Source organism: Anolis sagrei, chromosome 2 (genome assembly GCF_037176765.1).
Source record: "Anolis sagrei isolate rAnoSag1 chromosome 2, rAnoSag1.mat, whole genome shotgun sequence".
Lineage (NCBI taxonomy): Eukaryota > Metazoa > Chordata > Lepidosauria > Squamata > Dactyloidae > Anolis > Anolis sagrei.
This window is the reverse complement of record NC_090022.1, coordinates 79,029,919-79,145,855: the sequence shown is the minus strand read 5'-3', so window position 1 is coordinate 79,145,855 and position 115,937 is coordinate 79,029,919. Positions and strand designations below refer to the sequence as shown.

General features: G+C 40.7%; 2 protein-coding genes across 3 annotated transcripts; one reads left to right on the top strand and one right to left on the bottom strand.

Annotated features, from left to right (window-relative positions):
- Nucleotides 1-3,947: 3,947 nt before the first annotated feature.
- On the bottom strand, nt 3,948-80,505 carry RNF145 (ring finger protein 145). Its single transcript, XM_060765566.2, has 11 exons — nt 80,142-80,505; nt 60,143-60,356; nt 39,993-40,101; nt 28,033-28,124; nt 22,205-22,440; nt 18,479-18,654; nt 15,914-16,054; nt 13,082-13,264; nt 10,189-10,336; nt 7,708-8,064; nt 3,948-5,594 (listed from the first exon to the last, which is right to left on the bottom strand). Exons 2-11 carry the CDS (start codon nt 60,339-60,341, stop codon nt 5,157-5,159), a joined length of 2,079 nt encoding a protein of 692 aa, XP_060621549.2. The 5' UTR covers nt 60,342-60,356; nt 80,142-80,505; the 3' UTR covers nt 3,948-5,156.
- A 12,609-nt stretch (nt 80,506-93,114) lies between these two features.
- Nucleotides 93,115-111,881, top strand: UBLCP1 (ubiquitin like domain containing CTD phosphatase 1). 2 transcript variants are annotated; one of them, XM_060765567.2, is made up of 12 exons: nt 93,115-93,216; nt 94,647-94,697; nt 96,398-96,577; nt 98,018-98,109; nt 99,346-99,431; nt 99,515-99,630; nt 101,789-101,887; nt 102,753-102,790; nt 105,867-105,965; nt 106,972-107,088; nt 109,299-109,426; nt 111,748-111,881. In XM_060765567.2, the coding sequence occupies exons 3-12, from the start codon at nt 96,424-96,426 to the stop codon at nt 111,773-111,775; spliced, it is 957 nt and encodes a 318-aa protein (XP_060621550.1). In that variant the 5' UTR covers nt 93,115-93,216; nt 94,647-94,697; nt 96,398-96,423; the 3' UTR covers nt 111,776-111,881. The 2 variants fall into 2 exon arrangements, with proteins under 2 accessions (XP_060621550.1, XP_060621551.1); XM_060765568.2 differs by lacking the exon at nt 93,115-93,216 and adding an exon at nt 93,234-93,363.
- Nucleotides 111,882-115,937: the final 4,056 nt, after the last annotated feature.

Sequence of the window (115,937 nt, the reverse complement as noted above, 5' to 3'; positions counted from 1 at the left end):
CTAAGGTGAACCTGTCAGAGTTTTCTTGGCAAGTTTGGTTCCTAAAAGCAAAAGTAAAGATACCAGTGTCATATGCTCCACAATGAGGATTAAACATACACAGCAGTCACATAATGTTGAGTGCTAATTTTATAGAAACAAATGAAAAACCATGGAGAAAGTGCCCACTTTGGACTCCACACAGCTTTTAGCTTCCTGAAGGACCCCCTTTTTTCTGACATGAAAAAAAAGCAAGCTTCCTGAAGGAAGCTCTAACAAGCAGGAACTCTTCCCAGAAATCTGCTTGTTTGAAAGTGTGGGATGTTCTGAAACATTTATTAGAGCCAGAGAATACTGCGTTTTTGAGCAACTCTACAAATTTGGAAGCTGTTTCCAGAAATATTTTTTTCTGGGCTCCGTGCTGCAGGTCCCATTTGTTTGATTATCCAGCTGGACCCATGAAGAATCAAGTAGTTTGCCTTATTTATTTATTTATTTATTTGGGGTTCTTGTACCCCGCCCTTCTCACCCCGAAGGGGACCCAGGGCGGCTTACAGCTGCAAGGCGCACTTAGACGCCTGCTACACAAACAATCATCACAAAAAATATAACAGTACAAATTCCCACAATTCAACATTATCCAATAAAATCAGTAAAATGATAAAATCAGTAAAAACAATACAAACCTGGAACTTCCTCCTACCCATCAGTGTACAATTAACTCAAAGATCTGTTTTGGTTCCATTTCGACAATCCTGCCGATCTCACACATCTGATTGTCTTATTTGGTTGTCATTGTCTAATTGCCTGGTTGCCCAAAGGCCTGGTTCCACAGCCATGTCTTCACCCTCCTCCTGAAGGAGAGGAGGGTTGGTGCTGTTCTGATTTCCCCCGGGAGTGAATTCCACAGGTGGGGGGCCACCACTGAGAAGGCTCTGCTTCTCGTCCCCACCAGCCTCACTTGTGAGAGTGGTGGGGTCGAGAGCAGGGCCTCCCCAGATGATCTCAAACTCCGAGGTGGGACGTAGAGGGAGATACGTTCGGACAGATACACTGGACCAGAACCGTATAGGGTTTTGTAGGTTAAGACCAGCACCTTGAATTGTGCTCGGAATTGAACCGGCAGCCAGTGGAGCTGGCACAACAGGGGGGTGGTATGCTCCCTGTATGTCGCTCCGGTGAGCAATCTGGCTGCCGCACGCTGGACTAGTTGGAGTTTCCGAACAGTCTTCAAGGGCAACCCCACGTAGAGCGCGTTGCAGTAGTCTATCCGGGATGTAACAAGAGCCTTCTTTAGTAGGTTTTTTTTTTGGTAGCACAGTATGTTCTCTTTGATTATATAAGTGATCCGCATCTTGGCTATTAGAGGCAGTGATGACAACTCCTTCCAATAAGAGCTGTTTGGTGAATATAGACTTCTGGATTTGCCCACGGGGTTGTCAAACAGTTTTAGAAATATTTGCACAAATAAAGGCTGGATTGTAACATCTCTTAGTGAGAGCAGCCCACTTGTCTTCTGTTTAACAAGACAGCTTGTTTAACATACAATAAAATGCTCTTATAATTTGTGACCAATGTTGGGGAGAAAAAGGAAAGAAAGAAAGGCTGCTTCTTTGTATAAAAGGCAATTCTTATTTTGCTCACTTCCTCCCAGGCAAAGGCCCTGAGAAAATAATTTCCATCTTAAAAACAAACAGAAGCTGGAATCGTTTATGGAGGAACCCATTTTTCAAGGACATTTCCTTCCAACTGCACAATACAAGCTCAGAGCAGGGGAAATAAATAAGAACTTAATCCTCCAGCATTCCAGTGGGGACCTCTGTTTTCTTTTCTCAGCTTTGAAGGCCAAGCTAAGAAGAAGGCTTGAAAAAGAAAACATTTTATTCCAATCTACAAAGGAAGTTGTGTACTCTGTATCTGTATCTCTTTTCCTTTAAGCACAAGACAGGGCCTGAAAATACCACTGTCTTCTTTTTGGACTATATTCCTCATCTGCTCCTATAAAGAGCTCTGGAATTTCACACCAGTGGTATTCATAGCAGAAGTTCAAAAATTATGACCTCAGTGGTTCTCATGAGGCAAAGTATGCTGAAGATCCCTTGGAATTGTAAACATTCTGTTGATCCAAATGTAAGAGACAGTGTAAATGAGTTGGCAATCCCATAGCTGCTATCAAATGTAGGTTTTTCCCCAAGCCTTATCCACCAAACGTGAGAGTTTCTTCTTTAGAAATCCTTCCCCTGCCATTAAGTGTGGAGATTTCCTTCCACTGGGCCAGTAGTTCCCAAATTATGGTTTTTCCAAGGGTTCTGTAAAAGCATCATCGGGGTTCTGCTAAGAATCTTGAAAATCAAATTTAAATAGATTTTAAAATAAAACCACAAGGCCAACTATTTGATTGATAGTCTTAATAGCTATTTTGCACTACAGCTATTGCTAGTTACAGTTATTGGATTCACATTTCAACATCTTATTTGCCACCTGAACTGATTCATATGTAGTCGATTTTTCACGTTTATTCCACATTTGCTTTTTAAAAATTCTCCCTTGTACAGTTTCTGAGATGAAAGACATTTGGGATATTATTCATAAAATATCAAGTGTAAAATTTACTCTAACACTAGATGTTATATAGGAAATTGGGAAATCTATTTAAATTAAATGATCCAGAATATTAAATCAGAGATAGAGTCAGTGTTCCATGGAAAATAAATGTATTCTGTAGGGTTCCGTGACCAAAGAAGTTAGGGAACCACTGCTCTAGGTAATCCCACCACTGTATTCAAATGTGGGGTTTCCACTCCTTAATGCATCAAATATAGACTTCCACAGTTGTTTATTGCAAATACTGGCCTTCTCTGATCCCTACCTCTATTACTACTACTTTTTTCCTGTGCCTCATGTGACACCAACTTTAGGGATCATTTAAATGTCCACAAGGTTCCTATAAGGAATAATGCAACTTTTATCCCCTCTGGATACCACCATTACATATTTCATGTTACCATTATACTTTGATTCCAAGGAGAAATATTTGTTATCTTTAAAATCTCACATACTTCTCTCTAGCTAACCCACACCCTGAAAAACCACACATTTATCTTAACCATACATCTTTCACATCCTCACTCAGATGTCATCCATAATAATAATTCCAGCTTTGTGTGTGCTTTCAAGATACCTATGGATTTATGGTGACCCATGAATTTCAGAGTTTTCTTAAGAAAGTAATACTTAAGAGATGGTTTTCCCAGTTCTTTTCTCTGAAATACAGCTTAGAGCACATTCGTGGTCTCTCATTCAAGCACTCATCATTGGAAGCTGAAGTCCCAAACAGCTGGAGGGCCGCAGTTTGAGGATGCCTGCCTTAGACAAACAAGTGAAGAGCCCTGTCAAGAGAGCTGGGGTTGTAACTATTGTTGACAGGACCAAGCTTTTACTATAGCAACATAATTTTATGACAACAAAATTGTGCAATTGTATAACATTATATATCGAATATACTTTATGTTCCTAGAATACGAGATTCATTAAGGATGGTAATATATGCTTTTTTCTATATCTTTTTTTTTAAAGGTCCCTTTCACTCATGACTTCAAAATTATGAAAAACTTACACCTGTAGGGATGTCTCATCCTGTAGCTGGTGAAGTAACTCCAGTAGGTAAACTTGGTATTCGCTGCGTGATAGGATATTCACCGCTTTGAGTCGCCTGAGGGCTGAGAAAAGCGGTATAGAAATAAAGTAAATAAATAAATATAATAAATATTAGCAGCCAATAAAAAGGGGTACCTGAGAGACCCCTAATGTTTGAGAGTTTTACTTCCTCAGACAAGCCAAATTAGAATAACATTATACTGAAAACTGGCCTGTCTGAGAGCCATTAAAGTGACTTTACTAAGTGCCTCCATTTACAAGTGCATTTTGTTAAGACAGCGTTTGCTACAAAAGAACAAGATAATCAAATGTACAAAATCTTCAAATGGAGTTTATTGAGACATTCAGCTATGTCTGTCAATCTACATCCATACCCACTACTAAAAAATAAAATAATATCCACATTACACAGTCGGAACAACAATTCTTAAAGGGGAGGGAGGAAAAACACTTTTAAGCGCCAAGCCTAGTGTATAAATAAACGACTAGTTCCTTTTCATATCAAAATTCACATTAAAAAATTGCCAGCTCCCATCCCGCCCCCAGCCCCTATTTCTACCTGAAAGCCATGATAAATGTAAAAATTTGAATACACACACATTGTTGTCATAGGAGAAAAAGGTGCAAATCCTAGTAACAGCCTCTGAAGTGGCATTTGCGGCATTTGATCATACAATTTATGTACTCATTCCCAAAGGTGCAAATATTGCCAAGAGATTAATACTGCTTTAATTCAGCTGCAAGAAATTAAACACTACACAGATCTGAACAGCACCAAGTGGCTTCAGTCATGATCTAAAACTCCTCCCACGTCTCATCTGCACTCAATAGTGAAGCATAGACTGAGTTCACTGGAGCTTTAGTTGACCTCACACAGCCTACACTGTCCAGAATATTGAGTAACAAAAAGATTCCTAAACATTAAAGTGTTGAAGACTCCATCAGAAAAAGTCAAGAATTGCTATAGATTACATGAATGCAAATGCCCTACCCAACATGCCCAAAGCACTACATCTGACATACTGAGTGCTGCCCTGTTCCAACACAATCCTTGATACATTTCCATTTTCAAAACTTCTGGCCTCTACAAGAGTTTTGCCAACGTACTTGACTCCATCCATTGCTGAAAAACAAGGCCAGGGATACAAATCCCTGGTTTGTCCTTCGTTTTATTCTCCCTTCATCAGAAACACTGACTTTCGTTTCACCTGTCTTCTTTCCTCCCCCTACTTCCTCATGTTTCTGCCCTCCCTACTTTTCAATTCCCAAAATACTCAGTTCTACTTTCCAGCTTCTGCCCATTTGCAACATGACGACAGATTCTAAAAGTTAGTTTCCAGTGGAATGCACTGGCAGCCCTGTAAACCAAGCAGCTCACAGAAATCAGCATGGGATCTTATGAATACATTTTGGCCAGCATTCTGAGAGTTAAACTTGCTTATTACAATAAAAAGGGTCGGATTCTGTCCACCGAATGGAGTGGCCCTGGAGTGCTTATTCTTGCACCAGTCTCTGCTACTTCAGTTCTGGATACAGCCCCCCGTGTCCCACGTTAAAACCTCTGCCTCTTCTTTGGCCACTCCTTCTGCGGTCATCTCCTTCTGGCTGGCTTCACTAGAAGATGCGTTGCTCAGACTGACCGAGGCATCCTTGGCATCAGCAGAGTCTTGTAGGAGACCCAGCTCTTTGACAGCTTGTCCCTGGTCAATAGGTCCACCACTTGGCCCCTCCTGGCGCTCAACACCAGGGGGCCCTGTAGCTTCTTGCTGAACAGTATTTTGCTCTGCTCCAGGATTTGGTTGTGGCAAGGGCTGCTCTGGTCCTTGGCCCATGAGCTGAGTAGGGTTTTTAAGTTGGCAGTGGCATAGGGGACAGGTTTCTTGCACATACAGCCATTTCTTAAGGCAGCCCGCATGAAAGAAATGGCCACAAGGAGTGATGATAGCAGACTTCATGTCCTGAAAAGAAAAGAAAAAACAATAGGAGGAGTCACACTATGCCCATGCACAGGCATCCAGTCTCCCAAGGCTGCCCCAATACTCAACATAGTCTAGGCTGGCTGCTAAAAGTGAACCAGGATGACCCACTGCCCAGCTTCATTTGTCGTCATTTAGAAATACATCACTATTAAAAATACATATCATTAAAACCTGAAATTATGGGAAAGCGTTACATGAGCCAAGTATTAAGTAAATAATATGAATTCTAAAAGATATATGAGCAGAGCAGGGGTACAAAATTGAGCTTATAACACAATTGGGTTTCAGTACAAACCAAAAAGAAAAGAAAAAAGATGAAGTAATAGCTGGCTTGTTATAATTTTGAATTATGCCACCAATAGAAATAGAAGGATCTGTCTTATAGCAAGTCATTACCCCATCTCTACCAGGGCTAGGCAACTTGCTGTCTTCCAGATGTTTTAAACAGTTACTCACAGACAGCTCAAGCAGTATGGTTAGGTTTATGGGAGGTCTACTCCAAACCACATGAAGGGTGTCAGGTTGTTTATCTCTGATTTGACCTATCTGACCAACAGCCGGTCTTCATTATATTATTCAATTACATTAAACAAGGGCTTCTATTTTATTTTATTTTGCACTGGAAGCACCATCTCATTTGAATCTATACATATAACAGGAACCTTTTACTGGCAAACTGTGGCATGGATTCAATAGCATGAGATTGAATTGTAAAGTACAAAAAGTTTCTTTTGAGGACTCTTGAATGTACCACTTTAGTGACACTAGAACATCACTGGTGTTCAGAACATTCTTGGGAGACAAAGCATAAGAGGCCTTTAGAACGCAATGCTGAAGTGGTACTTTAGGCTTACTTTTGCTCCATTATTCCTTTTGCCTTTGAAAAGTGAAATATAATAATTAGCCACTTAATTTCTGGTGATTAGTTCTAAAGATGTATTGAAATTTTTGCAACTGAGCCCTTTCAAGTGGTCAAAGGCCTATTATGTTCTATCCTAAAAGAAGAAAGTATGGACCATTCAAGAGCTTATTGTGAACAGTTTGCAGATCTTTCCAACTCCTGTCTCATAGTTGATGTAAGTTCACTGCATGCAGTAGTGATTTTACTGAATTTCTACTGCTTGAGGAAAGAATCCTTCAAGAGATGAATATACCGGGTAGTTGTAGGTTTTTTGGGCTATATGGCCATGTTCTAGAAGCATTCTCTTCTGACGTTTCGCCTGCATCTATGGCAAGCATCCTCAGAGGTTGAGGACCTCACAACCTCTGAGGATGCTTTCCATAGATCCAGGTGAAATGTCAGGAGAGAATGCTTCTAGAACATGGCCATCTAGCCCGAAAAACCTACAACAACCCAGTGATTCCAGCCATGAAAGCCTTCAACAATAAGATGAATATACCATTTGTGTGCTCAAGGTGTCCTTCCTACCTTATAGGTTGCCAGTGACAGTGGATACTTTTGTCCAAATGGCCATAAAAAAAAACACCATGTGACTGTAGGCAAGTCACATTCTCTCAGTCTGAGAGGAAGGCAAAGACAAACCTACTCTGAACCAACCTTGCCAAGAAACCCCTGGGATATGTTCACCTTAGGAAGTGACTTGAAGGCACACAACCACCACCAACTGCACCCTGATTGTTGGTGACTTGCAATCCTCACTGTCCCTTGCTGCTGGCTAAAGCTAACAGGAGTTGCAACCCTTGATAATGGAAGTTGCAGCCCTTTTAATTGAAATGACAGATTACAAGCTGGTCCTGTAATATGCATGGGAAGGGGATAGGCATTCAGGCAATTCACCTGTTACATGATGTGGGGATTCTACTTGGGAGTCTTGCAAACCTACCACTTTCCACTCCACACCTAACCACAAAAGACAAAATCCTGCAGATCAGGCCATTGCGCTACATTATATATTGTGCTCAAAGGCCAATTACGGGGTGCCAGCCAGGTAAGTAGGTGAATACAGTAACTTCTTCCTCTCACTTTATTTATAGCCCAGCTTAAGACATCCATGCCAGTCCTTCCTATATATGACCAGAAGAGGGAGGCAGAGTAGTATCCATACAAGATCTGTCTAGACAAGCTGCATACCTGGTAGCAGATGGCACAGATATCATTGTGTTGTTCCAACTGGTCTTTGGTAGCAGTGGGCAGTGATTTGATTTTATTCACAGCATCTCTGCGGAGAAGAAAGCTTTTCCACCCCAGCTGCGCACGGAGCCACACATTGTAGTAGGAGTGAATGAAGATGATCATGGAGCCCATCACCGTCCACTCTCCAAAGATGGTTTCTGATACACCATAAGCCACAACACAGAGAGCAACAAGGAACTCTAGCAGTCGATAGGTGCCATTGACGTAGTAAATGACATCATCCATGTTTTCTACTGGCTCTTTTCTGAATTCCTCAACCATAAACAAGACGTAAATGAAGAGTGTTCCAAGTACCTGGGAGCAGAAAGAGGTTTATCACTGGAGGTCACAAGGCTAGAACTTTATAAGATTGTATTTGGATGAGTTTCATACATTCCTGATCTATCGGAGGCAGTACAGCACATATATTCAGGACACTCCCAAACATGAGAGCCATCAATCATTTATACATTGGAAGCATGATCACTGTAGTCATGTTTATTCCTGTTCTAATGAAGCACTGTATCATTTACACCAGGGGTCCTCAAACTAAGGCCTGGGGGGCCGGAAACGGCCCTCCAAGGTCATTTACCCAGCCCTCGCTCAGGGTCAACCTAAGTCTGAAATTTATTTATTTATTATTATTTATTTACTTTACTTGTATACCGCAGTTTCTCAGCCTAACCGGTGACTCAACGCAGTTTACAACAAGGATAAAATCAATCAACAATATACAATTTAAAACAAAAGAGCACAGTATACAATATTACAAAACAGTAACAACCCAATGCATCTCATAACTAGAGTCGTGATCTGAATTCGTCGTCCATATTTCAATTCCTGTGATCGTCACATTCATTGCACTGATTAACCAAAAGCCTGTTCAAACATCCAACTTTTTAATCTTCTACGGAACACCATAAGCGAGGGGGTTGATCTTACCTCCATGGGAAGGGCGTTCCACAGCCGAGGGGCCACCACAGAAAAGGCCTTGTCTCTCGTCCCCGCCAGCCGCACCTGTGAAGCAGGCGGGATAGAGAGCAGGGCCTCCCCAGAAGATCTTAGGGTCCTGGCGGGCTGATAGGCAGAGATACGTTCAGATAGGTAGCTTGGGCCAGAACCGTTTAGGGCTTTAAAGGCCAATGCCAGCACTTTGAATTGAGCCCGGTAGTAGATCGGCAGCCAGTGGAGCTGGCGCAGCAGAGGAGTGGTATGCTCCCTGCGCTCCGCTCCTGTTAGTATCATGGCTGTCGAATGTTGGACTAGTTGGAGCTTCCGAGCCGTCTTCAAAGGCAACCCCATGTAGAGAGCGTTGCAGTAGTCTAAACGGGATGTAACCAGAGCGTGGACTACCGTGGCCAAGTCAGACTTCCCAAGGTACGGGCGCAGTTGGCTTGAAATGACTTGGAAGCACACAACAACAACAATAATCCTATCTCATCAGCCAAAAGCAGGCCCACACTTCCCCTTGAAATACTAGTAAGTTTATATTTGTTGAAATCGTTCTTCATTTTAATTATTGTATTGTTTAAAAGTGTTTTTTGCACTACAAATAAGACATGTGCAGCGTGCATAGGAATTCATTCATGCTTTTTTCAAATTATAATACGGCCCTCCAACAGTTTGAGGGACTGTGACCTGGCCCTCTGTTTAAAAAGTTTGAGGACCCCTGATTTACACGATAAAGAAGTTTTTATGTAAACTCTTATTTGATAAGGCTCAGCATTAGGGCTGTATTTAAATACACACACAAACACCTGACTGGTACAGAAGGCTTTATATTACAGCCAACAGTTTTAACACTAATGTACTACAACACATTCAGGTGAGATCTATACATTTAATCTCAGTAGACAAAGTCCAGTTGAATTGAACAATATTTTAGGACCATTGTTTTCTATAGTACAGGTCTGACCGCATGAGTAAGCTTGCCAATGGAATTATTGGGACTTTGGATTGTGCTCAATGTTTGGACAGACATACATGAAGCTTCTTTGTTATCATTTTCACAATTTATCATGGAACCTATTAAAATCTGATAATCTTCACTGGATAAACAAATGGACTGTGTTTAGTTATCTATATCTTTCTGTTTGTCTTAGTAGTTATATCTCACTCTATATGTAATCTCAGGGTGGCACATAAAATTTTAAACTTCAAACAGTTGAAAACAGCAACAATAATTTAAACAGACTAAAACTATATTAAACACGTTACTAATCTCCTTCAAGATGTTACTAATCTATTTCAAGATGTAGGAAAGATGAAAAGAGAGAGAGAAAGCAAATGCTCATTTATGTACTTTATTATATCTTTTAAATAACTAGTTACTCAGTTTTATACCCACACTTCCCATCTCATATATTCTTGTGTTTCCCAAACTTGTTTCACAACACATTTGTGAACATTAAACACATGCAAGAGGCTATTATGGCTTACCTGGAGAGAAGTGAGAATACTGCTGGAAATAATGATCAGCAACCAGAAATCCATGTGGAAAAACTGACATATCATGTAGGCCATGTATGCTGGGAAAACCAGTAGGAACAAGCACAAGCTCACAGCACGGAAATGTTTCCAGAGGCTCCTGTAAAAATCAGTGTCATTAAAACCAGAAACTAAAGCAGATTTTATACTTCCTGACAAAAAATTAGAAGTCACATACATAGACAAGACTCTCATGGAAATATAATCCCTCCTAAACATTCCCACAGGATTTTTCTGGGCACTTTGGACACTTTTTTTGGGCTCTAAATGACTCAAAATGCCTCCTCAATCCCTATGGGTGTGTGTGGAGGACATTTCCATTATGTATGGAGGTCTCTTATCACATCTAGAGGTAGAACATTAATTTTGTAAAATTATCCCCCCCCCCCCCCCCAAAGTCTTGTTAAAAAATGTGGAGGGCATTTTCACCATGTGTGGGGTGCAATGTGGAACAATTGTGGCTTCAAAGGACCTTTTGTTAAAAAACAAAATGATCGAGAAGTGACTTTTGCTCCCTTTCTGTCCTCTTCATGGCTTATTTGGCCCAACATAAGCCAGGAAGGCCCAAAAACATAGTGAAAGTGCCTAACGGGCTGGCAGTGGGGTGGGGATGGTGGCTTTATAAGGAACAGGTTTGGTAGGGGTGTAACTCTCCATGACTTCATTCAGGGGCTGATGTGCCCCCTATCCTTCTGAAGTGGCTCACGCCCGTCAAAAGCCTTTAACTGCATGTGATCTTTAGAAGGCGGTGAACTTGAGATCATGAATATTCTACACTTCTCAGTTTAAATCCCAGAGCAGTACAATTAACTCCAACAGCATTATCACAGAATAGCTTAAGGATTGTTGTTTATGCGAGTTGCTTAATGATATATCATGATCTCACCAAGATTACAGGGTCACTTTAGGGCTATTCATGAATTATGTTCATTATCTGTCAGCGTGCCTTGATTGTGCTTTTCCTGCATGGCAAAATGTGATTGCACTGGATGGTCTTTGTGGTCTCTTCCAAATCTATGATTCAGAATGCATATAGTCTCTATATTATCAGGCCTATTCAGAAGGTTCGTTTCTGATTTAAACATACAAGGGAGAAGTGTCTTTTTGCCCCCTGAAGAGCATAGAGTATTCTTAGAAGGAGTCTTTTTGCTCTTTATATCATTAGTCATCTCTAGACTTTGAAATTATTATTTTTTAATTATAGCTCTACAAGCAAAAGATTGTTCTTAGGGAAGAAATCTGATCCAATAAGGAGGAGGAGGAGGAGCAGCAGGAGAAGGAGAAGTTTACACAGTAGACACTGCAGATGGGTCCAGACTGTATTTGTGTAATTGTGAAATTCTCTAGTTGCATTTATACCTCATTTTTATTCAGTTACTAGAATCACATGTTCAAGTGTATAGCTATACTAAAGGGGAATGAATTCAAATATGTTTCTGTGAACTAAACACAAATAATCTTGGCAGCATCATCATTATTATGCAATAGTAGTTATCATGTGGTTCCTGTGCATTATCTCATTCAGCTGAAGTAACCTAACTGTTTTATGTATCTCATCCCATGGCAAGGTTATTTTTCCTTAGTACTGAATATGAATGCAGCCCAAACTCATCTGCACCTCATGGGGATGGTGGTGGAAGCATACACTACGTCACAGTAAACACCAGCTACGTCACACTAAATTGCATCTCACCAGCAGACTTGTATAACCAGATATCAATAATTCATGCAACAACATCTGGATCTTGAAATTTCAAAAGTGCAGTCAAGTACCATCTAAGATCTTTTCCAGAACTTTGGTTCAGAGTTTAATTTGAACCCGGGAGAGATGAAGAGCAGCCTGAAGTCATCAGGCTCAATTTGTACAAGCTGCCCAGCTAACATCCTGTGGCTCTGCTCTCCTCTTTTCCCTTTGCTAATAAATATAACATGAACATGGTGCAAACAACCTGTGCTGGCCACAAGTAATCTCTAAGCAAAACAAACAGTAGTTAAAAATAAACTAATTCTTATTTAACTATGTTCTCAGGCTACAGAGGAAAAGAGCAAAACAAACGGAGCAGACAACTGGCAAGATACAGAATCCACATGTTGAGGTACTAAAAATCCTTCAAAGTGGTATATCAAGTCCTCATTAAATCATAGAATTATAGAGTTGGAAACACCCCAAGGGCCATCCAGGCCAACCCCATTCTGCTATATTAAAGGTAAAAGGTAAAGGTTTACCCCTGACATTAAGTCCAGTCATGTCCAACTCTGGGGTGTGGTGCTCATCTCCATTTCTAAGCCAAAGAGCTGGCGTTGTTTGTAGACACCTCCACGGTCATGTGGCCAGCATGACTGCATGGAGCACTGTTACCTTCCCACCGGAGCGGTACCTATTAATCTACTCACATTTGCATGTTTTCGAACTGCTGGGTTGGCAGAAGCTGATAGTGGAAGCTAACACTGCTCCCCAGATTCGAACCTGCGACCTTTCGGTTAACAAGCTCAGCAGCTCAGCGGTTTAACCCACTGCGTCACTAGAGGCTCCCTTACTGCTATATTAGGAATACTTAATCAAAGCACTCCCAACATATGCCCACCCAAACTGTTTAAAAACCTCCAGAAAAGGAGACTTCACCACACTAAATAAAAAAGTAATACTATTTCCTATTCTGGAAGACAATGTTAGTTTTCAAGTCTTACATTTAAGATCATGGTCTCCCTGACTCCCAGCAACGCTCTTGATTTATTGCCCTCTATGGCTATAATCTTTTACTAGAACCTACAGTGACCTGGATTACTGCCCGAGTATCAAGAATGTGAAAAGCTGTCATCAAATTTTAAAATGCACATGGCTTACTTGTCTCTTGAAGCTCCCAGTGCTAGGACAATGGGATCTGCAATCTCAAGCATGGACTGAAGGATGGACGCAACCACAATGAAGAGGATAATACTGAGCAAGAAGGCCCGATGGACAACTTGGAGCTCAATCAATCCGGTTTGCACCGCCAGGATTAGAAGCGTGACTCCTTCTGTCATCCCTCTTTACATATAAAAATATATTTAAAAGAAGAGAACAAAATGTTAAGTACAAACCAACTTAATCAAGTTTTACAATTGTTTTAATCAATATACAACATTTTTCCTCATTTATGTGAGTGAATGCTTTGTATTTTGCACAATGTTCCATCCAGTGGCCTTCCTCAAGCCTCACACTCTTTGCTAAATTATAGTTACAAAACCCTATTTGAGGAGTGATAATTGATTTTAAATATTTTAACAAATACTTATGGGTTGACCAGGGCAAGCCACTACACTTCAATGTTATTTATTTCCCCATGAAAAAGGAAATCACAGTGGTCCTATGTTACTGGCTTTTAAAACACTTGCAACTGTACATGTTGCATAATATATAATGTCGTGACTGGGGAGAGTTTCTCTACACATTATCTTCACCTGAAATGATGCTGGATCACTTCTGAAGTCTTCCATTCTTGGTTCAGTTTTAAAGCCCTATTTTTTGTGTTTATGCATTAAAACAAGATTTTAGCATTCTAGAAACTCCTTGCACATAAATTCTTGTTGTATTGCTATACAACTTTCTCTGCAGCTTAAACAGCCTTCTAAACTAAAACAGAATAACTCCAATTAGCACACTGAACGAAAAAAAAAAAAGAGAAAGGAACTGTTGGTAGGAAGAAAATGACTACTTATTACCATTATATGACAGGTATTCTTGAATTAAAGAATGTTAAGAAACCTGAAATATGAAGCAACGAAGATTATCTGGGTTTATACAACAAGATGTCAAGCAAATACAGTTGCATATTCACCCAAACATAATAAAGACAAAGCATTGTTCGGGCCAAGAGGAGAGGTTAAATAAAGGTTTCAAGAAAGCAGCTTTGAAGAGGGCTTTCCCTTTAGAAGAAAAAGTACCATAACTGTAGTAGTAGGACTAGTCGTAGTGTTTGCATGAAATAAGAATTAAAGATTAATTGTATGCTAATCTGTTTCATGCCCCCTGGTGCTACAGCAGGTTAAACCACTGAGATGCTGAACTTGCTGACCGAAAGGTTGCAGGTTCTAATCCGGGGAGCGGCATGAGCTCCCGCTGTTAGCCACAGCTTCTGCCAACCTAGCAGTTCAAAAACATGCAAATGTGAGTCGATCAATAGGTACCGCTCTGGCGGGAAGGTAACGACACTTCATGCAGTCATGCTGGCTACATGACCTTGGAGGTGTCTATGGACAACGGTGGCTCTTCAGCTTAGAAATGGAGATGAGCACCACCACCCAGAGTTGGATGTGACAGAACTGATGTCAGGAGAAACCTCTACCTATCTGTTTTAGTGAGCCTGACAAACTCCATTTTGACAACAGCTGACATATTATTATTATTATTATTATTATTATTATATTTATACCCCACTTTATCTTCCCCAAAGGGGACTCAAGGAGGCTTAACATAAAAGCATCAGCATTAACGATTAAAAATATACAAACATTAAAACAGGATTAAATATAACCAGTATTAAAACATTCCCAGTTAAAAACCATTCAAAAACATTTTCCAAGTTAAAAACCACAGCATCCCCTTAAACACCTTCATCTTTAAAAGTCTGCCTGAATAAAAAGGTTTTAGCCCCATGCCAGAAGGACAGCAGGAGGGGGCCATTAAGGGGTTCAGGAGTTGAGGGGCAGCCACAGAGAAGGCCCAACCAAGCTTGAGATGGAGGTGGAACTAAGAGAAGAGTCTCTCCTGAAGATCTCAGGGCCCGGGCAGATTCATACAAGGAGATGCGGTTGGTATTGTTTTGCTGAGCTTTATCATTTGTGCTATGCTTGAGATGTTATAATTGCAATATTGTGTTCCCTGGGGCAACAACCAGAAGTTATGGTTATAAACAGTGCCAGACCAAGACCATTTTTGTAAACAACAAGCAATCACTGACTCCATACTGTGCTGGTCACACCGACCTTAGACAAGAATTACCACACATGCATTAAATATTGCTCATGTGCACTTTGTTTTTGTTTGCATGACTCTGATGTTCTTTATCTATCTTGGTCAGTGCTGTGAGTAGGACAGACTCAAAGCAAATGCTGGGGCTTGGTGAGTCCTGTAGCCAAAGTTTGCCTTCCTACCCAATTTCATGATTTATCCAAGTGTTGTGTGTCACCTGAGAGGATACACTGGGGCTGATATTTCAGTCCTACTCAACAGTAGTAATAGTAGAAGTAGTAGTGAGGGTTGCTCTATCAAAGAATTACAAATGCAAAAGGGTCTGGAAAACTAATCAGACAAGCTAAAGGAACCGGGGCAGAAAAATTACTATCAAAGTCATACCAAAAACTAGTGAAAATTGATTGTCAAATATAAATAATCAAACAAAGCATGGAATCCTGAGATAGAAGGAAAGAATAAAGAACTCACAAAATGTTTGGGGAACTGGATTAGAACTTTGCAATAAAATTCAAGTAATGGGCTGCAGTATGCCTCTTAACAAAAAAATAAGTTTTTAAAGAATGCTTTCTTCAGCATTAAATCCTAAAACAATAGGACGTGAAGGCGTTATAAAAGGTTATATCATGTGGTTTTTTCTTTAAATCCATGTAAGGCCTAAAACCTGTTTCAGCTTAACCAGTATGGCTTAAGAAAGGGTTAGGCATTCCTGATTGTGCAGCTTACCTGTTCATAGCTGGGTCATTCATGAACGCTCGGTAGCCTTGCAGGTAAAACTTGCAGAGGGTTAGAACTCCAAGTGCCACAAAGGACACTGTAAACACCAACCCCAGAAGAGAATAGGGCGTGCTGCAGCACTCTGCAATACTGGGGTCAAGAAAATACAAGTATTATTAAAATTTTGAACAAGCATGCCATGCGCACAGAGGGAATTAACACATTTGAGCCCTGGGATATCTGGCAAAGTAGACCAATCCTGAAAAATGTTGACCTAGGACAAGTCTTAAGTATGTCTGTACACACACACACACACACACACACACACACACACACACCAGCTTATCAGATGGAGATACTGTAGAAAGTTGAAAATATTCATTACAAAACAGCACCATCTTGGATTTTTGTTCTGCCTGTATTTTATGGAAATATATTTTCATGTATAGGGCCTCCTGGTTGTGCAGCAAGTTAAACCACTGAGCTGCTGATCTTGCTGACCGAAAGGTTGGCGGTTTGAGTCCCGGGAGCGAGGTGAGCTCCCACTGTTAGTTCCAGCTTCTGCCAACCTAGCAGTTCAAAACCATGCAAATGTGAGTAGATCAATAGATACCGTTTCTGTGGGAAGCTAACAGTGCTCCATGCAGTCATGCTCGTCACATGACCTTGGAAGTGTCTACGAGCAACACTGGCTCTTCGGCTTAGAAATGAAGATGAGCATCACCCCTCAGAGTCAGACACGACTGAACTTAATGCCAGGGAAAACCTTTACCTTTTCCTTTTATTATTTATGTATGGAAGAGGAAAAATATCCTTCATCTACTTTGCTGACATTTCAATTAAATGTAGCGAGGAAAAGTAGATAGATCTACGATTTAACTTCTCAAATAGGGACAGGTAGCATGGTTTGGATGTTGAACTAGGATACTGGAGACCAGGGTTAAAATCCCCATTCAGCTATGGAAACTCACTGCTTGACCTTCAGCAAGTCACACTCTCAGACTGAGGAAAGTAAAATGAACAACCTCTGAACAAATCTTGACAAAGAGTTACCATAAATTAGAAGTGACTTGAAGGAACACAACAACAACAGTTAATAGTCAGGGACAACAGTTTTAAAAAGAGGTTAAAAGGTAAAGATTTCCCCTTCACATTAAGTCTACATGTGTCCAATTCTGGGGTGGTGGTGTTCATCTCCATTTTTAAGCCGAAGAGCCGGCATTGTCCACAGAACGCCTCCAAGGTCATGTGGCCAGCATGACTGAATGGGGAGCTGTTAAAAAAGAGGTTAAAGCTGTACATTCCGATTCCTGTGTTTACTTCCTTCCTTACTTCAGCATGGAGCACTCAATTCCTTGGAGACTAGGACGCGGAACAATGGCTTCAAACTACAAGAGAGGCGATTCCATCTGAACATTAGGAAGAACTTCCTGACTGTGAGAGCCGTTCAGCAGTGGAACTCTCTGCCCCGGAGTGTGGTGGAGGCTCCTTCTTTGGAAGCTTTTAAGCAGAGGCTGGATGGCCATTTGTCAGGGGTGATTTGAATGCAATATTCCTGCTTCTTGGCAGGGGGTTGGACTGGATGGCCCATGAGGTCTCTTCCAACTCTTTGATTCTATGATTCTATGATTCTATGAATTCCCATTCCTTGGTCTGTATTTTTGGTTCACACAATCCTTCCTCTGCTTTACTGTGGGTGAAAATGAACTCATATGCTTTCACCAGCAACACAGACAAAAACTCTGGTAACAAAGTCCATCCTCTGGAGGAAACTCAGCCACATCAATCAGTCCAAGCCCCATTTCTCCTTCAATATTTTATAACTATGTTGTGCAATCGAACTCTGCTTGACCGCACTGAGAGCTTTGGGGACAGTGCTTCTAAAAACTCCTTTTTTTTTCATTCTCTAAGCATGCAAAGAAAACCAGTCTAACTGCTTGGGAAACAACACATTTTACAGAGGTTTTAGAACATACAAAACCTAAATACACTCCAAGGAACCACAATGCTGGGGGTGGTGGGGGAAACAAACAATAGTAAAGCAAGCATTTGAACTTGGATATATTGATTATTCTAGCTTGAAGGAATTTGTTAGTCATCCAGTTCTGGTATGTTTAATTAGTACATCTCCCAAATACTTTCTGAATTTACACAATATGTATACCTCAAAAACGTTGGGTAGAAAAAAAACTGTTACACAAATTAAAGGCCTATGCCCCTCTTATCCATGGATCCAAAGTCCACAGTTTCATTTATCCATGCTCCAAAAATACCCCTCCCCTGAAAGTATTTTGGGGGTTTCTTGGTCCCTTATGGTATGCTTCTAGCCCAAGTACAGTCAAAACATAGGGTTTGGTATTATCCATGGATTCAAGTGTCCATGGAGGCTTTTGGGACTTGGATATGGAGGTTTTATTGTATTCCACTACGCATGAAATAAGTCCCATCCCAAGTATACCCAAAGGGCTCTGCCTGTAGTTGCTCTTTTTCCTCATTTGTAGGAAGCAGAACCCACCTCCCCCCAGCATATAGCAACTGACCAACAACAGCCAGATATATATTTTAGTAACTTACCTCGTCAGAAATAGAAAGAGCAGCCTCTCCCTAGATGCAGGCTGATCTCGTGTGCTGAAGTAAGAGTAGATTTGAAGAGCAAATAACACAAGCCAAAAGACCATGAAGAGGACAGGGACTACCAGCTGGTTCCACAAAGACATCCCTAAGGCCAGGAGGCCATAAACTTCAACCACCTGGACAAGCCAAAAGAAGAGAAGATCAGGATTAGTTGTTTTCTTTATTTCAAATGTTTGTATGTAGGTGATCTGACATATAACTACAACCTTAAAACAAAAGGTAATGACCATTTAATTATTCACTCAATTAAAAATACATAAAAATAGCAAAATACTGTATGCACCAACTGGTGCCGTATCTCTTTACTTCCTCTGCTTCACTCCATCCAGTATCTGCAGAAATAAATATCAAGTGCATTTTTCACTTCTACAATATGTGATAGTAGTGGAAACATGCCTCACAACGTTAAAACAAAATAACAAACACCAATTTGACTATTGTTTACTACATATTTCCTGACAAATCAGTGTCATCAAACTGAGTCAACACATCCTTTTCCTTTGTATTGTGTGATCACTGATTAATTGACTCTTAATTAATTTGTGTTAATTAAGATATAAATGTGTTTCCACAGCTGCCTTTTAAAAATGCATGAAATGCAGTCATGGCTTGCTCATTTTGATACAATGGAAGATATTTCAACTATACGATGTTCCCCAAAGAGGATTGGTAGTGGGCAAGCATGGAATGGGAAAGCTAACAAGGAAAGATATAAATGTTATTTACCTAAAACATCTAGACATGTAAGTAAGTTGCTTTTCTTAAAATCTCTAGGCCTTGCAATCTTGCTACTGAAAGGGTAACTGTAAGTGCATAATGGGCAGCTTAGCTTTTTAAACTTGTTTTGAGGCATGGGCATTCACATTTAACATCCAGGAGAGCATTCAGTTGAAAAAGTGGTAATGTCATAGCTGTTACTCTCCCTCAGTGTGTATCTGTGTTCAGCATGGCTTTAAAAACATTAAAAACTACTTTATATAAAGCACTGGAAGTAACACAGCATGTCATCCTCTCAAGGACTCTTTCTAAAATTTGCACTCTTCAGCTACCAACAGAAAGAAAACAAATCCTTGTTGTTGTTGTTGTTGTTATACTTTGGCATTAAGTCTGCTTTGACTTATGGCAAACTATAAATGAGAGACATCCAAGATACTCTGCCATCAACATTTCATGAAAAATGTTCAAGCGTGTTATTCATGTGGAACAGTATTCATTCCACCATTTTCTTAAATCCTTTGCGAATCATTGCATTAACTTATTAAGAATATATGGATAATCTTGGAGACTGTTTTGGATAAAAAGAAAATGAACAAAAAACACCTGTGATTAAAAATAACAATATGTGATGTAAGGTCAGAAAGAATGAAATGGTGTCAACAGGGAAAATAATTACCACTAACTTCCATGCTTCCTGATTTGCAATCTGGCTGTGATGAGATTATAATTATACCTTTGAGCTGGCTTTTGTGTTAAGGATCTAATCTAATAAAATGTAGGTTTAGAGAATAACGGCTTTTTCTAATAACATGTTGTATCTCTCCTGAGTATCTCTCCTGAAATATAAATATATATTGGGAAAATCTAGGAGATCAAAAAAGAAAAAGAAAAAAAGAACAGTGATTCAGAACATTACACTAAACACAAGTCTATGCCCTCCCTATATTTTCCATAACTTGACTTGTTTCATCCTGTGCAAAGCTAACTTGACAGTGATTTGAATTCTAGTTGTGTTCACTTCAATGCCTACAACCATTAAACAAACATAGCTAAAACTTCACCTCATTCAAAATAAAAAATGTAATTAAACAATCAATAAAATTTAAACCAGAAAAAGCAAAGTAATTTTAAAAAAAAACCCAATGAATAAACAATGCTGTATGTTCTCCTTAAGTAATCAGTCTTTAAAGCAGTAGTTACCAACCTGTGAGTTCCTGGGTGTTTACTAGCTGTTAGGATTTCTGGGAGTTGAAGGTCAAAACATCTGGGGACTCACAGGTTAAGAACCACTGCTTTAAAGGTTTGCCAAAAAAGGCTCCACCTGTCTGTGAAAATAAATCAGTCTAGCCTCTCTAGGGCCCCTTCCACACAGCCGAATAAAATCCCACATTATCTGCTTTGAACTGGGATATATGGCAGTGTAGACTCAGATAACCCAGTTCAAAGTAGATATTGTGGGTTATATGGCTGAGTGGAAGGGCCAAAGAAGGTCGTCAACTAAGAAGGTCTCCTCATGTTCCCATCATATGCAGCTCTGAGGATTGTGGGACAAAGGCAGGGACATGGAACTTACACAAAGATTACACAGCCCCCCCGCCCCCAAGCTTGAAGTCTTGAATTTTAGGCCTTTTTTTCATGTCAGGAGTGACTTGAGAAACTGCAAGGACATTGCCCAGGGGACACCCGGATGTTTTTGATGTTTTACCATCCTTGTGGGAGGCTTCTCTTGTGTCTCCGCATGGGGAGCTGGAGCTGATAGAGGGAGCTCATCCACACTCTCCCCAGATTCGAACCTGTGACCTGTCGCTCTTCAGTCCTGCCAGCACAAAGGTTTAACCCACTGCGCCATCAGGGGATCCTAGTTTTAGGCCTGTTATTGGGTTTATTTAGGATGCTGATTCAGAAAATGGACCTCATCAGCTCTTCTCTTGTTCCTTCGATATGGTTATCATGGGGTTTTTTTATGGGTGAGCAGATGATACCTGGTAGACAGCATATATTCTGTATCATAAAAACTTGAGCAGATAGAGGGGAAACCGATGCCATTTTTGGAATCAGGAGGTCAAATAAACCCAAAATTCTGAGTTAAATGTTAAAAATATTGGTGTTCTATCAACCAAAATCTACCATTCTGTGGACTCTTCACAGCGATCAAAATTAGCTATTATGGATCTGGTTCATGCTTGTATACATCACTCCAAGGAACTAAACAATAACCATATACTACACGTATAGAAGATTAGAACATACACATATTCAGTTGCAAGTCATCAAAAACTGTGTTATGGAATTACGTTATGTGAAAACTGTTCTTAGAAATCAAGCTTAAGTTGACTTATAGTTAGTAAAATGTTGACTGAAATATTAGAATAGCTTTTTCCAAGTTTAATCAGAATCAGTGACTAAGAAATCTCACAACATTGAATGATACACACAGAGAGTTTGGAGGACATGTGGTGTCTTTAAACCAGTTTACCAAACTATTGCGGCAGGTTCCGAAGGAGCTCTTGGCAAACATCCCTGACAAGAAGCTATGCATTTTCACCTGCCCTGACTCACTGCCTTATTAACCAATTGAAAGGCATAAGGATTCTGTTTTCCTCAGGATACTGAAATTAGTGATGACGATCTTTTTCCTCTTCCCTTTCATTGTTCAGCTCAAGAAAACATACGTTTCTCAATGTTACCTTCTCATTTTTTCCTAAACTTTCCAATCTCATTTCAGAAAATGTATCTGGGAAATCTTCTTACCAACATACACCTACAATGTTGTAGATAACACATACTCTTGTTCAGTCATTAATGAAGTGCCCTAGATTTACAAATGTCTTCTATCCAAACCACAAACATTTAAATATATGTTATTCCTCCTTGTCCTATCAGCTTAAGTTATGGAAAATAAGTCAAGACCAATGTAGAAATTCAGTCAATATTTTCAGCATACTCTACCTGGACAAGTTCTCTGTATGCAGACTTTGCCAGATTGTACGGTACCAGAAGATTAGACGCCAGAAAATAAAGAACTTCCAAGCCAGTGAAAATCATCGCAAATTTGTTGATGATCACGATTGTTTCCAGAGGGACCAGGCAGAGTCGTGCCAGAAGAGGGAGCATGTGAGCAGAGAAGAGCCAGATCTGTTTGGTTTTCATGACACAGGAGCAAAGGGTGCACACCACAAGCTGACCTACAAATGACACAAATGAAAACATAATCATAATGTGACTCTCCCCTCTCCTTGAATATTCCATGAACAGTATCATACTTACAGTACACTGTAAACTACACATTACCTCTTAAAGTGTTACCCTTTGCCAGCATTGATAGTTGCAATCAGCAAAGTTTTATTACTTTTTGAACAGTTCAAAACTAGTATATCAATTTTTTTTAAAAAAATCTGAAAATATAAGAGAACACATTCTCTAGGAAGGAATTATGGGTTGAATATCCCTTGTCCAAAATGCTTGGGATCACAAGTGTTCCATATTTTGATTTTTTTTTTTTTTTGGATTCTGGGATACTTGCACATAATGAGAAATTTTGGAGATAGAACACAAATCTAAATGTTAAATTCATTTATGTTTCATATACACCTTACACATATAGCCTGAAGTTAAATTTACAAACAATATTTTTAATAATGGGGGTGAAATGCAGTTTATGTATGCTGAACCATCAGAAAGTGAAGGTGAAACTATCTATTCCTTCTATGTGGACAATTTTCGAGTATTTTGGATTTTTGGATTCCAGGCAAAGGATGCTCAATCTGTATTGGGTTAAATTTATCAATTTTCTCCAGAGTTTTGTAAAGCTGCCTCTATACTATATCAATACGCTGTGAATGCATAACAAAACAGATGCCTGGTCAATGATTCAAAGGGCTGCCTTACACCTAGGCTGTAAGATTGGGCAGGACCCAATTTCCATCCCCGTGCATCACCTCCAATGGGATGCACCTGTGCATTGGCAGAGAACTGAAAGTGATGTCACATCATTTCTGATAGGCTTATTTGTGGGAGTTGGAAAATGGTTTAGGGGATCACTGCATTTGTAAGCGGGTTTAAAAGATCTGAGGGCAAATCTGGTCTGAAACCATCCCTAAAAAAAAGATCAGAAAACCAAATGGGTGTGTGTGTTTTTCAGAGCTGTTCTCGAGGAGTGTGAAGGAGCACAAGATGTGCCTGAGTGCTCTACGCAGGAACACTTTATAGGCCTTGCGCCACATATCCAACTAACACTGCAATCACATGTACATTTACTCAAAATTTTCAGAGCTTGATGTGGCACAATTTCTGGAAATGTTGACGCTTTGGTGGAAAATCCATGTCTAAAACCCATTTTTGTATCAAACCCAGACATTTTATTAACATTTTAGCAACATGGGGACACTTTACAAATAAAATTGAACAACTTGACACATTCATGAAGTTTAAAAATATAAAAGCCCTAATTTTGAATAAGTAAAACTATCAATATCCTTTACACTAAACTACTGCCCACTAAGCCACTTGAGTGTGTTTAGATTGCAGTTTTTGCCATATGGGAAGCAAGAAGAATGAAAACAGAAATTACAAGTATGTAGCAAACAAATTCTTTTATGGGGATATAAAATATTTCATAAAATTACAAGGACTAGGGTAGCACCATAGTTAAATATAATTTTTAATTGAACACTGAAGTTTTAACCCTCTTCAGGAGTATATTATCATAACTAATGAATGCCACCTCCCTGTTCACCCAGTAGGTGCAGAAAGGCCTGTCTTGGATTTGAGTGATATGTTTATGTCCATGGTATGCCCAAGAATCACCATTCTCTAATTATGCAGCCTGGTATAGATAAGATTTTCTTGCCCTGTACTGTTATAGTAAAAATATTCTATGGTTAGCGAGAAGAAATTAGCCAGGAAAGAACAGTGGAGGGATATAATCCTACCATTTTGTAATGTTGCTATAATTTTCATATCTGCATAGGTTACACCAAAAGAGCGCAAAAATATTCTGCTAACACTGAGTGTGTATACATGTATAAACACTAGTATGAGTTTATTTTTTAAAGTACTTGGCTTCCACTGCACTCATAGCACTGCTACCATAATAACAAGTTTCACAGGCTATGGCTGTCCTTTCAAAGTTCAACATATAATTAGATGCCACAAATAGATGGAAAGAAGTCACATTTTCAAGTTGCTCTACTGCTGAGGTTATCACCACAAGGAAAACAACACTGGCCACAGTTTATATCCACATCCTGTTTCTCAAGATCTACATATTTGTCAAGCTCTGGAGATTTGACCCCCTGCCCCCCATAGACATAGTGGGATATCTTGAAGATGGGACCAAAGTCGAAACACAAATTTCATTTATGTTTCATTGGGGAACAATTTTAACCTAATTCCTGTTGAGTTTGATTTTTTAGCTGTTCTAGACTTAAATGGGCATGCTGATTTCAAAATTGCAGTTAGTTTCTTTCTATCGTGTCAAGTTTTTTTCCTTCTATCGTGTCAAGGTTATCTTAATATGACCACTCTAGGCTGGATCTGGATCGAGGGAAACACTGGTGCTCTCCTTCTATTGGCTGAAAACAATATGTGGGGAGGGTTGGGGGACAACCTTGGAGACCAATGAACGGTTTGTACTTGTCTAAGCTATTCAGTTACACATGAGACAGTGTGGTGAGAGGTTGTGTGCTGTTCTATATAGTGAATCGTATCCCGAAGTGTGGTCCAAGTTCTTGTTTGTATACAAGGAGTTAGCAGAATTAATTTTTTTATTTACTTATGTATTTTTTTCTCTCCTTAAGATTGTGTCTATCTCTGCTATTTCTTTCCATAAGTGCCAAAACAACCCTAATTCATTTTATTATATCTGTGGCAATTTCACCATTCCCAGTCAAGAAAACTTTGTGATCAAGGTAAGTCTTGGGCCCCTCACAAGGTGTGCAAGCAGTGTGTTGAGAGATGTGGATGAAGTGAACACAAGATACATTGCCTTTTGGTATACCTATTGCTTGGTAAGAGCTGAGATCATTCAAGTGATTGTTACTTTTGTACAGTTAATACGCCAGGATAATAACAAGAAAAACAAATGTCAAATAGAGTATCCTAGTCTACCATCAGCTAAACATCCAGCACTTCATTCAGTTGAATTCCAACTGCCAGTTTTCATTGAACTCTTTGGAAAAGCAGGTATATGGGTGAAGAACTAAGTGACAGAAACAATGAAGGTTTTGAAACTGCAGATGACTCAGTTCATAAGGGATTTGTCAGCGTGACTTGAATGATTTGGCACGAGATTTGGAACTATTCAAATTCTCTACAGCTTATCTTATTTTCTTTGTGTGTACATTTTTTATGATTTTTGGGGCAAGGGGGGGGGGGATATCCTGTACCCTTAAAAGGTGATGTGATAGAAAAAACTGAGGTCATTTTTTGGATTCAAAGGCCAAAAGTTACTCAAAAACAAGTGTCAGATCTAGTTCACTGAAAATTGTGTTTCCCAGTGTCATATACAGCTTGCACACGGAAGGTATTTAAACACAAAAAAACTTTGAACTTTGAAAAATTTTGTGCATAGACGAAGTTTGGCTACACTGAACCACCACAAAGCAAAGGTGCCTCTAACTTAATCACCCAAATTTGGAAGATTTTAGAATTTCAGATATCATGATAGGGGAGACTCATCTACCAGAAATCAACAAGATGACATCTTCCGCTTAGAAATCTCTATGAGTTATAAACATCCCAATTTCATAACAGGATTACTTTTGAAACAATTTCTTCATTTGTATAAGTTGGATAGAAAGGGTGAATACTTTTTCTCATGTTAAGCAGCCCATGTCCGCCAACACAAGGGAAAGTGCAAAAGCATCCCAAGGGCAAGTGCAGAGGGACCCCATTTGCACCTCCTGGATTCAGCCGAGAGATAATGAAAAGACTTAACACGGTATGGGAGAGGGGGAGAGGATTTTCCCCTCCCTTCCCTTTCCTAATTTGCTAAAAGGGTGGAAAGTAGGCTGACAGCCAGGGAAACATCTGGGACATCTGCTTTTTATAGGGACATTGTGTAAGTGAAGCCTTTCCCTCCTTTTTTCCCCTCTTTTCTTTTCCTTGTTAGGGCTCCTTGAGTTAAAGCTCAGTGGGATGTGTGAATATCCCGCTTTCCCCTCATTCACTATAGATATGCTAAAATAAGAAATACAAAAACTTTCAAAACTCAAACATTTCAGATAAGGGAAGTTTAACCTGCACTATAAACTTATTTAATGAGATTTTCCGTTTGAAGCCCCAGAAAATGGAGTATTTCACAGTCTCTTCCCAAGTCTACAATTGCAATTTATGCCTGTGTTGGAAAGTAGTGGGACAAACCGCAATCAGGAAGCAGTTTCGGAAAAGTGCTTGAAAAACTACATTATAACAAAAAAGGAGGGAAATCCATGTAAAAACTGCTTGATAACCGATGTTCTCATGCAAAGGACAGATGGGACTTCAGCACATAAACAGTGGGGTGCAGATAGTCATTTACAAAATTATAAGTATATAAATTTCTTTGATTTGAAGATAGACCCCCCCCCCTTCCTAATATAAACATTTCTAAAAATGAGAAATGTCTCAGAATCACAGTTGCTTTAACATATATATGTATATATCTTTTTTTCTGTTAGTAGGACTGAAATTAGTGTGCATCTTACAATCAACGGCAGCTTAGAATCAAAGAGATACGGTAATTGAATTAATTTTGTAGTTGTTTTTTCCCCAGATAGGAGTCTCAGTCTAGGTCAGCCAAATTGGGAAACAGTTACAGAAATAGCAGCAGTGGGAGGATAAAAACAAAAAGCATTTAGTTTGTTTTTCAAATGCAAGGTAAACAAGATGCTTCCCTAACAAAAAAGCATCCTTTGCATGATAAGTGCAAAATGGAAATTATGTAATTTGTGAGCAGAATGCAAATAAATGTTTCAAAGATCCGTATTTTTTTCTAATTCCCAGAATGACAGAAGGTATGCATGTTGTGAAATCAACTTAGAAAGGAAAACAGTGCAGCATCTCACTGCTGCATTAGAACCTGTCTCCCTGAAACCAGATGTCAAGATCTCCACCTCCTTTCTTAAAATCAAGACAAAAAGATTGAACATGTCACATGCTGTAGCAATCATTATTTCTTATAGAAGGCTCCAAGAATTTTAAGTAGTCAACAACCAACCAATGCCCAAAGACTACCATGGAACAAAGTGCCTTCAAATAATATCTGAGGCCCAGAATCAAAGTCTCTGAAATTGGTTCATTAATTTTCTATGACATTATTATGATAATTTTATTTCTGAGATACAAAGTAATTGTTTATTAGGTATTTTATAGCTTGAAATAACAATTTAACTTGACCAATGTGTGAAGCAGCATACAAAATGATTCAACCTAGGATCTTTAAATTACTTAAAGACTATTTCATCCACAGAACTCATATTACTGCATGGCACAAGTAGAAAACAGGAGTGAACAAAGAGAATGCTAGCAAAGAAGGCAGAACAAACAGCCCCCAAACAAGGGAAGCAAAAGAGCAAGTATTCCATTCTGGCTGATAAAACTGTACAAAATCCACTCCACTTAAGTTGCTTTCTAAAGTCAATAATGGTAAAGTAAAGCTGCAATTCATATAGCAAATATTTTCAAGTTGCTCCAAGAATACTTTGGGTGGTGCACAATGTATTTTACTGATGGGTATATATAGTAAACCCTACAAAACTGGAGCACCTTAGAAGACAATGGCATGTGCATGCACTCACCAATTAAGGCTGTCATGAAACGATTCATGGAAAGCGGTTCTAGATACATTGGGCCTTCATATCCAGACTCCAGTTCACTCTTTACATAATCCCTAAAAGAATAAAAACAATGAAAATATGTTAGTACAAGCAAAAGCTGTATGCCTAGCATTTACTTTTACTGACAAAATGCATTAACATTCCAAGTGAATTTAATAGACTTTGAGTCTATTTTAAGTACTTTGATCTGTAGTGCTCTCTGCCCTTTTTAGTTCTAAAACCTTTCACTAACATCCACATCACTTATTCCTGTAAGTATATAGAGAACACTGTACAAGATGTACAAGATGGCCTAATTTAGGTGTAACAACTGATGGTTACTGAAGAAATAATTTCAAACAGTTCTAATGAAGGCGAGACATAAAGAAACTAGGAGAGATGATTAAATAACTGAGTTTAAAGGTAAATGTTCAAGAAATGAAAAAGGGGGGAAATCACCAATGAGGAATTTAAACCAACAACCAGCACTGCAGAGAGAAACACAGAAAAGCAATGAATGCAGAATGAACTCAGGCTTGTCAGAGGAGTTAAAATCTTGTCTAGAGATGAAAACACAGACTCAAACTCTGGTAAAAGAGATTCCACCTAAATATTTGTTTGTTTCTGGGTGCAATTCAAGGTGCTGGCTTTAGCCTATAAAGCTCTGAATGGTTTGGGCCCAGCCTACTTGAGGGACGGCACCACACATGAGCCCTGAGATCATCAGGAGAGGCCCTTCTCTCGGTCCCACCACCAACACAAGCACTGTTGGTGGGAATGAGGGGGGGGGGGCCTTTTTGGTGGTGGCCCTGCAGCTCTGGAACTCCCTTCCTAAAGAGGTGCGAACAGCCCCTTCCTTGCTGGCCTTTTGTTCACAAATTCAAACTATTTTGTGGAACCAGCCTTTCCTGAAGAGCAATAATAGGCAACTGTCAAACAGTTATTGCCAATATACATTTTGGAATGCCATTTTGAACCTGGCAATGCTTTTACACGGCTGAAAGAAAATGGAGTTTTTAGGATCCCAGTGTAATTTTTCTAATGGACAACCTCAGTGGCCTGAGGGTCTGGGAATTTTTAATCATATAATGTCTTAATTTATTAATTTGTTACATATGGTTTATGTAGTATGTAATCTGTTTATTTGGTTTTGTTGAGTTTTATATTATGTAATTTTGCCACTTTTAACCATGAATCCCATCCATGGGAGAAAAGCGGAATGAAAATGAATGAATAAATAAATAATATTTAGGAAGAACTGCCCGATGCTAAGAGCTGTTTAGAAGAGAAATATGCTACCTTGGAGTGTGGTGGAAGCTCGTTCTATAATTGTTTTTAGACAGAATCTAGATGGTCATCTGTTGGGAGTGCATTGATTATGTGCTCTTTAAAATGATAGTAGAAGTGGGTAAGTTCTTCTGAGGATTAATCAATAAGAACTCTAAACATGTTTACTGACAACCATGATTTGTGGAACTTCCTTCTTGATAGCAATATTTAAAAGTGATGTCTTATTGTGCCAAGTTATTGTGTCTTGCCTGACTTATCCAATTCTACAGCATGGATAACGGAGACCCAAATAAGAGACTATTTAGGAATAAGGAATAACTTTATTCATTTACTATTTGATTATGGTGCCCTTTCTCGTTCATTTAAATTTGCAGCCTTCTGCATCCTTTTCCATGATGTTCTGTGGTCCAATTTTATTTTATTTTCCAGTCTCTAACAAGGGAGCAAAATATTCCAGCTGCAAGACTGGCTCAACAGCTTTTTTTCATTTACTTCTCCTTACAAACAATTTACTTTTTGAGTTATAAAACTGACAAGCGTAGGCATTCTCAAGTGGTATGCACTCCAAACGTCCCTCCTGAGTAACCCTGACAGGCTTGCAACTTCACTGCAGATTTTTAAGCCTTACAAGTACGTGCGAGTTATGCTGAAGTGGCTCTCTACAGGCTCCAACCTGAAATCAAAATGTGTGAGAATAAGCATAGAATATAGAGGATCAGATTGGATAAGTATGCTTTGTCCTCCTCCTTTCATCGTTGCTGCTCACATTTTATTTTTTCCCCTCCTCATGCCAGCAGTGAGTGATCTGCTGCTCTGGAAAAGTATAATCTATTCTGTTTTGGATGGATGATGGGAGCTTTCCACCATCATTTTTCCACCTTTCATTTTCTCAAAATAAAAAAACCAATCAACACTAAACTTCAGATTAGATTCCTGTGCCAAGACTGCCTCTGCAGAGACTCTGCTTCAGCTGCAATCCCACAGCCACCTTCCTGTTAGTAAGCACCATTGAATGCAATAGGAATTCTGACTCACCAAGCACAAGATTGCTCCATTCATTTGAAACAGTAGACAATATAGTGAGTTTTATAAATTGACCTGGCTACAGGGAAATATTCTTGCCAGTTCTGAAATAGGTTCCTAATTACTTTTGTGTATGTGTGTTTCAGGAGTGACTTGAGAAACTGCAAGTCACTTCTGGTGTGAGAGAATTGGCCATCTGGAAGGACATTGCCTAGGGGATGCTCGGATGTTTTGATGTTTTACCACCCTTGTAGGAGGCTTATCTCATGTCCCCGCATGGGGAGCCGGAGCTGACAGAGGAAGCTCATCCGTACTCTCCCCAGATTCAAACCTGCAACCTGTTGATCTTCAGTCCTGTTGGCGCAAGGGTTTAACCCATTGCACCACCAGGGGCTCCTACCTAACTGCTGATCCATTGCTATGTACAATTGCAATGGTGTTTTACTCCTAAAGATGGTGCCGATGGTGGTGGGGCTGTGAGGCACCTCTACATCACTGTTTGCCATCCATGGCATCCCATAGTCCTGGCAAGTTGCCACCAGAGGGGACAGACTCAGTCTGACATTGGGAGGGTCAAATTCTGCCCTCCTTGCTGACTCAGAGAGAATCTCGGAGCCTATTCCATTACCGGTAGATCACCAGAGCATCAGGGAGCATACTACTCAAGGGTCTGGAGAACAAGCCCTATGAAGAGCGGCTAAGGAGCTGGGCATGTTTAGCCTGAAGAAGAGAAGGCTGAGAGGAGATATGATAGCCATGTATAAATATGTGAGAGGAAGCCACAGGGAGGGGGGAGCAAGCTTGTTTTCTGCTTCCTTGGAGACTAGGACGCGAAACAATGGCTTCAAACTACAAGAAAGGAGATTCCATCTGAACATAAGGAAGAACTTCCTGACTGTGAGAGCCATTCAGCAGTGGAACTCTCTGCTCCAGAGTGTGGTGGAGGCTGCTTCTTTGGAAGCTTTTAAACAGAGGTTGGATGGCCATCTGTCAGGGGTGATTTGAATGCAATATTCCTGCTTCTTGGCAGGGGGTTGGACTGGATGGCCCATGAGGTCTCTTCCAACTCTTTGATTCTATGATACTCCACTTCTCAAACAGCTCTACTGGCTGCCTGCCTATATGTTTCTGAGCCCAATTCAAAGTGCTGGTTCTTACCTATAAAGCGCTATACGACTTCGGTCCAGGCTACCTGGAACACCGTGTCCCCTTAAACATACCGTACTGAATATCCTGCAAGTACTGAGATCCTGCAAGGAGACCCTTAACTCCATTTGGACCCTCTCCAACATGTGTTTAAGTAGGACCAGGGAAGGTTTCTTCTCAGGATTGGCACCAGCACTTTGGAACTTCCTTCCAGAAAAACTAAGATTGGCCCCATCCCTGTTGTGTTTCCGGAAGTGTGTAAATACCTTCCTAGTTAAGAAGGCTTTTAATTAAAGATGGAACCATATGTTTTTGGGGCTAGGTTGAGTTTTAAGGTCTAACATTTGCATTTCCAAGGGGTTTTACACTACTGAGGTGGGACTGGGTTATACTGCAGAGATGATTTTAACTTTGATAATTATGTTTTAATTTGGTATTGTATGGTTTGCATGTTGGAAGCTGCCTTGGGGCAGCTTGTGGAGAAAAGTGGGGTAGAAATATCTTAAATAAATAAATAAATAAATAAATAAATAAATAGCAACACTAAAAAAAAAACAACAGGAGAATTCCAGACAAGAATCTATCAGGGCCAGCTAACACCTCACAACAAAGGATCCCCCAGGCAGCAACCAGACAGGTTTTGAAGCTGCAAGGCCATTAAATGCTAATCAAAGTGGCCAAGTGCAACATTCATACTTGCCTCAAACCAACAAGAATTCTTTCTCCCACCCTGGACATTCCACAGATATATAAACCTCACTTGCCTAATTTCCAAGAAACCTCACAACTTCTGAGGAAGCCTGCTACAGATGTGGGTGAAACGTCAGGAGAGAATGCTTCTGGAACATGACCATATTTATTTATTTATTTATTTATTTATTTACTGCGCTTATAGACCGCCGTTCTCAGCCCTAGGGCGACTCACGGCGGTGTACAACATGTAAAATCGGGTGCAATTTACAACATAAGCCAACATCAACTAGCAATATCAAAAACAACATTAAACAACATCAATATCAATAATACAATTACAATAAGTCATTCGCGACGTCTCATCGTTGAACCACAATCCAAATCTCGTTATCCATGTTCCGTTCCAATCGTCATTGCCAATTGTTGCAGCACTTACTCAAACGCCTTCTCAAACAACCACGTCTTTAGTCTCTTGCGGAATGTCATAAGGGAGGGTGCCAGTCTGATGTCCACAGGAAGGGTGTTCCACAGCCGGGGGGCCACCACCGAGAAGGCCCTGTCCCTCGTCCCCGCCAGGCGTGCCTGTGAGGCAGGCGGGATCGAGAGAAGGGCTTCCCCGGACGATCTCAAAGTCCTCGTGGGCTCATAGGCCGAGATGCGGTCAGACAGGTATTTTGGGCCGGAACCGTTTAGGGCTTTGTAGGTCAACACCAGCACCTTGAATTGGGCCCGGTAGCAGATCGGCAGCCAGTGGAGCTGGTACAACAAGGGCGTTGTATGCTCCCTGCGTCCCGCTCCTGTTAGTAACATGGCTGCCGCGCGCTGGACTAGCTGGAGCTTCCGGGCCGTCTTCAAGGGCAGCCCCACGTAGAGAGCGTTGCAGTAGTCAAGGCGGGATGTGACCAGAGCGTGTACTACCGTGGCCAAGTCAGACTTCCCGAGGTACGGGCGCAGCTAGCGCACGAGCCTGAGCTGTGCAAATGCTCCCCTGGTCACCGCTGAGATCTGGGGCTCCAGGCTCAACGATGAATCCAGGATCACACCCAAGCTGCGAACCTGTACCTTCAAGGGGAGTGCGACCCCATCCAGCACAGGCTGTAACCCTATACCCTGTTCGGCCTTGCGACTGACCAGGAGTACCTCTGTCTTGTCTGGATTCAATTTCAATTTGTTTGCCCTCATCCAGACCGTTACAGCGGCCAGGCACCGGTTCAGGACCTCGACAGCCTCCTTAGTAGCAGGTGGGAAGGAGTGACAGAGTTGGACATCATCTGCGTACAGATGACACCGCACCCCGAAACTCCGGATGATCTCACCCAGCGGCTTCATGTAGATATTAAACAGCATGGGGGACAGTATAGAGCCCTGTGGAACCCCACAAGTCAAAGGATGTGGCGTTGAACAGGTGTCCCCCAATAACACCTTCTGGGTGCGGCCCTCCAGAAATGACCGGAGCCACTGTAGAACAGTGCCCCCGAGACCCATTTCCGCAAGGCACCCCAGAAGGATACCGTGGTCGACGGTATCAAAGGCCGCTGAGAGGTCCAGAAGCACCAACAGGGACACACTCCCCCTGTCTAGCTCCCGGCGCAGATCATCCACTAAGGCGACCAAGACCGTCTCAGTTCCATGTCCCGGTCTGAAACCAGACTGTGCCGAATCCAGATAATCCGTGTCTCTCAAGAATACCTGGAGTTGTGAGGCCACTACGCTTTCCAGGACTTTGCCCAAAAAGGGGAGATTGGAAACTGGCCGAAAGTTGTCAAATCTAGTGGGGTCCAGTGATGGTTTTTTCAACAGCGGTTTTATAATAGCTTGTTTTAAGCTCGCTGGAATCTCGCCTTCCCGAAGGGAGGCGTTAACCACCACCTTAACCCACTCAGTCAATCCCTCTCTGGCCTCCTTCAGAAGCCAGGATGGGCAGGGGTCTAGGATGGACGTAGTAGGCCTCATTCCTCCAAGTATCTTGTCCACATCCTCGGGCTTCATCAATTGAAAAGAATCCATCAAAATAGGACAAGCAGGTGCTCGTGTCACATTCTCAGAGACTGCATTTAATATGGAGTCCAGACCGGAACGGATCAAAGTGACTTTGTCTGCGAAGAACCGAGCAAATGCTTCGCAGCGCGTGGCCGAATTGTCAGGGCTCCCGCCTAGGGTGGAGGGAGTTAAAAGACCTCTGACAATCGGGAACAACTCCGCCGGACGGTTCCTTGCAGACGCAATAGTGGCCGCAAAGAAAGTTTTCTTTGCAGCTTTTATTGCCGCGGCATATGCTCTTAAAAAGGACACAAACCGTGTTCGATTTGACTCGCTCGGATCTGAACGCCACAAGCTCTCTAGTTCCCTCTTCCTTCGCTTCATCACTGCCAACTCCTCAGTAAACCAAGGAGCTGGTTTAGCTTGGCTACTTGAGAGGGGACGTTCCGGAGCGATCGTGTCAATTGCCCTGGACATCTCTCCATTCCAGAGAGCGACCAAGGCATCAACAGGGTCACCTACCGAGGTGGCAGGAAAATCCCCAAGAGCCGTCAGGAATCCATCCGGATCCATAAGCCTCCTGGGGCGGACCAACTTAATGGGTCCTCCAACTTTGCAGAGGTTGGGGGGCGCAGTGAGCCTAAATCTGACCAGGAAATGGTCGGTCCATGGCAACGGAGAGATGGTCAACTCCGCAACACCGCCACCTTGCTCCCATCCCTGGCAGAAAACCAAGTCCAATGTATGTCCAGCGCAGTGGGTGGGGCCAGATATTTGTTGGGACAGCCCCATGGTTGCCATGGCAGACATGAAGTCCTGAGCTGCTCCTGTGAGGGCCGCCTCGGCGTGGATATTGAAGTCTCCCAGCACAAGAAGCCGTTGAGACTCCAACGCCAGGCTCGAGACCACCCCCGCTAGCTCAGGTAGGGAGACTGTAGTGCAGCGAGGTGGACGGTACACCAACAGAATCCCTATTCTGTCCCGGTCACCCACCCTCAGGTGGACACATTCAAAATTTGTTGACTGCGGGATGGGACTCCTGGTAAGATGGATGGAATCTCTATAGACCGCTGCGACCCTGCCTCCCCGCCCTCCGGATCTCGGCTGATGCTGCACGGAGAAGCCTGGTGGACAAAGCTGAGTTAAATTCACGCCTCCAGCTTCATCCAACCAGGTCTCCGTGATGCACGCCAGATCTGCCCGCTCATCCAGGATTAAATCCTGGATAAAGGTCGTTTTTCCATTGACAGATCTGGCGTTCAACAGCACCACCTTCAATCCAGAGGGACCGCCAACTTGGTTACACCAATTTACCATAGGAGACCGGTTTGGAATTAGTAATGTAGATATACGATCCGAATTAGGCCTAATTTGTGGTCTCCTTTTCCCGCATCTCCCCTTCCCCACCACGACTTCTATGGGGGCCCCTCGGCTAGTGGAACACTAGCCTGGAAACCTCACAGCAACCCAAATAAATTAATAATAAAGCCCTGCAGGGCTTCAGATTTAGGTATCTGATAGACTCCAGTTTAGCTAAGAAAGCAGCCTATTGCACAGTATGCTAGTTTTTGCAAAACTCTTAATCTAAGTATAACCTGCTTTCAGAAATAAAATCTACTGGTATGGCAAGGAAGAAAGGAGTGCTGGGCCTCACTTCCCTCAAATACTCCCCAAAGGAGACTTGTCTGGCTCATATTTGAGTCTCCCCAGCACTGATCACAATTCTTCCCCAGGTTCTCTTTTTAAAATCAGGCTGGGAAACAGTTCATTCTCCTATGTTATACATGGAGTGCAGCTCCCATCATTCATAATTATCATAGCCAATGGTGAAGAATGACCAGAGCTTTGGCCTGAAAACATCAGGAAGGTATTCCCTGTTCATGGGTTAAATTGTGGTTCAATATGCTACACGCAACTGTAGACTTTTTATTATGTTGGTGGGTTTTTGAAAAATCAGACATTGCAAATCATTATTCTAATTGTCATTTTCTGAAACAAACATTTAGGGGGAAACCTATTAAAGGTGTTTGCAGTATAGAAGCAACTAAAATATGGCAATAATCTCCAAATAATAGCCTTGCTTATTAAATTGCCATGATGGAGGAGCACAAGAGGAACTGTGTGTCTTGCTTCATTAGCATTTGTTTCACCCTGTTCTGGCAAATAAGTGGAGAGAATATGCTGTTATGAAAAAAGAAGCAATCACAAGGGTTTTTTAAAAAATGTACCACATCCAGAGATATACTAACAAATTCTTTGGCTGCAAATCTTATAAGCATGTAAGGGTAGAGAGCAAATAAGAAAGAGTGGAAAGCCCCAATGATTTCCCAGAGACGATGAGATGTAGGAGTTTTGCCAGCCAGTTTATCCTAATCTACCATCCTACAATTTTTGCAAAGCGAATATTATATTTTTGCTTCCTTTATTTGCTCCATGATTGACAGTTGAGTGTAACCCTATTCCTACACAAACCACAGGTTGCCTGATACTATAAATTGCAGGTTTGTGGCTGAGCAGATCTCATACATTTTTTGGACAGGAACGTTCTAGCTTTTGATGCTGATAACATATCCAGTTTTTGAAAGAGAAAATACAGTCTACCGAAATACTGTAATACCGTATTTCCTTGAATATTAATGTGCCATCAAATGAAATGAACACTTCAATTTAGGAGGTGTACATTACAAAAATGGATTTGCCCTTGCATATAAAGCACACAACAGTGCAGGTATAGCATGAGGAGGCAGGCAGAATGAATGAGGCCATTTAGGAAGCCGTGTTCCTCCATCAGGCCATGCATGATTTCCAAGTGGCCTAATTCACAAAGCCTTAAAAGCTAAGGGGGAGGTTTTAAAGTCCTCCCCCCACCATCTCTCTGTCCGGCCTCCAGGGTTCCTCCGGGCTTTTTCACACAGGTGGGTTTATGCACCTGTGTGAAAAATGCACCATCAAATCTTTTACACCTCATTTTTTGCAATATAATTCAGGCAAAAAATGTGAGCATTAGACTCAAGTAAATATAGTATATAGGAATCAGCGTTTCACTTTACTGTCATGTAAACATTTAACAACAACAACAACAACAACAACAACAACAAGGGACTTGGGATGGCTTACATGGGGGATCAACATAGTTAAAATATAACACACTAAAGTACATAAAACAGCATAATAAAACAATATAGAACAAAAAACAACGTAACACAGTATAAAAACAACCATCAAACAAACAACCAATGGCCTGAGAAGTAAAAAGTTTCTGGGTTCAAGTGGTGCAAATCAATTGTGAGGACAGGACAGATGAATAAAGTGCAAAAGCCAGATGACAAAATTAGGAATGTAGGGCAATATTAAATAGAGCACTGTGTTTCTAGGTAGGGAACAGTAGTAAAGCGCAAGAACTATATTATGGGTCAAAGCTGAGGGGCAAAATTATCTAGGGAACTGTCTAATCAAAAGCACAATGGAACACCCATGTTTTTAGATCTTAGATTTAGCCTTCGATCCTGCGAAACACTGAAGATGACTTCACCTTCCAGGGACCTATTCACACTATACATTTATATCTAATGGGGTCTGTAATTTGGTTAGAGACATAGGAGAACTCTGGCTGAGGACTCTACCCAACCTTACGATGGGAAATATAAGTTTGAGTAGATTCCAGTTTAACAGCCATGGGTCCATGTAGTGTGAATGGACCTGAAGTGCCCCACTGAGTACCCTTGGGGGGGGGGGGGATAGTATTCTGAGTGCCAAATAATCTCATCCTGCCCCAATATGGTGGACAGAGGGGAATCACCAGAATTCATAAAGAGACATTTTTTGCAGACAGGCTTCTGCACTTATGGGAGGTGCCTCTGACTGAAATTGGACAATTCAGTTCTCCTCTTCTGCTTCATCTGCTCAAATGCTGTAAAGGCACTGGATCTCATCTGATTTTGGAAGCAAAGCAGGGTCAGCTCGGATGAAAGACCCCCCCCCTCCCCGGAAAGAAGTAGTACAATCATGGTCTAGCCATCTTAATGTACAATGGAAGAGTTAAGGACTGTCTGTATTGCACTACTAGCAGTAGTAATGAAAAAGAAGAAACCAAAAGAACAATGCAGCACGGAACATTTGAGGCTCAACAGATAAGAAAGAAAAAATATTTGAAAAAAGTGATGGATGGGCTGACAAGAAAATGAGAAAGGATAGTTGAGAGGTAGCAGAAGAAAAGAGAGATCAACAGATTGTGCATAATGAAGGGCAAAAGGGAATAAGTAGGAAAACCCAGAGAAATACGAAAGCTAACTGGAGCTAAATGACAATCCCACAGCTGACATATTAATGAAAACAGACTGTTAACAGCAACAGATTGTTTCAAGAAGATGTTTCAAGGCTGAATGGACAAAACAACACAATAACAGGGAGGAGGGTGATTAGGAACAAGCACATACTGTATAATAGTAATGATGAGAAAGGACTAGAATTTTGAAAATAAAGGGCTATAAACATACACACAAGTATGGAGTGGGCTGAGTCAGAAGCACAAACCAAAGCTAGAGAGAATCAAGGAAGGAATCAAGGAAAGAAGATGTGGGTAAGAAAAAAAGAACAATCAATGTATCACAACAGATTAGGAGCCAAGAAAAAATATCCAAGAGACATTTGGAAAAATAATAACTATTGGTAGAAAAACTGATCTATGTCTAATGTGCATAGATAAATATCTAGTAATCACAGAATGTAGCAGCTATGGACAAAGCAGGGCATTACCTAACTTAAAGTAGAAAACACAAGATTAAAAGACACCAGAAAAGCCAGCAAATTAACTGGACTTTTATGGTAATTAGTTGTGTTGAGGTGAACAATTAGGAAAAGCTTTGAAACTACAGAGATAATGAAGATGCAGATGAAAGATTTTTGGTTTGGTCAATATGGTGGTCAAGACAATTAATAGACATACATACTTCGTGCAGAAACAATACATAAAGCAGTACAAGACACAAAGAAGCCTGGGCTTATGGACTCTTCCTCAATATATTTTCTCCAACATAACTTTGGAGAACACAAAAGATTTTCACTTATTTTTTTTCTATTTACAGCTGTTTTACTGTGATTTATACTAAAGTGTGAATAAACTGTGATTAAACTTAAAATTGTTTTTGGAAACTGGCCAACTTTATAAATTGGGTTCAAATTTAAATGTATGTAAGTATATTGTAGTCAAAGCTACCCACAGTTTCTCCAGATGTAGACTAAATGACTAGTCATAAATGGTTAGTCATAAATAAAAATAGACTAAATGGTTAGTCATAAATAAAAAGAGAAGTTTTTGCTCTCCTTGTAACCATGAGACTATGAAAGGGTAAAGAAATCAATATAGTATTGTATGGGTTAAGCATTCCTTATGTCAAATGCTTCAAATTAGAAGTATTCTGGATTTCAGAATTTCTTTTGGTATTTTATAATAACTGTATTTGCACACACATATTTTGGAAACAAATATCTGATCATAACTCTTATTTGCACATGCACATATCCTGATGGTAATTTTATTCAATATATTTAAATATGTTTACACATAAAACAAAGTTTGTGTACAATGAACCATGTTTGGGCTTGTCATTCTCCCATCCTACCCTATTTAAAAGGGTTGTTGTATAAAATATAAAATGAAGTGGGGGACAGACACATGTACGTACACTTGAACTGCTAGAAATATAGATTAAAGGAATAAATGATGGATTTACAAGCAGAATATGCATAAAATCATTTGAAACCCCAAATTGGGGGTGGGGTTTTTGGATATCAATTTCTGCTATTCTTACCTTGAGATCTGATGTCCAGCATACAGCAACAGGGCAGTTAGAAAATACAGGTAGAGTTGAACTAGGTGCTGTCTTGGTAAGGTTAAGAGTACAACACTTAAGATGTAACCTGGAGAGAAATAAAGGTAATTTATCGTTAAGTATATGAATATCATAAGACTGTTTTTCATGCCTTACTTCAAGTATGCGCTGAGGGCACCATGTAATTGAATTTTAAAAGCCTCCCTGCCTAGAATGCCACATTTCTAAGAGATCTTTCTCTCTCAGAGAGGTGAGCATAACCATTTAAATGAAAGGCCTTTTAACAAAAGACTGTGCAATTTGTAGTCCCCACTGTCCCATGCAAGATTGTATTATATTGAAGCTAAATTTTACAAAGTATTTATTTATTTATTTACGATATTTCTACCCTGCCTTTCTTTAATCCGAAGGTGATTTAAGGCAACTTAGAGCATAGGCAACTATCTGATGCCATTAAAACAATGTAAAAATTACAATAAACATTTAAAACAGAATTATAAAATACATACATTAAAACCTTTAAAAACATATAAAACCACTACCTACACTATTAGTCTCGTCATTCAAAAAATCATCTAAGCCCTTCCAGTATTCAATTTCACATAGTTCCATGTTTATCTATTGCACTAGGTTCCCAAAGGCTTGTTCAAAAAGCTATGTTTTCACTTTTCTGTGAAAGGTCAAGAGGGAAGGGGCTGATCTAATATCCCCAGGGAGCGAGCTCCACAGGCGAAGGGCCACCACTGAGAAGGCCCTGTCACCAGGATCCAAGTTTTGAATTGAAAGATTTCCAGTTCACTTCTTGACCTACTTCACAAGGCAAGGATGAGCAAAGGGCATCCTTCCAAATTTCGCCAGGCTGCCAGGACAGGTAGTGACGAGAGAACGTAAGAAATGCAGTCTCTCAACATCTGGAGTGTTCTAAAGTTTGCACCAGCAAAGGGGCTCTTCTCATGATTGCTCACATATCATAGAGGAAAAAGAACATAGCTCTGTCAGTCTAATATTAATGTTGAGGAGGTTAAATTGAGGAGAGGGAATATATATGCCTGCTGCACCATTTCCCTGACCAAAGGATCCTTCATGTTAACCCATAAGAACATCTGATGAAACAATCTATCAAGAATCAATAAATTTGAATGAATGAATGAAGGTAACTGCATATATAAAAATACAAAATGCTTAAAAATTAAAATATAGCATGCAAGCAATATATAATACAAAACATTCAATCTGTGAATAAGTAAATAAAGTAAATATTAAAACATGACTTTGCCGGCAGAATAAAGCAAGTGACGGAAAATGTAAAGAAATGAGTCACTTTATCTCTAATCCACGATTCTCACCTGACAAAAGATAAAAAATATCTTTTTTATCACATCTACTAGGAATTTTCAATAAAACTCCCTCATTTAACAAAAGGAATATAGCAAAACATGTCCAACTGTATCCTTGTTCATCCTGCAAGGGAGTCATTTGTTTTTATTAGAAGGGTACCACTGTTCATGACAAGGGACCCTCCTTCCTTCCAGTACTGCAGATGGCAAAAAGCTGCATCATGCTAGTGTAAATGCTGCTTCAGGTCTCATATTGCGAGAAAGATGATATAAAGTCTTTCTGAATGAAAGGACAATTAAATTTTCCAAGTACCGTAATCTGTAGGAGGAAAATGTCCTTAGTTGTACCTGAAATTTGTGTTAATGCCCAACTGCATCTCAAACTATATTTCAATTTTGTTATTGAACAAAACTAGCTTTGATAGGAGTCCAGGAATGTTGCAGTGATTCAAAATTTCCATATTTTCTCATTCAATGACCTTTCTTATTTTGTCATGAAGGTTGGAGCCAGTAGGGCTGACCCATGGGAAAGAAAATCAACTTTAAAGAGGACTCAATCTTATATACTCAGGCATAAGCTTCCACAGAGATTTGCCCTTCCTGTAGTTGCAAAACTAAATGAAATATGTAACTTTGAAACCTGATGTGGCTCTCAGAAGTTTGTATAACTTCAAGTCATGTAGTAGTTACAAGCACAGCACCGACTGCCTTTGGTGCAAGAAGAATGGCACTGTGTCTTTGGACTCTTATGAGAGCTCCCTTTGGAGTTTTTTGTTTGAACAGCCCAATCAGTCTTACAAAATGTTGCTTATTCTGGTCAACTGAGTTACAGCAGCCAAAGTAGCCTATTCTTTATCACCCATCAATCAAATGAATTATTGTATTTGTAGTATTACTGGTCAGGTTTATAATCTTTTTATTTAAAATGATCCGAATCCTTAAATTAAATAAAGTCTGAAGTCTAGCTAAACTGCCCTCCAAAACAGAAGGGCTAGCTATCACCAAGAACCCTGCAGAAGAAACAGCAGATGTGCCTGTCCCTGATGGACTCCCTTCCCCCATTCACATATTCACCAGACCGCTCTGATACCTTTCAGTACTGATATATAAGCATCCCCACATATTGTGACTCATTGTTGGATGGACCACTGTTTCAAGAAATCTAAATTATGATCATGTTTCACATTTCTGATCCCTGCTTATAAATGTCAACCCTTGGTTTGCTCTTTTGCTGCTTGGGGGCATGCCATTTTTTTCTCACATTCTGCTCGGTGCCATCAAGCGTTCAGTTTTCCATTTGTAAGCTAATAACTCTTGGGCTCCACTTTTCAAGTGATTCCATTTCCCGACAGTGATCCAGTCCCTAACCCAGCAGATAAGTAGAGGTGTCTTGCACTGTGAAGCTACTAAAATGTTTGGATTGTACTACTAAGTCAGGCTTTGCAACAGTTGCAGTCTTCATGCTGAATAACAATCCCATCAACAAAATAACTGTGTATTCAGTTGAAAATATGAATAAATCTGGTGTGCATAGAGTAGTTTGCACCAAAATTTTACAAAGTTCCTGATGGCAGAGAGGGAACCTCCAAGCAGCTAATACATTTATACATAGACTTTTCAGGCAGACAAGCGAAAATCAGAACTAAGGATAGTGGGCATGGTTTGGACCCCTTACTGCTATGAATTCTCTGCATTCAATCTATGTGTAACTTCTGCATGAGAAAGGCCTCTCATGCAGTTCACATGTCCACTTACAAGTAAGTCCTTGAAGGGCTGGGATGGCTTCTTTGTTTGTTGCTTCTGTAAAAGCTGTGCCAGAGACTGTTTAAATTGTTGTTTAAGAACACAGTGGTGTAGCTAATGGCCAATAACAGCTGTGTGGTCACTGCAGTAATTTTCTGCTATAATGCTGTCTCTGCTTATGAATCAAAAGCGGTATCTCAGCATTCATTCTGTTTTTATATCTGCTGTAACCACTAAGAAACTAAACCACAAATATTGCCAAAGAATTATTTCATCCCCACTGAAATCTTTTTTCCACCCACACTGTATTAACATGCCCGAATTATAGTGATTCAGCATATTTCCTGAAACAATAATTGGTGGGATATTGGGGGGGGGGGGTAGATCCTCCAAGTCTACCTGGGGATGAGGCTATAGCCCAGTGCAGAAGATGAAGCGGATAAACTACAGGCATGATAGCAACTGAACAGAAGGTCTCACACATTGTTTACAGTGAGAGGAGGCAATCAGCAATGCAAGCCAGGATGTGGTTCATGCCCAATAAATAATGGTTTTTATTCATGGTTTTCTACTTTCATTGGGATCCTGGGTATTTAATCTTAGTGAATGTGCATGCCTGACTATACATGCTTTGACTGGAGGTAATTGAAAGAACTTATTGAACTGCGCTACCTGAATAGTGCAATATGTTTGGACCCAGAGCCGAGTGTCAAGGTTGTTGGTTATGAACTAACTCAAGCCATTGACCATGGCTGAAAGTCTTCAAGCCCTGCTTTTCTCATCATAGTTCCTGTTGTTGTCCAGATAAAAGATCATCCAGCATCAATGGTGAATGCTCTTTATTGAGGAAACTGCATTCAGTGTTTAACTTGAAGCAGCAGAGAAATCCACTGTGGGTTGGCCCACTTCAGAAGTTGTGAGAGTAGTGTAGTAACTTGTTTTTTTTACCTTTCTAGATTTCTCTAGGTCTTCTAGAAAAAAATATATGGTCAGCTTCCAGAGAAAGTCAACTTCCAGAGGAAGTCCTATAAATGCCTATAGAAGGCACTTCTCCCCTGGAAGTTGGCAAACTCATTTTAAATGCTGCGCTGGAGAAGGGTTCGACAAATGTCATGGACTGCTCAAGGTGCTGAAGAACAGATTAATCAAATCCATAAATAATCAAATCCATTAATTTTTCAATTTTGACTATTAGATTACTTGGATGGATGAAATCCATCTTGGTAAACCCTCTCTTATATTAAGGAACCAACCGTCAAAAAAAAAAAAAAAAGAGTTGCAGCAGGTTGGCGAGTATCATGTGAAATCAACTGCTTCCTTCCAATCACGATTTCCACTTTTGTCTTTTCCTGTGTTTTGAAACACCAGCACATAAATTTTAGCAACCAGCACAGAGGAAAGTGTGAACAGGAATAGACTGCACAGCATGTTCTAGTGCAGGAGGATCGGTTTTGGCCACATGTACCTTCTTATTATATTAAACAACTAATTTTCTGCAAAGATATAACGATAATGATTGATCATCACACTGCAGAAGAGTTCTTCTCCCTATGTGCATGATCAAAAAGAAACACACAAGACCAAGTCATAAGATTATGAGTTCATTTAAAAATAGCTGCACACTAAAATAGAACATTTGAAAATTAGACCTGCCACTCACTCTAGTGTCTGCTTGAGCATGTAACACACAATGACAAGATCTGTTAGAAGTGTTAATCAAGACTAGAATTCTCTGTCCCTGGAGAATATGATAAAGAAGCAGGAATGGTACACTAGTGTGTGATAAAACTCTGATTAACACGGATGAGAATCAGTCGTTGAGATCCTCAAGAGGTGAAAAGGAAGTCCAAAGGGGCACAACACACTCTACCGGAACATGGAATGTGAAAAGCATGAACCAAGGGCAGCTAAGACAAAGTTAAAAAAATGGAATACATTGAGTGAATGGGCTCAGTTATTAATTAGAATGGAGACTGCAGTCCAGATTGACCATGCCATCATATTTCCCATTTCTACGCATGGTGTGAAAGCTGGAGAGTAATAAAAAGCAGATAGGAAGAAAATAAACTCATTTGGAATGCTGTGCTGGAGAAGAGTTCGACAGATATCACAGACTGCTAAAAGAACTCTTCCTATAAGCCAAGATGACTAAACTAAGCCTGTCATATTATTATGAGAAGACATGACTCACTAGAAAACACAATACTGCTTGGTAAGGTAGAAAGCAAAAGGGAAAGGAGAAGACTATATAACAGATGGTTAGACTCAAGCAAGCAAGCCATAGTTCTGGGTTGCAAGATTTGAACAAGGATGCTAATTTGATGACCTTATGATTTAAAGTGTCAACATAAAAAGGCGGTGGGCATAGGCCTCTTGATCATTATAATGCAAACTTTCCTTACTTCTGAAGTGATAGGATTTTGAAGTAAACAGAATTTCTATTAGTATTTAATAGTCAAATTGTATTTTAATAATTTTATTGTGCCAGGCAAGGTAGTGTGTTGCTGTTAACCATTGTTGCCTGGTTTTCCACTCTGAGATACAGAATAATGGGCAACTGGCTATCTCTCACTGAAGACAAGAGTATGATGTGAAAATATTTGACAGTGACCAAGTATGCCACAAATCCAGGAATGCCTTTATGTAAGTGGAAGTCAAACTCTGATTCATTTATGCAAAGGTAGGTGTGTGTATACATGTGTGTGTGTGGAGGGGTGGTGGTTATGCATACTTCCCTTACTTCATATATCCCAAGACTAAATGGAGGCATATACTTCCTCCAAAGCAGGAACCCCCATTCATACTACATGGGGGGAGGTTAGAAGACATATGTGCTTTTGTTTAAAGAGCTGTCTTGCATGCTATCTTTGAGTTTACTGGAAATAATATTATGGGAATGCTTATATGATATTTAGAAAGGCAGTTCCCAGACAAGGAAGGAAGGAAAGGGTTTTTAATTGCTCCCACCTCAAAATTCACAGCAATAAAACCAATGTTAAAATAACACTTTTCCTCCAGAAAAAAGTGTGTGGGGAGAAAGGATAAAATTATGGGTAGAAATGTAACATGCATGATAATTATAGTAATATCTTTTTGTCATTTTTATGGCAGCAGGTGGTTCCTTATCAGCATTACATGAAAAGGCAACAAAAAAGCAACCAAAATAAATGATTCAGCAAATATAACACAGATCCTTCATTATCACAATACTGATTCACATTTACTGTAATTCTTCTGCTCTTGTAAGTAACATGCAGTTTCATGTCATTCCACGAAGACTGTGTGCAAGCATGTGTGCTTAAGACTGCAATCCAGTTCTGGTCAAGCAGTTTTGGTGGTGGCTTTGTTCTTGTGCCAGAAGTCATAGCTTCTACACTAGCCACAGAGAAGTATCTCTTCCTCCAAAACCAATGCAGAGATACAGGAGGGTTGATACGTTTTAAATGTTTTAACTGCTTATTATTACTTGATTCACTAGTGAAATGTATCCTAATTGTTCTATTTGTATATTTAAATGTTTAACTTGTTAATTTTGAGTTGTTTTATAAGTATATCTTGATGTTGTTTATTTGACTGCCCATGATTTGATGTGTTTGGTTTTGTTTTTCCTGGCACTAAATGTTTCCCAATTTTTATTGTAAACCACCCTTCTTGGGAGATAGGGCAGGATAAAAATATATTATTATTATTATTATTATTATTATTATTATTATTATTATTATTATTCTGACACAAAAACACAGTATGACACAGCAAACGAGATATATATGCTGGATTTTGTATCACAAAATCACAATACTTCCCAAGCGTTTAGGACTGTGTGATGTATTTTCAAATGATGTGCACAGATCCAAGTAAGGTGGCCTTTTGCAGTTGACAGATCATGATTTTGTCGATGTTTTTTGTTTCCAAATGCTGGCTGAGATCTTTTGGCATGGCACCCAGTGTGCCGATTACCACTGGGACCACCTGTACTGGTTTATGCCAGAGCCTTTGCAGTTCAATTTTGAGGTCCTGATAATGGCTGAGTTTTTCTTGTTTTTTTCATCAATTCGATTGTCACCTGGTATGGCAACATCAATAAATCAAACTTTTTTCTTTTCCACAATTGTGAGGTCTGGTGTATTGTGTTCCAAAACTTTGTCAGTCTGAATTCAATAGTCCCACAGTATTTTTGTGTGTTCATTTCCCACTACCTTTGCTGGTTTATGGTCCCACATAATTGTGCCTCTGTTTGTAGTCTGTCTGTGTGATTTTCTTGCAGCACCTGAGAATATGATCAATGATTTCATCAACTTCCTTGCACAGACTGCATTTTGGATCATCAGCTGATTTTTTTTTATCCTGGCCTTAATTGCATTTGTTCTCATAGCTTGTTCCTGGGCTGCAAGAATCAGGCCTTCTTTCTCTTTCTTCAGTATTCCATCAGAGAGCCATAATCAAGTCTTCTCCTTATCAACTTTTCCTTCAATTTTGTCAAGAAGTTGCCCATGCAATGCTTTGTATTATTATTATTATTATTATTATTATTATTATTATTAATATTATTATATTAAAAGCTCCCCTTTCACCAGTCCACTTGTCAATAAAGTGTCATTAAAAAACCCCAGCAATAACAGTAACTATATGGAGAGGATTCCTGAAATAAAGTGGGGTTTTTTCTGCAACTAAACATTTGTATTTTTAAAATATAGTTGACACGATTTGTCAACATTCAACCATTCATGACCTAGGACAGTGATGAGCTTGGTGTGTCAGAATTTGCCAAAAATCTGACCATAACTTGGGTGGATGTCAACTTCGAGAAAAAATAAACATAATTTTGCAATATTTATAGTTTAAATAAGAAAAATGCATATTCCATGCTGTGTTATGGAGTGAACAATGCTCAAACATGCAGATGTTAAATTTGTAGAACCTTTTACAAATTTAAGGATGGAATTAGATTGGTTCTTATAAGGTGTACTTCTCTGTATGCGGCATGTGGCTGCGTGTAATCAAAAATAGCCATGTGTGTCAGTGCTGACACGCGTGTCATAGGTTCACCATCATGGACCTAGGAGTTCAAAAAAGTACTATCTTCAAAGAAAGAAGAACACTCCTTCACATAAGCTAGAACCCTGGAAATCTGAATTCTAGTTCACTTGGTCACTTCACTCTTGGGGTGTGATCAACACCCAGTTGTATCTTCTTCTGGGATCATCAACATTAAACACAGCTACTTGCATAACAAGGTAACATCCAGATCATACACATGTGATACATATAGACAGAATATGGTTGATATATGGGTTGCTTACCTGTAAACGTATTTCTTCCAGTGATAGTCTGTGAAATCCGCACTAATGGGTTTCTGTGCGCATGCGCAGTGATTTCGGAACATTCTAGATGAAAAGAATTTAGGCGGGAGTCCCGCCCACCCTCCCAATGGTATAAAAGGCAGTAGGCGGAGTTCCGCTTCAGTTCCTTGCCGCAAGACAGCAGCCAGGAAAAGAGGCATGACATAAGAGGGGAGGACGGGCGGGACGTGCGGATTTCACAGACTATCACTGGAAGAAATACGTTTACAGGTAAGCAACCCATATTTCTTCCTCGTGTAGTCTGTGAAATGCGCACTAATGGGTGATTGTAAAGCTACCAACCTGGAGGTGGGTCATGCCACACAGGAGAAAAGAACTGCTCTGCCGAAGGCCGCATCTCTCTTGGCGAGGATGTCGAGCTTGTAGTGAGAGGCAAAGGTGGAAGGTGTCGTCCAAGTTGCTGCTCTGCAGATGTCGTGGACTGGCACACCATGGAGAAAGGCTTGAGATGTTGAAAGCGACCTCGTAGAGTGGGCGTGGATAGTCGAAGGAGGTTCCTTGTGCGCCAAACTGTAAGCTAGGCGAATTGTGGATACTATCCATGATGACAATCTTTGAGATGTTACTGGAGCGCCCAAGGCGTCTTTCCGGTATTTTAGGAAAAGTCTTGGAGATTTCCTATAGGAGGCTGTCCTGGATATATAGAAGGAGAGGGCTCTTTTGACATCCAGCGCGTGGAGTGCAACTTCCAAGGGAGAGGAAGGGTTAGGAAAAAAGGCAGGGAGAGTGATGTCTTGGGACATGTGAAACTTGGAGACAACTTTAGGAAGGAAGGTAATGTCGGTCCGAAGGACTACTTTGTCCTCGTGGAACCTAATAAAAGGAGGGTCTGAGCGGAGAGCAGCGAGTTCACTGGCCCTCCTTGCAGAAGTAATGGCCACTAAGAACGCCGTCTTCCAGGAGAGATGGGAGATGTCACAGGAGGCCATAGGCTCAAAGGGAGGTTTGGAGAGTTGAGACAATACAAGCTCAAGGCTCCAAGCTGGGGGTGGAGGGGAAACTGGGGGGTGAACATTTTTATAACCTTTAACAAATAACTGTATCAACGGATCTTGAAAAAGGGACGGTAGTCCTGATTTTCTCCTAAACCAGGAGAGTGCTGCGAGATAGCACTTAATTGAGGAGAGGGAAAAACCTTGTGAGGAGAGGTGAACTAGAAAGTCTAAGACAATATGCACTGGGGCTGAGGCAGGCTCAAAGCCCAAGGGGTGAGTAAAAGACTTGAATTTTGACCATTTGTAGGTATAAGATCTCTTGGTGGAAGTCTTTTGAGCTGCCTGGATGATGAGTCGTGCAGCCTCAGAGAGATGGGTCATGGTGTCATCCTCCATGCCGTGAGGCGTAGAGTTGGGAGATCTGGATGGCAGATCAGCCCGTTTTGTATGGTGAGGAGATCCGGGCTGGATCGTAGGCGAAGAAAAGTTCTTCGTGGTGCGTGAAGGAGAGGAGCAAACCATGGTTGCCTGGGCCACCATGGGGCTATCAAGATACAATTGGCCTTGTCTGTGATGACCTTCGCAACTACTCTGGAGAGTAGAGGAAGGGGGAGGAAAGATGTAGAGGAACCCTTGAGACCACTGGAAGAGAAAGGTGTCTCCTAAGCAGCCTGGGAATACGTGAGGGTGGAGCCTCGCGCAAAAGAGTGTGCACTGTGTGTTGTCTGGGGAGGCAAACATGTCTACTTGTGGTTGGCCCCAGTGACGGGTCAAGAGGTTGAACTCTCTGGGGTGTAAGTGCCACTCGTGGGTTGTGGTCGGAGTCCTGCTGAGAGAGTCCGCCAGGGTATTGTCTTTTACCGGAAGGTGGATTGCAATGAGGAATATGTTCCTCCGAATGCACCATTCCCAGATCTCTGATGTTATGGAGAGGAGGGTTGGGGAGTGAGTTCCCCCTTGTTTGTTGAGGTAAAATTTTACTGATGTGTTGTCTGTAACTATCTGGATGGTGCGGTTGGAGACTTGGTGAGCAAAGGCCCGGAGGGCTTTTCCCACTGCCAGTAGCTCCAGTGCGTTGATGTGGAGTTTTTGCTCTGAGTGAGACCAGCGGCCGCTGATCGTCAAGTCTCGGAGGTGTGCTCCCCAGCTGGAGGAGGAGGCGTCTGTTGTCAGTGACAGGGACGGGCGGGGGGGTGTGAATGGGAGACCTGAGCACACATTGGATTCCCTTGTCCACCACAGGAGGGAGCTGAGGACATGAGCGGGAGGTTGAAGAATCATGGATTGTGAGTCGTGAATGGGATCGAATACCCCCAGGAACCAGGATTGGAATGGGCGGAGGCGGAGCCGGGCGAAAGGGGTCACACTTGTAGTGGACGCCATGTGGCCAAGGATGGATTGGATAGCCCATGCAGATGACCGGCCTGAAGAAAAAAGGCTGTTGATGGCTTGGCAGAGATTGGAGAACCGGTCTTCTGGCAGGTAAGCCCGTTGGGATGTGGAGTCTATCAGGGCACCAATGAAATGGATGTGCTGGGTAGGTATGAGGTGGGATTTGTCGAGATTTACGACAAGTCCAAGTTCCTGTAGGAGAGACAAGGTGAAGGAGATGTCAGAGAGGAGCTGGGAACGAGATTTCGCCGAAAAAAGCCAATCATCTATGTATGGAAAAACCGTTACGCCGTTCTGGCATAGGTGAGCAGCTACTACTGACATGCATTTAGTGAAAACCCTTGGGGCGGAGGAAAGACCAAAGGGTAATACGGAGAAAGAAAAAATGTGGTTGTCCAGTGCAAAGCAGAGGTATCTGCGATGGTTGTGCCTAATTGAAATGTGGAAGTATGCGTCTCTGAGGTCAACCTTGGCGAGCTATGCTCCCTTTGTGATGAAAGGAAGGATGTTGGCTAATGTGACCATGCGAAATTTGCGAGGTGAAATGAATTTGTTAATGCCTCGGAGGTCTAAGATGGGGCGTTGACCTCCGTCCCTTTTATCTACTAGGAAGTAGCGGGAGAAAAAGCAAGTGTGAGCTAGGTTGGGGTGTACAGGGGAAATTGCCCCTTTCTCTAAAAGAGAGGAGATCTCGTCCCAAAGCATGGGAGAGGATTGAGTTGGTAAAATTTTTCCCAGTGGAGGGAGAGAATGGAATTCAATGGCATAACCTTCATCCACTATGCGGAAGACCCAGGTGTCATTGGTTATGGACTGCCAAGCAGGTAAGTATGGATGGAGTCTGTTGAGGTATAGTGGTAAGGTGGGTGTGATGTGTGTGGAGGGTGGGGAAAGGGCAGGGAGATTCAGTGCTGGGGAGGGAGGGGGCTAAAAACGCCGTTTTTTGTTATCTGGTGGTTTAGTGCCCCGATACTGACCCTTAAAGGGAACAGGTGGCTTCCCAGTGGTGGCAGGAGATGAATGAGGACGTTGTTTTCCTCTGTAGGAGTGAGGGTTGTAACGGCCTCTATGATAGGTGGGGTAATGATAGTAATTGCCCCATCGTTGCCTCTGTTGATAAGGTGGTTGGTCATATTTATTGACCGTTTGTTTCATCTCATGGGAATGTTTCAACTGGGAATCTGTTTCTGGATTAAACAATCCTGTTTGATCCATAGGGAGATCTTCAATCAACGTGCGAGCTGAAGGAGAAAGAGTGGACGCTCTGAGCCAGGCGTGACGTCTCAAGGCCACTGCCCCGGCAATGAGTTTGCCTGACGTGTCAGCTGTGTTCTTTGCTAAGTCCTTTTGGAGCTTAGAGAGAAGAAGTGCTTCTTGAGCAAAGGCTTTTGCCATTGGTTGATCAGCCATTGGTAAGAGATCAAGATAAGGTGAAATTTTGTTCCAGAGGTGTGTCTGGTATACACTCATGTAAACGCCATAATGTGCCATTCTGGCAAACAGGCAGGCAGAGGAATAAAACTTTTTTGCCATGGCATCCAGTTTCTTTCCTTCTTTGTCTGAGGGAGAAGCCCGATTTCTCTGAACTGGTTTGGGTTGGGCGTCTGTAACAACTGAATTGGCTCTAGGTAGTTTAGCAAGCCATGAAGCTGCCGTGAGGTCAATGCGATAAAGATTCTCAGCTCGCTTTGGTGTAGCTGGAACCAGGGCTGGAGAAACACCTTCTGTTTTTAGGACTTCTAGAAGGTAAGGTAATGTGGGCAATATAGTTGACATGGGTCGCTGTTGTTCAGATGAGGTGAAGCAAGGGTCATCCACAGCCTTAGTAGGCTGGGGAACGGCCAGATTAAGTGACCTGGAAAGTCTGATTAATAAAGCAGAAAAGTTTTTAAACTCTTCCGCTTGTAGAGGGTCTGGATCTGGTTCAGCTTGAAGAGCAGAAGTGGGAGGTGAATCACTGGAAGATTCGACATCCACAGTTTCTGGGTCGGGTTGGTGATCCTGCTGAGGAGTAGTAGGATCCGGGGGTGGTGCCCCCTGGTGTTGAAGGATAGGAGGCTCAGGAGGGGGCCTAGAAACAGTGGCGGAAGGAGGGGGGTAGGAATGAGGATAGGGATGAGGAGGAGGAGTATGGTCCCTCGAGTATTCCCCTTGATAGTAAGGGTAGTAGAAGGGGGGGGGAGGATAGAGGGGAAAAGGATAGTCATAAGGGTAAGGAAAACGTGGATCGCGGTCGCGCGGATCGCGCCCGCGCGGGCGTTTGGAGGGAGGAGTGCGGGACCGGGACCGAGAGTGCGAGGAGGATGAGGATCGGGACCGGCGCCTGGAGGAGCGGCTCGGCCGAGAATGGCCACGTTCTCCTTGTGAGGTGGGAGGGGCCGGTACCGGGGAGGGAGGATGTTCTCTGAGAGGTTGGGCAGGCTGAAGGAGGGAGGGGGAAGAGGGGAGGTTAGGATTGGGCTGGGAGTTGAGGAGCTCAATCGGGAGAAGTTCCGGGGGCTCCTGAAGCTCTAGGAATTGCGGTGCGGTTTGCTCCGTGGGCGAGAGCTCAAGCAGCTGGGCCGGTGGTACCAGCGGGGGGAGGACTCAGGGGCTGCACGCCAGAGAGTTGCCGTCCCTTTTTCTTATTTTGTTTCTCCTTTGACTTGCTCTTATGAGCAGTTTGTTTGGAGACCCTGGGTCTTTTCGGCGGTGGCTCGTCCCCAAGGGGAGGAGTCACGGCCGCAGGGTTTTCTTCCAGCTGCATGGAGGAGGGACCCGGCCGCTCTCCGGAGAGAGGGGAGGGTGAGGGCTGCTGAGAGAGACTGAGCGCGGCTTGGCGAGTCTCCTCAGGGGCCAGTGCCTGTTCATATAAAAGAGCTTTAAGACGGGAGTCTCTGCTCTTTTGGGCCCGAGATGTAAAGCCTCTGCAGATCTCGCAGGCAGAGCGATTATGGGCCTCCCCAAGGCACAAGAGACACTTGGTGTGTCTATCGGCTTCTGGGAGATTAACTCCACAAGCCGAACATTTTTTAAAAGATAAAGCCGACATGCTAGCCTGTCCGTGATCGGTCCGTTGTCGAGGGAAGGAGAATGGAGGATCGTTGAGTGCAGTCCGAGTCAATAACAAGGTAAGTAAACAGAGAGGAAAGTCCAAAATGCTTCTGCTGTCGCGCGGAAAGAAGAATTGAAGCGGAACTCCGCCTACTGCCTTTTATACCATTGGGAGGGTGGGCGGGACTCCCGCCTAAATTCTTTTCATCTAGAATGTTCCGAAATCACTGCGCATGCGCACAGAAACCCATTAGTGCGCATTTCACAGACTACACGAGGAAGAAATATAGATTACACAAACTCTAATGAAAGCACAATTCTTGGACCTGATGGCTGCACTTGTCACTAGGTGCCTCAGGACAGTGTTCCATGACCTGGAAAAGCCCTTGGGCAGGCAGTGCTCTCCCTTAGTCCAAGATGAGAACAAAAGAGTGCACTTGTACTAAAATCTTCTGCAGTTTCCTCTCTTTGCTTATGAAGCTGCTGTGACAAATGCAGGCTGGAAAATAAATGGCTTTCTCTGTGAGAAATAGACCTCCAGAACCCTCATGAGAGGAGCAGCATTCCTCCCATGGGAGAGGTGACGACTCAAGTGGGTCTTGTCAAGTGATGAAGTAAGTGGGAGACAGCATCAGACATCTGCATGATAATTTACACCTGAAGCCTTGCTCAGCTGGCAATGTCTAAACTATGTGAAAGACTTATATTTTTAGCTCAGGAAAAAAAAACCACGCACGGTGAGCTGGACCTCTGCCACATGGGTTTTGGAGTCTTTGTCAGCATAATGGCCAAACATTAACAACTCTATGGTAGCATGAAAGTGTTCATTTGTATTAGTTAACTTGCCAAACACTTTTCCTATTCACTTTGCAATTTGGGGAAGATAATATAAGGAAACCGGGGGGGGGGGGGGGGTATTTCTGTTGCTAACTTAATTGTACTGTAGTCACAACTATGGGGAGGTTATGTTTGCAAATTTTTGATTTTCTTTGCTTTCTTTTGCAGTGTATAACCTTTGTGTTCTCAGCTTCCATCATGTTATGGATGGGGGTAGAAGACAGAGAGTGCACCCCAACCCAGGCTCCCCTTTAAGATCAGTGATGGGGAATGCGATTGCTGGCTGAGAGAAGTCTGGCAAAATTTGTTGGGAGGGGTATTCTATTATTGGCTATGAAGGGATGCTGCACCCTATCAATGAAGGGGCTGGAATGCTTTTCTCCTGTGTACCATGCACTGCATCATTTATCACCAATAAAGCTTATGCAATAGTGTATGTCAGTGTTCGGCACAAAAAAACCCCTATTGAGATGGCCTTGAATCACATCCAGCTCTGGCATAATACATCATTACACTTGGCTGTACATGCCTCTTTCCTATGATGAGCTCTGTCTAAAGCACAATGCTAGTTCATCCCTAACTCCCTACCAGGACAATCAAGAAAAGATTCCCCCCTTTAGAACCACTGTTTTTCATGTGAGCAAACCTATAGCAGAAGATGGTGTGGCAGTATGTCCCCTTCCTTATGTGTCAATTTAAGTCCTTTTGAAGCATCTTATTAGGGCTTAGCCTGATATGCTGTCTTCTTTTGCTCTTTTTCCTGTTTGTTTACACACTGCGTGATTAGCTTCTCCTGTCAGTATTGGTAGTTCCTGCAATGGCCAAGATTTCCTAATGTTCTATATATCTTAATAAGACAGATGTTGCCAGTTAAAGCAGAATTAAGAGCAGAAAGAGGAAGATAGGTTTTATTCACTTAAGCATATTTCTCAATACCTCCGCAAGGCGTACATCAACCTACAACAGCCAAAGGATAGATAACATGTAATCCGTGATAAAAATCAACATGCTGTAGGGAATAGGTGTGTAAGCTGGTAATTAGCACTCACCTACCATCAAATGATTAAGTCAGAACTACTATGCCAAACCAAACAGTATTTTTGTTACTTACACGAGAGGGTACCATGTTTAATTGGCAAGAGTTATGGAGCCTCTCTCTTCTGAGTCAGGTTTTACAAGGACGCATTGCCAAGCATAACGGAAGAGATGAATGCCAACAATCCTTTGGAAAGCCCAGGCAATCGCCTTCCAAATAATTGATATGCAGAGCAGAAGTTATAATGAACCTCATTCCCACAAATACTGCTAAGGCAGCAATGTTCCGGAACAAGGAGAAGAAATGCTAAATGACTAGGACTCTATAGCTGGGGGACAGATCAGGATTCAACTTCTATGTCCATATAGTGCAGCCCTTCATTATGGCAATTATGTTCAGTCAGCATGACTTAAACATTCCTATTCCCCTTGCCAGAGGCTGAAGAATTAGAGACCTCCTACCAGGCTTGGTACCAGGAAAAAGGAGGACATAATGCTTCACACCATCACCACCACCCACCAACAATCTCATAGGGAGAGCACTGTGGTGTTATTTCCCCAAATACTTCCATGCCTCATGTCCAAGGTAACAGAGTCATGCTGGGGTTGAGCCAAGAGGCCTTTTCTCAAGGCAAAGGTGGTGGCCACTACAGAGCTGTTCTTCCAGATACTAAAATCAGAGTGATTTAAATATAAATTGATGTCAGACCTGGAGGACCTTCTGGAGCCATTAAGGTTGCCAGGTTTTCTGAAAATCAAAATGGGATGTGTGAGGTCAGCCAAAATGAGGCTCCCTCAAGATCTCAAGGTTCCTGCGAGATTTCAAACTTTACTGCTTGGAATCAGCTCAGATGGAAAGAAATGAGGAAGTGCAATGCCACAATCTCAACAAACAGACTAAGGGCTGAAGTCCGATTTGATAAGGAGTGTGGTGAGTACCCACTCTGAAACACATAAACTTGGGCCCTACAAAATTCCCCATGCAGAGCAAGACTTTAGTGCTTCAAATACAGGACATCCCACAACAAAAGAGGACACTTAGAAACCCTAAGAACCGTGAAATTAAGCAGTTACCAACTGTGCCAGATGCTAACACTAGGCCTGCCTCATATTAATTCAACATGAGGTTAGCAAAATGACAGACCTGTAGAGTTCAATTCAAAACTTCCATTATTTCGACACCAAGACTGGGATGTATGTGACTCACTAGCTGTTTGCTAGCACTCAATTCCCTTCACACCATAACATGGTAAGGAATTATGCGAGTTGGTTTTTCCTACTCCTGCTTTATAAAGACTTAGGAGTAACTCATATGCCAATGCAGTCTTTACTGAAGCCAAGGTCTTAATCAGATTAGTACCTGTATGGACAACTAATTCAGGAACCACAGTTTCCCAATGTTGGGTCCTCAGATGCTATCTGTTTTAGCTACAAGAAGATCAATTTGGCATGCTCAATACCACTATGTAACAAAATTTGAAAAAAAAACCTGTTTCTGGTTTGAAAGTGTCGTTTCCTATTTAATTGTGTGGTACTTACTTTGAAAGTAGTTGTTATACTATGGAAACTTCATTTTTGTGGCTGCCTCAACCTATGTTGAATTGGTTGAAATTCCATGAGAAGTTCATTGTAAAACTAGAACAAAATGTGCTGCAGGATGTCCCGCAAAAACAAACCCTAAAATCAAGAGCACTGCATACTAGCACAAATGCAAAAAAAAAAAAAAATCTTTGATAATCTGAGCTGCAAGACAGTGCATCTTACTTAATATTTCACTACATCCCCTTAAATTTCTTAAAAAGAACCCCAGAACTATTAAAACATCATAAGAACACACATACACTCACTAAACTATATACAATGCAATGCTGGACCAGTGGGATTTGTATCCCTGATTTCACCTACCCATGTTAAATTAATATTTATGCCCTCTCTAGGAATTGTTTATGTCCGCCCAGGAGATTCTATGGTTACCAGAGTCCCACTGGAGGGCTCAGTCATTGGTTAATGGTTCTTGATTAATATCTCCATATTGTATCTAATTCTCTTCCAAAGCCACAAAAGCTAGAGAACAAATTACCACATTAAGGGTAGGCCATGTAAAGCGATTATTTTGTCATAAAGTTTCTACTATCCAATATTATTGAATGGCCCTTAGCCATTCAGACAGAGAGCTCTTCAATCACATTACACCTAAAAGCCAGCATCTGATCATTTTCCAGTTGCAGCTTCTATGTTCGGGTATTTAAATGCATCCAATGTATATTTTGCCAGCTAAATCAGGAGGGTGTGACTCAAAGAATGCGGTGCCAAATATGTCACCCAAGAAGTACTCTATAATAGCTTTTCTCAACCTTTTGTTACCTGGAACAAACCTTGAAATAATGCCTAGATATCAAGGAACCCTTGCACAAAAATGATAGTTGCTGTTATCTATATTTCTACCCCACCTTTCTCCTCATAGGGATTCAAGGCAACTTACAATAACACAACCCAATACTTTTAAAAACACAACAAATAAAAAACATACTTAAATATGTGTGTCAAGATATAATCAAATAAGAATTAAAATAACATTTAAAACTAAATATCCCACCAAAATCCCACCCACAATATCCTCAGCAGCATGCCCCTCATCATCTTGTATCTATAGTTCTAAGTTACTCAACTCCCCCCACCCCATGTTTATTTCTTTTGGAATTCTTAGAAAGCTATTGAGAAATCCTGGGGTTACAGAGAATCCTGATAAAGAAACCCTGGATCATCAGTGCTCCAATGCTGGGAATTTAACTACCACAATTCCTGATCACTGGCCCTGTTAACTAGGACCTTGGGTAGTTGACCTCAAATATTTAGAGGATAAGAAATTGTGAAGAACTGCTCTAGATGACACCAAATTCTTCTTTAAAATATTGTTCACCTTGTGCTTGTGACAGAGGAAAGATAATGAAAGAAGCAGACATATCCTTCACCATTAAAATAGTGTACCAGTCTGTCACATCTCCATTGACACTAAACTTCCACTAGACTACTGGTGACTCAATACTCTGTAGCATCTTCTGTCAAGTTCTCACTTCTGCATTAGCTCAAATGAGACATCACAGCTTTGTGTTTAGTCAACATGCAAGAGAGAAGGCTATCACTATTCCTTGATGACTGCTTCCATTCCCCTGTATTTTGTGGATTTCCATCTTGAAAAGATTTTCTGGAAAGCAACAGTTAAAGGAAATTCTTCTCTTAAGAGTCTCTTTTTGCACATGAACAGTGAAGACAACAGGGTATAGAATCCCATCGCCTCCTCATGGCATTATTTCATTTAATTAATTCCACATGTGTTTTCTTCCTTGGTTGGGGGCCAATGGCAAATTCCACTCATTGTTCTTTATAACTGTGTTTCTCATTTAAAACACAGGCTTACCTAAAATGCTGACAATCAAGCACGCAGACACGACCACTTGTAACTCAGCTTTTTGGAGTACATTTGGTAGTTTTTGTGGAATATGTTTGGGTGGATTCAATCCACACTGTGGAACTCAGAAGGTCTAAAGCAGATGTTTTTGGCCTTCAACTCCCAGAAATCCTAACAGCTGGTCAACTGGCTGGGATTTCTGGGAGTTGTAGGCAAGAAACATCTGGGGACCCCAGGTTGAGAACCACTGGTCTAAAGGTCCCTAGACCAGGGAGAGTACAGATCTTGGAGGATCACATCTCTAGCACTTCCTGCTTTTACAAAAAACTCCTCCTGTGTCTTATATACTCAGGGAAACACATGGAGAAAATGCATCTACGGTTTTAGAGGGCATTTTAGCCCTAGAGGCCACATTTTTGGATGCAAGTAACATGGGCAAATCGTAACATGGTTCCAGGAAGTTGTCAATTTTATCTAGTATTCTAAAACGCCACCAGATATATAATTTAATTCTTGCTCCTGCCTCTCTCCCTTTTTTGGCGTGGTTGGGGAGACATAAATTAGAAAGATAGTGTGATAATGTGTACTGATAGACTAGAAGTATACATCCATCTTGATAGATACTACCACCTGGAAATTTTGGTTGGCTTTTGACTAAATGTTAAGCTACAGTTTAGTGTTACAAACATGATCCTGGGTAGCCATTGTGCTCTACACTCTCTTCTCTCCTATTTTCATCTGGTGTGGCTATGAGAAGGCAGAAAGGATTTGCTTCTGTTTGCCACAGTAAATTATTATTACATCTATTAATGGTTTATCTACACAACTCAGTACCATAAATCAGTTCAAAGCTGGTTTGCTCAAGCCATAATTTAAACAAACCACAGTCTATCCCTGTTCAGACAGAATACAACTATGAATCCCAAATCGGAAGCTAACACCTAGGTTCATAATTAAGTCATCACTGTATGCTTCAATTTCAGTTCAAAAGTTGTACCAGAGGTAAATGCATGCATGTACTTTTATTTCTCAGCAAAGAGATACTCACCCACATAATGCATATTAAGAGCCAGGTACTTGTATTGGAAGAGGGGATTGTTGTTCAGGCTACTTCTCTGGATCTGCTGGAAGAAGGAACTGACATCCCATCTGTACAAGACGTCCAAAAGCATGATGCTCGGGACCCGCAAGGCCACATTTAACATTGCTTCCAACTTCTCCTTCGCAGCCATTCTGTTTCTGATCATTGAATATGTAGCAGACTGTGAAGAGCAGAAATCAGAACAGTAAGGTTCAGTATACTGGATGCATCAATTAAAAACAACAAAGCTGACGTTAGCAGGGCCAGGTTGTTGATCCATCTAGTTCAATAACACTTTTGTTCCTGGGTTATAAATGTCATTTCCTAATTGGTTCTATCATAAAAACATGGAAAGAGTTTATTAAACTGCAAAAACTTGGTTGCAGTCTGCACACTGAAAGTTTTAAGATGGTATATTTTCATTAAGGAAAATTACAAATCAAGTGCCTAGACCAGGGTTTCTCATTTTTTTTCAGCTGCTGAGCCCTTTTTGAAGCAAACGTTTCTTGTGGAGTCCCAAGAAATCTTTATATATTATATTATATCATATGTTATACATTATATATTGTATATAATGTATATATATCAGGTAAGGGCAAATTTTTTGATGCTTTGCATTTTAAAATTTGACAGATTGGTCAGGCTAAAGGCAGATGTATGGAGAGTGTGTGAACTAATTTAAAAAATGAACAAATTCTTATGCACACTGCATTTGTAGTGCAAAAAAAAAGTAAAGAAAGAACAATGCAGCATTTAAAATGAAAAACAATTTTAACCAACATAAACTTAACTATTTCAGTGGAAGACCCCAGGGGCCATCCACTCCAACCCACATCTGCCATGCAGGAAAAGCACAATAAAGTACCCTTTGATTGGTGGGAGGGAAATGGGGTTTTGGAAGCAAAGAAGGGGAGAAGAAAAGGATCTGAGTGGCAAGTAAGAGAGTCTGGAGAGTGAGGGAGGCAGAGGAGAGAGGTTTTTTCCCCCAGGAGGATGCTGATGCTGCTGTTTTGCTCCAAACTTAAATTTCCCTGCATTTCTTAGAAGGAGGAGGAGGAAAGAGGACAGAGGAGGAGGCAGGAACCAGCATGGTGCTGTCAAGCTCCTAACTATCACTCACAAAGCCCCAAGGGCTCCTCAGAGCACAGTTTGAGAACCCCTGACCTAGACTGAAGGAAATAATAGTATTACCCTCAGCCACAAAAAAATGAAGTTTCTGGAATGTAACAACTACTTTCAAAGTAAGTAGCACACAGTTAAACAGGAAATAACACTTTCAAACTAGGAACATTTTTTTTCCAAACTTTGTTATATAGTGTAATCAGTTCAATGGATTTTCCCCAAAACAAATTCACCACCTTCCAAAGTTCAGATGAAAACCCAGAATCAATTCACTGGCACCACAAACCCCAAATGGTACTATCTAGCCTAACTGGCAACAGCTCTCCATGACTGAATGAGACAATGAATCTAATGGAAGATATCCAAGATTGAACCTGGGGGTTTGGCAACACAAAGGTTTAAACAACTAGTGCAGACCCACTGAATCAATGGGATTCATGTAAGAGTTAACTTATCATTCAGCAACTGATTAAATCGGGACAAACAACTGAACTAAGCTTCAGTTCTTCCCATTGGGGGGGGGGGGGTTAGCCCCTATTTTTTATTTAGTCCATTTTTTTACCCTTCACCTAGTGCTTACCCTTCACCTAGTGCTAACCCTACACCCCAAACCAGTCAGTTACAGTATTTATTTCTGAAATAGTCCAATTTTTAAAAATTATTTTTAGCACCAGCCTGCAGAACCTTTCTGTGAACAGAATACAACATTCACCGTGAGTCAGGAGGGCACAGTCTACTTGCATTTATTGGGGGTGGGGTGGGGTGTGGGTGTGGATTTGCTTGATCTATCTTCTTAAAGCTTTGTACAAACCAAACTCATGACAATGAAGTACACATATCTATTTCTTGTGCAAAGGCAAATATAAGGAATGAAAAACATGTGGATGACCCATTAGTCAAAATATCAGTAGGAAACTCCCTCCTGTTGTCTACTCAACATTGATAATTACAGCATTGGGAGGAAAACAGGGCATAAAAAGCTGAGTACTGGGTTTTTTAATGTTTCATTTCTGAATGTTTGGATCCATGTCTAAGATGACCCTATTAAAAAAACCAATAGACGATCCTTTCATATCATATATTCTTCCAAACATTTGGGCAAAAATACCTCCGGTACTTGATGGGATGATAGATATCACCAAATTAGCCACAAAGGAAGTTAATATATATCCTTATTTACATGGCTGTCTACACAGGTGTTCTACATTCTAGAGCTACAATGGTACAAAACTGGTTAACAAGCCACAAAACTTAAGAAGCTGCTTTAAAACTCCATCAAGGGGCTGACCTAAGAAAAATAAAATTAATTCCTTCTTATATAGTAAACAGTCTATGTATCTATCCATCCCTAATTCTACTAAGGCAAGAGTTCTCTGATAGTAAATACATGACAGATATGGACTAAAAGCTGTAAGGATAGCCAGCCTCAATTATGCCATAACTTGCTAAGTTATAAAGCTCTCTCTATTTAGCATTCATCCACAGTTATTTCAGATTTAACTTCATCTTTTGATCCAAAATAACCTCAATTAAGCTTATTGTATCATTTTGGTTAAAGCAGGAGTGGGAGACATGTAGCCTGGAGGTTAGGTACAAGTTCTAGCATCCCTTTTATAGTCCTCAAATTCCCTGTAGACATCCCCCCAAAGTCCCTGGATACCAGAAATTAAAGGATGATTTTTTTAAAAAAAAATCAGCCCCCAAATGGCACAAACTAACACAAAATGTGCCAAAATGTACAGAATGGGCTTTATTTGTCTCCTCACAACTCCCCAAAACAACAAAAATGTTCCAAAATAAAGTTAAATCAAAACCAGATATGGGGGATCATAGAGTCAGAAGAGAAATGAATGGCTAACCCATCCAATGCCCCTGCCATGTAGGAACACATAGACGAAGCACTTCCAAAAGATCCAGTCTGTGTTTAAAAAGAAAAACAAGCCCCATATTCACAGGGGAGATGTTCTTGATCTTACTATGTAAACAGGGAACCCTGAATAATAACAAACCTTGTTGAAATAAACTACTTCTGCTGGAGGTTACCACTGAGGACCTTTCCACACAGCCATATAACCCAGAACCTCAAGGAAGATAACCCACAATATCTGATTTGAACTGGATTATCTGATTCCACATTGCCATTCCACATTGCCAGATTCCACATTGCAGATGTGATTTGGAATCATTTTATACAGTTGTGGAAGGGGCTTGAGTCGTCTTGGGGGATACCTCTCTAGAAATTTGCTAGGTCTTCCAGGGCAACTCTAGGGTAACTTCTGATGAAAACGTATCATAGAAACAGCTAGAGGACATAGAAAATTTCTAGAGAAATGTTGGATGCAAGTAGTTGAAACGGCGAGCATGAGGATTGTACTGTATTAGAGCACTGAAGGTACACCTACACCCATAAGCCGAGACAATCATAGGCTCTACTCAAAGTGCCAACAGTGATGTAGGGGGCAATAACTCAAAACAGATCTTTTTACTGGTAGCTCTCTCCACTTTCATAATCTTTTCTGCAAAGAAGTCTGTCTGAACTCCATCTCAGGCTTTTCAGTACAAGGCAAAGTCCTCCCAACCACTCCAATCACTTAACTTTTATGTTCTTGTTGCCTGGTTATAGTTTAACATGGTTTTACCCCTGACCATTTTAAAAGAACTTCTTAAATCTTTATTGTCTGCTGACAAATTTTAGTCTCTATTGGTTTAAAATTGATTGCCTTGTTCTGCTGCTTTTTTATTTTGACTTTGTATTTGTGTCCATCAGCTCTAGAGCAGCTTGCTGTAATAAAGAAATACAAAGTATAATAAAATAACCCCCAAAGTATGTCTAAAAAACTACAAGTGCATATAATCTCAGATGGTCTCATTGTTGCAAAAACGGTAAATCACATTTAGTTACCAAAAGAACATAAGATGATTGCAGAAGATAGGCAAATTGCAACAAGGGGTAAAACACTAAACATAGTCCTGCTGAGTCATACCAAATGGCAACCTATACTAGGCAATCCACAACATGTACTCTGAGTGACTCTGCCACTCAGGAGAGATACCTAGTAGCAAGGAATCCAAAAACCAACAAGTGCAAAATATTTCAATAGAAATTTCCACTTACAGACCATTTCATCTACTGGATGCTGCTATACCTTGCTGTGGATTTAGTTAAAATTGTCCACTGCAGAAAGACCCCATCTCATCTCTGTTCAGTTTACTTTACAAGGGGCACAACCTCTAAGAAATACCATGTGCTGTAGGCTATCTTTCAGAAGGAAAAACTGGCAAAAACTATCCCTAAGGATTGTTTCCTTAAGAAAAACCTATGGAATTCCTGGGGTTGTTTAAAGTTGACAGATGACATGACATGGTCTCTAGAAGGGCTTATAGCACATATAAAAGAAAGGTATTACATGTTTGCAGTTTGGCCAGCCAATTAACTGTGATTTCAAAATGGTCTGGGAATTAAGCAGAAAACATTACAAATCCACAGAAACATAGTCTCCAAATTGGAAACTGATTAGCACAGGAACTGAGGTGTCTGAGCCAAGTCAAAGGCTGGCAATCAGCCCTGACATGTAGTGTATATTGCTCTTTCTAATGTCCAGAAATCTAGCATAATTTAAGCTAGAGGTATTCGGAATGGTTGTGTAACAAAAGCCAATATTTAAATGGATCTCTCCTTGCAATCCACATTAACCAATGCAGATGTGATTTGGAATCATCCACACAAGTGGATGACACTTAAATCATTCAAAGATTCAATAGAGAGCTATGAGACCTTTCAACTACAACTCCCATTCGCCCTAGCCAAAACAGCCCATGGTGAGAAATAGTGGGAAGTGAACTACACCACGACCTCCCGATTCGCACCCCAACATAAAAGCATTGATATATTCAATTACACAGTTCTAACAGTTTGACACCAACATTATTTCTAGACCCCTTCCAGACAGGTCTGATCCCAGGTTTTCAACTTTAAACTGGATTATATGATTCCCCACTGCCAGATAATCTGGGTTAAACTGAAAACCGGGGATCGGATCCTGGGATACAGGGCTTGTCTGGAAGGGCTCTTAGGCCTCTATCCTATGGAACTTTGGAGTTTTTTCATTTGGCAAAGTAAATCACATTTTTGCTGCAGTTTTCTATAGCTGTAATTCAGGGAAGTGGAGTTCTCCAACACAGATTTCTAGATATTTCACTGAATTTCAAATCCTAGGATCCCACTGGATGGAGCCATGAAAGCAAACGTAGGATCAAATATGCAGTAGGCAAAGATGTAGGAGAGTGAAGGACAACCAACCCAAAACTGAAAACCGCGAGAAACTACCTAATAGTAGCAATTTTGTATATAGTGGAACTTTCTATGCTATACAAATTGAGAACCTTTCTCCACTGTATGGGTGATTTTGTTTCTGTCAGTGTTGTCCCACTCAAATTTGAAAGACCAATTTAAATTGAACTATATTAAAATGTGCCAAATATTTCCACAGTTCCCAAACAATTTTCTGCTTTGGCTCCAAATAGATTGTTTCAATTGCAAGCAGCCTCCGAAATGCTCATTCATAACTAGAGACATTGTTGTTCCAGTTGCTGGAAAAAGAAAAATGACAGGATGATTAAGACAAATTCCTTCAGTCACGGACAACAGCACAACAGCCCATTGTACGGAGCTGCCCACACTGTGTAGCTGGCACTGTAGCTCACAGTTCCCTCCACTGCTGTTCTTTCGCTCAAGGCAAGAGCTCTTAGGCATTTCACTCACAAGCTTTGGTTCCGCAGCCTTGCAAGCTCAACGGCCTTCAGTAATTCCTCAGTAATTCATGCCCACTTAACCTTCCAGAAGAACAACATTCTAATGTTAAACATAATATTCTGTATTTATAAGTCTGGGATGCTATATGGCAGGGACAGAACGTGTGCTCCCTGGGCCCTTCCACACAGCCGTATCTCCCAGAATATCAAGGCAGAAAATCCAACATTATCTGAGTGTGGACTCAGATAATCCAGTTCAAAGAAGATAATGTGGGATTTTCTGCCTTGATATTCTGGGATATAGGGCTGTGTGGAAGGGCCCCTTGAAGCTGTTCCTGTAGTCCTCAACCTTACCTGAATATGTTCAGCCATTTATTGGTCCAAAAAAGAAAAGAAAGTGAACGGCCAACTCTGGAATCTTCTGAAGCTGGCAATTCATTTCAATTTTTAAAAGTGGGTTAAACCTTTAACATCAAAAAAAAAAGAAAAGGAAAAAAAAAAGCCTGATTTGGTGGTCTCCTGGATAGTTCTATTTTTTTTTCTTTTGGAAACCTGTGTATTGCTTTATTGTATCAGAAGCTAACCAAGAATACAGTTGTAACGTATTTTAAAAACTTGGCATTATACTAAATGTTCTTTGACCAGTAGCTGGGCCACTTGGAGTGCCTCTCATGTTGCTATATGAACATCCACCATTGTGCATGTGGTAGGGCTCAGGTTGCATTGTAGTAGGTGGTCTGTGGTTTGCTCTTCTCCACATTCGCATGTCATGGACTCCACTTTGTGGTCCCATTTCTTAAGACTGGCTCTGCATCTCATGGTGCCAGAGCACAGTTTGTTCAATGCCTTCCAAGTCGCCCAGTCTTCTGTGTGCCCATGAGGGAGACTATGAATGCATAGATATGAAGGTAGTATGAGAAGTATCACCGCCTACAGCCCATCCTGCATTCACACCTGTGTACTTCCAGCATAAAGTATTCATGTAAAAGTGCTTCCTCCACTCTGATGGGACTTTCACACCCATGTCTTAAGTGCCACAGTGTAGCAAAGCCATTTCTAGCTGATTTCTTTTTACATGTCAGCACTGATTTGTGGTGGGTGTGGAGGAAATTGACTAAGGAGAGCTCAGAAATGCTTGGTGATATAAGCCCTTCTACACACCAAACACCCATTCCTACCTGCAGAACTGATTCTAGGTAAATGAATACATCACCCTATCTTTCCATTACAGCCATTCAAAGACCCATTTTAGTAGCATACCTCAGCAGTCACTTTCTATGTATTTATTAAAGGTATGATTTATCTTGTCTCAGCCCACCAAGGCCATGATCTACAGATAAATGCATTCTTTATTCTTGATCTACAAATGAATGCATTCAGCAACCAGCTTTAAAATTAAAGAGAAAGTCACATACATTAACTTTCACTATGAAAGTAAAAGCTGCTTGATTCACAGCACATTAAAGTTGCCACTAATGCCACCTCTACACTGGGATAACATACGATGATTGATGGCTGCTGAAGACACACAGTGTCTGGAGGTTAAGCTTCTACAAAGGGAACAAGATAATGTTTGATTACTTGCATTTTCCCCAGTCTTGGCCTTTGAGAAATTATCTGTGCTGCATCTTTCTTGCATGGAAGATGATAGAAAAGATACCATTTGTATAAGACAGACAGGACTAGCCCTTTGAACAGGAAAACATGATCAAAGAACAGTCCTGTGGTTGCAGCATATGAACCTGCTTAAAACAAATATATTTTTGCCATTAATGGCTGTTCATGGGGTTTTCAAGACAATGCTGGATTGCAACTCCCAGCATTCATCAACATTTGCTGGCTGCTGTTGGGTATTGCTCTCCAACCACATCTGTATCCCTGCTCAGTGGGTGTAATATTTATGTTTACTTACATAGGACAACTTGGTTAACTGTCACAGTGACATTGAAGTAATTTCTTTTAAAACAAAAACACACACCTCAATTACTATAATTTTTAGATTTTACAGTGGACAAGGCTTTTAAACAATGTTTACTCGGGGTTGCTGAGTTTTCCGGGCTGTATGGCCATGTTCCAGAAGCATTCTTTCCTGATGTTTTGCCCACATCTATGGCAGACATCCTCAGAGGTTGTGAGGTCTGTTGGAAACAAGGCAAGTGAGGTTTATATATCTGTGGAATGTCCACAGTGGAAGAAAGAACTCATGCCTGCTTGCAGCAAGTGTGAATGTTGCGATTGGCCATCCTGATTAGCATTGAATGGGCTTGCAGCTTCAAACATTGGTTGATTCATGCCTGGGGGAATCCTTTGTTGGGAGGCGTTAGCTGGCCCTGATTGTTTCATGTCAGGGATTCCCCAGTTCCTCTTTATTTGCTGTCCTGATTTTAGAGTTTTTCAATACTGGTAGCCAGATTTTGTTTGTTTTCATGGTTTCCTCCTTTCTGTTGAAATTGTCATATGCTTATGGATTTCAATGGCTATTCTGTGTAGCCATTCTCTGTGTGGTTTGTTTACTCATTTTTTTAAAGCAAAGTGACAGCAATGCAAAAATAATTTCCAAAAATGCAATTTGTCTAAATAGCAAACAGATCAGTTCTTTTATCATCTCCAAGGAAGACTTCACCATGATTAGAACAAATTATCTATACGAATGGGACCTTAGTTGACCACTCTGCTATTATAAACAGAGATGAATGAGACATCAGGCACGTCTTCATTCCTTTATTCTACCTTCATCTTTAATTGCAATACATTATATCAGAAATATATGGAAAGCTTTCTAGAGTGGGGTTAAAGAGGGGAACCAGGAACTGGCTGGAGAAAGTCTAAGGGCACTAGCTACCAGTAGTACATCTTTATTGAAATCACAGCCAAAACCTCTTCCAGGACACATGACACCAAAGTAACAGTAAGCAGGCACAGAGATCCAACTGAACTGTTTAGTTTGGATGGGTGAATACTGTCTCAGTTACAATATTACTGCGAAAAATAAATATCTGGAAGTCGTCAACAGGACTACCGGCAGAACACAGGAAGCAGCCTTCTACTTGAGTAAGCTTTTTGAACATTCCTTCTCTGATGGTAGCTCTTGCTTCCATCTCTTGCCTCACAGGAATTCGTTTTCAGCTGGGACTATTTCAAACTACTGAATTACTGCACTACGATTCCACTTAAGTCGTCTTGGCTGCATTTTACGGAACTATGGGCCTTATAATCTCATAAAGACACATAAATTATCTGACTGATAATTCTAAATATCCCACCCTGAATTGCAAATCTCAGGATTCTGCAGGATGGCACAATGCCAGTTAGAACAGAATCATAACGCTATAATATTATAGTGTGAAAGAGCCCCTCGTCTTTTATTTTTTAAAGGGTGTTTTGAAGACTCAAACCTGGAATCTCCTGCAATGTTAACTATATACTTTGTTACATATATTTGGTTTTTAAATCTTAAGAGTCTAGCATACACCTTCCACCCGCATCAAAGAGTTAGAATATGGTAGACAATGGTTTTAATATAAAATGCTGTGGATAATGGAAGATTTTCCTTCACAGAGAATGCTGCATGGGGAAAAAACATTGTTGAAGTGGAGAGTAAGTGTTTGCATTGCAATGTAGTGTACCTATTTTGTATTAATGAAGTCAGAATTTCCACTGTATTTTCCTTCCATTTCTTCTTGTAGTTTGCTACAAGTGAACTCAATAATTTGCAAATCATGCCACAGTGGCATTGAATGTACTGATTTTGGAAAGTTGTACAGAAAGCCACTGCAATAAATGAACTACACATTTTGAAAAATGTTGAATATTTAAATAGGAAGCTGCATTTTTCAAAAGGGTTTCAAAATAAATTAAAATCTTAATTTATAGCAGCAATATCACTCATGCAGAAAGTGGCATTCTCACCTTCAAGGAAAACAAATCAAAGCTCAGTTTGATGATCCACTCAAGAGCAGGAAATGTAAGGTATGACTAAAGTTAAAGATTTACATTAACCCACTCATACTAGCCCCACTCAGGTATAGTTTGTTCTCCTTGTAACACCACATACCTGCTTGCTCATTATGTCCTGAAGGAAAATGTCTCAATAGGGCTACTGAAGTGCTTTTCTAAGTATTTCCATCCTTGGGCTATGAGGGATCACCTAAGTAAGTAAGTCTAGGTATTTGTATAATACAACATATGAGTAGTACAATATTAGACTGGGATATGGCGACTCAGGTTAAACCCCTATTAAAACATTATGGCCCATAGCGTAGTCCTTTTAGAAGCTGCTATATCTTAGTTTAATTTACCTAACACTGTTGTTTTATCTAAACAGTGCTGCAGAACCGACAAAATTTAAATATTTCAAGCCTGACATAACCAAGTTCTTGTGGCATATGAAAAGGCATAATGAAATATTAAATTCATGGCAATGCACTACATCCTAGGATGACAAAAATTGGTTCTTAGTGTTGCTTGGAAGGGAGGCAGAAAGCATATTTTCCAGATCTGAACATTAACAGCAAACCAAATTTTGCTGGAATCAGGATATAAACAAGCCCAAGGAAAGCCAGAAAATGAGCTGTCTTATGTATGAACCACCCCATTCTGTGCGCACACCCACTGCAACCATGTATATGCTGTTAACAGAAATTTCGGTGTACAGTCAGTCCCCCACATTTGAAGGTTTCTCTTTCACATATTTGATTATTTGTGACTGCCCCTCATGCCACCTTCCCTCCATGAAGATGCAGCCTGATTTTAAGCTCCTTCCCCAACAATCCATCTCCTCCCTTCTGTTTCCACTGCCAGATTTTCAATCCCTTTCCAATGATCCAGAGCTGTTGGCATGACATGGAAGGACAGGCTGAGGGTCAGCGAGTTCGTGGATTATTGGGAAAGGGATTTAAAATCTGGCTGAGTCTTCATGGTGGAAAAATGGTGAATGGCACTGTTGGCGGGACACAGAAGGACAGGCAGAAGGGTAGCAGAAGGTGTGCAACAAGGAGGGCGATAGCTGGGAAAGGGGCTTAAAATCTGGCTGATGCTTCATTTGGGCAGATGGGAAAGGGAATGATAGACCAGGGATGCTGGTGAGAAAGGAGTCTGGAACATGCATGTTAGGAGGGGCTTATGGTAATTCATATACTGCCAGTCCCCCACTTTTGTGGGAGTCCTGGGCTCCTAACACAGGCAAATGTAGGAGACCAACAGTATGTGAACGATGCTTTGAGTGCAATCTTGCGAGAATAAATTAGTATGGATAAATTTTCTTTTGTAAGCTCGTATCATACACATCATAGATTTTCTACTGTGCAAAGGCCATGGGTGAGATACGGAAAAGCTTTACACAGATTGTAAATGTTTGATAATAACTGACAACACAGGAAGATACCTTGTACCAGTTGAGACTATTTTCCCATTCACGCCTGTACTGTCTGTGCTGACTACTAACACCTTTCAACAAATGGTCTTTCGTATCTTTTTAGACCTGTATGGTGCAATATGCACCCACTACTATTGGTGAAATCATACAAAGAGCTTACAGCAGTTTGGGAATCATGTGACCTTCAAAAAGCTAAACTGCAGGTCCCAGAATTCTTCACCACTTGATTATGCGGGCTAAGGCTGCTGAAAGTTGCATTTGGTGTATGATTCCCCTACTTGGTTTAATTCAGGCATCTGTCTGCAAAATCAAAACAATAATGTTCAAAGTTTCAATGCTTTGTTTATTCCTCTGTGAATTTCCTAGGACAGAGAAAGGCCTAGATTTTAGTCATTTATGGATTCTGATTTGTCACAGCCTACACAGAACACAAGTGCAGCATACACAGAAGAACACCCCAAATTGACTGTCATTAAAATGTACTAGCTGTCATTAAACATTCTGAACAGTAAGTAATACCAAACATGCCATCAAAAAACCAAAACAAAATACGTCATTTCAATATCTTAGGGGTTTTTTTCAAAGCAGGAAAACTAAAAGCTATTTCAACCAAAACCTCAATCCATCTGTAGCAATAAACAAGCTTTTGGAAAGACTGCTGCACTTAGTACAAGCTTCCAAATCTTAGATTCTGTGCCTATTGAAAAGAACAGCTAGGTAAGCAACAGTCGTCACTACAAGACAGAAAAGCAATGCAAAACAGATGCATCATATAGAACTGAAAGACGCTGGGTTTATGGCAGGAGCAACGTTTGGCAAAACTCCCTTAGATGATAAAAACATTGATACCCAGCTGTTTAGCACAGCAGCCTTAACATTTGGTAGTAACCTTTTGATATACAATTGCAATTCATGCTATTTGGCAAGATTGTTTTCCTAGAATGCTTTCTATATGGCCCCCACAAGGATTAGAATAACAGTGCCAACAGCTTAGAGGAAAACATGCTCCCACCTGTACTTAAATCTAGAAAACATAAATGACACTGTGTAGTGGTTTGAGCATTGGACTGCAATTCTGGAGGTCAGTGCTTGTATCCCCTCTCAGCCATGAAAACCTACTGGGGACCTTGGGCAAGTCACAAACTCTCAGTCTCAATGGAAGACCCCTATGAACAAATCTTACCAAGAAAACCCTGTGCTAGGTTTGCCTTAGGGTCACCCTAGCAAGAAATTACAAAAGGCATACAACAACCAGAGAAGCTTTCCCTTAAAAGATTTGGGAATATATACACAGACATATAGGGGATCTGTTGTAAAACTGACAGATACCTGCTAAAAACATTTCCAACCTTTTTGTCACATGCACACGGTATGTGCTGGCACAGCAGTGCCAGGAGACTTGAATTTCTTTTTCTTGCACTGCTAGTTTGTATGAATTTATTTAAGCCATGCTTTTTGCAATCAGGTAGCTACCCCAAGTTGCAGTCATAGGGCCAGAAACCAATTATCATTAGAGTCTTTAGGCCCGCCCCTTTTCCAGGGTTTTGGAGGCAAAGGAGGACCTTTGTTCAGTCTCACTGTTTGAAGCCTAACAGCAGGACGTGTGGGATTCTCTTTCCCACCTGCACAAAAGCTTCACTTCTCACAGCTCTGCTGGGGGAGTAAAGGAATAGTTCCACAGCCTTTGCTGGGAGAATACAGCCAGCCTTTGCTGGGGCAACAGGACAGTTCCTACTGCCTTCGTGGAGTAAACTAAAGGACACCTTTCAGCTTGGTAGATCTACAGAAATCTTGTCTCCGGCTATCCATAAAGCAGCTTGGAGCCGGGAGTAGGGGCAAGGTAAGCAAGGTAAAGAAAGGTAAACAAAGATTGCCCAGGGAGAGGTCAGAAAATTTCCCTAAGGAAGAAAGGAACAGTTTACCACCAGTTGCCTGCCCTTGATAGCAGATTAAGGAAACTACCGGTTTTCCAAGGTCATAAAGTATTTAATTCATTTGTTTGAAGATTTAACCCTAAATAAAGAACTTTGTTGAACTTATTTTGAGCCTCAATAGAACTTTGTGTTGGGAAATCTAAGGGGCCCTTCAGCTGAGGCACCTCGGCGTCCCGTTGGGCATACAGGAGGCATGTCCTGTAAACAGACATTATTCCAGCGTGCAACAGCACACGGTATCTAGAGGCAGCAATTAAATACAACCTTGAAAACCGCAAGCTGGCCAAAGATCTACAGCTAATACTTTGAGGTACCTCACCAAAATACTTTGACTCTGTATAAGCTATTGCAAATACAGGTTATACCATGTCTGCAGTAAGTGAAATACTTCAAGTCTCCAAGAATGCTCTTCTCTTTCCAGTGCAAGAAGGCAGCTTCAAGAAAGGAATTCTTAGGGTCTTTAAAGGTTATATTTGGAAGACATCAATGTGTGCATGCCTAACAATTCCTCTCTTAGCTTATCAACACCAGCAGGCTACAGCAAAGAGTGAGATCGGAAACAAGGCCATTCTGCAGGAACTATTAAAAGACTACCTCTTTTCCCCCTGCACTCCTTTTGTGATATACCTTTTTAGACTGTAAACATAAAGGCAGAGACTATCTTGTTTTGTGAATTGCCCTGAGTCCCCTTGGGGGTTTAGAAGAGCGGTATACAAATACCACAAATAAATAAATGAATTTTATTTAACTCACTTCAGAAATCATTTTTGTTTGCATGTTTAAGAGAAGGATAAATGTGTTTTGAACAAGGAAACTTTTTAAAAGTCTGTCACTAAAAGTAAAACATTCAGCTTTGTGTCAATCTTTTGATCAGTCCCTCAAAATCCATGGGGCAGTTTATTCATCGTTTCAGCAGAAGCTTACACATCTTTATCAGATTTACTCTCTGAATGCACTATTTCATTTAACAGGATTTTTTAAGAGACAAATATTAACAGATCGCCTTCTATAGTGCAAAACAATAAGGTACTTAATGCAACTACAACAGTATTTATAGAAGCATAAGTACAGCAGATGGAATAATATATGAATCCACATTACCTGCACTATACAATTATATCAGTCTTATAGCAGTTTACCTGTCCCATGTCCACCTTAAGGAATCCTGGGAACTGTAGTGTACTGAGGTATTTAGAATTGATTTCTGGACAATTTTAATGTATTCCCCTTGTACTACATTTTCCAAGGTATCCTGATTTAATTCCTATTTCCCTTCTTCTAGAATTTTCTGCTGGAAAGCTTTAGTGTTGTTTCTCAAAATATGCTATCAAAGTGTTCTGAGAAGAGACCATTGAGGATGAAATCAGGACGTAATATTACTCTTTTGAGCAGAAAACCAAATATAATGTTAAGACGGCCTTTCCCAGCCTAGAACCTCAAGATGTAAGGGAGTACAATTTCCAGAACAACATAGCCAAATATGCTGTGATTTTATGTTCAGAGTACAAGGGCACCATATTGGAGAAAACTAATCTTAGATTACTTATGTATTTGCATGTTATTTCTAAAAGTAGACACACATTTTAGAGCTCTTGTTTTAACACTAAAATGGTGTGAAACTTGCAAGATGTGCATCTAGATATAGAAATTAAGAGATTTTAAAGAGCTGCAGTACAAATGGCAAGTGTATAGAATTCCATTGTATTACAGTACAATAAAACAGATCTGAGTCTATAAATATTTCTCAGGACAACTATTTAAGAATTAACTCCAACAAGATGTGTGAACAATTTTATGTATCTTCGTAGAAAATTTGGAGAATTAAATAAATATTTCACAGAAGCCAGTTTTGTAAAGAATGTATTGTATCTGGTTCAACTGTCTTAAAATGATCCCTGAGATTCAAGCATTCTACTTTTTAAATAGAATTTTGACTGATAACTGCAAAGTAAATACAGTCTGAACTGAATAGCACCTTTGTCAAATGCTTTTATTATCGAAACCAGGAACATATAAAATCCACCTGACTCTACATCTTTTCTTTAAAGTCAAGATTCTATGAAGTATATGGAAGTGAGCATAGCTTAACAATATCTAGCCGTACAATAATTCAAGAGAAGCTGAAATGTAAAATATTAGCCTAAGGTCTAACTGTACAAACTACCAACAGAAACCCAACTTGCCTAGTTTCAAACAAACCTCTCAACTGCTGAGGATGACTGCCATAGATGTGGGTGAAACGTCAGAAGAAAATGCTTCTGGAACATGGCCATACAGCCTGGAAAACTCACAGCAACCCAGTGATTCTGATCATGAAAGCCTTCGACAACCAACAGACTAATTATAATATACCACCAACACAAAATTAATGGAAATTGAACTGAGGATGTTTCCTGCATGATGCAAAAAGGTGAGACGCTTTTTCACAGCACATGCAAATACATGACACAGTTGAAGGGAACTGTAGCATGTTATTTACAACACCCTGTAGAAGTGTGCATAGAATCACTATTCAAAAACCGTGTGACTGTTTTTGCAAGAAAAAAAAAACAAACCCACCCCAAATTCCTTATTAATGCCATAATTTAAAAAAAATGTCTTTGCCATTGATAAGTTTTCATGCCATGCAAGGCCACACAGTCTTGGTCAGCCAACTTTTTCCAGTAAGACATGTGGTTTTAAGAATCACAGGACAAAGAGAAGCACAACAACTGATGCCTTTGCCAGTATTCACAGTTTCAAAAATGTTCACGTTTGCTTATCCTAAAATAGTTACAACACAGCATTTTGGCATGGAAAACCTACTAACCCTGCTTCCTTCATGCATCTGATGGACACATAACCCCAGAAGTATTTGGACAATAAAAGGGATAATGGAACTCCCGCGATAAGTGAGGGAACACTGTACCTGGTTGGGAGCCTGCCAATAAAGACTACTGGTACTGTAAGCTAAATTTCAGAGGAAGGAACTGACAAAACCATCTCTGGGTATTCTCTGAACAAGCCATCCCTATAAAAACTATGAAATGCAAAAGTTGACAGGTAGCTTGAAAGCACATGTATACACATGCTAGCTTATGGCAACAACTGATGGAGAGCGGGAATTTTGGCAACTTTTTGTTCCAAGACCCCCCGCGATAAGTGAAAATCCATGTAGGGACACCATATTAATTTTAATATTTATACAATATTTTATGTATTATTTTATGTATTTTATATATTATTTTCTTACCTGCCTGCCTCCCGGGCCTCCACAGAGCCTCCAAAGCCACGAAGGCAGCAGCAGACCAGAGAGGCAGGCCTTCCCCGCCGTGCCTCAGGCTGACGCACTTCCGGGGTCCCTGGCCTCCCTTGGATGTAAATATTTAATATTAATATTTCCAAAAACCTGCAAAAAAGCGAGTGTGCTGTCTCCTTGACCTCCGCAGAGCCTCCAAAGCCAGGAAGGCAGCAGCAGACCAGAGAGACTGGCGTTCCCCGCCACACCTCTGGCCGCCGTACTTCTGGGGTCCCTGGCCTCCCTGCCCTCCACTGGACATAAACATTTAATATTTAATATTTTTATTAACATTTCCAAAAACCCGCAAAACAGCGAGTCTGCTAAAAGCGAACCGCGAAGTAGTGAGGGAACAGTGTACTAAACCCCGGTGGCGCAGTGGGTTAAAGCACTGTGCCGGCAGGACTGAAGACCGACAGGTCGCAGGTTCGAATCCGAGGAGAGGCGGATGAGCTCCCTCTATCAGCTCCTCATGCGGGGACATGAGAGAAGCCTCCCACAAGGATGATAAAACATCAAAACTCATCCTGGCGTCCCCTGGGCAACGTCCTTGCAGACGGCCAATTCTCTCACAACAGGAGCGGTCGCTCCTGACACGACAAAAAAAACAAAAAAAAAAACTGTACTAACCAGGGCTGACTCTGCTTAACTTTCAAAATAAGACAGGATCTGGTGCCTTTATAGAATTTAGGCCACAACTAGCAGCATACCCTAACCACAATTAGGAAAAAGTTAAAAAGTTAAGCAACCATTTTCTTATTACAATTTTGTTTATTTTCTACAGATCTGAACAAGGCAAGCAAAACTAAGGATCTCATTTTCCAATATATGTAATGGATTTACATTTAGGAAGGTGTATTCAGAAATGCAGCTTTATATTCTGTAGAAAAACCTAGAGGCATATTAACATAACTTCTGCAGTACAGCACCTAGCATTATAAAATATTAACTATTATTTTATGGGAGCCCCCGGTGGCGCAGTGGGTTAAACCCGTGTTCCGGCAGGACTGAAGACCGACAGGTCGTAGGTTCGAATCCAGGGAGAGGCGGATGAGCTCCCTCTATCAGCTCCAGCTCCTCATGCAGGGACATGAGAGAAGCCTCCCAAAAAAGGATGATAAAAACATCAAACCATCCAGGCGTCCCCTGGGCAACATCCTTGCAAACGACCAATTCTCTCACACCAGAAGCGACTTGCAGTTTCTCAAGTTGCTCCTGACACGACCAAAAAAACCCTATTATTTTAGATGTCAATATAGTAAACAAATAATTTTACCTCTGTTTTGCTTAATAGTGCGACTTAAATGTTGAACCTAGCTCCATTTCAAAAAAAATGGTACGACAGGTAGAATTATACCACCTTATAAACATGGGAGAGAGCAAGAGATCTAAATTTTGTACGGGAGCAGAAACAAAAGCCCACCCACATATTTTTTTTTAAAAAATGCTGAAGTATGTGAAAAATTATATCTGTTAAGTCCGTTTTTCTTCCAAACCAGTCCATCCCCTTTGCACATCTCTCTCTTTCTTATCAGAGGGACAAAGTCATACCTGATATGGAGACAGATTTCAGAAACTACCTAGCTGTCAAAAACACACTTGGGAAATGCAACCCATCTGCAGTCCCAGGGGGAAATTACTCCCCAAAGTGTTACAGGGGAAATGAGGCATTTATCAAATAATTCAAATGGGTGGCAGAAGAGAGATGCCCAAGCAGAGTGCCCTGCTCTTCAGGCTGAGAGACGGGACAGGGAGCCTTACATAAGCCTTGGGTTTTGGTCCCATGGAGGAGCCCCTCTCCTCCTCTCTTTCTCGCAGGGAGCTTCCAGGGCCCTGAAACTGAACAAATTTGGCAGGAGGAGGGGAGGAGACACCGCTCTTTCTTGAAAGGACAACCTTTCCCTATGGTTTTGGCATTTTATTAGCTCTCCTTGGCTTCTAGGGATGAGGGTTTCCACACCTCTACAACTCTGGTCAGAATGTAAACAAAGCACAATGGTAAAAAGGATGCAAGGGAATAGCAAGCCCTAATGTTTACAAAGCCCAAAATTGGCATTAAGGCATCCCTAGAGGAGTCCCCGGTAGTGCAGCAGGTTAAATCGCTGAGCTGAACTTGCTGACTGAAAGGTTGGAGGTTTGAATCTGGGAGCGGGGTGAGCTCCTGCTGTTAGCCCCAGCTTCTGCCAGCCTAGCAGTTCAAAAACATGCAAATGTGAGTAGATAGATAGGAACCACTTATGTGGGAAGGTAATAGCGCTCCGTGCAGTCATGCTGGCCACATGACCGTGTAGGTGTCTATGGACAATGCCAGCTCTTGGGCTTAGAAATGGAGATGAGTATCACCCCCAGAATCGGGCATGATTAGACTTAATGTTGAGGGGAAACCTTTACCTCCATTTGCGAAGGGTCTCTCTACTGAAAGTGAAAAAAACTATGAAAACAAGCCAAGGCATTTACAAAACCCAAAACAGAGGGGTCACATCTATCCTTCTTCCAATGGCACTAAAACGACACCCTGGTGGAGAGAGGCAGATTGTCCAGGCCACTTTCTCTCTGGAAAGTGAGCACCCCCAACTCAAATCAGGACCCCACTTTCTTTGGAAATTACACATTTCTCCACACACTTTTAATACTTTTTCAATTAAGCGATAGTATTGTCGAAGGCTTTCATGGTTGGAATTACTGGGTTGTTATAGGTTTTTGGGGCTGTATGGCCATGTTCCAGAAGCCTGCATCTATGGCAGGCATCCTCAGAGGTTGTGACTGCCTCAGGCCCCTTCCTAACTGGCTGAGTGGTTAAAAGGAAAGGGCCCATGGCTGTCCCAACCTCTGAGGATGCCTGCCATAGATGCAGGCGAAACGTCCGGAGAGAATGCTTCTGGAACATGGCCATATAGTCCCAAAAATTACAACAACCCAATCAATAGTATATTTGCTGCAAAATTAAAGTAACCCCCCCCCCTTCAACTCACAACCACTAGGAAGAGAGATTTCCTCCTCTCTCTGTACTTCTCCCCCTTCCCACTCCTGACAGTCACCCAAGACTTTTCCAGTGAGTATTTGCTGCAAAATACCCCCTCCCCGCTTTGAGCCCCCCCCCCCCCCCCCGCTGAGTTCAGCTGCGTTTGAACTCGAGTAACCCCGGAGGGGGAGGAAGGAAGGAGGGAGGGGACTTCCCAGCACGCATCTATGGGGAAGGGGGAGTTCAGGACTAGAAGGCGCCTTTGGGGAGGGGGGTGGGGAGGGCGCCTCATTATTCAATGGGGGAGTGAGTGGGAGGAAGGGCCAGGCAGCCAAGGCGCCCCTTTGAGCGGGAAGGTAGAGAGGGGAGAAGAGGAGGAGGAGGAGGAGAGTGGGGGGCAAAGAGGGGCGCGTCCAGAAGGGGCAAACCTGGAAAGAAAGGCCTGCGAGGAAGGAAGGAAAGAGGGGAGAGAGGATGGAAGACGCCATGCTCGGGGAAGTGGGGGGTGTCTCTTGCAACCCAGGGGAAGGGCCCTTGCTTCTCACCTGGCCTCCGCCCCAGCCGAGGAGGAGGAGGAGGAGGCGGAGGAGGGGGCTGCAGCCGCCTGCTTGGCTCCCCGCCTCCCTCCCTCCCTCCCTCCTTCCTTCCTTCCTTCCTTGCCCGCCTGCCTCCCTCTTCGTCCTCCTAAAGCAGCGGCCGCGGCTCCCTGCCTCCAAGCCGCCGCGGCTCCAGGTGGGCCCTCCTGGGCACCATTGCCGTCGCCGTCCGAGCGGGCTCTGCCTCCGCCATTAACGGGCAGCCATGGCCCCAGGAGCGGGAGGGGGAGGGCGGGGAGGAGGAGGAGGAGGAGAGGACGCCTGGCGCCTTGGCGTTTTGCGCCTCCTGCGCGGCCCCCTCCGCCACTGCCACCACCGCCGGAGGAGGAGGAGGAGGACACGGCGCATGCGCAGGACGCCGCCGCCGCCGAAACAAAGTCGGGGCTGGGAAGGGAGGGAGGGAGGAAAGGAGGAAGGAAAAAGGAAAGGAAGGGGGAAGTAGGAAGGAAGGGAAGGAGGAAGGAAAAATTAAGGGAAGGGGGAAAGAAAAAGGAAGGGAAGGAGGAAGGAAGGGGAAGGAGGAGGGAAGGCAGTAGGGAGGAAGGAAGGAAGAAGGGAGAGAAAAGAAGGAAGGGAAGGAGGAAAGAAGGGGGAAGTAGGAAGGGAGGGAAGAAGGAAGGGGAGAAAGGGAGGGAGGGAAGTAGAAAGAGAGTGAAGGAGGGAGGGAGGAATGAAGGGGAAAGGAAAAAGGAAGGGAAGGAGGAAGGAAGGGGGAAGTAGGAAGGAAGGGAAGGAGGAAGGAAGGGGAAGTAGGAAGGGAAGGCAGTAGTAGGGAGGAAGGAAGTAGGGAGGGAGGGAGGAAAGGAGGAATTAAGGGGAAAGGAAAAAGGAAGGAAGGGGAAGTATGGAGGAAGGAAAAAGGAAGGGAAATAGGAAGGGAGGAAGGGAAGGAGGAAGGGGAGAAAGGGAGGGAGGGAAGTAGAAAGAGAGTGAAGGAGGGAGGGAAGAAAGAAGGAGGCAGACACCACCAGATAATCAGGCTGAATGGGGCTCTTTTCTTCTTCTTCTTCTTCTTCTTCTTCTTCTTATTATTATTATGGATTTAAAGATCGAACTGCAAAGACTCTGGCACAAGCCAGTCAAGGTGGTTCCAGTGCTGATTGGCACACTAGGTGCAGTGCGTAAAGACCTTGGCCTGCACTTAAAAACAATTGGTGTTGACAAAATTACCATCTGTCGTCTGCAAAATGCCACCCAACTTGGATCTGCACGCATTGTTTGCCCATACATCACACAGCCATAGACACTTGGGAAGTGTCCAATGTGTGTGATCGAATACAAAAGCCAACATAGCGATCTTGTTTTCTGTGTACTAATCTTATTGTGTATCTAATAATAATAATGTATTGTGGAAGGCTTTCATTGCCGGAATCACTGGGTTGTCGTAGGTTTTTCGGACTGTATGGCCATGTTCTAGAAGCATTCTCTCCTGGTGTTTCACCTGCATCTATGGCAGGCATCCTCAAAGGTAGTGGGGTTTGTTGGAAAATCGGGTTTATATATCTGTGGTTAATCCAGGATGGGAGAAAGCACTCTTGTCTGTTGGAGATAGGTGTGAATGTTTCAGTTGGCCACCTTGATTAGCATTTGTTGGCCTGACAGTTTTTAGGTGTAGCTTGTTACTGCCTGGGGGAATCCTTTGTTGAAGGATTCCCCCAGACAATAACAAAGGATTCCCCCAGGAATAACAAATGCTTCCTCCCCAGACAATAATAAAGGATTTGGCGAACAACATGTAAACAAAAATATTACATAGCACAAAACATAATCATCAAACCACAACATATCTAATAAAAAATTATAAAACACGTGACATATGTAATAAATATTTAATAAAGCCACAGTTTAAACAGTCAAAATGTAAACCCCCCATATAATCCTTTTGGGGATACCCTGTATGTATTAATAGGACAGATGGTAACAAATCCATCTGGACGCATTTTACAGGAATCAAAAATGCATGCTTAGGATATGCATTCTTTTGCTATAAAATGTAATTTTGAAAACCCTGTACCAAAGTGGTGCGATACATTTTTGATAGTTTTGAACTGTACATAATATTCTACTCTGAGCCAACAATGTGCTGCCACCTTTTCTTTTTTATTTGCATCCACAAAAACAAAGATATTGTGGGATTGTCTGTCTTGATATCTTGGATTATATGGCTGTGTGTAAGGGCCCCAAGAAAAATATATGAAGCTCTTCTGGTAGGCATAAGTTGACGGGTGAATTGAAGGCACACATACACACAAGTATGTTTACATAGCTGTCACAATAGGATTGAATTGTAATAGAATGCAGAAAGATGCAAATTGTGACCCTGGTAATGAACCTTCAAAGAGCTGTGTAAGGTGATACGAGTCAGTTAAGCAACTTGATTGTGTGAAATTATTGTTTGTTAGTCCAATGGTGTGAAAGTATAAAATTAGGCTTATCCCAACCCAAGGGGAGAAAAAAAATGTGGTAGCACCTTTAAACTAGCTGTTTTTTTTTTTTTTTTTAAATAGCATGAACTTTCAGGTTCTAAGACAGGTATTGGCAACCTTTGGCCCTTCAGGTATTTTGGACCCCAACTCCCACAATTTCTAACCATCGGTATGCTGTTAGGAATTGTGGGAGTTGAAGTCCAAAACACCCGGAAGGCCGAAGTTTGCCCATGCCTGTTCTAAGGTCTTGGCCATGAAGTTTATTTATAAAGCGGTTGGACAGCAACAGCATGTAATAGGATCCAGAAAGATGCAACTCATGTAGTAGAAAATTCTCTTGGGAAAATGTGATTATATGTTTGCCTTGCAATGAAAGCATATATTGTCATAAATGTATTGTGCTAAGAAACCATTGTTTCAGATTTATGCTAACATTAAAATTGGTGATTGTATCTCTTCTCTTTCCAAGCTTCCTTCACTGGTTGTAGCAAGTAAAATAACGACTTCTACTTTTGGTTTTTTATTTTGTGATTCATGTCACAAAATAATAAAGTCTATTTAAAAAATAGAAAGTCAATTTGAAAAAGAAAATCAATTCCAATTAAATCAAAAACTTCCAAAGGCCTCTAGTGACAAGTAAATGCTATTCATTACGTGGGGAAATAAATACCAATCATTGCAGTATTTGCCAAAGGGAATGTTTCCATGGCCATTTTTCTCCCATATGTTATATGTTAAGAATAATGTGCAGTTACTTGAAAAACGTTAAGACCGAGTTTTATTTCCAAGTAAGTGCCTGTAGGATTGCAGCCTATAGTGGAAAAAAGTTAGGTTTTGCTAAGAAATAGAGGGAATTATAGATGTACTTTCAGGGCATGGTTTTGACAGTACATCTATAATGTGTGCCAAGGGGCGCTGAGGATGGCTGCTTACAAATCATGATGCTGAAAGCTCTTGAAGCAGCACAGCCCAAATCTGCTAGATACATAGAAACAGCATCACTTGCTACAGCACAGCTAAAAACCCAAGTAGAATACAGTTTGATCCACAGGTCTATCTAGTATCCAGGAGTCTAGGTAGTTGTTTCTAAGGCCCGTCGCAAACTAGGTTTCTGCTGGAGAAATCCTTGCTAGCAAGTCCCTGACGTCATGAGCCTGCGCCTCTCTCCCCGCCCCTTTCTCCGCCCCTTTCTCTTTGCGAGCGTGGTTTTTCCTTTGCTAGGGCAGCATTGCCCGCATTTTCTCTCAGTTGAATTCAGCCAACTGAGAGAAAATGCGGGCAATGCTGCCCTAGCAAAGGAAAAACCACGCTCGCATGGAGAAAGGGGCAGAGAAAGGGGCGGGGTGAGAGGCGGAGTCTCGTGACGTCAGGGACATGCTAGCAAGGTTTTCTCTCGCAGGAACAGAGTTTGCGACGGCTCTAAGGCCCGTCGCAAACTAGGTTTCTGCTGGAGAAATCCTTGCTAGCAAGTCCCTGACGTCATGAGCCTGCGCCTCTCTCCCCGCCCCTTTCCCCGCCCCTTTCTCTTTGCGAGCGTGGTTTTTCCTTTGCTAGGGCAGCATTGCCCGCATTTTCTCTCAGTTGAATTCAGCCAACTGAGAGAAAATGCGGGCAATGCTGCCCTAGCAAAGGAAAAACCACGCTCGCATGGAGAAAGGGGCAGAGAAAGGGGCGGGGTGAGAGGCGGAGTCTCGTGACGTCAGGGACATGCTAGCAAGGATTTCTCCAGCAGAAACCTAGTTTGCGACGGGCCTAAGAAAGGAAACAACATCCCTTCCTACAGTGTCCTGGTTGTACAAGGGCAGTCCCAACTATTCCTCTGTTGCCTCACCTTTTCATGTGATTTGAAAATACCCCAGTTTTTTTCCTCTTTCTCTCACTGTGCTCCTTTTGTACTCAAACAGCTGTGACTGTAGTTGCTTGTATGTTCTTCCTTAGGAATAGCCTTTGACATCTTGACTACACTCTGATATTGCTTGGCCACATACCCCAGTTTTCATCTGTGAGATGTGGGAGGCTATAAGCTTTGTGTTGCTATGTTAATGTAACCTTTCTTGGACACAAACTGTTCTTGCCAGGCACAGTTATAGATATTTGGCATGGCTGGTGCTGGCATTCCTGCAACTGGTTTTCCTATCTGTTTTAACAAATAATCTTTCCAGTTTGGATACTCCTTGAGCACAAATTCCTTTAACAGAATGTCTTTCATGAAAACGTTTTCATCCCAAAACATATCCTCCAATGCAAAAACCACACAGAGGGATTTACCACATTCCAGGGGGAATAACTTTGGTCAGTCTTTTTAAAAGTCTTCCTGCTAGTCTCATATACTGTTGCTACAGCATCTAGAATTATAATTTACCCCATTATGAACTGAGCTTTGTATAAATTACATTTCTCAGTTCTCAAGTATCAACCGAGAAAAAATCACTCTGATCTCAGAAACAAAAGCTCTGTTGAAGTTGGAAGAATAAAAGCATGCAGGACACAGAGGAATCTCATTAAAGCATCCTCCGAATTGAGAGATAATGTGAGGGCCTGATGACAGCAGCTGGACAAAAGCCATCAACTTAAATTGGTCCAAATGGACATTCCTTTCAGGCAACAATAACATGCGTGGAAACACAACACATCCTAAAAATGTCTTATGTGTTGTATGTACATGTAAATCTCTATTCAGCTGTTACAAGATGAAATAATTATCCTGTATAGATATAAGAGCTCTATGGTATAAAGTGTCCACTTAAAACTCAGAGGCTGAATGATGGCCATTTCACACCACACAATTTCACTTTTAAGTCATAACTCCATTTTATGGAATCCTAGGATTTGTAGTTTTGGGAGGGACCCTTAGCACTCTCAGCAAAAGAGCTGCACCCCTCACCAAACTACATAGTTTTATCTCCCACAAAGCTACGGGGGATAAAATGGAGCCATTGTATAATAACTGTGTAGTGAGATAATTTTGAGCCTGTTTTACAGAACCAGTCAGCACTCCACATTCACTGGGGTTAGGGCAAAGTAGGAAACTGGATAAAGAAATTGCTATTTGCTGAGAAAACACATCTGCTTCTTCCAGTATATGGTCAACTGCTGCTGGAAGCTGACTACAGAATTATCCTGGAGGACCTAAAGATTCCTAGAGATATGTTTTCTTTTAAAATCTCCAGGACTTTCCGGATGACAAAAGGAAGTTGATTATAAAGTCACACTTGGAGATTCCTAGAAAATATTTTTAATCAAATCTCTGAATAATCAAATCCGCAAAAGTCAAAACCGTAAATGTGGAGGATGGCAAGGTAGACAGCAGGATAGTGTGTTCTGTATCAAAGTCCAGTTACTTGAAATCCATTTTTATCCTGCCTTGCTGTTAGTTACATTTTCACTGATGAAATTGACACCCATTACACACAATTAATACACATAGGTTCAGCTGTATACATTGTTAACTGGGAGCAACTTCCATTGAATTCAGGAGTCCTTACTCATGAACCCCAAGGTTCAAAGGCAAGTATTTAATTCATAATTGAAAATGCAAACATTTGCAAATGGCTGCTATTTTTTAACCATCCAGCTATAGTAAGAACACTTCAAAATCGGAGGCAAGGGTAGTGAACATAATCTTGAGTACGTTCCTAACTTGATGACTTCGCTGAAGCTCATTTGTCATGATCCAACTTGAAAGCCTGGTTATTACTCCATTCGGTTAACATATTCTGTAACACTCTTGTTTTCTCTTCTGAAAAAATGTCCTTGAGCTGCGCTGATCTATATTCTACCTGAAAGCACAATATCACTGCTTCTGGTTAGCCATGCACATTGCTAATTATTACTTGACATGGCTTTCCTCCTTCCCATTCTATCATCACAACAACGAGGAGAGGTAGATTAGGCTGAGAAAGATAGTGATTGGCCCAGGGTCAAGATTCGGTTTGGCTCAATACGGCATGAAGCATCCATCAGAAGATACAAGAACCAAGCTTTTGCAGTTTTCAGGAACCCTTCTGCTACATACTAGCTCCCTGTATTCTATTGTATTTAGAAGTAAATCTCATTGAGCAGAATGTGTTTGCTCCCATGTTAATGGGCACATGGTTACAATCATCAGTACTTTTTTTCTGACTGAGCAGAAGAGAAGCCTTTGGGTACAACATTCCTATCTTTAAAAAATTATCTAAGGGTGTGACTTCACACACCCAGAGGCTTGGAACAGTGCCGATATGCCTTGTGATTTCTTCATTGGGAGAAGCGTGATTTGTTGAAAGAGAAACATACATATTATAGTCATATGTCTTTGTTTATTCTGTTGCCTTCTTAGTCTGCCTGTAATGTTTATAGCTAGTTTCCCCGGGGGGGGGGGGGGGGACACACAAATAGCTGCATATGGCAGCAGCTTCTCTTTTAGTATTTTCCAGTTTGGATCCAAAATGAAACCATACTAGATCAGATTGACTTTGTATCATTTATCAAATGCAGCATTCTGTCTAAATCCACATTAGTCCCATCAGTGGAGTTTACATAAGGCTTAATGTACAGTTTAGCAATTAATACAATAGTGTTTTTTTCTGGCTGACATCATCAAATGTATTTAGGATCTGTTTACTTTACGCATCGGCCAAATACCCTTGAAAGACCATCAGTAATGAGATAGTTAGTTTCCTATTGTTTACACTTACTACTGATAAGTGGAGGTATATTGCTCTTGAATTATTTGGAATTATGAAAACAGTTGGCCTTCCACATTTGTGGGTAAAGCTTTTGTGGATTTGAATATTTGTGGGTTTTATTAATATGGCTCTCTAGGAATCTCTAGGTCCTCTAAGACTGCATCTATATTGTAGAATTAATGCAACTTAACACCACTTGAATGTCCATGTCTCAATGCAATGGAAACCTGGAAGTTGTAATTTTACAAGACTTTTAGTCTTCTCTGCCAAAGAGGCTGGTGCTTCACCAAATTACAAATCCCAGGATTGCATAGCACTGACAAATGGAATTAAAGTGGTGTCAAACATCATTCATTCTACAGTGTAGATGCCATCTACATCTTTCGATGCAATGTGACACTATGCCCCTTCCACACAGCTGTACACAATCCCTATTGAACTGGATTATATGGCAGTATGGACTCAGATATTCCAGTTCAAAGCAGATGTTGTGGGATTTTGTGCCTTGATATTCTGGGTTATATGGCTGTGTGGAAGGCCCTTAGAGTGCTAGAAAGAATAACATACTTCTCTAGGTATTTGTAAGTCTGCCACCAGAATTTTATGGTCAGTTTCCAGTGGAAATTCCAGAGGAGGACCTAGATATTCCTAGATAAATGTTTTATCAGATTTTTTTTAAAAAATGAAAATTTAAAAATATGTGATTTTTCCACTTTTGCATGGGTCCTGTACCCCTAATCCCCTTGAAAGTTGAGGTCCTACTATAATAATATTTTAAATCTAGCTTTCTCAGTTCTGGTGACAGCTTAGCTTTATGTAACAAAGATGTTATGTCTGATGCTGGATATTTAATTTTATTCCTCTATTTTAATTAACACTGCTTTTTAAACTGCCATGGCACATCCTTTCAGTAAACCTTTCATGCCAACACTAGATTCCCTTGGGTTGAGATTTCATTAGTATGCTATATATGAAAACAGAGCAGCATCGTGTTTTCTTTCAGTGTGCATAATTTTTATTTTTCTATGTATTTTTATCTGCCAGTTTGTGTTCTTTCATCCAGTTTCTAGGGATCTTTTTGGCTCTTAGTAGAGTTTCTCATTGAACAACTGAATTTATTTATTTATTTACTTCACTTTTATCCTGCCCATTTCAGCCCGAAGGCGACTCAGGGCAGTGTACAAATCGGCAACAATTAGATGCCATATATATAATCACAAACAGGGTTATGTCACTCTTCATCCAATCCAAGTTATTTTAAAATCATTAAAAAAAGCTACATTGTACTAAGTGGAATTTACCTATGAGCAAATTGATAGATTAATTCATATTCACTAATTGAATTACTGCAACAAAAGAATGCAACACTTTTTTCATTGCATAATTAGTATGCAAGACATCCCACCTGTATAATATCTCTTCCCTCTTGCACAAATGGGAAATCTTGCCGACCACTAGTAGAGTTTTTCACGTCACTAGCATTATGGTATATTCAGACCAAATACAGTTATCCCCGTGACAGGGTGACTGCCCCTAAAATCAAAACTATAAACATCTGAAAAATTGGTAACCTTTTCATATATCATTTCTACATTTCCAAAATATCTTTATATTAAGAAACAAATATTCTTTATGTTGTCGAAGGCTTTTATGGCTGGAATCAGAAGCATTATCTCCAGATGTTTCGCCCACATCTATGGTAGGCATCTTCAGAGGTTGTGAGGATGCCTACCATAGATGTGGGTGAAACATTAGGAGAGAATGCTTCTGAAACAGGCCATACAGCCTGGAAAACTCACAGCAACCCAAATATTCTTTATTTTATACTTTGGACTCAATTTCAATGCAGATAACACAGATTCTTACAATATTAAATCAGTTGTTGCCAATGTGTGGAATTTTTTTCAAGATCACCACTCACTATCTTAATATGGAAAAAACAGAGATCGTAGTGTTTAGACATGATCATCTGGTAACCCCCTACTGTGTTTGCTGCATCTTAGAACTTATGGCATCTTACATTCAATGAAATACGGTAATTATAGTGTTATGTTTTAATTTCTTTGTCCCTGATTGCATTTATTTAATGTTCTACCATTTAGTGGAAATGACATTCTAAAGAAATATTGTTACTATAAACTGAGAAACCTCAAAAATACTTGACAGTGTTTATAAAGGATCCAATTATCATGTTTATCTGAGACTTGTTTATCTTTTCAAAACAAGCATCTGTTCACAAACACACGCTACCCTTATCAGTTTTTGCACAAAATGAAGAATGCTGCTCTCAAAGTTATGCAAAAATAATGAGGTTTAAATGTTATATTAGGACTCTAGGAGACCACAGTTCACATCTCTGTCTAGCATTATAGATCCACTAAGTAACCTTGGGCAAGTCACATTCTCTCAGCCTAAGAGGAAGGTAATTGAAAATCTCCTCTGTATAAATATCTTGGCCAGAAAAGCTTATGAAAGGACTGACATAAGTCAGAACCAACCTTTAAGGGCCATAAGAACAACATGAACATTTTATTGGTGTCATAAAGCATTATTAAAATACATACTTAGATTAAAAAAGCATTACAATGCAGTCTTGGAATTTTTTGGATATCATTACGATGAAACAGCTCAACATTATGAATTCAGAGCTGTAATTATGTAGACATCATATACTGCATTTAATATTTTATGTAGACATATACTTTCATCCCTCCACTGTCACAGGTTTCATACTTGTGGTTTTATTTGTGAGACTGCCACTAGCATGTAGTATTGCCTTGTGAATACTCACTCCGTCTTCAGAAGTGGGGTGAATGGTGTTTGGGAGGTGGCGTATTTTTTTTAGAAGAGGAGTCAGCCTCATCCACTACTTCATCTTACTGTGGATTTTGCTCATTTTACTCTTCCTGCATGCCATGAATGTTGTTTTGCCCAGGTAAAGGAGGTACTGGGGAGGAACAGACACATGTAGCACATAGGAAGATGAGGAGGAAATAGCTCCACAATTAAGTGACGAGAAAGTGCATAGGGCTGGTTCCTACTTTTCTTCCTATTTGCCATATGTTTTTGTTCTACCTGAGGGGACGTGGTTTTAAAGAGAATTTTCAGAGATGTTGCCAACGATTTACATGATTTATATGTCACGATTTACTGCCATATTGGCCTGTTTCTGCAGTAGGCCTATGTTTACAGAAAATGCTGTTTGAGAAATCAGTGCTCCAGAGAAGAAGTTACCATTCAAGGCTAACAGTACATCTGGACAAAACCGGCTAGCTGGTGGCTAGTTAGTACTCCCCAAGTTTCCCAGTCGCTCTGGAGCCATGTTTGCAACAGAAACAGATAAGATTGATTCATTGAGACAGTCATGGTCAAAGAACAATAGTCTATAGTTGTGCCATTGTTGTGTCATTGTTAGGATCCCACGTGTGCTATAATGTCAATCAAAATCATAAACAACTAATGAACAACTGTATAGCAAGCTTAGATCAATGAAATGATTTATCTTTGGGAACCAATGAAAATGTATATTCCATTTACTACCAAAGTGATAAAAACCTGCAGCCCCATTGGGGGTTGCGACAAACCCTTTGATTGCATTCCTGTATGCTCGTTTGTCGTTATTGCTATAGCCACACAATAAATAGTTTTTTGTAGTTTAAAAGATTCAACTTTTGTGGTGTCCATCCTATTGGAAAGGGGGCTCTTGCTTTTGGGAAATATTTTGGTTTCTTTGCCCCTACACCACCAGGTATCTCCTTACTTTGTCTGGGTGAAACAGTAGACAGAATCCACAGGGTATGTAAAGGAGCATGTGAGTCCAGCTCGTTCTCTTCCTCCTGGGATTATCTCTGGTTGTTCCCTCCCTGCATCCCATTTCACGTACCCTGTGAATCATGGCACCAAAATTTTCCTTTCCCTGTGTGCTGCGAGTGTGTTTCACCTGGACAAAGTTAAGGGATCACAGCAGCGGCACTATCCCTGCTTCCCACCACCCCTGTCCCCTGGACATATTCATTCTTTCTCCTTTTGCAGGGAATTTGTGCCCCTCGTCATCTTGTGGCCGAGTGTGATAATTTTCCAAGGGCAGAGCCTTGGCGGTGGGTCTGTAAGTGATTTTAGACATCTATTCTGGATCTACATGGTTTTTCATGATGAGGACATAGATGTCCAGGTGGAAGTTGGTCCCGACAAGAGTTTGCTTTAAGTGCTTTCCTTTTCTCTTTTGCCCTCTATTTATGCCTCTTTCAAATCCACAGCCCTGTTGGCAACAGCTGACCTCCAGTTCCAATGCCCAAGTGACAGGTCTTTCCAGTTCTCGGTGTTTATTCCACATTTTTAAGGTTACCTTTAAGCTTCTGACAACACATATGAGTAATTTGTAAGTTGAATGTTTGTAAATCGGGGACTGCCTGCACTAGCAGAGAATAGCAAAGATTAGGAATGATTCGTGAAGAAACTAAAAGAAGAAAGTGTAAAGGTGGGGTTACAGCTGAATATTTTGTTGTTGCTTCGTTCAGTTGTTTCTGACTCCTTGTGACCCCATGGACCAGCCCACTCCAGAGCTCCCTGTTGGCTGTCACCACACGGCTCTTTCAAGGTCAAGGCAGTCACTGCTCTTGGTCAGCCCCTCTTCCTTTTTCCTTCCATTTTCCCCAGCTTTTCTGTCTTCTCATTATGTGGCCAAAGTACTTCATCTTTGTCTCTAATATCTTTCCCACCAGTCAGCAGTTGGGCTTTATTTCCTGGAGGATGGACTGGTTTGATCTTTTCGCGGTCCAAGGCACTCTCAGAATTTTTCTTCAGCACCACAGTTCAAAAGCATCTATCTTCCTTTGCTCAGCTTTCCTTATGGTCCAGCTCTCACATCCATAGGTTACTACAGGGAATACCATTGCATTAACTGTGGATCTTAGTTGCCAATGTGATGTCTCTACTCTTTAATTATTTTATTGAGATTGGTCATTGCTCTCCTCCCAAGAAGTAAATGTCTTCTGTTTTCCTGGCTGCAGTCTGCGTCTGCAGTAATCTTTGCGCCTAAAAATATGAAATCAGTCACGGCCTCCACGTTGTCTCCCTCTATTTGCCAGTTATCAATCATCTTGGTTTTTTTTTTAATGTTTAACTGTAACCCAGCTTTTGCACTTTGTCCTTTCACCTTGGTTAGGAGGCTCCTCAGCTCCTCCTCGCTTTCAGCCATCAAAGTGGTATCATCTGCATATCTAAGGTTAATGTTTCTTCCAGCCATTTTAACTCCAGCCTTGGATTTGTCAAGGCCCACATGTCGCATGATGTGTTCTGCATACAAGTTGAATAGGTTGGGTGAGAGTAACCACACAACTCTGAAGTAGACAATGAAGGCTTTGAGGTGGTCAAAGGCCCCATCCACACTGCCATATAACGCAGTTTGAAAGACTTTCTGCGCGCAAGCATTATTTGATTTGCAATCAAAAATGTGCCAGGATTAGGATAGCTATGACGGTCCCTTCCACACAGCCAGAATATCAGGGCAGATGGCCCACAAGATCTGCTTTGAACTGGGTTATTTGAGTCCACACTGCCAGATAATCCAGTCCAATGTGGATGTCATACAGCTCAGTGGAAGGGGCAGAAGGAGGAGGTGGACAGGATCCTCAAGCGCAAAGGTACAACCCAGCAGGCGACGTGAAGGCACACAACACACCCCCAAGATAGCAGCACACGTTTCAAACGCCAGAAGAGACACATGAGGCACCTGTCGCGTTCTTTCAAACAAACCAAAATGACTGCCGCGGTATTCGGAAGCAACAGAGCTGAGTTTCCCTCTACAAGTTACTTATATCTATGTTTCCGCCTGCCGGCCGGGTCTCCACTTCCGGGCGCTTCAACAAGTTCTTCCGGTCCGCTCCCCCCTCCCGTTTGCGCCTTCTGCTTCCCGGGACGGTCGTTTTCGGGGTGAGACGGAGTCCTCCTCTTTCCCGGCTTTGGCCGGCTTCGCTGCTGCTGCTTCTTCTTCCGAAGGAGAGGCTCCCTCCCTCCCTCCCCTTTCCGCCTCGGTCTCTCTAGGAAGGCCCAGGGCGAAGAAAGGGCGCCTGGACCCGGGTATTTGCCTTCACTTGTGCCCGCCTTCCTTCCTTCCTTCCTTTCTCCCAGGGCAGGACTCAAGGCGGCCTGCAGCACGTTAAAGCCAATTCACCCCGAGTTTGGACTTCTTTCTGAGAGAATATGTGGCCCAGACACTTGTAAATATATACATTGCGTTCATGTGACCCAGGCTTGGGCCAACTTGGGCCCTCCAGGGGTTTTGGACTTCAACTCCCACCATTCCTAACCGCCTCAGGCCCTTTCCTTTTCCCCCTCAGCCGCTTAAGCGAAAGGAAAGGGCCTGAGGCGGTTAGGAATGGTGGGAATTGAAGTCCAAAACCCCTGGAGGGCCCAAGTTGGCTCAGGCCTGATATAATCCTTTTCTGACTGCTTACCTTGAGGAGGAATTAACCATTGCCCATAAGAATACTGAAATTAAGTATTTTTAGTATAGAAATAATGGATTCTCTACCCTCAGAGTTAAAACAGTCAGCAAAAAGGAGGGGTAGATCTTTTTAAAACATAGGCGTGTCTCATTACATGTGGGAAAATTATTTAAAAAATGAAAGTATATCCATACAGCAGAACTAATTTGGTTTCATGCTAATACATAAAGTAGGATATAAATCATCATCTGTTAGAATGGGAGGTATTTGTATAAGTTGGATCCCCCTCCCTCTTCCCCGTTTTTTTCCTTTTCTGTAGGTGTTTAGATTGTGTGTCTTTTTCCCTGTCCTGCTTATAAGCAAGTGAACACACAGAGCTGCCTTAAACTCTGAGAGTTACTATGTAAAATGATTTGAGAGTCTGAAAGATCTTCTTAGTTCTACCTGAACATGGGATCTTTAGTGTGCAAAGCTTGTTCTTTGATATTGAACTATGGGTCATCCTGGAAAGAAAAAAACAAACTTCAAATTATTGTCGAAGGCTTTCATGGCCAGAATCACTGGGTTGTTGTAGGTTTTTTCGGGCTCTATGGCCATGTTCTAGAGGCATTCTCTCCTGACATTTCGCCTGCATCAATGGCAAGCATCCTACCTCAAAGGATGCTTTCCATAGATGCAGGCGAAATGTCAGGAGAGAATGCCTCTAGAACATGGCCATAGAGCCCGAAAAAACCAACAACAATCCAAACTTCAAATTTTTCTCTCTAAATAACTAAAATATACTGGGGCTCTAATCAGTATGTTGTCAAAATTTTCCTAAAGTAAGCAGCACTTTTGTTTTTGAATGTTTAGTTTTTGCATATGTCAACACACCTTGTTTTATTTTATTTATATCCCACATTTCTCCTTATGCAGGACTAAAGGCTACTAGGCTAAATATTTACTTCATCCACCTCAAAATTAAAGGTACTGTATTCCTTATAGCTTAATCCTGTTGTGGCTGTATGAGGAATTGAGAACTCTGCATTGTGGAAGCGTGAGCTCAGATGAATGAAGACACTATTTCTTCTGTAATGAGACCTTCATCCAATTTACATTAGCCTGAAGAAAACTTTATTAGTTGTTCAGGCAATCCAAATACTGTTATTGATGGAATAACTTTACCTGGTGGCTTGGAAATGCAAACAGTTTCAGCCATGCCTCTATTTTGCATCTTATTATGTGATGTCTTGAGCTTCCCATCTGGAGTCATATTGTCAGAAGATTTAATTAAAGCTCTCAAATAAAGTTTTAAGTAGTTGTCTGCATTTGGTGTCCTGCAGTTGTAATATATTAAGTGGTTTGCTGTTAAAGGATAGTGTACATATATTACCTTCGAGCTGACATGAAAATCCTTCTGTAGTTTGATCATGATTTTACACATAAAATCATGCTCAAACTACAGAAGGATTTTCATGTCAGCTCGAAGGTAATATATGAACACTATCCTTTAACAGCAAACCACTTAATATATTACAACTGCAGGACACCAAATGCAGACATCTTTCTCTGGATTCTTGCTTAAGAGCTTTGTGGTGACCACAGATTTCCTCATGAGCAGATGGATTATGGAAACCATAATTTTACTAAATGTAGAATGCTTTTCTCAGTCATACTTCTTTTACATTTCTTTGGTAAAAGCCTTTACCAGGAGTAAGTCCCCTTTACATGTTGTGAAGAATATTTCTTAGGAGACATGTTGCAATCTGAAACATCTTCCAAATCTATGTAGACCGTTAAAGCTATGTTCTACTTGATCTTAATAGCAGTTGTGCACATTTTTGTTGGGAAGTGAACCCATTATGTTTATTATTATTATTAACATTTACAAAACTAAAAAAAAAAACAAAATTACATCAACATATGAGCGAGTGGGATAAAGGGGATGGGGCGGGGGTGAAAGATGTGTGTGTGTAAAAATGGAATAAATAAATAATAATGAAAAAGAAAGGAAAAACCCCCACAACAACAATTGGAGATAGTGCAAACACATAATTTATTTTGACCTCCCATCTCCTTCCTCCTAACTAATGTGAATCTATTAGTCTTGTAGTCCTCCTTGGGTTCCAGCCTTCTCTCTAATTCTTCTACTTAGCACCCATTTTTTTCTTTGAATTTTTTAAAACTTCAGTCCAGTTTGCTTTCTCTTTGTCTCCCTATTGGCGGGTTCTAAGGTGTTGAGGCAGGTTATCCATAATCATAATATCGTATACTTTGAGTAGCCAGTTCTCTAAGGTGGATATTTCCTTCTTTTTCCAGTTCTTGGTGAATGTTTATGTTTTTAATAATTTCTTGGTTGGCGAGCGATATAAGCATGCAGTCAAAATATACATTTAGACTGCTAGTTCAGTGTGATCCCATTATCTATGGCAATGGTATTCACAGTTTCATTTTTCCAGTTACAACAAATTTTGTCCTCTCAAGCATTTTCTATGTTCTCCAGTGGAACACAATGGTACATTTGGGGCCATATCAGCATGGGTTTGCTATTATCTGATTTCATGTGTCCACACAAGGTCCTGTGAGGCCATACATGTACTGCCAAAAAAAAAAAAAAAAAAAAGGAAGAAGAAGAAGAATGTAGGGCATTTGGAATGATCTGATAACTGTTTCTTACTTCCCCATAGGTTTATTTTGAACATATGTTACAAACATGGCTGTGTCTCTTATTATAAAATGGGGTGGACAGGAATTTTCGATAACCACCTTGTCAGAAGAAGACACAGTATTGGATCTCAAGCAGTCTCTCAAAGGACTTACTGGGGTGTTACCTGAGCGCCAAAAGCTTCTTGGACTTAAAGTGAAAGGTAAGCTATGTTTTTCATGTAACTTTCATTGAGAGGTGAGATTGCGTAGCTGGAGCTGGTTGTTAAATAGGCTACAGATATATGCAAATTTTGTATGATGTATTTCATTTTCCTGGTAAGAATAATTTTGTGTAATTATTCTTACTGGGAAAATGAAATGCATCATACAAAATTTTCATATATCTTTAGCCTACTGATGCATTTAACTTACTGTAATCGTATACTTTGACTATTCAATTATATAACTGCCTTGCTTCATCTCAGAGGTCAAGACCATCCAGGGAGGTCCTGCTCTCGATTTTAATTAACTGCTTTAAGATTGATATGCTTTAATTATTGTTTTAATGTATAGTGTGGGTTATCTTGTGTATGTATATATGGCATTGCATTGCACCTGTTTTGTGAGCCGACCTGAGTCCCCTTTGGGCTGAGAAGGGCGGGATATAAATGCAGTAAGTAAGTAAGTAAATAAATAAATTAATATCTCCTCTAGTGTTGTCTCTATTGTAAGAATGCAAGATACCTACAGGAACCAGGAAGTTCATTAGAAATATGTTAGTATTACTATCTCAGGATTGATGATATTATTAACTACTTTCAAACTGACTAGCTTATGATGACTATGAATGATAGCTCCTTTCATCAGTAGCCCTGCTGAAGATTTGGGCCACTGCATCCTTGATTGAGTCTGTCCACCTGTAATGCAGCCCTTTTCCTGCTGCCTTTTGTTTTAAGAAGCATTATCTTTTCTAGTGAATCACATAGAGTCCCTCTACGGAGGTAGAGAAGATTGGGATATAAAAGTTTTAAATAAATTACATAGACATTGTAATATTTGCATACAATATTTGTGACAAGAAAATATAGCTGGGACATGTTGAACACGTTTAAAAAACAAACAAATCAAAAACCTTTTATCTCTATGGCAAGGCAGTCCAGTGGAGATAGATTAAATGTAGGACCCATACAACTCTCATGGAGAATGATACTCTTCAATTTGATAGTGATGCAGTCAGTTTGTTCATGGTAAACCAGGATTCTCCAGAATCCCAACTTACTCTTTTACATGTGGCCAGAATATAAAATGGCTTGAGATTCACTTGCTTATGAAAAGAAACAAGGAAGAAGAAAGAAGCTGTACTGTACTAATGTGTGTACTATTAAACTTTAGTATCTTAAAAATCATGTTCCGAGCCAATCTAATTTGGAGGTGAGAAAATCATTTTCCTGGCTATCAGATAGTCCCGCTGAGGAAAAAAAACCCTTTATACCAAGCTGTATCTGGAAAGAGGAGAGGAAATATGTGTTACTGTATCTTTATAAGTTTTAATATTGCAGTATTTTAAAATATTTCTTTACTAGATACATTAGAAAAAGAGAAAACGTGTGTAAGAAACTGCATATTTTCACTGAGAATGCTGTGATGTGCTTGTATTTTAGGCAAACCAGCAGAGAATGATGTCAAGCTTGGAACACTAAAACTGAAACCTAATACAAAAATCATGATGATGGGGACTCGTGAGGAAAGCTTGGTAAAATATGTTTAATACTAAATGCACACATGCACTTAATGGTTCCTGAAATTACCATGGAAACAGAAAACCATAGTGAATCCTATTGAAATAAATGACTTCTGCCAGAAGTGAACATAGAACATAGGACTGACCGGTGTTCTCTTTAGGGATATGCTAGGTCTTCCAGGGTGATTCTGGAAGCTTCTGGCCATCTTATAGAATGGCCTAGAGGACCTAAAATATTCCTAGACAGGACATACTTTCTCAGGCACTAGTAGGTGAAATCACAAGTATTGGTCCTATTGGTGCACAGTCTTAGGTCCCTTCTGCACTGCCATATAAAATCCAGATTATCTGCTTTGAATTAGATTATATGGCAGTGTAAAATCAAAAATCCAGTTCAAAGCACATAATCGCAATTTCTTACATTGTAGTGTATAAATTGCTTTGGGAAGTAGCATGTAAACATTTTAGTAGAAGGGGACCCTTTAAACACAATAAGACTGTTTCCCGGTTCATCTTTTTTTCTTCTTAAAATTAAGAAATTTCTTCATAGTAAAAACCCGGGTTAAAACACTGTAGGTGGTCAGAATTACAATGAAGTTTCTTTTCTTGCGATCCCCTTCTCTTTAAACTAAGAAATTTATTTAAAGTTCTCCATGCCAGTTCTTCCATTCTATTATCTGGATAACTCTAAAGGTAATGAATTTTAATCAAAAGATCTATAACACGTTGAAATTCCAAACTTCTCATTTTTTCCCCTTTTTGTCACCTTGTCTTCCTGGTTCCTTTGCTTAAATGATTTTACACATCTCTACCAAGTTTATATTGGCTATTGACTTATCAATCTAGTCCTCATGGTACCAAGATGTGCCATTTGGAGTGAGAGGGTTAGAAAGTCAGTAATGTTACTACTGGCAGCATTCATGTAGAAGGATAAGCCAGAATTCTGACACACCCTGGCCTTATTGGCAGACTGTGCTGATGCTTTCCCCACTATAATTAATAACTAATCAGTCTGAAAGCAGAATCCTGCCGGGTTAGTAAACCAATGTTTAGTGCTAACTACAAATCCTGCCTTGCTTGAAAGCCTAGTTCCTGTCTTTGATAACAATACTAAACAAATACTAACCAGAGCTAGTAGGATCAAGAATACACTGGATGTGTGCACTAGCACTCAGTTTGTTCAATAGGTGAAGATTCTGGGTAAATGTAAACCCGTACAATCAATTCCTAAGGTTTTTTTTGTTACAGGAAGATGTCCTTGGGCCACCGCCTGATAATGAAGATGTAGTTAATGATTTTGATATTGAAGAGGAAGTTGTTGAAGTAGAAAACAGGTGAGTTGTTGCAGCATGAGGAAACAACTGGATGGTTAATAAAGGTGCAACAGTCACATGTAATTTGTGCTGTTTATGTGCAGGGAAGAGAATCTGCTAAAAATCTCACGCAGAGTTAAGGAGTACAAAGTAGAAATATTGAATCCTCCGCGGGAAGGGAAGAAATTATTGGTCCTAGATGTTGATTACACGTTGTTTGGTGAGTGATGTGTCTTGGAAATATTATTCAGTTTCATTTATACTCAGGTTGCTCATTTGTTAAATATATTTATCTCTGGTCCTTTACTTCCTAAGTCACCTAAGGCTGCTTACTGGTAATGATACAATATATTAAACAATAAAATCATTAAAACAAAGTTGAATTTGAAATAACCAAAGGAAAAAAGTTGGCATCCTATGTCACCAGTGAGGAGCCACATAAGTCTTCAGGAGAAAATAATTCCAGAAATATTGTCTAAAAGGCCTTGTTCCTGTGTCAGCATCTTATAGCATCATAACAATAACATCTGTGGATTCATATCTTGAAATGAATACAAGTCCACACTAAATCTTAGTTGTTGAAGTGCCACTAGATACTTCTTTTTTATGGATGAAAATCTTTCATCTATTTTTATTTGCTTTCTTCTGGTAGAATGCGTAAATACTTTTAAAGGCAATGTGTGTGTTTTTATATTTTATGAGTTTTTGAGAGTGACATACATAAAACAAATATGATTTCTCAGTAAACATACCATTTGATTTTATTTAGAGTATCCGCATTCATATCCTGCCCTTTGGTCTAAAAGGCTCCCAGAGCAGTTTACGGATAGCCAATTTGACAATTCCCTGTCCTCAGGACTACTGTCTAAAAACCCATAGCTATCCCAAGTCCCTAGACAAACTATATAAGGAAATTATGGTTCAAGAGTTTAATAACACAAAGGGGAATTCATGGCTTGCTTCAAATGTAACGTTTTTGATCAAGCCATGTGTTAAGATTCTGATTAATAATCTGGACCAAATTACAACTCCCATTTTCATATGGATGGAAAACTGATTTAAAAACAATCAAGTTCTGTGTGCTGAAGCTGATATATATGCTGAAGATGGTTTATGAGGGTCCAAATTTAGGAAGCTGGGAATGGGGCCAGAGGAGGATAGACTCATAACCTTGGATCACACAATGGAATAATTTAAGATTAATCAGGTTTTCAGAATAACTGTTCTGATGAAGTGTTAAATTGCTTTCATTAAATTGCTGCTGTGCATATGGTTCTCCTTTCAAATCCAATAAACGGGATTGGACGGAGAACCTTGTCAAATGCGTGTCTACTAGCCATTGAGGGAGGCAGAGGTGGAGTTTCCTGCTTTTCATTTCTTGCCCAGCAGTTGATTGGTGGGATTTTAATCTTTCTGAAGGTTGTAGGTACACAGTGTGGAAGTGCTCCTCATTTGGCTTGATAATTCAGGTCTTTGTCAGAATGTAGGTAAGAAAAGTTGGTGTCTGTGTTACAAGAAAGTGTTAAATTCAGAGACAGCTGTTTTAATCTGGATCAATACACAAAGGAATATTGTAGCACATTTCAGCCTAACTAAGAAAGAAGTTTGTAGCATAAGCTTCCATAGTTTTAGTCTACTTAATCAGATGCATGGGGTCCATGCCCTTGATGGTGTAGACGACACCTATACTGTACTATGCAGATTGACACCACTGTAACAGCTATGGCTCAAAGCTGTGGAATCATGGTTGTAGTTTGGTGAACACTAACACTGTTTGATAGAGAAGGCTAAATACCTTGTAATACCCAGGATTCTATAGCACTGAGCCATGGCAGTTAAAAGTGGTGTCAAACTGTATTAATTCTACAACTTAGATCAGTGGTTCCTAACCTTTTTTTTTAACCAGTGACGACTTGATCAGGGATCACTCTCCAACATTAGTACCAAAAGGCTTACAAATAAGTTTTTGGCCAAATTTAGATTCAGTTTGGTTATTTGGGGTGCTGATTCAGAAAATTGCATTGGATAGACCACATCCGCTCTAATTTCTGATACAGAACATATGCCATCCAGTAGTCGCCATCTGCTTGCCCACAGAAAACCACATTCAATGACCATCGGCACTATTAAGAGGGTTTCATGAGACCAGTTGCTCTTGTTGCAATGGTGTAGTAATGGTGAGGCCGTGGACCATATTTTAGTTCTTCCGGACCACTGATGGTCCACGGACCACAGGTTGGGAACCACTGGCTTAGATGTACCTTCAGTCTGCAAAACCTACAGTATATGAAAACTTTTTTCATTATCAAAGGTACTACAAAATCCCTTTGCAGGAAAGTTCTGTGTTATTTAACTGAACTAGCTGGTTTTCTTTTCAGACCATAGGTCATGTGCAGAAACTGGGATTGAATTGATGAGACCATACCTTCACGAGTTCCTAACATCAGCATACGAAGACTATGATATTGTGATTTGGTGTAAGTTACATTCTTTCCTAAGTGCAAGTGCCTTTGTTGCATTAGTTTTATCATTTAGAAGATGAAAATATCCATTATAGATGTCAATGGCTAGATTTGCATATTTTTTGATTCTGTGAAACCTTTAGGTTTGATGGGGTGGCAAATGTAAAAAAAGAAAAGAAAAACAATTGAAAGCATCCTCTATGGTGGCTATGATAAATCAAGGAGTAGGAACTGGATCTCTGTTGGAAGTAAACATAAAAGTGAATTCAAAGAACTACTTCAGATTACATTTGGGGATGCAAGATGGTCTTTTGACCATCCCCCCTACCCCCATGTTGTTGCTTACTAATGCCTAGACTCATTTCCCCCCTAACAGTAGATCTTTGTGCCTCATTGTAAGATGCTTATCACAGTTCCACTTTTTCACTATCAAATATGCATTTCTGGAGTATTGAAAAAGTGTGAATCCCCTTTCTCCTTCTTGTGTCACATCCAGTTGTTAAACAGAATAGTATTTTAACACATATGTGTCATATTTTACTTTTCCTGTTAATAAATCGGGCAGTATGTGCTTCCAGTTTCACCCATAATATTTACACATTTAAAAATAGCTCAGAAGTTCAGAGAAATTTGAATTCAGAGAGCTACAGGGACTAGAGTACTACTGGAATTTAGGATATCTCATTAGCCAGTTCACACAACTGTTCTAAAATGCTTGTCTGACCTGTGTGCCTTGATGATACAGACTTTGCATTCTTTTTGGCATCTGTGATTCATAAATAGTAATTAGGTTATATCCAGGTTGTAATTATTTTGTAAGAAGACAGATTTTAATAATAGCTGAGGCATTAACCCGTGGATCCCTTCTTTTTTCTTTCAGCTGCTACTAACATGAAATGGATTGAAGCTAAAATGAAAGTAAGTCATGTGTCTCGGTGTGTTTGTGTGTGGGGCTGCATTAGCACTCAAGGAGACTCTGGAGTGCCACATACCCACTACTCCTACTCTTGTAAGCCTTTTCACAAAATGCCCTCTAAAAGAGATGTTTTTGAAAAAGAAAATGCATAATTTTATTTCAACTTCTGTGTGTTCTAGGAGCATTGCAGACATGGTAAAACTACCCTCCCCGCCCCATAGAGATAATTTTTTTAAACCACAGTAATGGTCCTATTGGGCTATATATGGCTCATGAGCCACACTTTGCAAATATTAAACAGGCATAATTGAAGAAATAGAGGTGACTCTACATACTGCTTTGATGTAGCTTTGATGGCCAGCTGTTAGTTCTCGGTCTTAATACTGAGCCTTCACCAATTTAAAAAGCTGCACTGCAGTAGCTGTGGAAACTGTAGAGTTGCTTTTCATTTTTACAAGCATTTGTAAAGAACCAAAGCCATGCTTAAGTTGAACAATGGACTTGTCCCTCCCTCAATGTCCCAAATATGTTTCAGTAGTAGTAGAAGAAGAAGAACTATATTTTTCTACCCCGTCTCCATCTCCTCAAAGGGACTCGGGGCGGCTTACATGGGGCCAAGCCCAGGGCAAAATACAAATAAAAACAGAACAATAACCAGTTAAAATAGCATAAAACAGCATAAACAATAATAAACAAACATCAAAACAACAGCAGATTATTTTTTGGAGGAGGGGGAAAAGGGAACTGTTCGAATTGGTTAAAGGATAAGGTGGTTCAAAGGTGGATAGAAACATATAATAGCATAGGAAATAGCATGGAAACAGCAGTTTAACAGGATCTATTCAACTTAACTTGAATATATATATATATATATATATATATATATATATATATAGAGAGAGAGAGAGAGAGAGAGAGTGTAATATAATATAGGAATTCAGGTCAGTGGAACCTCTACTTAACAGCATTCCCAACTTTATTTATTACTTAGCTACTTCATTTATATCCTCCCTTCTCAACCTCAAAGGGGACTCAGAGATGCCTTACAAATTAGGCAGCAATTCAATGCCAAAAATAAACATACAATAAAATAACATTTACTTTAAAACCAAAATATTAAAACATCACAATTTAAAACCAATTATTAAAATCACATCATCCAAAATCATAATCCGAAGCCATTCCATTTGTCAGTTCACTATTCCTTATTCTCTAAAAACTTGCTATCCAAAACCTTGGTCCCATAACCACATTTTTTACTTTCTTCCTGAAGGTTAGGAAGGAGGGGGCTGCTCTAATTACACAAGGGAGGAGTACCATAGCCAAGGGGCCACCACTGAGAAGTCCCTGTCTCTCGTTCCCACCATCCGTCCCTGCGAAAGAGGTGGGACTGAGACCAGGGCCTCCTTAGAAGATCTTAATCTCCGAGGTGGATCATAGAGGGAAATACGTTCAGACCGGTAAGCTGGGCTGGAACCGTTTAGGGCTTTATAGGCTAAAGCCAGCACTTTCAATTGTGCTCGGTAGCAGACTGGCAGCTAGCGGAGCTGATGTAACAGGGTGGTTGTATGCTCCCTGGACATTGCACAAGTGAGGAATCTGACTGCCTCTCGTTGGACCACTTGAAACTTCTGAACAGTCTTCAAAGTCAACCCCATATAGAACATATTGCAGTAATCTTGTGTGCCAGCTGCACCCATACCTTGGAAAGTCTGACTTGGCCATGGTGGTCCACGCTCTTGTTACATCCCAAACAGACTACTGCAATGCACTCCATATGGGGCTGCTTTTGAAGACCGCCCGAAAGCTTCCACTAGTCCAACCGTTGGCAGCCAGGTTGCTCACTGGAGCGGCATACAGGGAGCACACAACCCCTCAGTTACGCCAGCTCCACTGGCTGCTGGTCTACTTCCGAGCACAATTCAAAGTGCTGGTTTTAACCTTTAAAGCCCTAAACAGTTCTGGCCCAGTTTACCTGTACGAACGTATCCCTTGTTACTAACAATCATCTGGAGAGGCCCTGTTCCTGCTCCCACCACCATCGCAAACGCGATTGGTGAGGACGAGGAACAGGGCTTTCTCAGCAGTGGCCCCCCGTTTGTGGAATTCTCTCCCCAGGGATATCAGATTGGCCACCTCCCTTCTGTCTTTCAGAAGGAAAGTCAAGACTTGGCTATGGGACCAAGCCTTCAACTATTGAATAGCAGCAAGCGAGAAGAAGATTTAAGCAACTGGCGACAATGAATTGACCTGGACCCTGCTTTGAGAGAGCAAGAGAGGGAGGGATGCTGGAATTAGTACAGTATGAAGACAGTGATGCTTCTGCCTCTTCACTTTGTGCTTCCTTGCCACATCTTTGTGCTGCTACCTTTTAAAAGTTGATCTTTCTCCATGTAAATGTGCATTTATACATTATTTGTTATTTATAAAGTACATTCTTTTATTTAAAAACACGGAACAAAAATGGGGGGGGGGGGGGCGTTCAGAGGGCTTGAACAGATTATTAGTATTTCAACACATTTTAGTGGGAAATTTCACTTTAAGATAAGAATATTTTGAGTTAAGATGTCATGGAATGAATTAAGCTCTTAAGTCAAGGTGTCACTGTATTTACCTTAGAGAAACAGCCATGTAACACTAATCCCTCTAAAATTTGGAATGACCTTTTTAGGGTTAGTTTGTAGGTTGTTTCTCAATGTGATTGTAATATAGTGAACTTGTAAATAAAAATGGTTAGCAAGGGTCTTGAGCTCAACAATCCCATCATTTTCCTTCTTGTTTTTCTTAATAGAAGAACAACATGACCTCACAATAGTGAATCAGATTCAGACACATATTCTCCATAAAAATTGTTTGGGTACTTGTAGATAGTTTTGGCTTATAGCAGTTTTCAATGTAGCTTCCATTTCATCATAATAATTTTTCTTGGAGAATGGCACAGACGTGTATCTTTAGCATGCCTTGGTTTTATCCTTTACTGCTCTCACTTGTGAAGTGAAGTGTACAAGGTTTGAAAAATGTAGCAGTCAAATAGCTGAAGTTTAAAATGTTATTAATTATTGGGTTTTTCCAACGCAGGAGCTGGGAGTGAGCACTAACGCAAACTACAAGATCACCTTCATGCTGGATAGTGCTGCCATGATAACTGTGCACACTCCAAGACGAGGATTAATTGATGTATGAACTTTTTTTCCCCTAGAAATGATTGCATTTTTATTTTTACAAGTAATAACATTAATTAAATCATGTAGAATTAGTGACAGGATGACCATTTACCTGGGTGGGCTCCCTTTGAAGCAGAAACCACCTATCTTTTATGCTCTGCAAAAGATCAATGTATCTCAGACAATAATATGCTACAAGAAGGTAATAGAGTTAATGCAGAAGGATATCTTTGAGGCAGCAGTTCCAAATTAGACAATAGGTATGCCAGGCTATGTACCATAAGAGAAAAATAGTTGGCTTGACACTTGTGGAAATACTCATACCAGTTGAATCATTGAAGTTATCTGTATGTTCTCAAGGGGCTTTAAGAACTCTACAATTACCTCATTGTAATGGACTGATTGATGGCTTGTAGAGCATTGAGTTAATGGCATAGGTTTGATCATGGAATGGCTAGTAAATTACATTTGGGGGAAGTATTAACTCAACAAAATATTAGAGATAGTCCTTCCTATGTAGGTAACAGCATTTTTTCTTGTTATGAAAGGGTGTGATACAATAGCATTCGTTTAATTTAAATATTTTTCTTGAAAAATATTAAATACTTACGGTTATAATGCTTTTGAACTTTTCTATAGTAAATGAAGTTAATGATGATATAATTTAATTATGTAAGTTAGTTATGAAAATAAACTAAGCCACCTTAATCACACCTCTCCCAATGGAAACAGGAAGCCTGTTTCCATTGGAAGCCAATTCTTTCACATATCCATTCAGATCATTTCTTGCCTGGCAGCTCAGGGAAGGAACAAAGTGAAAAAGGCACTTTGTGCTCTTATGTCATGTAGAGGGTGCAAAGGGCCCTTTTAGTTAAGAAAAAAAGGGAAATGAGTATCAGAACTCTTGAGGTCAGTGAGATGTGGAGATGACTCCCAAATCACTGATAATCAGTCATTTGAATGATTGACTCTGCTGTTGTAATACATGGGATTTTTTTTTCTCTGCTTTGGTTTTGCAGGTGAAACCTTTAGGAGTCATATGGGGTAAATTTTCAGAGTTTTATAGCAAGAAAAATACTATTATGTTTGATGACATTGGACGAAATTTTCTGATGAACCCACAAAATGGACTAAAGGTAATTTTTTGGAGAGATGAGAAGTTGAAGTAGGTTGACTTTTTGAAAGTGCTGTTGTCAGTGGTTGAAGGACTCCATGTAATTTACATTACCAAACCAATCAGCCTTCTATAGTAGGAGTGCTGTATTGCATGTAGGGTTTTGGGGTTACGTCAACTTTTGACTAAAGCCATTCAGTGAATTGATGGCTGATGTAGGCATTGAACAGAGAACTCTGTTCATAGAGCTGTCTTTTATAGCACAGTCTTATACATGCCTAAATAAAAGTGATTCCTCTTGAGTGATTATTCCCTTAGCCACTGTCCTGTAAGTGGATTTTAGGCCACTGTGTTTCTAATGGTGGTTTTACTATTTGGGACATTTGAACAATTAAAAAGTGGCAGTGCTTTTCCATGCTTTTGTTGACAGGGGTCAACATCAGAAGCTTCTGAAGGAACCCCAAAGGAAATATCTGTCAGATGTATCAATAGCCAGGGTTCAATTAGACCAAAATGAACATAGGATCCAGCATGTACCAAATCTGAAATGGTTGTTAACATAGTTACATGTTAATAGCTTGTTCATCCTTCCTTACTGCCCAAACATGTTGGTGTTTGTGGGAAGTGCTGGTCCAGGGCAAGATTGCAGGCTCTCTTGATACCAGTGTTGCCCTCTATAAAGCTCTTTCATTTTGAGAAATGGTTGACAGACAAGTTCAAGTTGCTTCAAAAGTGCTGCTCATCTGGATGGCGACTTGATGTAGCACAGTGCTGGCAGACTGATTTGTTTGCCGCCTTTTGGGAAAAGAGAGCTGGTGTGCTGCTAAATCTCAGGCTTTATTGACAGCGAGACAAATTGGAGGTGACCATTCATGAGAAATGTTGCTGTAGAAGGAATTGAGATCAGATGTTCTACCAGAGGCAACAAAATTTAATCAGCCATTCCATGCAGGATTAGCTTAATGTCTGAAATCCTTTGATAAATGTGACAAGTAGCTGTCAGGATGCGTTTTATAGGCCTCTCAGAAGGATACAAGTCACCACTGGGAAGCACTGTGACAAAGACCATAACAGCGGCATCCCCAGTGGGTTTGGTGTGTTGTAGTTGAGCAATTGAGTTGCGCAAAGAATGCTTATATTTTCTCTTCAATGAAAAAGCTGAAATTGACAATATGTGGTGGCAAATTGGAGCCTAAGCCACTGTTACTGCACTTGCTTTGAATGGAAAAGATCCAATTCCCCCTTTTGGTTCAGAAGGGTCTCAAGTGGCAGGGCTGTGACAGATCCCTGTGTCCAGAACTTTGTCATAATACACAAATCAGGGTTAGTTATAGATAGAAAGAAGTGACTTAAAAGTCCCAGAAAAGAGGCTTTATGTGTCAAAGTGCATGAGAAAAACATACCTGGTACTCTTTGCCTAGCCTTTAAAGCAGAGAGATGCATTCTGGGGTCTGTAGTGAGCATCCCAAGCAGCAGTTCTCAGCACAATCAACTCAGAGACAGTGAGTGTGGTCCTCTTTTCTGGGAGGATAGAGATGGAAAGAACAACATGAAAAATGAGATGCTGGAGAATGAGAAAAGAGGTGCTGGCTCTGATGAAATGGAGAAGTGAAAAATAAATAGAACAAGAAATAATTATCTTCAAACCTTTTAAATCTGAGATCACATTGATGCATCTGTTCCAAAGAGAAGCGGGAGTAGAAAACCACCAAATAAATTGTTTTGCTTCCAAGACAGAATAGCATTAAGGTGACAATGTATGAATGATCTTTGTATTTCTAAGGCAGAATTGGGAATGTTTTTGTCTAATGCAAAGAAGCAGCAGTGCATGTTACATGTTACTGAGCAACTCATGTCATGTGAGGAAAAGGATAAACATTTCAGAAGAAACAGTGCTTTTGCTGGTTCAATTCTAGCAGTAGGTCATTTGTGAAAACATTCTGTGTGTATGCCCCAGCAGCTTGATCCTTTGAGCTGTGAAATAGATCTGGGTAATGCTCAGTAGGAAAGCAAAATCCTTTTGCACAGATTTCTTAGTTGATATTAGAAGCCAGTTCAGATTTCTCTCGGAAGGGAAGGATGAAGCCTCTTTGGACATAGCAGGGGCCTGGTAGAATGAAATCGGGTCCTAAATTGAAAAATCAAAGTATCACCTATTCAGTGAATGCTAAAATGTTAAATTTCGTAGACTCTTTTAAAAACATCCTTTACACCTGCTTCTTTTCTCAACAGATAAAACCCTTCATGAAAGCCCATTTAAACAGAGATAAAGATAAGGAGCTTTTAAAACTTACTCAGTATCTCAAGGAAATAGCAAAATTAGATGACTTTTTGGACTTGAACCACAAACACTGGGAAAGGTAAGAATTAAATTAAGTATTGTTTCTGCTCAGTGTACCACAGGGCTGTCAGGCTGCCCTTCCTCTTGGCATCGTCAAAACTCAGCAGAGGTCAGAGATCTGCCTCTCTGGTTGAAGTTTTTAGAAGATTAGCATCTCTGGCCTTGAGGGAGCAATGCACTTGAGTATGTTCTTGAAAGTGCCAGTTCAGTTTAGTTGGCATTTTGCTGCTTTGAGAAGCAGAAAGAGCTTTTGCTCTGTTCAGACACACAGAGAGCCTGTCAGTGGTGAGATTGCAGAGGCCTTTGAACTAGCCTTGCCCCCTCACCCCAATCTTATTCCATGGAATAGGATGGTCTGAAGAAGGATTGTCACCTTGCCTGGCACTGTGGAGTCCTTTCTGCTACAGTGTTCCTGCTCTTGGAGGGGACTGCAAATGCCTGCAGCCAAACACAGATACGATTTCTCTTCATACCTGGCAGCTCCCTTGCTGTGAAGCCCACTGTCAGGCAAGGCTAGACTTCCACCCTCCCTCCCTGATATTTTGCTGCTGGCAAGCAAAGACATTTGTTATTCAGACAGGTTTTTAGCAGCTGACTGACTTACTGAAATAAGTGATTTTAAAAATGAGTTGCAGTTCTATGTTAGTAGCATATAGTGTTTTAATGCAATGCCTTATTTACTTGTATTTTAGCTTTTTTGTTTTTTTTTATAAGCTGCGGTTTTAATTATGTGTACCACGCTGAATCCCAATCTGGGAGAAAAAGCAGAACTTGGTGGTGTATCTATTGGGAGAGGGGCAAACCAAGGGCATTGCCTCCCCAAATAAGAAGTATGTGAAATCTTCTTTTCCCCCAGAATCATAAATATCTGCAGTGTCTGCACTCCCTGGGTGATTGTGCCTACTCCTTTTGTTTGGATGCCTCATCTGTATTTCTAAATGGTCAGCTGATACTTTAAGTTACATCTGTGACAAAATTTGAAATGTGGGAGGAGATTTTTATTTGGGGTCATTCCCATTACAGAGTGGGGTCATCATAAAACTGCAGTACCTTATATGCGTGCCGCCAGGGCTTCTGTACATATAAAACAAGTAATGCAAGTGACCTTGCTAAAACCCAATACCTGAGCAGGGTGTATGTTTTATGCTGATGTAGGCTAGAGAATCCTGTACTCTGAATTCTCCCAACTACAGGCACTATTGGTGGCTTAGCAGTCTTCACTTGGCAGTCTTCGCTGCAGTTTGACAAAAATGCATACTGGGCATTTTGGCTTAGGGGGAAGGAAGATAGCATTACATTTCTTTTTCAGAGTTGAGCTACTGTCCCTATATATCTCTAGTTTTCTGTACATGTAAAGGTTGTATTGTGAACTTGTTCTGCATTGTTAGATTTCTTGTTATTGAAATATACTGGTTTCATTGCAGATATGCCTAATATATAAGATAACATGAGCCACTAGCATCATACTGTAGCTTGAAAGAGACCTCTGTTGCTAGCAAGATGAATCCTTTGCGTCCTACAGGCTCAATCCAGATTTATCCATTTTGCTAACTCAACTCCTATAGTGCTGTAAGCTAGGACTAAGTCAAAATTCTGTATGGAATAATCCTGTAATAGGTTTTTTTAGTGGCTAGAGACAGGAAGGTGGTATTTAATTATCAGTTGAAAGTTTTGAGAGTCAGTCGAGTTCTGCAAAGCAATATTTTGTGGGATTGGTGGCACTAATATTTTCAATATCAATATGTACTATAGAAATTGACCCATCACAGAACTGATGAAAGGAAAGACCTGCAAGATATGGTTCTACTTATAATCCATCGGTATAGCAAATGATAATGGCTGATGGGAAGTGCCATCTACTGACATAGGGCACCTTGAATCATATAAATATGTAAGAAATAAATGAAATTATTTAAGAGTATGTACAACATGGCCCTCGGTGGCGCAGTGGGTTAAAGCGCTGAGCTTCTGAGCTTGTTGATCGAAAGGTCGCAGGTTCGATTCCGGGGAGCAGCATGAGCTTCCGCTGACAGCCCCAGCTTCTGCCAACCTAGCAGTTCAAAAACATACAAATGTGAGTACATCAATAGGTACCGCTCTGGCGGGAAGGTAACAGCGCTCCATGCAGTCATGCTGGCCACATGACCTTGAAGGTGTCTACGGACAATGCTGGGACTTCAGCTTAGAAATGGAGATGAGCATCACGCCCCAGAGTCGGACACGACTGGACTTCATGCCAGGGAAAAGCCTTTACCTTTACCTACCTACAACATGGCAGTGATGGGTTATGCATATATCTGATTAATTATAAGTATTCAATATTTGCTTTTTTTTTTCTAGGTACCTTTCCAAGAAGCAAGGCCAGTAGCTTTAATCTGTGGCACTGAAACCAGATGGAACATAGAGACCCTCTGACCTTTCCTCTTGTGTAAGATAGAATAAAGTAGTGCTGGACACTGACTTAACCACCAGAATGACTGCTTATACCTTTCTTCCTTTTGGTTTACCTTAGGCCTCTGTGTGTGTGTGTGTCTCTGTCTCCTGAAGGTCACTGCTAATAACAGAAAGGAAAACTGGTTGCATTTATCTCTGGTATTATTATTTAAATCAATGCCACTTGTACCACTACTGTAGTTTCCCCCAAATTATAAAGACCATGTGGTTTTTGAAGTGGGGAGAAAATATAGTTTCAGACCAAAAAACCCTAGCCCAAACCCAGATGTTTTATTGTGGAGCAAGTTTTGGCATCTTCAGTTCTTAAAACAATTTCCCTGTTACGGTATTTAAGTGGATGAAGTTTAAGCTGTCTAATTATGTATTAGTCTGTCAAGTGTTTCTGTTGTACAAGACAGTTTTGAGAATGGAAAGCGCCACTAGAGGGCAAGGATGCTTTCATGTGTAAATCTTGATAAAACTGTGATGAGAAGACAGGAAGAAGATTTTTTAAAAAGTAACAAAACATCCACGCTTGGTTGAAAAGCATTTCTTTTCTTTTTAACAACAATATTTCTAACCATAGGAAAGATTGAATCTGACGAGAGCCAGCGGCTAGTTCCTTGCAGCATGAGCAATAGTATCTTGTTATGATACAAGCTCTCTTAATTACAGTATTCAGTCACTGCTGTTCTAAAGTACCACTTAACTTGTGCTCCTCTAACCTGCAGTGTGGAATTGTGATGTGCACACTGTCTTGCATTGCCGACAGTCCCACCTCATAATGCTCATGTATTTGAAAGCAGAGTTCCTCTTTCAAATTAAGATTAGCATATATTGTTCTTATGGAGATATAGCAGGTGCACTAATGATGATGATGATGATGATAATAATAATAATAATAATAAATGCCTTTTCTTAAAAAATGTGTTCTACTTTTTCTCCAGCTTCACTGCAGGCTAGTGTCCTGAATTAAGTCTCGTCTGATACAAATTTTAAATAATAGTAATGGTTTTTCTCCAGCTTCACTGCAGGCTAGTGTCCTGAATTAAGTCTCATCCGATACAGATTTTAAATAGTAGTACTGATTTACCACTCTCTGTCAGGGGTAAAGCTATTGCGGTGGACTTCTCAGTAACTCAAAAGCCTCCAGGAATTGAAGTACTTAAGAACGAGGGATGTGTTCTTCCCACATACCTTCTTGATATCTTAAAATATGTTCTTACATCCCACAGCTGCAAACACTGATGGCTGACTTTTAACACAGAAACAAGATATATGGGGCATTCGTCTTATTTTAGAGCAAAATAGTGTTTCCTGCAGGGTCCTAAGAGTGCCATTCCTCTTTAAGAATAAGAAATGTGCCCCTTATCCACATGTTTGAAAATGATTTTTCTGGTGCAGTGATGGAAATGGGTTATAGCCCCTAGTAGATTCATGGCATACAATGCCTACCTTTTTTTGTAGCGAAATAAGAAAATTAATCAAGAATAGCTGATGGAAAACAATACTAAGTGGGGGCATTTATGCTGTTGAGTAATAAATTCAAAATCGCTGTGATACATTTTATATGGTTAAACTAAACACATGTTCCCAAGTTCTGACTTCACTGGCAACAGTCAAAAACTTTTCCTCAATATATTAGTATCTTTGTAATTTATTTCATATGTGATTCAATATAGACACATCTGCCTCGCTTATTCTGAAACACTGGATGCATTGGGAGGTGCCCAGTACATTTATTATCTACATTTCATTAGATCTCCATTGTTATCAACAGAGATTGCAAAACCGTTCTTTGACATTCCATTTCCTTTTAGGTGAAGTTGAATCAGTTTTTGGAGCTCTTGAGACAGACCCAAAGTTTCACTAAAAGTTCTGTGGGCTTAAACATACAGAAAGCGTTCTCTCATTGGATCAGTAGAGTGCAGTTTTCTGCTATCTGTGAGCATATATGTTTGTCTTCATATTGAACCCATCTATCCCAGTACATTCATTTTCTCCAATCAGCTGTTATCACCTGACACTTCAGGTCAAAGTATCTTCTAGCCTACCTTGAGATGCCAAGGACTTCACTGTGGGAATGAAACATATATTTTACTGCCATCCACTTTTCCCACTGAACTCTTCCTTGGAAAACTAGTTCTATGTCATGTAGTGAGAACAGTGGATCCTTGGTCTGCTTTATGTGTTACAAAGGGCAAGTGATTTTTGTGTGATTAGTGGTTTTTGAAAGTAGCTATCATGGATTCATACTTAGGGTCTTGAGGCAATTACATCTATTGAATTACAGTTACTGCTGTTGAAACCTAAACAGAGCCTTGGAGTTTCAAGTGTCAGTCTAGCATTTTAGATTAGTGGATTGACACTATAGTGTATTTGACTCAGAGTTTGTGGAAGTTATTTGGGGGGCTACATCACCCAAAATCCTGCCACCAGCAAGGGTACTGGACATGCTCCCTGTGGGATTCTGAAATATGTAATACAAAAATAGGCTCTGTGATTTTGAAAATTTTCAAATAACTTAGCCCACAGGAAATCAAGAAGCAAAGTTTCAACAGGTGCCATTGTATTACACAACATTTCTGCTTTCATAATCTTTAAATACAAATATTTAGCTTATTATTAAATTCATTTATATTCCATCTTTTCCTCAAAACGGAGACCCAAGGTGGCTATTTAGTGATAGTATATTATAGGGTGACTTGGAAGTCTCTTATTCATAGGATTGCCTAAAGTCGAAGTCCACTTGATGGCTATTAACAACCCAGGGGAGCTCAGGTTTGGATATATTATTTATTATTTTTATTTACTTTATATCTCAACTTTCTCCCCAATGGGACTCATGGTGTCTAGCAACTACACACTTTGATCAATTTAAAACAAAATGAATACAAGAATAAGCAAATATTACTGTGTGTGTTAGATTAAAATGCAGTTAAACTATAATAAATACAAATTTAAAAAGCATTTTAAAACACAAAATCTCATAACTTCTCCAGCAGCGTACCCCTTATCCTACAAATGCCTGCTGGCAGAGAAAGGTCTTGACTTCTTGTGGAAGGCCAGCATTGATGGGGCCATCCTGGTCTCCCTTGGGAGGGAGTGCCACAGTTGGAGCAGCCACTGAAAAGGTGTTCCCACCAAGCACGCTTGAGCAGATGATGGGACTGAGAGAAAGCCCTCCCCAGTTGATCACAGATGTCTACCAGGTTCATAGAAATATTATTAGAGATAGGGAAAGTCTTTGCTCTCTCCAGTCATTGACAATTTTATGCATCTAGAAGCAGATAGTGTTTTCAGCAGTCTAGTCCTCAAGCTATGAAAGTCACAAAATCAGCTTTTTGAATTGGACTAGAAATGGGCTGAGATTCACTGCATAGTTGAGGTTGCTAGTCTCAAACTCATTCTGTACTTTCAAAAGCATGTTGGGTCCCCTCCTGGTGATACTTTTACTGAATTTAGATACCTAATTTTATCTGCTTCGCTCTTACATAGAGGAGTTGACAGAGAAATAATGTGAGGAACTGGAGAAAAGCTGTTGCTATTCTGAAACCTCTGTATTCTCTGGAGCATATGTCTGGCTTACCTTGAGTTGCCCTAATTTATTTCTGCTCTCCAGGTTGATAAAGATGAAACTGGGTGAGTTCCACCTCCAAATCTTTAGCAATATAGGCTTTGTAAAACTGAGTTCTTATATTTTTTTTACTGTCCCTGGGAAGCTGAATAAGGAATTATCAAGAAGTGCTTCATCATGCTGTTCTACAGACACTGCAGAAATTACATCACTTTGCAGAGTAATTTCTCATCTGTACCTTTCTGTATCCATAATTTGGCAACTACTCTCAGGGCTACAAAGCTTACACACTCCTTCCTGTTGCCAAAGGAACCAGCAATGTGTTATTTATTTCCACAAAGCAGGCAATAGACAACCTCTGCAACAAAAAAGAGTAAACCCATTTGCTAATTCCAAGAAAAGCATATCCACTGAAGCAATGGAATTTGCACAAGTCTTCTCACTCTGTTGCTGGTTCAACAAATCTACTTAGGGGAAACTAACATTTGGATTTAGGCCCAAATTGGTATGTGGACACAGG

What these genes read in the sequence shown, in the direction of transcription:
- RNF145 (XM_060765566.2), bottom strand. Translation starts at nt 60,341, where the DNA reads ATGATCAGAAACAGAATGGCTGCGAAGGAGAAGTTGGAAGCAATGTTA. An exon ending in TCTTAATATGCATTATGTGG is followed by an intron (nt 40,102 to 60,142) that starts GTGAGTATCTCT and finishes ATTTCTCTCCAG; the next exon opens with GTTACATCTTAAGTGTTGTA. An exon ending in GTATTCTCACTTCTCTCCAG is followed by an intron (nt 8,065 to 10,188) that starts GTAAGCCATAAT and finishes TTCTGCTCCCAG; the next exon opens with GTACTTGGAACACTCTTCAT.
- UBLCP1 (XM_060765567.2), top strand. Translation starts at nt 96,424, where the DNA reads ATGGCTGTGTCTCTTATTATAAAATGGGGTGGACAGGAATTTTCGATA. An exon ending in GGACTCGTGAGGAAAGCTTG is followed by an intron (nt 98,110 to 99,345) that starts GTAAAATATGTT and finishes TTTTTGTTACAG; the next exon opens with GAAGATGTCCTTGGGCCACC. An exon ending in AACCACAAACACTGGGAAAG is followed by an intron (nt 109,427 to 111,747) that starts GTAAGAATTAAA and finishes TTTTTTTTCTAG; the next exon opens with GTACCTTTCCAAGAAGCAAG.